This window comes from Mesoplodon bidens (genome assembly GCF_964165515.1).
Source record: "Mesoplodon bidens genome assembly, chromosome: 16".
NCBI classification, from domain to species: domain Eukaryota; kingdom Metazoa; phylum Chordata; class Mammalia; order Artiodactyla; family Ziphiidae; genus Mesoplodon; species Mesoplodon bidens.
The window spans coordinates 6,755,691-6,899,869 of record NC_138173.1 but is presented as its reverse complement, the minus strand read 5'-3'; the positions used below and the strand labels follow the sequence as shown (position 1 = coordinate 6,899,869).

The 144,179-nt window shown below is 40.3% G+C and overlaps 2 protein-coding genes and 1 long non-coding RNA gene across 7 annotated transcripts; 1 reads left to right on the top strand and 2 right to left on the bottom strand.

The window, feature by feature from the left end:
• Nucleotides 1-15,508: 15,508 nt before the first annotated feature.
• Nucleotides 15,509-24,435, top strand: CYP7A1 (cytochrome P450 family 7 subfamily A member 1). Its single transcript, XM_081258629.1, has 6 exons — nt 15,509-15,629; nt 17,192-17,432; nt 18,327-18,904; nt 20,981-21,111; nt 22,456-22,631; nt 23,252-24,435. Exons 1-6 carry the CDS (start codon nt 15,550-15,552, stop codon nt 23,549-23,551), a joined length of 1,506 nt encoding a protein of 501 aa, XP_081114755.1. The 5' UTR covers nt 15,509-15,549; the 3' UTR covers nt 23,552-24,435.
• Nucleotides 24,436-47,062: 22,627 nt separating this feature from the next.
• Nucleotides 47,063-53,037, bottom strand: LOC308630107. Its single transcript, XR_014017759.1, has 4 exons — nt 52,567-53,037; nt 52,327-52,452; nt 49,301-49,395; nt 47,063-47,488 (listed from the first exon to the last, which is right to left on the bottom strand). It is a non-coding gene; the product is annotated as an uncharacterized lncRNA (long non-coding RNA).
• Nucleotides 53,038-56,272: 3,235 nt separating this feature from the next.
• Nucleotides 56,273-90,620, bottom strand: UBXN2B (UBX domain protein 2B). 5 transcript variants are annotated; one of them, XR_014017775.1, is made up of 10 exons: nt 90,490-90,617; nt 84,856-84,959; nt 83,339-83,422; nt 79,061-79,211; nt 75,911-75,994; nt 74,426-74,535; nt 71,100-71,237; nt 65,146-65,307; nt 59,339-64,165; nt 56,273-56,294 (listed from the first exon to the last, which is right to left on the bottom strand). XR_014017775.1 is itself a non-coding variant. In XM_081258636.1 (9 exons), exons 2-9 carry the CDS (start codon nt 84,893-84,895, stop codon nt 64,003-64,005), a joined length of 915 nt encoding a protein of 304 aa, XP_081114762.1. In that variant the 5' UTR covers nt 84,896-84,959; nt 90,490-90,620; the 3' UTR covers nt 58,927-64,002. The 5 variants fall into 5 exon arrangements, 4 of the variants coding, with proteins under 4 accessions (XP_081114762.1, XP_081114759.1, XP_081114761.1 ...); XM_081258636.1 differs by lacking the exon at nt 56,273-56,294 and having other exon boundaries at nt 58,927-64,165; nt 83,339-83,405; nt 90,490-90,620; XM_081258633.1 differs by lacking the exon at nt 56,273-56,294 and having other exon boundaries at nt 58,927-64,165.
• Nucleotides 90,621-144,179: the final 53,559 nt, after the last annotated feature.

Below are 144,179 nucleotides of genomic sequence, written 5' to 3'. Positions count from 1 at the left end.
GTGGCAAAAGCAGTGCTTACAGAGAAACTCATAATTGCATATATTAAAAAGATTTCAAACTAATAACCTTTCATCTTAGGAACCTAGAAAAATAAGAGCAAGATAAACCCAAATCAAGCAAGGAAATAAATATCAGAGCAGAAATAAATGAAATTGAGAATAGAAAAACAGATACAGTCAACAAAACCAAAAGTTGGTTCTTTTGAAAAGGAAAAAACTGAAAAATCTTTAGCTGGACTGACAGAGAGAGAGAAAGGAGACTCAATTTACTAAACTGAAGAAGAGAAGACATTACTACCAACATTATAGAAATTTTAAAAAAATGGAATAAGAGCAATTGTATGCAAGCAAATTAGATAACCCAAATGAAATAGACACATTCCAGAAAGACACAAACTATCTAAATTGATGCAGGAAGAAATACAAATTTGAATAGAACTTTAACAAGAAAAATATTGAAGTTGAAATTAAAAATTCGTGAAAAGCCCAGAACCAGACAGCTTCGTTGCTGAGTTCTACCAAATATTTAAATAAGAAATAACACCAATTCTTCACAAATTGGGAGAGATCACTTTCTCATTCCGATACCAAAATCAGATAAAGTTATTACAAGTAAAATTAACTACAGACCAATATTCCTTATGAAGAGAGATGTAAAAACTCTCAACAAAATACTAGCAAACTGGGCTTCCCTGGTGGCGCAGTGGTTGAGAGTCCGCCTGCCGAGGCAGGGGACACGGGTTAGTGCCCCGGTCTGGGAAGATCCCACATGCCGCAGAGCGGCTGGGCCCGTGAGCCATGGCCGCTGAGCCTGCGCGTCCGGAGCCTATGCTCCGCAATGGGAGAGGCCACAACAGTGAGAGGCCCGCGTACCGCAAACAAACAAAAAAACTACTAGCAAACTGCATATAGCAACATATGAAAAGCATTATACACCATTACTGAGTGTGATTTATCCCAGGAATGGACAGGTGGTCCAACGTACAAAAAATCAATTAATGATACACATACAGTAAGGACAGAAACCTCATGATTCTCTCAATAGATGCAGAAAAAGTATGCATATAAAAGAGGATGAATCCCAAGACCAACACCCTTTCATGATTAAACAAACACTAAAAAAGCTGGAACTAGAAGGGCACTTCCTTAACATGATAAAGGGTATCTATGAAAAATCCACAGCCAACATCATACTTAATGGTGGAAGACTAAAAGCTTCTCCCCTTAGATCAGGAACCAAACAAGTGCATCTGCTCTTACCATTTCTACTCAACACTGTACTGGACGTTACATCCAGGGCAGCAGGGCGAGAAACTGAAACGACCTCCACATGTGAAAGGAAAACTCTATTTTCAGAAAACATTGTCTTGTACATTGAAAAGCCTAAAGAACCCACCAAAAAAACCTTAGGGCTAATAAACAAGTTCATAAAATGAAAAATCAACACCCCCAAATCAGCTTATTTCTATACACTAGCAATGAACAATTTGTAAATTAAACTGAGAAAAAATTCCTTGTCAATAGCATAAGAATAATTTAGGAATAAATTTAACAAAAAGAGTGCAAGATTTAGTAAGCTGAAAACTACAAAACCTCATTGAAAAAATTTAAAGAAGACCGAAATAAATGGACATCCTATTTTAATGGGTCAGAAGACTTAATATTGGTAAATGATAATACTCTCCAAACTGATCAGAGTGAATGCAATTCCTATCAAAATCTGTTTGTTTTTTTGCAGAAATTTACAATTTAGTTCTAAAATTCATATGCAAATGTAATATACAGAATATCCAAAACATCCTCAAAAAGAACAAAGCGGGAGGGCCCACATTTCCTGATTTCCAAACTGAGTACAAGCCTACAGTAAAAGACTGGGGTGCTGGCATGGGGACAGACCTACAGATCAACGGGAAGGAAAGAGGCCAGAACTAAACCCTTACCTGTAGGTCAACTGCTTCTTCAAAAAGGTGCCAAGAGACTTCAGTGGAACATTCATTTCCACTAACAGCGCTGGACAACTGAATATCCACATACAAAACAGTGAAGTTGGACCCCCAACCTCATACCATATACAAAAGTTAAACACAAAATGGACCAAATACCTAAGTATAAGCACTAAAACTATAAAACTCTTTAGGAGAAAACATAAATGTTATGTGTTCATGACCTTGGATTTGGCAATGCTCCTTAGACACTCAAAGTAAACAATAAAAAGACAGGTAGGGGCTTCCCTGGTGGCACAGTGCTTGAGAGTCCACCTGCCGATGCAGGGGACACGGGTTCGGGCCCTGGTCCGGGAAGATACCACATGCCGCGGAGCAGCTGGGCCCGTGAGCCATGGCCGCTGAGCCTGTGTGTCCGGAGCCCGTGCTCCGCAACAGGAAAGGCCACAGCAGTGAGAGGCCCGCGTACCGCAAAAAAAAAAAAAAAAAAAAGCAACTGTTAACAAAGACATGGAGAAACTGGAACCCTCTTACCTTGCTGGTGGGAATGTAAAATGGTGCAGCCACTGCGGGAAACAGTTTGCCCGAAAAAATTAAAACATAGCGTCACGGAACCAGGCTCATTCGCCCAAAGCACAGCAAGCCAAACGCCCAGAAGCTGAGCTTTGCAGCACAGAAAGGGCTTATTCACCAGACACCCAAGCAGGCAAACCTCAACCCCCCAAGGCTTGGGTTATTTACGGAATGAGCTGAGGCGTAGGGCGTGAGCGTGGAGACCTGGGGCAAGGTGATTGGCGATAAGGAAAAGGGGAGTTAACCCTCGTTCTGAGCAGGTGCAACTAAGCTACGTGCTTCTCCACGGGATGCCTCTTCTGGGAGGGGAGTGCTGGGCTCTCTGAGGTCAAAGGGCACTGATCAGACATTTGAGCACGCGCAGCTGGAGGGTCGGGGGTCTCGACCAGTCTTAGCTGGCTCAAGCTCAGAGTGGACACAGCTGAGTCCGAGTTCTTGAAAAACAACTCGGGCAAGCAACTTGTTTAGGCTACGCGACCCTTGGAAGACAATTAAATCAAGCTTGATGAGGGAAGGCGCGTTACCGTTCATTATTTCTTAAGCAACTTACCGTTTAGTGGATCCCACTGACACTACCCTCGCTTTCATTAGTCACCATATGACCCAGCAAACCCACTGTTAGCTCTACACTCAGGACACGTGAAACGTATGTGCACACGAAAACTTGAGCGTGAGTGTTGGTAGCAGCACTATTTATAACCAGTAAAAAGTGGGAAAAGGCTCAGTGGATCCCCCTGACTGGCTGCTTCATTCTTTCTCTCCCTGAGGTCTCTCACCCTCCTGGGGAGCTTGGCTGGGCCCAGTGAGTCCAAGGACCACTGTCCTCACACCTTTTCTCTGTCCAGTTGAGCTTCCTGGATAAGCTCCAGGAGGCTCAGATTAAGGTGAGCCTTAACAGCAAAGCCACCGTTAGCCTTTGAGTCTAGCCCCCAGGCCTGCTTTACCTTGGGGACAGGCAGTCCCCCGTGGTATGGCATGGCAGGGGCTTGGAGCCAGAACTTCACAGCATGAAGCCACCCGTACGTGGAGGCAACTGTGTGTGTGCATCTCCTAGTGCCACCACGTGGGTTCCATGAGCAAGCATGTGAAGATCCTGGCACAAACACTGATGCCTTGCCTGACCTTTTCTGATAATATAAACAATGCTTGCTTTATCAGAAATTAAATAGTGGATTTGTTCTCCTATTGATTGGCTGTGTCCCGTTGAATCTGCCTAGTTATCTACCTCTGTATCTCCAGCACCTAAAAAGTGCTTTACATCAAGTGGGTGCTAAGGTAACATGAATGAAGGAATGAATAAATGAATGAACTATTTGCTGAGTGATCTATCCATCTCCCCCTCATTCCCTAACAGCACCTTTCACGTGCTTGGTGTTCAGAACATGTTTGACGGATCAGCTTTATGTTTGAACGTATAGATGGTGTGCTTACTCTCTCCTAAACCTGTAGTCAGGTGCCCGTTGGCTCCACTGACCTTCTTGTGGGGTTCTGAGCTGTAACGGAGGGACCCTGAGCTTCAGATATTGGGTTGTGTCCTGGATTTGCCACTTATGAATGACAAAGAACATTTCTGAACATAGACTGTGCCAAGCCCTCGGGGAAACATTTTACACCATGGCCTTCTTGCATCTCAACATCTTTATTATGAGTCATGCACTGTGATCATCCCATTTTACAGGTAACAAAGCAGAGACTTGGGGAGGACAGCCTCTTGTGCTAAGGCGGATACTTAGTGGCAGGACCAAGATGCAAACCCTGGTTTAACCCCAGCTGCCACTCCCTTGATCATCTGAACCACGTCAAGCTATGTGACATTAGCCACTAAACCTTCATGCCTCTATTTCCTCATCTCTAAAAGAGCTAAAATACCTTCCCTGCCTAACTGAGTTGGTTATTTGATTCAAGTAGGAAATATGTCAGAGGCTTTAAAAAGGGAAAACCTCAAAACTAATGTAATAATTATGATTCTCTGAAATAGAACTTATCAACACCTTCTTATTCTCTAGTCCTGTGAAATTGTATTTGTTCAGTGGACACATTTAGATATGCTAGGCATTTACCACCTTGACACCATGTGTTTGAGATTCAAAACAATATTTGAGAATAAGATATTCTGTATATGCCATAAAAATGTTTTCATAAAAAATAGTTGAAGGCATGTGAATAGACACAGTTCCTAAGAGCCTATTATGAAAGCTTCAAATTAATCATAACAAGGCCTCCCCCCCAGCCCTTTCCTTGTCAATAGCATAAGAATTTAGGAGTAAATTTAACAAAAAGAGTGCCAGATTTGTAAGCTGAAAACTACAAAACCTCATTGAAAGAAATTTGACCGAAATAAAGGGAAAGACATCCCATTTTAATGGGTCAGAAGACTTAATATTGTTAAGGTGATAATACTCTCCAAATTGATCAGAGTGAATGCAATCCCTATCAAAATCCCAGTTTGTTTTACTGGCAGAAATTTACAATTTAGTTCTAAAATTCATATGCAAATGTAAGAGATACAGAATATCCAAAACATCTTCAAAAAGAACAAAGCGGGAGGACCCACATTTCCTGATTTCCAAACGGACTACAAGCCTACAGTAAAAGACTGGGGTGCTGGCATGGGGACAGACCTACAGATCAACGGGAAGGAAAGAGGCCAGAACTAAACCCTTACCTGTAGGTCAACTGCTTCTTCAAAAAGGTGCCAAGAGACTTCAGTGAACATTCATTTCCACTAACAGCGCTGGACAACTGAATATCCACATACGGAACAGTGAAGCTGGACCCCCAACCTCATACCATATACAAAAGTTAAACACAAAATGGATTAAATACCTAAATATAAGCGCTAGAACTATAAAACTCTTTAGGAGAAAACATAAATGTTATGTGTTCATGACCTTGGATTCGGCAATGCTCCTTAGACACTCAAAGTAAATAAAGACAGGTAGGGGCTTCCCTGGTGGCGCAGTGCTTGAGAGTCCGCCTGCCGGTGCAGGGGACACGGGTTTGTGCCCTGGTCTGGGAAGATCCCACATGCTGCGGAGCGGCTGGGCCTGTGAGTCATGGCCGCTAAGCCTGCGTGTCCGGAGCCTGTGCTCCGCGGCGGGAGAGGCGGCAATGGTGAGAGGCCCGCATACCGCAAAAAAAAAAAAAAAAAAAAAAGTACCTGTTGACAAAGACATGGAGAAACTGGAACCCTCTTACCTTGCTGGTGGGAATGTAAAATGGTGCAGCCACTGCGGGAAACAGTCTGTCCAAAAAAATTACAAAGCATCACGGAACCAGGCTCATTCGCCCATAGCACAGCAAGCCAAACGCCCAGAGGCTGAGCTTTGCAGCACAGAAACAGCTTATTCACGAGACAGCCAAGCAGGCAAACCTCAACCCCCCAACGCTTGGGCTATTTATGGAATGAGCTGAAGCGTGGGGACTGAGCTTGGAGGTGTGGGGCAAGTTGACTGGGGATAAGGAAAAGCGGAGTTAACCCTTATTCTGAGCAGGTGCAACTAAGCTACGTGCTTCTCCACGGGATGCCTCTTCTGGGAGTGGAGCGTTGGGCCCTCTGACGTCAAAAGGGCACTGATCAGGCATTTGAGCATGCGCAGCTGGAGGGTCGGGGGTCTTGACCAGTCTTAGCTGGCTCAAGCTCAGAGTGGACACAGCTGATCATATCTGATAAGGGTATAGCATCCAGAACATGGAAAGAACTCTTACAACTGAACAAGACGAATACTGAGTTAAAGAATGAGCAAAGGATTCGAATAGACATCCTCCAAAGGTCTACAAAGGGCCAACAACCACATAAAAAGCTGCTTAACATTTTTGCTCATTAGGGAAATACAAATCAAACCCACAATGAGATATTATTTCACACCAAATAGGATGGCCGTCATTAAAAACAAAGACAAAAGTAACTGTTGGGGCTTCCCTGGTGGCGCAGTGGTTGAGGGTCCGCCTGCCGATGCAGGGGACACGGGTTCCTGCCCCGGGCCGGGAAGATCCCACATGCCGCAGAGCGGCTGGGCCCGTGAGCCATGGCCACTGAGCCTGCGCGTCCGGAGCCCGTGCTCCGCAATGGGAGAGGCCACAACAGTGAGAGGCCCGCGGACCGAAAAAACAACAAAAAAGTAACTGTTGACAAGGACATGGAGAAACTGGAACCCTCTTACCTTGCTGGGGGGAATGTAAAATGGTGCAGCCACTGCGGGAAACAGTTTGCCCGAAAAAATTAAAACATAGCGTCACGGAACCAGGCTCATTCGCCCAAAGCACAGCAAGCCAAACGCCCAGACGCTGAGATTTGCAGCAAAGAAATGGCTGACTCACGAGACACCCAAGCAGGCAAACCTCAACCCCCCAAGGCTTGGGTTATTTACGGAATGAGCTGAGGCGTAGGGCGTGAGCGTGGAGACCTGGGGCAAGGTGATTGGCGATAAGGAAAAGGGGAGTTAACCCTCGTTCTGAGCAGGTGCAACTAAGCTACGTGCTTCTCCATGGGATGCCTCTTCTGGGAGGGGAGTGCTGGGCTCTGAGGTCAAAGGGCACTGATCAGACATTTGAGCACGCGCAGCTGGAGGGTCAGGAGTCTCGACCAGTCTTAGCTGGCTCAACCTCAGAGTGGACACAGCTGAGTCCGAGTTCTTGAAAAACAACTCGGGCAAGCAACTTGTTTAGGCTACGTGACCCTTGGAAGACAATTAAATCAAGCTTGATGAGGGAAGGCGCGTTACCGTTCATTATTTCTTAAGCAACTTACCGTTTAGTGGATCCCACTGACACTACCCTCGCTTTTATTAGAGTCACCATATGACCCAGCAATCCCACTGTTAGCTCTACACTCAGGACACGTGAAACGTATGTGCACACGAAAACTTGAGCGTGAGTGTTGGTAGCAGCACTATTTATAACCAGTAAAAAGTGGGAAAAGGCTCAGTGGATCCCCCTGACTGGCTGCTTCATTCTTTCTCTCCCTGAGGCCTCTCACCCTCCTGGGGAGCTTGGCTGGGCCCAGTGAGTCCAAGGACCACTGTCCTCACACCTTTTCTCTGTCCAGTTGAGCTTCCTGGATAAGCTCCAGGAGGCTCAGATTAAGGTGAGCCTTAACAGCAAAGCCACCGTTAGCCTCTATTTCCTCATCTCTAAAAGAGCTTAAATACCTTCCCTGCCTAACTGAGTTATTTCATTCAGGTAGGAAATGTATGTCAGAAGCTTTAAAGAGGGAAAACCTCAAAACTAATGTAGTAATTATGATTCTCTGAAATAGAACTTATCAACACCTTCTTATTCGCTAGTCCTGTGAAATTGTATTTGTTCAATGGACACATTTAGATACGTTAGGCATTTACAACCTTGACACCATGTGTTTAAGATTCAAAACAGTATTTGAGAGTAAGATATTCTGTATATGCCCCAAAAAACTGTTTTCATAAGAATAGTTGAAGGCATGTGAATAGACACAGTTCCTAAGAGATTATGAAAGCTTCAAATTAATCATAACAAGGCCCCCCCCAGCCCTTTCCTTGTCAATAGCATAAGAATAATTTAGGAATAAATTTAACAAAAACAGTGCAAGATTTAGTAAGCTGAAAACTACAAAACCTCATTGAAAGAAATTTAAAGAAGACCGAAATAAAGGGAAAGACATCCCATTTTAATGGGTCAGAAAACTTAATATTGGTAAGGTGATACTCTCCAAATTGATCAGAGTGAATGCAATCCCTATCAAAATCCCAGTTTGTTTTTTGTAAGAAATTTACAATTTAGTTCTAAAATTCATATGCAAATGTAAGAGATACAGAATATCCAAGACATCTTCAAAAAGAACAAAGCGGGAGGACCCACATTTCCTGATTTCCAAACTGAGTACAAGCCTACAGTAAAAGACTGGAGTGCTGGCATGGGGACAGACCTACAGATCAACGGGAAGGAAAGAGGCCAGAACTAAACCCTTACCTGTAGGTCAACTGGTTCTTCAAAAACGGTGCCAAGAGACTTCAGTGGAACATTCATTTCCACTAACAGCGCTGGACAACTGAATATCCACATACAAAACAGTGAAGTTGGACCCCCAACCTCATACCATATACAAAAGTTAAACACAAAATGGACCAAATACCTAAGTATAAGCACTAAAACTATAAAACTCTTTAGGAGAAAACATAAATGTTATGTGTTCATGACCTTGGATTTGGCAATGCTCCTTAGACACTCAAAGTAAACAATAAAAAGACAGGTAGGGGCTTCCCTGGTGGCACAGTGCTTGAGAGTCCGCCTGCCGATGCAGGGGACACGGGTTCGGGCCCCGGTCTGGGAAGATCCCACATGCCGCGGAGCAGCTGGGCCCGTGAGCCATGGCTGCTGAGCCTGCGCGTCCGGAGCCTGTGCTCCGCAACAGGAGAGACCACAGCAGTGAGAGGCCCGCGTACCACAAAAAAAAAAAAAAAAGGTAAATTGGACTTCAACAAAATTGAAAAACTCTGTGCATCCAAAGATATGAACAAGAAAGTGAAAACGACAACCCGCAGAACAGGAGGAAATATTTGAAAATCATATCTGATAAGGGTATAGCATCCAAAACACAGAAAGAACTCTTACAGCTGAACAACAGAAAGACGAATACTGAGTTAAAGAATGAGCAGAGGATTTGAACAGACATCCTCCAAAGCTTTACAAAGGGCCAACAACCACATAAAAAGCCGCTTAACATTTTTGGTCATTAGGGAAATACAAATCAAAAGCACAATGAGATGTTATTTCACACCAAAAAGGATAGCCGTCATTAAAAACATAAAGACAAAAGTAACTGTTGGGGCTTCCCTGGTGGCGCAGTGGTTGAGGGTCCGCCTGCCGATGCGGGGGACGCGGGTCCGTGCCCCGGTCCGGGAAAATGCCACATGCCACAGAGCGGCTGGGCCCATGAGCCATGGCCACTGAGCCTGCACGTCCGGGACCTGTGCTCTGCAACGGGAGAGGCCACAACAGTGAGAGGCCCGCGGACCGAAAAAAAAATAAAAATAAAAAATAAAGCAACTGTTAACAAAGACATGGAGAAACTGGAACCCTCTTACCTTGCTGGTGGGAATGTAAAATGGTGCAGCCACTGCGGGAAACAGTTTGCCCAAAAAATTAAAACATAGCGTCACGGAACCAGGCTCATTCGCCCAAAGCACAGCAAGCCAAACGCCCAGACGCTGAGATTTGCAGCACAGAAACAGCTTATTCACCAGACACCCAAGCAGGCAAACCTCAACCCCCCAACGCTTGGGCTATTTATGGAATGAGCTGAGGCGTGAGCGTGGAGACCTGGGGCAAGGTGATTGGCGATAAGGAAAAGGGGAGTTAACCCTCGTTCTGAGCAGGTGCAACTAAGCTACGTGCTTCTCCACGGGATGCCTCTTCTGGGAGGGGAGTGCTGGGCTCTCGGAGGTCAAAGGGCACTGATCAGACATTTGAGCACGCGCAGCTGGAGGGTCAGGGGTCTCGACCAGTCTTAGCTGGCTCAAGCTCAGAGTGGACACAGCTGAGTCCGAGTTCTTGAAAAACAACTCGGGCAAGCAACTTGTTTAGGCTACGTGACCCTTGGAAGACAATTAAATCAAGCTTGATGAGGGAAGGCGCGTTACCGTTCATTATTTCTTAAGCAACTTACCGTTTAGTGGATCCCACTGACACTACCCTCGCTTTTATTAGAGTCACCATATGACCCAGCAATCCCACTGTTAGCTCTACACTCAGGACACGTGAAGCGTATGTGCACACGAAAACTTGAGCGTGAGTGTTGGTAGCAGCACTATTTATAACCAGTAAAAAGTGGGAAAAGGCTCAGTGGATCCCCCTGACTGGCTGCTTCATTCTTTCTCTCCCTGAGGCCTCTCACCCTCCTGGGGAGCTTGGCTGGGCCCAGTGAGTCCAAGGACCACTGTCCTCACACCTTTTCTCTGTCCAGTTGAGCTTCCTGGATAAGCTCCAGGAGGCTCAGATTAAGGTGAGCCTTAACAGCAAAGCCACCGTTAGCCTTTGAGTCTAGCCCCCAGGCCTGCTTTACCTTGGGGACAGGCAGTCCCCCGTGGTATGGCATGGCAGGGGCTTGGAGCCAGAACTTCACAGCATGAAGCCACCCGTACGTGGAGGCAACTGTGTGTGTGCATCTCCTAGTGCCACCACGTGGGTTCCATGAGCAAGCATGTGAAGATCCTGGCACAAACACTGATGCCTTGCCTGACCTTTTCTGATAATATAAACAATGCTTGCTTTATCAGAAATTAAATAGTGGATTTGTTCTCCTATTGATTGGCTGTGTCCCGTTGAATCTGCCTAGTTATCTACCTCTGTATCTCCAGCACCTAAAAAGTGCTTTACATCAAGTGGGTGCTAAGGTAACATGAATGAAGGAATGAATAAATGAATGAACTATTTGCTGAGTGATCTATCCATCTCCCCCTCATTCCCTAACAGCACCTTTCACGTGCTTGGTGTTCAGAACATGTTTGACGGATCAGCTTTATGTTTGAACGTATAGATGGTGTGCTTACTCTCTCCTAAACCTGTAGTCAGGTGCCCGTTGGCTCCACTGACCTTCTTGTGGGGTTCTGAGCTGTAACGGAGGGACCCTGAGCTTCAGATATTGGGTTGTGTCCTGGATTTGCCACTTATGAATGACAAAGAACATTTCTGAACATAGACTGTGCCAAGCCCTCGGGGAAACATTTTACACCATGGCCTTCTTGCATCTCAACATCTTTATTATGAGTCATGCACTGTGATCATCCCATTTTACAGGTAACAAAGCAGAGACTTGGGGAGGACAGCCTCTTGTGCTAAGGCGGATACTTAGTGGCAGGGCCAAGATGCAAACCCTGGTTTAACCCCAGCTGCCACTCCCTTGATCATCTGAACCACGTCAAGCTATGTGACATTAGCCACTAAACCTTCATGCCTCTATTTCCTCATCTCTAAAAGAGCTAAAATACCTTCCCTGCCTAACTGAGTTGGTTATTTGATTCAGGTAGGAAATATGTCAGAAGCTTTAAAAAGGGAAAACCTCAAAACTAATGTCACAATTATGATTCTCTGAAATAGAACTTATCAACACCTTATTCTCTAGTCCTGTGAAATTGTATTTGTTCAATGGACACATTTAGATATGCTAGGCATTTACCACCTTGACACCATGTGTTTGAGATTCAAAACAATATTTGAGAATAAGATATTCTGTATATGCCATAAAAAACTGTTTTTTCATAAAAAATAGTTGAAGACATGTGAATAGACACAGTTCCTAAGAGCTTATTATGAAAGCTTCAAATTAATCATAACAAGGCCTCCCCCCCAGCCCTTTCCACTTTGTTCTCCCACTGACCTGCCCTGATCCACGGGATCCAGGGGAGGAGCCTTGGTCCACGGGAGCCCGTGATGCTCCTGGAAAGCACAAAGCTTTGCATTAATTGAGGTGATCTACGTTCCACCGTTAAGTTGGTTTCACTTGTGAATTCAGGAAAACAACTTGTTGACTCAATTGTTTGACCATATTCACAGCTAATTTTATTTAGAGCAATCACACACAAACTATGTTTACTGCAGTTCTGAATAGAAACCACCTGTGTGCCATCAGGTTACTTAAGCAGATAGCTTGAGCAGTTGTTTCTACTTTCTGTTCCTCTAGTTTGAGTTCCCATGTTTTGTATGTATCTGTTCATGGGGATGGTGAGTTGGACTCGGGCCCTATATTCTCTGAGGCCCAGAACTTCTTCCTTGGTACATCAGTGTGGACCCTTCACTACTCTACAAATACAGAGGAAATTGACAGACTACGGAGGGATTAGAGTGTTTAACTAAACTCGGTTCATGCCAGGCCTTCTGGCAACTAAAACATACTCCTTCTGTATCAGGGCGCATACTTTTTCCCCTGATGCTGTGGAAACCCCACAGGTCAGAGCTCACAGCTTTCTTGTTTCCTACTGTGTTCCCAGTGTTGACGCAGAGCTTGATACACGTAGTAGGTGCTCAGCGTGTGTGTGTGTAATAAAATGTCACAGTTTGAAACATAGCAGAGAGTAAAAAAGCAAGCAAATGACTTTCCAACTCAGCTGGCGTTTGTTTATTTCCTTACATTTCACCAATCAGTGTGCTAAACACATTGAGATGTCATAGAATCCAAGCGCGAAACTCGATGCACTTGACTCATCAGGAAACCTTGCAGGTACTTCCTTGCAGGCTATTAATAGTTGTGACACCTGTAACCAACATCTGAATCCCCACTCATCAGATTAGAGGCTGTATGTTAGGGGTGTGATAGAAGCCATGTGTGGACATGGGACAGTAACGAGAAGTGACATCCCTAGAAGGAAGACATAAACCGTGTGTAAACAAGAAAAATATGAATATGGATATTCATGCCTCTGCTTTTCCTCATACCACTAAAGAAAACTGGGTGTGTGTGCATCCTGGGCTTTTGTTGTCTGGAAGAGGGATAGTGAGGGAAGGAGTAGAAAGAATACATGAGGGTACGGGGAATCCAGGCTATATTCGAAAGGCGTTTGTGGTGTTCTGAGAGGGGGTGGGGAAGACAAGGCTTAAGGACATTTTCTTGCAGTTGTGAATGTACTTCTCCTTTACCATTTTGAAAATCTTTTAATTTTGACAAAATTATAGATGCACGGGAAGTTGCAGGTAATTCCTAGAGGTCCCATGTACCCATTTTTTCACTGGTTTGTTTGTTTCCATTTGTTTGCTTGAGAGATGACTCCAAAGGGTTAAACTGTCTGGCTCTTAGATTGGTGTTTTCTCTGACTGTGGTATCCTGCTGTGACAGGCCACCTAAAGGTTCTGCTTTTAATGAGTCATATAGAACTCAGACACAGTCATTCATAAAAGCACATCAGCCTAAGTATATTTAGTGGGCACAGTGCCCTAAAAAAATCTAAATGGATTGAGAAGTCTACCTACTGACACACAATGATTGATATTCATAATTATGATTACAAATCACCCATGAAAAAATATTTGTGGTCTCTGTTTAAGGAGACAAAAAAGGATGAAATGAACCTATGGATTCTGTAGCCAAAACCCAGAAACAAACCAAATGCTCACCAGTAGGGAATCAGTTAACTAAATTATAGTACATTTAGTCAATGGAAGACTATACACACAGGAAAAAATGAAGAGATCTATACAGATACACATATAATACATATATATGTATTGTCACGGGAAACGTCCACAATATGATAGTCATTTTTTTAGTGCTATAAAAAAGTCTTTAATAGAACCCCATCTTTGCACATGTTTGTGTGACTCACCGACTATCTCCATGTTGTCAAATCCAGAGGTCATTTCTTTGTCACCTTCCTTGACCTCAAAGCAGCATGTGATGCAGAAAAGGTCTCATCTTCCTTCAAGTACATCCTCCTCTTGCTTCCTGAGACACTGTATTCTCTCGGTTTTCCTCTGGGTCCTTCCTTACCCGTCTCCTCTTCACCCGCTCTCTGACTAACCTTGAGAAATGGGCTGCTCTGGGGTCTGGTGTTAAATTCTATTCTTTTCTTGGGCTTTATTTTCTCCCTCGGTGATCTCATAAGGTCTTTGGGCTCTAAAGGCCATCCAAGTGGTGATGACTTGAGATACCTATTTCCACCCCTGACTTTCCTCCCCAGCTTCTGGCTCAAGTTCAATTGTGAACCTGACAACACAGCAATCTGTGTAGCTGAAGATAGTGTTTTGACCTGCTGCCCTCCAGAATCTCTCCCCCTACTCTCAGGTGTCCCTATATGTGACCTAGCTCTTGCCTGTCTTCTGGTCTTATATCTTAACCAAGTTTCCCCTCATTTACTCTGCTCTGACCAATCCTACCTCCCTTCTGGTTCTTAGATAGAACAAGTTCATCCTTAACTCAGGACTTTTGCATTTGGTAATCTCTCTTCCTTCTGGTTTTGAGCTGGCCGATCCCCTCTTGTCATTCAGATCTCAGAGGAGCACATCAGCACACCTACAGTTGCTCTTATCCCCTGATAGCTCTCTACACCTTGTTTTATTTTATTCATAAGTCAAATTTTATTATCTGTCTTCCTACTGAAATAGTGTCTTCATTAGAGCAGGGAATAAGTCCATCTTATTGAAACCTGTAGCCAGAATATCTTTGAAGAGTTCTTGTCACAGAATAGGTGCTCAATTACTATTTAAGAGTGTATAGAAATAAAGTTTGGAAGAATATATACCAAAAAGTTAACAGTTGTTACCTCTGAGTGGGCAGTCGTTGAGGAGGTAAATTATGAATTGACTTTCTACCAAGGTATGTTTCAGTTAGTCTTAAATTATTTGAAATGAAGTTGCATTCCTTTAACAATTAGAAAAATTAGTAAACATATTTTCAATTAGAATAAAATGGTTAATAAAATGTTGATGTTTTAAAATAAACTATGTTTAATTAGAAGATGCATTTACGTGGGATACTTTCTTGAGGATGTTAGGTAAGTAACATGTTACTATATATAGTAAAATACCTATGATTTTGTAAAAGCCCTGAAACATGAAGCAGCAGAAACATTTCACCCAGTTCTCTTTCCTTTGAACTTGACTGCTGTATTTCTCATGAATCATTTAAATTGATTTCTTCTTATGTAACAAGATCAAATCATTAGCTTAATGATAACTTATGCTTATTTTTCTTTAAATTATATTTTACCTCTTTATTTGGTATGTTCATCCTGAACAGGTTTACTTGTTCTTTTTATAAGCATACTAAATTTGTAATATTAGCTGTCATTCCCAGGTCTGAATGTTAAGTCAACATATGTTTGAGAGACCTTCAACTTATCAAGTATTGCAGGTTTCTGATTGTTTTGGAACCTCTTCTGATACCCGTGGACTTAGTTCAAGGCCAGTTATTTATTTTTTTCCTAATAGGATGGTTAATTGTTTGCTTTGATCACTCAAGTGAAGCATCTTACCATATATAAAAGTCTAGCTGCAGTCTGTGTTGTGACACCCTTACCTTTCTCATCACAGACTCTCCTCCTCAGAAGTTTTGTGTTAGATTTGCAAAATGACGAGCATCTTTTTGATCTGGGGGATTGTAGTAGCAGTGTGCTGTTGTTTGTGGCTTGTCCTTGGAATGAGGAGAAGGTAAGGAAAGATTTACTTTTAAATTGCATTTTTGTTCATTCATTTAATGTTCTTTTACCTGCACTGTTATACCATAAAGTGGGTTTTCTGTACTTACATATGCTAGCATTTTCTTCCTTAATTTTTTTAAAGTAAAAAATTTTAATTTAAAATTTTGAAAGTATCTTTTTTATTATATCTCACAAAAGATATAATGGCTAAGTTTCCTTTTTAGTATTGACATATACTAGTGGTAATGTAAAAATGGACAAACTTGTTAAACATCACTGACAGAAATTTTATGAGATCTCTGTGTGTGTGTTTATGTGTGCATATAAAGAGAAAGTCTGTATTAGTAAGGATATAAGTGGTAAGTGGATCTGCAATTCCTATCATGTGGATTAAATAGATGCTCTGACTAAATGTTCTTTTTTCAGCTAGTTCTTGTGTATTGTATACACTCAGTCTAAGCTGGGAAAGAGTATAGGGCCTGAATTCATCATTCTATTACTATTTTCTTATTAATGATAATCAACCATGGCGAACTGGGAAACTGTTAAATGTATGAGACATCACTTTTATTTGTATGTATCATTTATAATTGGTTCAAGAAATACAAATAGAATCAGATATATAGCCATGGTTTATTTAACTTCTGATTGCCTCAAAGAGTATTGGGGGGGAGGTATGTAAATATTCTCTGCTTTGTCAATCCCCCAAGGACAGAATTACCCACAGCATATCTTCAGCTATGTAGATTGCTGTGTTGTCTACCTTTTACAGGTTTTTTTGTTTTGTTTTGCCCTTTATGGTATTTTAATATTAACTACCAGGACTGGTAGTTTCTAGTTTTAATTAAACCACTTATCTGCAAACTATGAAAATAAAAAGAATTATTTTCTGCTATGTTATTCTACCAAGAGGGATAGTGGTTTATGTTGGAAAATAAATGTTTATATTCTTAAATAAAAACACTGAAAAGAGCATCAAAGAGTATTGAATTATAACCAATAACTATGTCAATACTTACCTTACTCAATTTCACTTTATAATGTGCTAATTTCTCAAAGATTCCCCTCTGTAACTATCATTACAGAATAATAATATATTTAAACTATGAAGATATTGAAAACTTCAATTCTGCAATCCTTTTTGTCATTCAGGATTCTATATCTTTAGGAAAACAATCAGATGAAACATTTTGAGATACTTAGGCAAACGATGCTTAGCAAAAATATAAACACTAGAATGTAGTTTCATCTCTACACTGATAGGGAAAATCTTGTTGGCCTGGTTGATCCTTTTATCCTTATGCGAAGAGTGAGGATCACATATTAGACATTCAGTGTTTGCCGAATGCATGGATGGATGGATTTAGCTCTCATTTTCACCAACGTATCATGTTACTAGGTTAATATAACTCATTATTTTAGTAAAGGAGTAGGGCCCCACCCACCAAAAAAGTATCAATAAACTATAGAGTTTTGAGGTTTGAAGTCAGGGGTAAAAAATTTAATGTAAGTAAATATAAATAAAGAACAATGTGCAATTTTCCACATTTACCATCTCTTTGTGTCTTACAGGAAAATGGGTGAACCGCCTCTGGAGAATGGGTTGATTCCATATCTGGGTTGTGCTCTGCAGTTTGGTGCTAATCCTCTCGAGTTCCTCAGAGCAAATCAAAGGAAACATGGTCATGTTTTCACCTGCAAACTAATGGGAAACTATGTCCACTTCATCACCAATCCCTTGTCATACCATAAAGTGCTGTATCATGGAAAATACTTTGATTGGAAAAAATTTCACTTCACTGCTTCTGCAAAGGTAACCAGGTTTGCATTTATATAGCATTAAGCTTTTTTATTTTCTACCTTTTTCTATGTCAATCTATTTAATCATTTTGACATACTCAGATGTAAAGCTGGAGATGCTGAAGAGAGTTACCCTTACATGGAGATTCTTAGAAACACAATAAACCAAATTAGACATAATCTCTTGGTATTAATCATTTAAAAAGTCAAAATTGGTATAGTCATTTCTTAATCAGCTTATGAGGGTAAAATAAAAATTAAATGTTTTACTGAACCAGATGGCATGGTGTGAATAAGACAGGTATAAACTCACTCATGTCAACAATTTCTACACAAGACCCAGAGTGTAAGTTGGAAACTTAACGTTCAACAATTGTTTTACCACACTCATGCCACACAATTGTTTAATTTTGTTAAGGAATTGACTAGATATTTTGGCATCACTTCGATGAGATCTAAGAGGTTCTTTTATAGGAAAAAATTAATCAATATTAAGTGAGTCTCTGCAAAGAAATATTAGAACTGGTCTCTGCTACTAAGTAGCTTAAAGTCTGGTTAAGATACATCTACAAATAATATAAAAGAGAACTAATGATTAAACACATTCTTGATTAGCACCAAATTAATGTGCAAATAAATGCAGAAGCATAAGAAAAATAAGAAATAGAAGACCAGAGTGGTTGTGAGGGAAGTGTCACTGATAATCTGGGACTCAAACTTGGCCTTGAAGGAAGGGCGTGATTTGGCCGTTTGTAAAATGCTATGAAATTGCATGTGGGAAGGCCGGTTTCCCTTTTTTTTGTTTTAACAAGTAGAGAATCATGAAAGCATCTAATCTGTGTTTCAGACATTTACTGGTCCTAGGTCAGGTTTAATTTCTTTTTTCACACATTTCATTTACGGTCAGGCATTTGGACACAGAAGTATTGATCCCAGTGATAGAAATACCACCGACAACATAAGTAAAACTCTCATCAAGACTCTGCAGGGCGATGCCTTGAATTCCCTCACAGAAGCCATGTTGGAAAACCTCCAACTTGTCCTGAGACCCCAGGTGGTTCCCAAGCCCAAGACGCCCGCCTGGATGTCAGAGGGGATGTATGCCTTTTGCTATCGAGTGATGTTCGAAGCAGGGTATTTCACGCTCTTTGGCAAAGATCTCACAGGGCAAGATGCACAAAAAGCACTCATTCTAAATCACCTGGACCACTTCAAGCAATTTGACAAAATCTTTCCGGCCCTGGTAGCAGGCTTCCCCATTCACGTGTTCAAGACGGGCCACTACGCCCGGGAGAAACTGGCGGAGGGCTTGCGGCTCCAGAAACTCAGAAAGAGAGACCACATCTCGGAACTGGTCAGGTTTCTGAATGACGCGCTCTCCGCCTTGGACGACGCGGAGAAAGCCAAGTCATTCCTCGCCGTCCTCTGGGCCTCGCAAGCAAACACCATTCCAGCGACTTTCTGGAGCTTATTTCAAGTGATTAGGTAATTAGCAAATTATCCATTTCTTCATTTTAGGTGAAAGCAGAAATTCAACCATTTTAACTAAAAAAAAAAAAAAAATAGTGATACCTTCTCATGCTGTCAATCAAGAATGTGGTATTCACCCTTGTAAAAGGTTAACGTGTCTCAGCTCATCCAACCCTCCAAAAACAGCTGTGACTGGTAAACACATCTTGTAGAAGCAGAGCCCTTCCCAGGGAAAGGGACGTGCTGGTACAGGGTCAATGTAGGCTGTCGGCACCAGAGCCCTTGCTCTTAACTCCAAGCTGACACCTCCTAAAGTCCATGAATTTGGTCTTTATAATCATAAAAATATCCTATGTGATTGCTGACGTATTGTCAGTGAAAAGAACAGTGCCTGTATCTTATTCATCTGTGCATTAGCTGTTTTTTCACTGTTAGTGATTGCTGTCATACTATTCGACCAACTCTGATAGCTATGAATAAGAATCATAATATATTATTATTGATGGGATTTAGCTAGAGTTTGCCTTTTAAAACTGTATATTAAAAAAAACCCTGTCTGTAACATATATTTTGCACAACGTGATGTCTTCCCAGAGTGATAGTCTTTTGGGAATTTGACATTCACATGGTTTATTTTATTATTTTATTTATTTATTTATTATTATTTTTTTTGCGGTACGCGGGCCTCTCACTGTTGTGGCTTCTCCCGTTGCGGAGCACAGGCTCCGGACGCGCAGGCTCAGCGGCCATGGCTCACACGCCCAGCCGCTCCGCAGCATGTGGGATCTTCCCGGACCGGGGCACGAACCCGTGTCCCCTGCATCGGCAGGCGGACTCTCAACCACTGCGCCACGAGGGAAGCCCCACATGGTTTACTGAATTATTCCAGTTCATTTGGATGTTGAGTGTCACATAGACACAAATTTATTATTCCATACGATTGGGAATGCCAAAGTTCCATTGAAGGCTGATAATTTTATGTCTTTAATATAAAAAATTTTTAAACAATTTCAGATATAAAAAAACATTACTAATCTTTCTCAAAGTTTAAATGCCTTCCAAAGTTTTTACTTGAGAAGGCTCTTTCTGGAATAAATTCACATATTTACAGTGAGGTTACAACACCAGTTTTCTATCCTATAGGTAAGAGTAGCCATTTCACGATAAGCACGCAAAGACTTACCAGTCAAGCATTTCTGAGACTCAGTTTACTGTGATCATGTTATATGGCTATGTTACCGGGGCACTGAGGGTCCAGTAAACGTCAATGCACTAAAGTGAAGTAGCATTCATTTCACAAGTCAAGTGTTAGAACAATAAATTATTATATAAATGGAAAAGCTGTTCTACATGGAATTACATGCATGTTAAGAGTAAATTTAAATTTCCTTTGGCATTTTAGCCAGTACTTTAGAATTGTTATCGTGGATGCAATTTTCTTTCTCAATTGCCATGCATATGACTAATTTAACCATTTAATCCTTATTAGAAACATTTATTTATAAAAGTCTGGTCAAAGTTTTACTTCTATGTAGCAGGACCCTTTTATTTTTTATAAATTTATTTATTTTATTTATTTATTTTTGGCTGCATTGGGTCTTCATTGCTGCGTGCAGGCTTCCTCTAGTTGCAGCAAGCGGGGGTTACTCTTCGTTGTGGTGCACAGGCTTCTCATTGCGGTGGCTTCTCTTGCTGTGGAGCACGGGCTCTAGGCACGCAGGCTTCAGTAGTTGCAGCATGAGGACTCAGTACTTGTGGATCGCAGGCTTAGTTGCTCTGTGGCATGTGGGATCTTCCTGGACCAGGGCTCGAACCGGTGTCCCCTGCACTGGCAGGTGGATTCTCAACCACTGCACCACCAGGGAAGCCCACGGGAGACTTTTAAGGCAACAGTTCTTGCTAACATCCAAGGACTTAAAACACAACTATAAAATAGAGTAAAAAATAAATGGAAATGTCCCTTTCCCACCTTCTCTGTATCTTGACCACCTGGTTAAAAGAAGGGGAAACACCTATTTGTTTGCAGACCTTTTGGTAGAGAAAAAACTGTTCAGTGCATCTTTTCTTTTCTTTTCTCTTAACCTTTCATAGGAACCCGGAGGCAATGAAAGCGGCCACTGAAGAAGTGAATAAAATGCTAGAGAACGCTGGTCAAAAAATTAGCTTTGAAGACAATCCAATTTATTTGAACCGGATACAACTGGATGACATGCCCGTGCTAGGTGTGTTTGCTGTGTTGTTACATGTCATTCACTGCATCCTCCTAACAGGAATTGTCAGTACACATCATGCACTTACTTGTTGCATACTTACTTACTTGTTCAGAAAAACCTGAACTTTTTTGGCCAACTCAGTATTTGTATATAACAAGTGAGGAAATGGGCGCTGAGAGGTGAAGTCACTGCCTGGGATTGGATGGTGGAGCCAATGACAGCGATAACGTGGACCTCTTGACTCGGCACTTTCAGCCTCTTCTCTGTGCTGCCCGCTCTCCCTCCTTTGTTACTGCTCTGACCAGCAGTCTTATAGTTAACGGGCTACTCATCTTCATGAAAAGAAAGGGGAAAAAGTACCATCATGAAACCACAATTAGCTGCATGGGTTGGGTGGTGGGGTGGAAGGTTATTTCATTGAAAAAATGTTTGCTTCTCTGGATTTTACAGAAATACAAAAGTACCATATTTTTAGAGTAAGAAAGAGTTTTCTCTTTGTTTTTGTTATGTTTCTCTAGAGGAAATAAACCAATGTATGCTTTCAGGGGCAGTGTGTCTTAGCGGAAGGGACGAGAAGGCAAGGAGCCCAGGCTCCACGTGGGACTCTGCCCTGCCGTAGAAACCACGGACATGTCGTTTCAGTTTTGGGGGTCTTATTTTCTCACTTGTGAAATAAATTGCTAACATGCTATGATTTTATGCACAGTCATGTGAGGAGCACTTAAAGCATGACAGTTAAAAGGACAGAGACTGGAAGGTCAGGCGAGACTTTCTCATCATATATTTCAGCTATCCTCAGCGTGTTCTTTGTATCCCTTTATGCCCTTACCAGAATGCAGGGCATAATCACACAACATCAGATAGTGTGATGATAAAAATGGGTTCTTGTAAACAATGAAGTGAAGCTGCATTAAACATCTGGAAAACTATTTCTATGTAAAAGTGTTAGTATATTAAATCTCAAAAGTGATAAACTTTGAATAATTCACATGAAAGTGATTTACTGATTTTTTTCAATTGTATTAGATGTCTAGTGTCTTGTAGAAATAAGATTATTTTTCCATAAAATTATGAAAGTCTAGTTCCCATTGATGACCAAGAAGATCATATCTTTACCAAAAGATTATTAACTCAGATTGTCAGATTAAAAATACATCCAGACACAACTGAATCATTGATCACAGCACAGAAAAAGTTTGGGAAATTTTTATCTGGCCAGCTTCCCACAGTCTCTTTAGGTTTGTGTTATAGGCTGCTAGGAGTATTTCAGACTCTACATTACATGGCCTTTAAAAATACTTTGTTCTTCCTTCTCCCTTACCTCTCCTCCTTTCTTCCTTTTAAAATCTTTAGACAGTATCATCAAGGAGTCTCTGAGGCTTTCCAGTGCTTCCCTCAACATCCGGACTGCTAAAGAGGATTTCACTTTGCACCTCCAGGACGGTTCCTATAATATCCGCAAAGATGACATCATAGCTCTTTATCCGCAGTTAATGCATTTAGACCCAGAAATCTACCCAGACCCTTTGGTAAGTGACTGTTCATCAAAGTTCTGAATCCAGAAAAAAAAAAAAAATTTCAGTGTCCAGGTGATGTCTACCCAGATTGAAATAAAGAAGAAATTTACCATTGCAGAATTCATTTGATCATTGAAACCTCAGGGACTGTCTCTTTTATTAATGTCAAATATTGATCTAATTTGGAGAATATGGATGACAGCTTGAAATCTTAATTTTTATTCCTGGTATTGGTCATCACATAATCTCTACTAGAGTATATCTGCAGTTGTGATAATAAAGCTGCTGCCTTCTTGTTCTTTAAAAATTGCCTGCTCCCAAATCCAGGGAATTAGGGGCTAATATACTGACTCTTCTAAGCTCCTGATTTGAATCCTTCTTTCTACTTCTGTCTAACAGAGAGAGGAACTAGCTGCCCAGGCGGGATAGGAGGTATAAAGGTTTCCCTTTCCCACCAGTTCTCCTTAGGTTCCCGTTTCTTATTACTTTCTGATTCGAGGTGGGGTATTTGCTAAATTACTCATAGATTGGATTAAAAAAGAAAATTACTCTTTGGAACTTCCAGGTTAAGAAAAAGATAAATTCCTTTTAAACTAGCTTATACATTTGTTTTCTTTGTATCTTTATTGCAGACATTTAAATATGATCGCTATCTTGATGAAAATGGGAAGACAAAGACCACCTTCTACAGTAATGGACTCAAGTTAAAGTATTACTACATGCCCTTTGGGTCAGAAGCAGCTATATGTCCTGGAAGATTATTTGCTGTCCAGGAAATCAAGCAATTTTTGATTCTGATGCTTTCCTATTTTGAACTGGAGCTTGTGGAGAGCTGTGTTCAATGTCCCCCTTTGGACCAGTCCCGTGCAGGCCTGGGCATTTTACCACCATTAAATGATATTGAGTTTAGATATAAATTCAAACATCTGTGAACATATGCTTGGAAAAGAGGACCCCTGATGCTGTTACAAGACTGCAGAGCATCATCATTTACCAGTCCCTTTGGACAGACATGTTTACTGGTGGTAGAACGGATGCAGCAGGTCCAGTTCTGTTCACCGGTGCTTGCTTGTGAATCTTAACATCTTGTTGATTGTTTGCACAGGCTATTTCAGACCCTGCAAGTGAAAAAAAAAAACTAGTTCCTAGAAGCACAATTATTTGTTTTCATTTCAATAAGTCAGTGAATGTTCATATAGCCACGGACTGAACTTCATTATTTTCAGAGGAAAAAGTTTTTTTTTTTTTTTTTCCAGAATGAAGATATTCCAATTGGCAAAATTTCTTTTTTTTTTCCTAAGGAAACTGCTTTATTTTTATAAAAACCACCCAACAGTTATGCAAAACATACACATTCACGTTTTAGTGAAACTGCATGACTTTTTGACCAGATATGGGGCCCTACGCGTGTAGATGTATATTATAAAAGATATTTTAAAGGATTATGTCATGCCTTCTAATAAAAAGAAAATGTTTTCAGCTTTCCTTATATCCAGGATTCATGGCTTTTAAAATGACGATCTCGATGTCCTGAGAACATTAAAGATGGTTTTAATATATTCTCTTTAGGTTTTAATTTATTTTTGCTGGAAACTCTAATGTCTGTGTCAGGTTTCAATGATCTTGTCTATCATTAGATTTCACATTAATTGGAAATTTTTTTCATAAAAGGCAGTTTTTTCCTGATATTACTAAATATGCATCTATGAAAAGAATAATTTCTTTTAAAATATTTTAAGTGCTGGAGTTATCAGCTATAATATTTTTATTGATATTTCTCTATGTATTTATATGTAAATTATATTTAACTTTTTCCTTGTACTACAAATACTAAGAACATATTATAACATTTGATAATGTTGAAATGATTCACCTTTCAGAAATAAAAGTGTGAATTTGTATGTTTTAAATGTTTAAATATTCCGAATGTTTAAAGCATTTACCTACTGATAAGCTGCAACAATTTTGTTCATTATTCATTTCTTAGAAAAAGCAAAATAGTTATTCACTCAAAAATCTCCAGCACACTTCATAAAATTCATTAAAGATTTTTAATCTTGCTATTTATTAAATTTATTAATAATTAAATTTATTAATAATATTATCATGGAATTATCTCCTACATAGGTTACTTTTCATACAAAGAAAACTAAACTTATTTAGATGTGGCTCAAGATGAACAAAATTCTTTTACAGAAAATTTGTTTTAAGCTAAATTTCTAACGTGGTTTCCTTTCCTAATGTTTTATATACGCACCTCTTGGAGATATTGTGGGTTTGGTTCCAGATCTCCCCAATAAAGCAAGTCACATGAATTTTTTTGGTTTCCCAGTGCATATAAAAGCTATATTTTTACACTATATTTTAGTCTATTAAGTGTGGAATAGCATTATATCTAAAAAAATGTACATACCTTAATTAAAAAATACTTTATTGCTAAAAAGTGCTAATCGTCATCTGATGGTTTCAACTTCTTTGAAAATTGGAGTCAGTCCTCTCAAATCCTGCCACTGCTATATCAACTAAGTGTATAGATTCTAAATTCTTTGTTATCACTTCAATAACCTTCACAGTATCTTCACTAGGAGTAGATTCCATCCCAAGATACCACTTTCTTTTCTCATCCATAAGAAGAACTCATCATCCTAACAGAAGAGGGTCAGCCTGTCCTTCGAAGCTTTGAAGTCAGGCACTGACTTCTCCTCTCTAGCTATGAAAGGCCTAGATGGCATCTTCTTCCAATAAAAGACTGTTTCTTCTACGTTGAAAATCTGTTGTTTAGTGTAGCCACCTTCATGAATATCTTAGCTAGATCTTCTGGATAACTTGCCGCAGCTTCTGCATCAGCACTTGCTGCTTCACTCTGCACTTCGATGTTATGAGGACGGCTTCTTCCCTTAAACCTCATGAACCAACCTCTGCTGGCTCCAAACTTTTCTTCTGCAGCTTCCTTACCTCTCTCAGCCTTCATAGTATTGAAGAGAGTTAGGGCCTTGCTCTGGATTAGGCTTTAGCTTAAGGGAATGTTGTGGCTGGTTTGATCCTCTGTCCAGACCCCTGAGACTTTCTCCATATCAACAATAAGGCTGTTTCACTCTCTTACTGCTCCTGTGTTCACGGGAGTAGCACTTTATTTATTTATTTTTGGCTGCATGGGGTCTTCATTGCTGCACGTGGGCTAGCTGTGGCTCGCGGGCTCTAGAGCGCAGGCCCCGTAGTTGTGGCGCACGGGCTTAGATGCTCCGCAGCACGTGGGATCTTCCCGGACCAGGGCTTGAACCCGTGTCGCCTGCATTAGTAGGCGGATTCTTAACCACTGGGCCACCAGGGAAGTCCCAGGGAGTAGCACTTTTAATTTCCTTCAAGAACTTTTCCTTTGCATTTACATCTTGGCTAACTGGTACCAGAGGCCTGGCTTTCAGCGTATCTCAATGTGGATATGCCTTCCTCACTGAGCTTCATCATTTCTAGCTTTTGATTTAAAATGAGAGACGTGGGACTCCTCCTTTTACTTGAACACTTAGAGGCCATTGTAGGGTTATTTTTTATTTATTTATTTATTTATTTATTTATTTTTATTTTTTTGCGGTATGCGGGCCTCTCACTGTTGTGGCCTCTCCCCGTTGCGGAGCACAGGCTCCGGACGCGCAGGCCCAGCGGCCATGGCTCACGGGCCCAGCCACTCCACGGCATACGGGATCCTCCCAGACCGGGGCACGAACCCGTATCCCCTGCATCGGCAGGCGGACTCTCAACCACCGCGCCACCAGGGAGGCCCTGTAGGGTTATAATTGGCCTAATTTCAATACTGTTGTGTCTCGGGAATAGGGAGGCCCGAGGACAGGGAGAAAGGAGAACAGGCTGTAGGTGGAGCAGTCAGAACACACACAACATTTACTAATTTTGCTGTCTTATATGGGCACGGTTCATGATACTCTAAATTACAATAGCAACATCCAAGATCACAGATCGACCATAGCAAATATAATAATAACGAAAAAGTTTGAAAAGTGCAAGCATTACCAAAATGTGACACAGAGACACAAAGTGAGAAAATGCTGGTGGAAAAATGGTGCTGATACACTTGTTCGATGAGGGTTGACACAAACCTTCAATCTTTAAAAAAAAAAATGCAACATCTGTGAAGCAGAATAAAGGGAAGTGCCTGTCACTTGCTGAATGTGTCCACACATCTTTCTACATCTTTATTCTTGTACAGCAGGGGTTACTAGTCCATAGCACTGTGGGACAAAGGTGTCCTGTTTTTGTATAGATTGAAAGCTAAGAGTGGTTTTTACATTTTTTATTGGTTGGTAAAGAATCAAGAGAAGAATAATCTTTCATGACATATAGAAATCACACGAAGCTCAGATTTCCATGTCCATAAGTGAAGTTTTCTTGAGACACAGAATGCCCCTTTATTTGAGCTCTTGTCCCCGGCTGCTCTTACAATGCAGTTGCAGAGCTGAGTAGTTGCAACAAAGACCACATGGTTGCAAAGCCAACAATATTTACTGTCTGGTCCTTTACAGAAAATGTTTGCCAACTCCTGTCGTAGAGCAATCCCACAGGCTATTTTGTTCTACAATTTTATTAACTTTTAAAAAATGCACTAGTATATGAGATTTTTTTTCACTTTAAAAAAGAAAGCATGTGAGGGGACTACATCAAAACAAAACTCAGATATAATTTTTTTGGTAAACAACCTTAATTTAGAACTTTCTGGAAGGCTAAATCATCCCATTTAGCCAAGATCTTTATTTGAAACAGGGGCCTAAAATTAAAAAATATATATATAGTAACCAGTTGTAAGGTCAAATAAGCCTAGGAGAGACCTTCAAGATGGTGGAGGAGTGAGACATGGAGATCACCTTCCTCCCCACAAATACATCAGAAATACATCTACACGTGGAACAACTCCTACAGAACACCCACTGAACGCTGGCAGAAGACCTCAGACCTCCCAAAAGGCAAGAAAGTCCCCACGTACCTGCGTAGAGCAAAAGAAAAAAGAATAAACAGAGACAAAAGAATAGGGATGGGACCTGCACCAGTGGGAGGGAGCCGTGAAGGAGGAAAGGTTTCCACACACTAGAAGCCCCTTCGCGGGCAGAGACTGCAGGTGGCGGAGGGGGGAAGTTTCGGAGCCGCGGAGGAGAGCGCAGCCACAGGGGTGCGGAGGGCAGAGCGGAGAGATTCCCGCACAGAGGGTCGGGGCTGACCGGCACTCACCAGCCCGAGAGGCTTGTCTGCTCGGCCGCCGGGGCGGGCGGGGCTGGGAGCTGAGGCTTGGGCTTCGGTCGGAGCGCAGGGAGAGGACTGGGGTTGGCGGCGTGAACACAGCCTGAAGGGGGCTAGTGCGCCACAGCTGGCCAGGAGGGAGTCCAGGAAAAGGAATGGAGCTGCTGAAGAGGCAAGAGATCATTGTTGCGGGGTGCGCGAGGAGAGGGGATTCAGAGCACCACCTAAACAAGTTCCAGAGGCGCGCATCAGTGCGGACCCCAGAGACGGGCGTGGGACGCTGGGGCTGCTGCTGCCGCCACCAAGAAGCCTGTGTGCGAGCGCAGGTCACTCTCCACACCTCCTCTCTGGGAGCCTGTGCAGCCCACCGCTTCCGGGGTCCCGTGATCCAGGGACAACTTCCCCGGGAGAACGCACGGCACGCCTCGGGCTGGTGCAACGTCACGCCGGCCTCTGACGCCGCATGCTCGCCCCGCACTCCGTACTCCTCCCTCCCCCCGGCCTGAGTGAGCCAGAGCCCCCGAATCAGCGGCTCCTTTAACCCCGTCCTGTCTGAGCGAAGAACAGACGTCCTCCGGCGACCTACATGCAGAGGCGGGGCCGAATCCAAAGCTGAGCCCCAGGAGCTGTGCGAACAAAGAAGAGAAAGGGAAATCTCTCCCAGCAGCCTCAGGAGCAGCGGATTAAAGCTCCACAATCAACGTGATGTACCCTGTATCTGTGGAATACATGAATAGACAACAAGTCATCCCAAATTGAGGAGGTGGACTTTGGGAGCAACTGTAGACTTGGGGTTTGCTTTCTGCATCTAATTTGTTTCTGGTTTTATGTTTATCTTAGTTTAGTATTTAGAGTTTATTATCATTGGTAGATTTATTGATTTGGTTGCTCTCTTCCTTTTTTTTTAATATATAGATATATATATATTTTTCCTTTTTCTCTCTTTGTGAGTGTGTATGTGTATGCTTATTTGTGGGATTTCTTCTGTGTAGCTTTGCTTTTACCATTTGTCCTATGTCTGTCTGTCTTTTTTTTTGGTAGTTTTTTTTGTTGTTGTTGTTTGTTTGTTTTTGGCAGTACACGGGCCTCTCACTGTTGTGGCCTCTCCCATTGAGGAGCACAGGCTCCAGATGCGCAGGCTCAGTGGCCATGGCTCACGGGCACAGCCTTTCCATGGCATGTGGGACCTTCCTGGACCGGGGCACAAACCCGTGTCCCCTGCATCAGCAGGCGGACTCCCAACCACTGCGCCACCAGGGAAGCCCCTTTAGTATAGTTTTTAAACGCTTGTTATCATTGGTGGACTTATTTTTTGGTTTGGCTGCTTTCTTCTTTCTTTTTTAACATCTTTATTGGAGTATAATTGCTTTTCAATGGTGTGTTAGTTTCTGCTGTATAACAAAGTGAATCAGCTATACGTATACATATATCCCCATATCTCCTCCCTCTTGCATCTCCCTCCCACCCTCTCTATCCCACCCCTCTAGGTAGTCACAGAGCACCGAGCTGATCTCCCTGTGCTATGAGGCTGCTTCCCACTAGCTATCTATTTTACATTTGGTAGTGTATATATGTCCATGCCACTCTCTCACTTCGTCCCAGCTTACCCTTCCCCATCCCCATGTTCTCACGTCTATTCTCTACATCTGAATCTTTATTCCTATCTTGCCCCTAGTTTCTTCAGAACCGTTTTTTTTTACTTTTTAATTTTTTACTTTTTAATAATTTTTTATTTTAAATTTATTTTATTTTATTTTTTCTTTCTTTCTTTTTTTCTCCCTTTTCTTCTGAACCGTGTGGCTGACAGGGTCTTGGTGCTCCAGCCGGGTGTCAGGCCTGTGCCTCTGAGGTGGCAGAGCTGAGATCAGGACACTGGTCCACCAGAGACCTTCCAGCTCCATGTAATGTCAAATGGCAGTAGCTCTCCCAGAGATCTCCATCTCAACACTAAGACCCAACTCCACTCAATAACCAGTAGGTTGAAGTACTGGACACCCTATGCCAAAAAACTAGCAAGACAGGAACACAACACCACCCATCAGCAGAGAGGCTGCCTAAAATCATAATAAGGTCACAGACACCCCAAAACACACCACTAAACGTGGACCTGCCCACCAGAAAGACAAGATCCAGCTTCATCCACCAGAACACAGGCACCAGTCCCCTCCACCAGGAAGCCTACACAACCCACTGAACTAAACTTAGCCACTGGGGGCAGACACCAAAAACAACGGGAACTACAAACCTGCAGCCTGTGAAAAGGAGACCCCAAACACAGTAAGTTCAGAAAAATGAAAAGACAGAGAAACACACAGCAGATGAAGGAGCAACGTAAAATGCCATCAGACCAAACAAATGAAGAGGAAATAGGCAGTCTCCCTGAAAAAGAATTCAGAGTAATGATAGTAAAGATGATCCAAAATCTTGGAAATAGAATGGAGAAAATACAAGAAATGTTTAACAAGGACCTAGAAGAACTAAAGAGCAAACAAACAATGATGAACAACACAATAAATGAAATTAAAACTTCTGTAGAAGGAATCAATAGCAGAATAACTGAGGCAGAAGAACGGATAAGTGATCTGGAAGATAAAATAGTGGAAATAACTACCACAGAGCAGAATAAAGAAAAAGAATGAAAAGAATTGAGGACAGTCTCAGAGACTTCTGGGACAACATTAAATGTACCAACATTCAAATTATAGGGGTCCCAGAAGAAGAAGAGAAAAAGAAAGGGACTGAGAAAATATTTGAAGAGATTATAGTTGAAAACTTCCCTAATGGGAAGGGAAATAGTCAATAAAATCCAGGAAGTACATAGAGCTCCATACAAGATAAATCCAAGGAGAAACATGCTAAGACACATAATCACACTATCAAAAATTAAATACAAAGAAAAAATATTAAAAGCAGCAAGGGAAAAGCAACAAATAACATACAAGGGAAATCCCATAAAGTTAACAGCTGATCTTTCAGCAGAAACTCTAGAAGCCAGAAGAGAGCGGCAGGATATATTTAAAGTGATGAAACGGAAAAATCTACAACCAAGATTACTCTACCCAGCAAGGATCTCATTCAGATTTGATGGAGAAATTAAAAGCTTTACAGACAGGCAAAAGCTAAGAGAATTCAGCACCACCAAACCAGCTTTACAACAAATGCTAAAGGAACTTCTCTAGGCAGGAAGCACAAGAGAAGGAGAAAACCTACAGTAACAAACCCAAAACAATTATGAAAATGGTAATAGGAATATACATATAGAAAATTACCTTAAATGTAAATGGATTAAATGCTCCAACCAAAAGACATAGACTGGCTGAATGGATACAAAAACAAGACCCATATATATGCTGTCTACAAGAGACCCACTTCAGACTTAGGGACACATCCAGCCTGAAAGTGAGGGGATGGAAAAAGATATTCCATGTAAAAGGAAATCAAAGAAAGCTGGAGTAGCAATTCTCATATCAGACCAAATAGACTTTAAATAAAGACTATTACAAAAGACAAAGAAGGACACTACATAATGATCAAGGGATCAATCCAAGACAAAGATATAACAATTGTAAATATTTATGCACCCAACATAGGAGCACCTCAATACATAAGGCAAATGCTAACAGCCGTAAAAGGGGAAATTGACAGTAACACAATCATAGTAGGGGACTTTAACACCCCACTTTCACCAATGGACAGATCATCCAAAATGAAAATAAATAAGGAAACACAAGCCTTAAATGATACATTAAACAAGATGGACTTAATTGATATTTATAGGACATTCCATTCAAAAACAACAGAATACACTTTCTTCTCAAGTGCTCATGGAACATTCTCTCTTGGGTTACAAATCAAGCCTTGGTAAATTTAATAAAACAGAAATCATATCAAGTATCTTTCCTGACCACAATGCTATGAGACTAGATATCATTTACAGGAAAAAAAACTGTAAAAAATACAAACACATGGAGGCTAAACAATACACTACCAAATAACCAAGAGATCATTGAAGAAATCAAAGAGGAAATCAAAAAATATCTAGAAACAAATGAAAATGAAAACACAAAGACCCAAAACCTATGGGATGCAGCAAAAGAAGTTCTAAGAGGGAAGTTTATAGCAATACAAACCTACCTCAAGAAAAAAGAAACATGTCAAATAAACAACTTAACCTTACGTCTAAAGCAATTAAAGAAAGAAGAACAAAAAACCCCAAAGTTAGCAGAAGGAAAGAAATCATAAAGATCAGATCAGAAAAAAAATGAAAAAGAAATGAAAGAAACTATAGCAACTATCAATATAACTAAAAGCTGGTTCTTTGAGAAGATAAACAAAATTGATAAACCATTAGCCAGACTCATCAAGAAAAAAAGGGAGAAGACTCAAATCAACAGAATTAGAAATGAAAAAGGAGAAGAAACAACTGACACTGCAGAAATACAAAAGATCATGAGAGATTACTACAAGCAACTCTATGCCAATAAAATGGACAACCTGGAAGAAATGGACAAATTCTTAGAAAAGCACAACCTTCCAAGACTGAACCAGGAAGAAATAGAAAATATAAACAGACAAATCACAAGCACTGAAATTGAAACTGTGATTAAAAATCTTCCAACAAACAAAAGCCCAGGACCAGATGGCTTCACAGGCGAATTCTATCAAACATTTAGACAAGAGCTAACACTATCCTTCTCAAACTCTTCCAAAATATAGCAGAGGGAGGAACACTCCCAAACTCATTCTATGAGGCCACTATCACCCTGATACCAAAACCAGACAAAGATGTCACAAAGAGAGAAAACTACAGGCCAATATCACTGATGAACACAGATGCAAAAATTCTCAACAAAATACTAGCAAACAGAATCCAAGAGCACATTAAAAGAATCAGACACCATGATCAAGTGGGGTTTATCCCAGGAATGCAAGGATTCATCAATATACACAAATCAATCAATGTGATAAACCATATTAACAAATTGAAGGATAAAAACCATATCATCATCTCAACTGATACAGAAAAAGCTTTCGACAAAATTCAACACCCACCCATGATAAAAACTCTCCAGAAAGTAGGAATAGAGAGAACTTACCTCAACATAATAAAGGCCATATATGACAAACCCACAGCCTACATCATTCTCAGTGGTGAAAAACTGAAACCATTTCCTCTAAGATCAAGAACAAGACGAAGTTGTCCACTCTCACCACTATAATTCAACATAGTTTTGGAAGGTTTAGCCACAGCAATCAGAGAAGAAAAATAAATAAAGGAATCCAAATTGGAAAAGAAGAAGTAAAGTTGTCACTGTTTGCAGACGACATGATATTATACATAGAGAATCCGAAAGATGCTACCAGAAAACTACTGGAGCTTATCAATGAATTTGGTAAAGTACCAGGATACAAAATTAATGCACAGAAATCTCTTGCATTCCTATACACTAATGATGAAAAATCGGACAGAGAAATTCAGGAAACACTCCCACTTACCACTGCAACGAAAAGAATAAAATACCTAGGAATAAACCTACCTAAGGTGACAAAAGACCTGTATGCAGAAAACTATAAGACACTGATGATATAATTAAAGATGATACAAACAGATGGAGAGATATACCATGTTCTTGGATTGGAAGAATCAACATTGTGAAAAATGACTATAATACCAAAAGCAATCTACAGATTCAATGCAATCCCTATCAAACTACCAATGGCATTTTCCACAGAACTAGAACAAAAAATTTCACAATTTCTATGGAAACACAAAAGACCCCAAATAGCCAAAGCAATCTTGAGAAAGAAAAATGGAGCTGGAGGAATCAGGCTCCTGGACTTCAGACTATACTACAAAGCTACAGTATCAAGACAGTATGGTACTGGCACAAAAACAGAAATATAGATCAATGGAACAGGATAGAAAGGCCAGAGATAAACCCACACACATATGGTCACCTTATCTTTGATAAAGGAGGCAAGAATATACAATGGAGAAAAGACAGCTTCTTCAATAAGTGCTGTCGGGAAAACTGGACAGCTACATGGAAAAGGATGAAATTAGAACACTCCCTAACACCATAGACAAAAATTAACTCAAAATGGATTAAAGGCCTAAATATAAGGCCAGACACTATAAAACTCTTAGAGGAAAACATAGGCAGGACACTCTATGACATAAATCACAGAAAGATCCTTTTTGACCCACCTCCTAGAGAAATGGAAATAAAAACAAAAATAAACAAATGGGACCTAATGAAACTTCAAAGCTTTTGCACAGCAAAGGAAACCATAAACAAGACCAAAAGACAACCCTCAGAATGGGAGAAAATATTTGCAAATGAAGCAACTGACAAAGGATTAATCTCGAAAACTTGCAAGCAGCTCATACGGCTCAATAAAAAAACAAACAAACAAAAAAAACCACCCAATCCAAGAATGGGCAGAAAAGCTAAACAGACATTTCTCCAGAGAAGATATACAGATTGCCAACAAACACATGAAAGGATGCTCACCATCACTAATCATTAGAGAAATACACGTCAAAACTACAATGAGGTATCACCTCACACCAGTCAGAATGGCCATCATCAAAAAATCTACAAAAAATAAATGCTGGAGAGGGTGTGGAGAAAAGGGAATCCTCTTGCACTGTTGGTAGGAAAGTAAACTGATACAACCACTATGGAGAATAGAATGGAGGTTCCTTAAAAAACTAAAAATAGAACTATACGGCCCAGAAATCCCACTATTGGGCATATACCCTGAGAAAATCATAATTCAAAAAGAGTCATGTACCACAATATTCATTGCAGCTCTATTTACAATAGCCAGAACATGGAAGCAATATAAGTGTCCATCGACAGATGAATGGATAAAGAAGATGTGGCACATATATACAGTGGAATATTACTCAGCTATAAAAAGAAACAAAATTGAGTTATTTGTAGTGTGGTAGATGGACCTAGAGTCTGTCATACAGAGTGAAGCAAGTCAGAAAGAGAAAAACATATACCATATGCTAACACGTATATATGGAATCTAAAAAAAAAAAAAAGGTTCTGAAGAACCGAGGGGCAGGACAGGAATAAAGATGCAGACATAGAGAATGGACTTGAGCATATGGGGAGGGAAGGGTAAGCTGGGAGAAAGTGAGAGAGTGGCATGGACATATATACACTACCAAATGTAAAATAGATAGCTAGTGGGAAGCAGCTGCATAGAACAGGGAGATCAGCTCGGTGCTGTGACCACCTAGAGGGGTGGGATGGAGAGGGTGGGAGGGAGGGAGATGCAACAGGGAGGGGATATGGGGATATATGTATGTGTACAGCTGATTCACATTGTTATATGGCAGCAACTAACACACCATTGTGAAGAAATTATACTCCAATAAAGGTGTTAAAAAAATAAAAAGATCAAATAAGCCTAAAAGAGATATTAATGGCTAAATTTATTCAGGGTCACTGTGGTCCAGGTCCAGCCTCACACACTTCACACGTGAAGTGTCACTTGATCCTCATAAGAGTCCTGTGAGGTGCCTGGTACTCTGAGCTCCTATATTACAGGGGAGAAAGGGAACTCCAGGCAGGGTAAGTTCTGACCCAGGGTGACAGGGCTGTCAAGTGTCAGAGTAGCAGAGTATTGGGATTTGAAAGTCCTATGGCATCTTGAAAATCCTAGATGGCATCTTCTTCCAATACAAGGCTATTTGGTCCCCACTCTGGAGCTGGCGTTCTCCACGCTGCCCAAGTTCCAGTGGCAGTCTGTCTTGACTCAGGTCGTTGAAGATAGTTCATGTGAACAACGATGTCATTTCTGTCCTAAAATCTCCATGGGTTGGAGCATCATCTGGCCAGAGCGTGAGGACACTGCAGCTGCCATGCTCAACTAGTCCAGGGTTGCCAGGATGCTGAGTGCCACCCACCTACACACACATCTTGCAACAGACTCTAACCACGATCCAGTACAGTATCGCAGTGTTAAACTCTGGTCCCCTTTGTACAGGAAGGTCTTCCTCCCACTCACCAACATCTTGGACCTGACTGTGGAATCTCCCGTTGTTCCTCTCAGGATCAGTGCGAGACATCTTCAGGGTGGTTGGGATTAAGGCCTTGGTCTCATTAATAGAGGATGAAATGCCAACACCATACTCACCAGCCCCTTCTCCATCCACCTTAGTTGATACCAAGTCAGAGGCTCAAACCTAGAAAGTGACATCAAAACAGCGGCACTGATGCTTCATAGAGCACCGTAGATGATTCAAAGTCACCAGTTTAAGCTCTCATTTTAGTTAGAAATTGACATCTGGTGAAGGAGAAGTGATTTTGTGAAGAAGGCTGCACAGCAAGTTACAGGGCAGGCTTGGGTCTGAAACCTCCTGTTTGCACAGCAAATACTGCATCCAGTAAATTAACCCATTTACATTTACTATTAAGGAACCCGCCATCCAAACCAGAGACAGTGGAGTCAGTGACTTCTGCGGGTCAGTTCAGCCGATGCATTTCATACTTAAGTCCTTACTCTATACTAAGCAGGTCTCCAATATCTAAGCTCATTGAATGTACAGCCGGCTTGTCAAATTCTTGCCCCAACTTCACACAGAGCCCAGTGCTCCAAACTGACCTAACTGACGTCCATGTTGGCAATCTCACCATTATTTCTGACTGCTTCTTTAACTCATTCTCTCCATAACTAGTAATAAAATTAGGAAGGACCATGGCAATAACTCAACTTCATCCTTTTGCCTTACAGACCAACAGAAGTTCTAGAGGCTCTGACACTCCCAAGGTCATTGACATCGATTATTAAGTGATGGCAGAGCCATGACTAGATCTGGTCTCTCCTTTCCCCAAACTGGGCAAATCCAAGGTGACTGTCATTAGCTCAAAGCATGAACCTGGAAAATAAACTCACATAACACTCAATTATCACTTTACCATTGTTTTCTAATAAATGGTTTCCATAGTTTAAAATATATATACATATAGGGAAATATGTATGGGAAACTATTTTTCTTCAGTTTGTCTTAGAGTGTCACTGAGAATGTGATTAGGGATGAGGTCCAGGGAGCTTGGTGACAGCGTCCCCTTGAGTATCCAGTGCTCCAGGTAACACAGCCTGTCATCAAGGGCTGTCCCTGGGAGTGAGGGACCTGGGTATGTTGCTGACGATGAGGGCAGGTGCTCCTGGGAGTGCTTTGGCCATGGAAACTTGACCATCAAGCAGAGTCAGCAGTCAGTTTCTCAGAAATTTGGCCATAAGTACCTTTGCTTCATCACTTTTGGGGAGTGATTCCAGGGAATGCCAGCCCAACATGGAGAGTAGTTCTATTTTGCTCAAAACTGTACAGCTCACAGAAGCTCCTAGCCAGCATCTCATGCACAGTAGGAGCACACACGTTTGAAGACAGTGACGAAGGGAAGGAATGATTTGTGTGGAGGTGGTGTGCACTCCAGTGTCTCTGTTTTTCTGAGCCCAGGCACCAACAAGCTGCAAATGCTTTATTTGGCTGCTTTGAGAGCAGACCCTTCTGCTTCTCTCTATTGATCTCCCGTCTATTAAAATATTGGGAAAGAGTTACACACAGGACTGAGAACACAGCTGGCCTGCGCTCAGGCCCACGCTGTGTGATAAGGCAGTTTGCTTTTTGCTAAAATGCAGTGGAGGGTCTCAGAGGGGCAGGGGGGCCCAGCCAGCAGCATCAGAGACAGAAGTGGAGCACAGGCCAGGTGGGAATCGTCCTCCGATTCAGTCATTAATGTACTGAATGCGCCATATTAATACTCTATTTTTTTTATTCAGTGAAGTTTCAGAGGTGTTCAGCCTGCTGAGGGGCTAGGCCTATTTTGGGTTATAATCAGGCCTTTGCTCATGGCCTGGTGAGGTAACCCACACCTTGTACAGTTTTCTAGGCGGGAGGATGAAGCTGTAATGCCAGCCACGTCTGAGATTTCTACTCTTAATCATAATTAGGTCAAGCTGCTTGTCTCATAACGATAAAAGCTTATTGCCAAAAAGAAGTCAAGACTTATGACTGCTCTCATTCAAGTATGTTTAGACAGTCCCAGTTTATAGGGAGTATGTTCCAAATATTCACTTGTGAATAGAATGTTTGGAACTCTGAACATATTTTATTGAAGAAAACATGTTAGAAGTGGGACTTAAATTCCCAGAGAAATGCACAAAAGCTAATTTAATCCATCACATCCCTTGAGTCATTCTGTTTTGTACAATTTTTCAGTGCAAGAGAAAAGAGGGGGAAATGCTGTTGAAAGATAAATATTTCAAATCAACTAAGAAATGATATTAATTTACCTTGAAAACAGATGTCTCAAAAGAGGATGGGAGATGGAACACGACCATGCTGAGAGGGTCATCTCAGTGCTTTCGAAGGAGGTGCTTTTACAGGAGGTGGTGCAGAATCACAGCGTCTCCAGGTTATGGATACTCACTCAGCTTGTAGCTGAGGAAAACAGGAGGCAGGAGGGTATTTCTCATTTCACCTCAAAGCTTAACCATTTTCTTTTCTTTTCCTTTAGCTGTGCCACGAATGGTGGGGAGGGGGAGGGGAGAAGGCTGACGGGCCGTAAAGAAGAGTTTGAGAAATGGCACAGACCAGGGTATTCATTTTCTAGAGCTGTCACAACAAAATAATATGGAATGGGTGGCTTAACATCTTGGAGGCTGGACGTCCCAGGTCCAGGCGTGGGCAGCCCTGGTTTCCCCTCAGGCCTGCAGACGGCCGTCTGCTCTGTGTCCTCATGTGGCCTTTCCTCTGTGCGGGCACATCCTGTGCCTATAAGGAACCAGTCCTACTGGATTAGGTCCCCCCTCATGACCTCATTTAACCCTAATCACCTCCTTAAAATCTCCATGTCCACATACAGTCACCATCTGAGGTGCTGGGGGTTAGGGCTTCGACGTGTGAATTGGGGGAGGATGCGGCTCAGCTCACACAAGCTGAGAAAGGAGCAGCAGCAAGAAGACAGTTAGAGAGGCCGTACTGCTGCCCATGGCCACATGGACCGGGGGGGCCCCCAGAGCCCTGGCTGGGATGGACGGAGCTGGGGGCTTTCACCCTGGGGGGGAGGGGGGCAGGGCTCCTGGGTCAGCCTCAACCACCCTTCCTTGTGTGTGTGTGTGTGTGTGTGTGTGTGTGTGGATTAGGGGGTGACTTAGGGGCCTCGATTCTCATCCCCATGAATTTTACCGTTGCCTTCGGGGCCCTAAATGCCAACGCCATCACACACAGGCTCCATCAAGGGCATTTTCATCCCATCTCCGAGGTCTTGAACAGGACGCTGGCTGAGATGGCTGTGCAGCCCCCAAGGAGGACTCCCCTCCCAGCGCCCATTTCAGGCACGGTGAGCGGAGACCCATGGCCAAGGGGTCCCTCTTAAACAGCGCGACCCAGAACGAGCCGAGGACCCCCTCACCCTGTGCTGGAAGGTCTTCACTGCGTCTCACGGGCGAGTTTCCGGATGTCCCCAGAGCAGTGACCGCTGTCTGTGTCCCATCACCCTTCCCCGTGCTGAACGGGAGCGTTGCCTTGCACTTGCCCTGCCTCTTCCCCACCCTGGTCCCTCAGCCAAGTTCATGGCTCTTTAGTTCATGGGTCTCCAGATCAAGAGGAAGCACCGCTGACTTGATGGGGTCTCTGCCAGAGACCCCAGACTGATGGCTCTGTCGGGCGGGGGGGGAATCCTTCAGGAAGGGGCTGACTGTGTTCTACGGAGGAGAAGAAGCAGGGAATTGTTCTGAGGTGATCAGAAGGGCGGACTGTTGCAGAGACAATGATATGGGTTCATCCAATTCCATCTCATCATCCTCTTCCTTTCAAGTCCTGCTTCTCTTGCAGTTAGGTTGGGGCCACACGTCTGGGTTCTGGCCAACAGGACAAGGCCACTGTGCTGTAGGACATTCCCAGCCTGGCCTTTAAAAACCTCCTTCAAAATCCGCGGTGCTCTTTCCTCTTGCCATGGTGGCCTCAGGTGGTGTGTTAGAGACAAGCACATGATGGAGAAAAGCCACCTAGAGGCAGCATCCGTGAGAAAGAAAGCGGCGTCACGCTCAGTCACTGAAACACTGGCACATCCCAGCCTTTCTAACACTGACATTGCCTCACTCTTTTTACTTTTCTCTCCTTGTTTACTTCCCTTCAGATCTTCCTTGATATTTACTTTCATAAAGATTCTGCATTTGAAATTCCAGCCCGTCCCGCGTGGTAACGCACCCCTCACAGCCCCCTACACAGCTTGCTCTTCAAAAGCCTGGACAACTTCTCAAGCAGCCAATCCGAGGTTTTGCTTCCTGGACCTCAGCCTGCTCTCCCGTGTTGTGTGCAGCTGCATCAGAATCAAAGTCAGACTAGGGGTGGCTTGGCTGAGCTCTGCCCTGGGAGCCAACCCTTGAGGGTTGCAATGCAGTTGAGGGAAGAAAGTTGTATTTACCAAAACTTCTCTCAGGAATGCTTTGATGAGCTGCCCATGATGCAGGTACGAGGAGGGGCACATTCCAGAAACGGCTGGCATCTGCTCAGCTGCTTTCTAAGGAAAGAAGCTTACAGCCCTGAGACCCAGCTGATCTGCTTGGGATGAGAAAGAAGAGGCTAAGAACCACTGGTAGCAGTCCTTTCTCGCACTTGGAGCTTAGCTCTCCTATGAGAACATGGATTCGGTCTGATCCTCATCCTTGTTGCTGTGTGGTCAACTTACCCCTTCATTCACTCCAACCCAAGATTGAGAAACAGAGCATAAGTATCTATATACATGTAGGCACACCCCCACTCCCGTTTCCACTGGGTAAGTACGTGATTGCAGGACTAAAGGGACCACAGACCAAGCCTCAGCCTCCCCTGGTACCTTGTATTTACATGCAGGCGGTGGGTCCCTTAGGTGCTAACAGATAACAAATATTGTAACTACCCAGAGCCTATAGCATTCATGCAACCAGAATGACCCTTATTGAACTGCTGGACTAACCCAACATTATTCGAGTCTGGCACTTGAAAACAAGGCAAAGCAAAATTATGAAGTGAGGTGTATCTTTGGTGGCCCCTTCCTCATCTCACAGTATCCATCTTTCATGCATGAAAGAGTTAAGGGCTGCTGGGCTCAGGCTGGGCCACCCACGGCATCAGGAATAGTGACTTACGGAGATGAAAAGACTTAGTTCCTGCCCACAAGGAGTTTGGAGTCTAGTCCAATCATGTCAGAAGCCCTGATGGATCTAATTCGAACACCACACATACCTAAGGGTGGATTTAAAATAACATGGTACTTTTTTTTGGGGGGGGGGAGGTATTTAAAGTGTCACCTCTACTTGCATAAGGAACAGACTCCAGCCTATGTTAGAGGATGAAGTGGCAGATGGGTGGCCACTGTCCCAGAAGGGTGAAGATGTCTTCCCCAAATCATGCTGTCAGGCCTGGAGACAACGCTCTTTGGCACTGGCCCTGTTTCAGGGACAACATGGTTGCCTCTTCTATCTGACTGCTCACTTACAAAACACTAAGGGGTTGGTTTCTGGGAAGCTGTTTACTTTATTCATCAAAGTTCTTTTGCCCTTATCAACGCTTGTGTGCCATTATAAATCCTGCAAAACAACCCTGGGGCTCAGTGCTCCAAACTAAAAACTCTCATTGGGTCTCTTCCAATGCTGTCTCATGGTGTTTGAAACTTTGGCAGGGGACCTACGGTCAATAGTTGTTTGCAAAGTATTCACCTTGGTTACCTCTGGTGAAATGATGTAAGCATCGCTGTATCTTTGGTAAGTCAGGTAGCCTTTGAATCTAAAGTCATTTAAGGGCAGTGGCAAGGCTGATTGGTAAGCGTAGAAAACCGAACTCTTGTCCAAATATGGCCTCTGGTTAAAGTGCGCACGTGCGCGTGCACACACACACACACACACAGAGTTAAGTAATACTTTGCATTTATATAAAATAAGGGCAGGAAAAAAGTATTTTTAAATCATGAAATCATGAAGTAACTCGAAACCAGATGGCAAACTAAAAATGATGCAAGCCAAGGAGCTCCGAGGAGAAATAAAATAAAACAAACAGATTAAGCGGCCTCTCAGCACTTAGAGATGTATTTTTAAGATCACCTAAATTTACAAATACCACTGTAACATATCACTCCTCCATAAAATATGCCTGCCACAAAGAATTAAGTTAAGATGCTGATGTTGGGATGATGATCAGGTGTCTACTCGCGAGGTGAGTGTCTCAATCCTGTGCACAAATATCAGGTGTCAAAACCCACAAATTAGTAAATGATCTGGATCTTCCTGAATGTCCCAAACTGTGATGGCTCCTCAAAGGAGGATTCTAAGGAACCCTCTCCTGATGATAAGGCAAAGGCTTGAGGAAGAAAGGGTGCTGACTCACATATCAAATACATGCTTGGCCTCTACTTTTATTGACCAATTTGTTAAAGAGGTTCTTATGCTCAAATTTATTCATAAAATGTACAAGTTGGGTGTAGTTCCTCAGTATTTCTAAGCTAAACTGGAAAATAATGGAAAAAAATACTGAACCCGGATGAAAATAATTTTATAATTTTTTTTTTTTTTTTGCGTTACGCGGGCCTCTCACCGCTGTGGCCTCTCCCATTGCGGAGCACAGGCTCCGGACGCACAGTCTCAGCGGCCACGGCTCACGGGCCCAGCCACTCTGCGGCATGTGGGATCTTCCCAGACCGGGGCACGAACCCGTGTCCCCTGCATCAGCAGGCGGATTCTCAACCACTAAGCCACCATGGAAGCCCTTAATTTTATAATTTTGTGGGAATCTAAGAAAAAAGTTTCTGGTCAGAATATGTATTTGTGCCAGATGAGAAGATTGCAAGTAGATTTTCTATATGCAGGCACACATAGACACACTCACACACACAGATGAAGAAGAAAGGAAGGGAGGAAGGAAGGAAAGAAGGAAGGAAGGAGGGAAGGGAGAATCTATGACAAAGGAGGCAAGAATATAAAATGGAAAAGAGTCTCTTCAATAAGTGGTGCTGGGAAAACTGGAAAGCTACATGTAAAAGAATGAAATTAGAACATTTTCTCATACCATATACAAAAGTAAACTCAAAATGGGTTAAATACCTAAAGGTAAGACCAGACACCATAAAACTCCTAGAAGAAAACATAGGCAGAACACTCTTTGACATAAATTGTAGCAATATTTTTTGGATCTGTCTCCTAAAGCAAAGGAAATAAAAGCAAAAACAAACAAATGAGACCTAATTAGACTTAAAGCTTTTGCATAGCAAAGGAAACCATCAACAAAGCGAAAAGACAACCTACCGAATGGGAGAAAACATTTACTAATGATATGACCGATAAGGGGTTAATATCCAAAATATACAAACAGCCTATACAACTCAACATCAAAAACCAAACAACCCAATTAAAAAATGGGCAGAAGACTTCAATAGGCATTTTTCCAAAGAAGACATACAGATGGCCAACAGGCACATGAAAAGATGGTCAACATCGTTAATCATCAGAGAAATGCAAATTAAAACCACAATGAGTTATCATCTCACACCTGTCATAATGGCCATTATCAGAAAGACCACAAATAACAAATGCTGGCGAGGATGTGGAGTAAAGGGAATCTTGTACACTGTTGGTGGGAATGTAAATTGATGCAGTCACTGTGGAAAATACTGTGGAGGTTTCTCAAAAAAGTAAAAATAAAACTACCATATGATCCAGCAATTCCACTCCTGGGTATATATCCATAAAAACCCCCAAAACACTAATTCAAAATGATATATGCACCCCAATGTTCATAGCAGCATTATTTACAATTGCTAAGGTATGGAAGCAACCTAAGTGTCTGTCAACAGATGAATGGATAAAGAAGATGTAACATATATCTATATATCTATCTATATCTATACACACACACACACACACACACACACACACACACACAAATGGAGTACTACTCAGCCATAAAAAAGAATGAAAACTTTGCCATTTGCAGCAACATAGATAGACTTGGAGGGTATTATGCTAAGTGAAATAAGTCAGATAGAAAGAGCTCTACGAAATCACTTATATGTGGAATCTAAAACATACAACAAACTAGTGAATATAACAAAAAGGAAACAGACTCACAGATACAGAGAACAAACTAGTGGCTACCAGTGGGGAGAGGGAAAGGGGGAGGGGCAAGATAGGGGTAGAGAATTAAGAGATACAAACTATTATGTATAAAATAAATAAGCTACAAGGACGTATTTTACAGCAGAGGGAATATAGCCAATATTTTAGAGTAAATATAAATTGGGTATAACCTTTAAAAATTGGGAATCGCTATGTTGTAGACATGTAACTTATATAATATTGTACATCACCTATATCTGAATTTAAAAAAAATTTCAGCCCCCACACAAGGACATGAATACCAGAAGGCAGGGCTCATTGGGCCCATCTTAGAGGCTGCCTACCACAGTTGCCAGGAGCCTGGATTCTGGAACCAGGATGCCGCATTCACTTCTCCGCTCTTCTACTTACTGGCCTTATAATCTTGATCTCTCTGTGCCTCAATTTCCTTATCTTTAAAAAGGTGATAATAAAGTGCCAACCTTATAGAGCTGCTATGAGGAGTAAATGAGTGTCTAAAACACTGCGTAGCACTAAGGAAGCCTTACAGAAGTTTTAGTTATTATTACAAGGGTTTGCTTAATGCCCTTGGTTTCAGAGTGTTCTGGGGATAAAAATGAGAACTTTCTGTATTAGTTTACATAGTAGGCAATATATTTAAGTGCATTATCCACAGAGAGATGGTACTGAAGGAAAAATAAGATGGTTCAACATCAAGAATGGCAGAGCACAGGCTCCGCCTCTCATGGGAAGGGCCTCGGATGAAAGGCAGTGCTGGACTGGATGGAAAAGCCAACATCTCATTGTGAAAAGTCCTGGAAGACAAGATTCTCAGAACCCGAGGAGCAGCAGCTTTAGACCTTCCTACGCCTTAGATTCTCTTTAGATTCCGTGAGATTCCGGCTGAGTCCTGGCAACCAAGAGCCCTCACTCATACAGTCGTGTGATGAATCCAAGCATCAAAGGCATTCCATTCAGTGTCACACACAGGTGCTTTGGCCCAGACTAGAGTTCTAATCATTTTTGCCCGATTTTGCTTACATAACATTCAAGGCAAATAGATCAAATGCTGTGGCTGATTTATGAGCAGATGCATTTAATTATCAGGGATAGTAAATGAAAGTGGATCATAATGAATGCCTTCTAGATACCCTGATTTTTTTCCAGAAGGTCAAGTAAGTTTGTATCAATGATAAAAACATCCAGAACCATCAATGGGTTAAACAAAATGTGGTAGCTGCACCCAATGGGATATTATTCAGTCTTGAAAAGGAAACTCTGACACCTGCTACAACACACATGCACCTTGAGGACATAAGCTAAGTGAATAAGCCAGTCACAAAAAGACAAATGCTGTATGATTCCACTTACATGAGGTACTTAGAGTAGTCTAATTTGTAGAGGTGGAAGGGAGAACGGTGGTTGCCAGGGACTTGGAGCAGGGGGATTGGGAAATTGTTGTTGTTTAGGGGGTACAGAAGTTCAGTTTTGTCACATGACAAGAGTTCTGGAGATCAGCTGCACAGCAGTGTGAATGTCCTTAATACTACTGAACTGTGCACTTAAAAATGGTTAGGATGGTAGATTTTATGTGTATTTACCACCACAAGAAAAAAATCAGCTGGTAAAATCAATGCTGTGAAACCTTGCTGTTGTTAGATAAATTAGTCTAGATGTTAGACTAGGTGACCTTCCACCCCAAATACTTAAAAATTTGTATTTATTATCCATTATTTTTCTCCCATCATGGACACATGGAAAATCATTCTATTTTGGCACACGGGGGTAACTGGAGGGCCTGCTTGAAGCTGGGGGTCATTGGTCTAGGGATTCCAAGGGTCCCAGGACCCAACCAACTCACCAGGTGCTGGCCCTCTCTGCCCTCCAGTCATCTGTTCACGCACACCTACTGGGAAGCTCCCATCCACTGGGTCTGTTCATGTGATATCGTTACCTCAGTCAATGGCTTGATTCCAAAGCTGACAAAGCAAGTGGCGTAACCTATAGTCTGAAAAGGTGGAGCAGTTTTGCTCAGGTTGTTGTTTTGTAGCTGATTTTATCTGCAAAGCCTTGAATACCACAGGCGATGTGTACTCACTAGCAGCTGATTAGCTGCTATTAGCTGGTCCTCAAGATGTTAATTGAGAGATACTGGATTGAAAATAAGAACAAGTGTTACTTGTTTATTAAGGTAGATAAAGCACAACTACCAGACCCTGAGACATTATTTTTAGGGTTCAGTATTACTTTTGAATACGAATATTAATATTAATTGCTTTTGGAAGAATGATATTTTCTCCCTATCCAACCAGCCACAAATTCTATTGAAGTAACTTATCCTAGCCTGGAGTGGGTATTTTCTGAAGCCATATAACAAGGAAAATATCAATAAATCCCCCAAATAGGTCATTGGCATTGTGCTATATCATTACACATTACATTACATGTGGGTATACTTATTTCCAAAACAAACAAAGATAAATTAGTTCTCTGTACCTTAGGTCAAATATTGCCTCTGTCACTCTTAGAATCCATCTCGGCCTTTTGAAATGACACTTTAGGTAAAAATGTTTGAGATGGATGTTTCTGGAAAATGAAATATGGCAGACTAAAAGTGATATTCCAGTCTTTGCAAAGTAGGGTTGATTTTCCCTCCCTTTGGTCTGGGTGGGCTCCGGGATTTGTCTGATTCGAAGTGATGCTCATTAAAAAATGCTGGGTTAGAAGAAATTTTGCTCTCATAGAAATCCTGCTTTCTGCGTACAACTGGTTAAGTTCATCTGTGAGCTTGGATATGCATAAACCCAACTGACTTCTGGAGAATTTTGTCTAGAGTTCAAAACTCAAACAGGAAAAAAAATACTCAGACTTTTCTGGCAAAGCTAGCAAAATGGGGAGAAAAGCAGGGATGGAGTTAACCTAAGCTAAATGTAAGTTAATTCATCCAAAGAAAGTTCAAATAATACTTAACTAAGGGCATAAGTGACTAATATGTTACATCTATATTTTATCTCTTTCCATTATGGTCACAATCCTCAAGAAATCTTGAAAGCATTCAAAAGTTGAAAGAATTTTCCAAGAACTGATCAACACGGATTTCCTGTTTGGGGAGAAATATGCAGGCTTCTGAGTCATCTTGTGATTATTATGATCATATGCTGAGAGGAGTTTGGGGGGTGACAATAAGATCATGACAGCTACCAAGAGAGTGACTTTATTTTTCATCAAATTCCAGATTATTTAAAAATAATCTGGAGCCCTTATGACATCAACAAATGTTAGAACAACTAAAAGGTATAATCCCTACTTTACAGGTAGTAATGAGCAAAGCAAGGAAGCCTTAAATCAACAGATGGTAGATGCAACATAAATTTATTATGTTGTATAACATTTTGCAGGAGGGAAGTGATTCGTCTAAGTTCTCACTGATGGTAAGTGGGGAATAAAGATTAGGATTCAGGTTATTGTCACCTTCTCTCCTCTAAGCCATGCTGCCTCTGTACACCACCCAGCTCCTGTGGAAACACGTAGGAGTCACAGACATTTGAGAAATACACAAATTCAAACACGTAATCCGGTGAGTCCATTGCCATGATGTTAATCTATGAAAACTTAATTGGAAAGCTGGTTCGAGCATCTGAATGAGATCAGGGGAGATGCTGTTTTTGTTGGCTGCTTAACCGAAGCACAAAGAAAGAAAGAACTTTCTCCACGCTCCAGCCTCCGGTTCACATCGGGTTCATCTTATATGGGCCACACACTAGGTACTACAAGTGTTTAAAAACACCTATCTCAAATAAAGCAGGAGGATGCACAGTTGTTTCTATTGAGATGGGTTCATTAATTTAGGATTATTTTCTTCTCTTGGTTTTGGTTCACCTTGACATGGCACACTTTTCAAAGCTTATAAATAACAAGTGGACACAAAGAGGTAAACTCATAACTATATCTCTGAAGGACAGAGAAATCACAGTAGAGGTGGAGCGTGCATTTGTGTGTAGGTTAGAAAGCTCAGAGGTGGCAAGCATTGGCCCTGAACTGTAAAACCTCCAAAATCAACAGGAGTCGGGAGGTTATAGATGGAGACTGCTCAACTCTGAACCCAAGAGCCAAGATCAAGGCCGTTTACTGATAACAGGAGACCTTGAACGGTATTTACTGAGGTCTTTTTTTTTAAGCACTACATCTCGTTGAGAACACTGAACCCAAACCGCACTTGCACGTAGCCTTGACCATTTGTGCACTCTGCTTCTTACGTTTACGCTGAGGTAGCCTCTATTCTTAGCTCTATGAACTCTAGGTAAATGGCATTAAAAAATAAATAAATAAACGGAGATACTATAGCCACACTTTCCTGAGAACCCAAACCATTATGTCATGATGGGGAGCACGCTCTTCCTGACCTCTAAGGAGGTCAAATCCAACTGAACAACCTGCCCACCGTTTTCTGCAGAGGACCTCCACAGGTTCAGCTGAGGGGCCAAGCTTAGGATGAGAGACAGAGAAGAGGTAACCGGCTCCACTAACTAGAGAGAGAATTTAGAGTTCCAGGGAGCACTGACCTCCAAACAGGGAGCATGTAGCTGGCCTGATGGCCTAAGCCTGGGGGTGCAGCATGGAACAAGGTGGCCAAAGAAAAAACCCCTAGGGATGACGGGGCAAGGAGTTTCAAAGATAGAAGTGTTGAGTGTTCGACTGAAGTTGTTTGTGCGGCTGTAATATTTCATTCTCCTTTCCCTGAAATCTCCTTTTATTAGTGTCAGCTGCCGAGAAAAGAAGGCCTTGTGTGGGGAGTTTTGTTTTTGCTGAGCTTTGCTTTCTGGGAGGTTTGGGTGGGTGAGGAGACCACTGTCTAATGTGACATCGGTGTCAACGTAGTACAGGACAGGAACCTCACGTGAGGGGCAGTGGGGTGACTGTTCATAAATCCAACTAGTTAAATGGAAGCAAGGAGCTTGGGGCAAGGGATTCTGACTTCTTGGACATGGAATGGAAGTTAGAGCCAATTTCCTCCAGAACTCAGAAGGAAGGGAAACCATAGCTACTACTGGGAGAAGTACTTTTTTGCCTGTATTTCTCTCTCTCTTTGGGAAGCGGGTAGTTAACAAATACGTAAGTATCTTGACACAACTTTTAATTTTCTCACCTTTGGGAGAGGTTAAGATTAAACTGTGCATTTAATTTTATAGATGAAGACATGAGAGCTCTGAGTCACTTTTCCAGGCCACTCAGGGATTAAACTGAGATCTGGCTCCAGGGCCATGTTTATTCCACCAGGCTACACGAAAGTGACAAGGACCCCTGGAACTGCTGGGAAGCATACTTACCCTGGGGGTGGGGAGGACCTCTGCTGACTTCTGCTCTAAAAGGCTCGTTGTCCATATATTAGTGACTCTGTTTATTGATCTGTATATTCAGATCCCTAAGGAGATAGGTAGGAGATTTAAAAGGAACAAATGACCTTTGCCCTATCATCATTTTCATTTTATCTTTCAACATCGGTTCTTCAACAGAGTCAGTCTTCTTGGGTGAATCTGTTCCAGAAAGTAGAAAGCTTCTGTTCTTTTTTACAGCAATTGTAGGAACTGGAAAGTACATATGATGAAAACATGGGAAAGAATTCATTACGTGCACATAAGGGACAAGTAGGCTGCAGTTAAACGTGAGAGTTCAATAAATTACTGGAAAAGCAAGAAAGCCAGTTAGATGCAAATAGTTACAGGTGAGATCAGATGCTAATCACAAGCAGCTGAAAAATGTGAGCATTACCAATCACAGTGAGGATTTAAGATCTAGTTTAGAAAGAGGAGGTTAAGGAAGACCTTAGCACAGCTGTTTCTGACAAGTGAGGGTGACAGAGGTCAGAGCGGGAACTGGAGAACTGGAGGGTGGACATGGAAGCAGCTCAGGGGTCAGCAGAGCACGTCAGGGGCAAACTTGGCTCAGACTCCACCGAAGAGCGAGATACAGGAGACATGGGGACATGCAGAGTGCAGGAACATGCAGGGAGAACAGGTGTTCTCCCTTTTATCTCTAATAGAGAGAGAGGGAGGGAGAGGCAAAGTGGGAGAGAGTAGAAGGGGAGGGAGGGAGGAAGGAGGGAGGAAGGGAGGGAGGAAGGAAGGGAGGAGGGAGGGAGGAAGGAGGGAGGGGGAGGGAGGAGGGAGGAAGGGGGAGGGAGGAAGGAGGGAGGGGGAGGGAGGAAGGAAGGAGGGAGGGGGAGGGAGGGAGGGAGGGAGTGTTATTTTAGGAAATAAACACTGAAGCAGATTATGAAGAGTCAAGAAGAAAAACAGATACTGTCCCAAGTGAAGACTGAGTCACAAAGTGACAACGTGGCACAGATTGTTGAATTTTTTAGTGACAAAAAACCTAAGAGAAGTGGATAACTATGTAATCAAAGTACTCAACAGCACAGAGATAACAAGGGATAATTTCACACTGAGTGCCCCTAGTACACAGAGATCGAAAGAATCACGAGTGGAAATAATGAAATCAAGTGAAAGTTTAAAACAGCAAGGAACAAAGAAAAGAGTTTTTAAAATGTAGAATAGAAGACAAACAGGTCAAGCGTCAGGAGGTTAATGGGAAAAGGACAGTAGTTGTTAAACTGTGAATATCTCATATAATTCCCATTACCTGTCAAAGGTAGGTATAGCATAGAGGTAACTAAGGCACACAGTTTAAATGCCTTGACCAGCTGGTAAATGAAGTCAGGGGTCAAACCCAGGCCTGTCTCCAAGCCAACACTGCACCACGATTGATTTTTTTTTTTTTGTATTAATGAGCATGAACATTTTTGGAAGATTTTACTTTAGCACACATTAAATATTTCCATCTATATGGCTAAAAACATTATCCCATTTCACAAAATTAATTACAATTTTCAATATACCTAGTGCACATTTCACAAGTTGTCCTCAAAATATGATGGTCTGGTCTATCCAAATCAGGATCCAGTCCCAGTTACAGCAGCCTAGTTGTATTCCTTACCTCTCCTTTAATCTAGAAGTCTTTTTCTTCATGACACTGATCTGTCCTGTAGAATGTTTCATCATCTGGGTTTGTCTGATTACTTCTCTGTGGCAGCTTTTAACTTATTCTTCTATGTACTTTCTTGTAAACTGAAAGTTACATCTGAAGGCTTGACAGATTCAACTTAAATGCTTTAGTTGAGAATACATCCCTAGTGATGTGTAGACACGTAGGCAGTCCACTTGGGGACGCACGGTACCTGGTTGTTCCACCATTAGAGCGGCCAAGTTTGGTCACCGAATTAGTGTGAAGATGGCCTTATTCTTCATATTGTACAACTTTAGCCTCCCTCCTCCTCCGTCGTACAGTTAAGACCTCGTCCTTGTCATGAGCGTGATCTTTTGTGATGTTAGTTGGGCAAAGCACGTACAAAATTCACTGCCCCATCCATCCCTCATCTAATAATTTTAATACCAACTGATCATCCTTGTCTGAGTCAGTGATTTCATTGGGGACTGCAAAATGATGATTTTACATTTCTGTTTGTCACCATCTACCTCTCCTAGCTGGTATTCTTTAAGCCAGCTTTCCCTTATCAACTAGGGCTACTGGTTTCGAGAAATAAAGGTTTTCTTGGAAAGGCAGAATAAAGGCATAAAGTTTTCAAAGTAAGGGGTTGGTTTAATGGCTACCTCCATTGGTGACAAACTGGTTTTAGTGACTCATTGATAATCACGAATGACTTATGGATTTTCATGGACCCAGTGAAGTTCAGTTAACTATGATCTTGATAATTTGGCTCAAATGGTGTCAAATAGACCGGTGAGAACTACATCAACTTGGCTTTTGTGCCCTTTTGACATGACCCCATTGGTCTTTGAAAGCTTCTTTACTTTTAGTCCCCAGATAATCTGGGCTCACCTTGTATTTCCCTTTCCCTAACCTGGAGTCAACCACTTCTTCAAAGGGCTCTGGCTATTTTTAGTCGGGAATAACATGAGAGACCAAAACTTGGGCTAGAAATGGTAAGCAGTGCCCCCCTCCACCCCTCAACTGCACTGTAATCGCATGGCAAATCTTTTCTAACAGCTTTATACTTATTGTAAATTTTTTCACATCATTATTTTACTAGACATTTTTCAAAAGACTGAATAGTGTCCTATGAAGGAACCATAATTTTTGTTGAATAGGTCTGTGCCGTTAGATTCTAAAATAATTTTTTTTTAAAGGCTGTTAAAGATTAGGCCCAGGAAAATTGTACTGGCCTGCAAAGTTTTCACTGTCTTTAACCTGTTGCTTAATGTTATCCTTTACCAAGCTATTCCACAAATATTATTAGACTAAAATGTTTTTAATAAGAATTCTCAAATTCTCTTACCAGTAGACAGTCCCAGAAAAGCAATCCAAAAGGAAGAGAATAAACAACACGTTATATTTTCTCTGGATTTACTTGTTGGTTTCCGTTTTTGGCATCACTTGTCCATCTTTACTTCCGTCGTAACATCTGTAGGCATGTTATGTTGGTTAGTGCTTAATTTTGTGGAAAAGAATCAGAATTAAGAACTGAAGGACGGTGTTCTGATCTCCTGGTTCTGGAGATGAGAAAATTGGGACTCACAGAGTTGGTGGTGGAGGCGTGATGAGGAATTTAGGATGTCCACCTCTATGCCAATTCTCTCCATTTTCATTTACAATTCTGCTACTCACGTCTCTGCTAGTGGCCTTGAGGATTGTGAACGTGCACACACAGTTTTGTAAGAGGGAAAGGCAAAGATCAAAATAGAATTTACCATGGTGAGAGCTGGTGACTGCAGATAAAAAAGGATGAAGAATTGAAATCAGAGTAATCAGAATTTAGCTATAGGAAACAGGAGGGGATATGGCGTGGGTAAAAAAACCCCCACAAAACAACCAAAAAACAGAAACCCCAAAAAACCAAAAAAAAAAAAAAAAACCAACACAGTAAAAGAGTTAAGAAGTCAGTTTATGGCAGTGCATTAAAACAGAGAATGTCTTATCAAGATTTGAGACCTTAGTGGGGCATTTTAAATGCTTTCCAGGGAGAACTGGTAAGACACCAGTGATGGACATCTGGGCCATGTGTAATGGGCAGTATTGCACTGAAAAACCCAAGGCCCAATACATTGAAACTAGCAATATTTTTACGATTCAACATTGTTACATTTCTAAAGATGCTAATTATATTTAGCCAAGTATTCCTTATCTATACTGCAAAAGGTCAGAAAAAAGCAGTGCTAAATGATATTGGCGTAATTCCTAGTTTTTATTTTAACAACTAACCTTCATCCTCTCTTTATTTTATTAAAATATCAAATCACTATGTTGTACACCTGAAACTAATATAATAGTTTAAGGCAACTATACGTCAGTAAATAAACCAACAGACCAACCAGCTGAGGGAAAGATAATGATGAGATTCTTTTACAAGGCCCGCACGCCGTCTGGTGGAGGAATAAGTAGCCAACATCTCGCACACAGATGCCCTAATGTTACCTTCTCAGAGGCAACTAAAAGTCTTGTTTTACTATCAGCAACACCTTGATCTTTGTAAAGGTTAACAGGGCCTGTAGCCTTAAACATTTATTGCCAGATGATGACATATGAAAATTTTTTTTTCTTCGCTCACTCGACCCCATGTGGCTCCTCTCCATACATATGTATTGGTGGGAAGAAATGCAGTTCTTTCTCCTCTGACATCCTGGGCTGTTAATTTTAAGATTGGAGTCACCTCGTGAAAGAAGTTAAATTGTAATCAACAACAGCATTTTTGAAATCGTTAAATGCTGCCAGGCAATGTCACCTGCTGTAGCAAACGTTGTCTCTCTGCCCCCACTCCCCCATGTTTTGGTACATTAAAATTTTGAAGGGCCTGCATTAAGAACTTTTCAGAGTTCTAAGTTTATTAATCTTTTTGGCTTTCTTTCAAGATATTCTGGCTTATAGTTGTATAAGAATACTAGATTCTTGTACTAGATCAATGCAAAAAAGAATTTGATATTTATATCTCCAGTTTAAAATAAAGACATAATATTCTTTTAGAAAGTGTCAGACCCTTTCAAATAGTTTGCTTTTTCTGTTACATCAGTCTTGATGTAATAAAATTGCTAGGAAGACGGCAAACACTGAGGGAAAATATAACAAAACATTGAAGTGGTTTAGAGTACTCCACACAAGAGTTAAATGGAACCAAAATTACCAAATCATCATAAATTAACATTTCACCTGAGGATGTTTCTGGTGGTGAAACTAAGAGTTACCTTATTAGCTGAATATCCTTTACAATATTACTTCATATGCTGAAAATTACTTAAAGTGCTGAATACTCACACTTTTGCATACGCTTAAATGCAATTATTTAGGTAAAATCTTAGCCTCGATTGGACAACCATCCATTTAAAAGTGGAGTTAGGGGACCTATTTGTAGGTATAAAACAAAAACTTGTCATAAAATAATATAAAAACCTCTAGAAATGCAAACATATCTTACAATTCTATTTTCATTAACAGATTAAGGGAGATCCTCTTATCTTAAAAAATAATTTAGAGGAAGAAAAAATAGTTTGTGAATCGCCCCGTGCTCCTTTGCACCTGGGGAGATGAGATCAGATGAGCTGTGTGCCACACACTCACCGAGGCACGGGTGTGAGTTGGAATCAAATCTAGCCTTTTTGTTGTTTTCATTACATCTAAAACCAAAGGTTTAAGATGCCTGTGGATACCATTCCTTGTTAAAAGTCATGTCTTATTTCCAGGACTGCACATAGAGAACCTACTTCACTTACCATTATAAGCTTTAGTGCCATTTCTCATGTCAAATAGAAATACTTAAGATTTTGTACTTATGTTAAAAAAGAGAAACATGCAAATTAAATAAGTACTGGTTGAGTATTTTAACCTACATAAAAGGGTGCTATTCAGGAATATCAAAATTAAGAGAATTTTATAACGTCATTCTTTCTGAGAAATAATTTCAAGAAGAACATTGAAACTCATACATGTTTGCAGAGATCATCCTTTTCTGTTTATAAAAGTTATTTGGAAATCTGTAACTCCAGGTCATTTCTGCCTTCTTTGCTTGCGTGGAAGATTGGGTAATAGGGTTAATTTGGAGAACAAGAACAATATATAATGACTAGTGAGTTTTCTTTATCAGTTCAGCCAAATTGAGAGCGTAGCCAAAGTCAACATCTCCACAAACTAGCTTGATTTCAAAGGCACGAGCAATGTGCGGTTATGGCCTTTAGTGTCATCTGAGTTTCTGCAGCTTTTCAGTTAACAAGAGTGTTGCCATATATCTTAGCACATTCCCAACTTACTGTGATTAAATCAGCTCTCGCATTTTGGGGTATCAGTATTAAAGTAACAAATGAGGATGGGGTATTACATTCAAAAATAAAATATCAAGGGCTAAACATTTTAAATAAATTATGTGATATTAATAAATTAAATAGCTATTATAAGACTAGCAATATTTTAACTCTGACATGAAGATCAAATCTACAAGAACAACCGTACTTAGAGTAAGCAAATAGAACAGAGCCCACGGAGATTGGGATTGACATATATACACAAATATATATGAAATGGATAACTAATAAGAACCTGCTGTATAAAAAAATAAACAAAATAAAATTCAAAAAAAAATATTGGTGATGTGGCCACAAGGCCATCTTTGTTCCTTTGACTTGCCCCGAGTAACAGCTAGTAGTGGCCTTCCATGGTCCCATGTTATTTTTTTCCTAGGAAAAACTCACCTTCAAGAACATTTAAAAGGATTGTTTATATTTATATTCTCCTTCCTGAAAAAGTTGCAGAACGTCTTTAACCGTAGTCAATTTCATTTTAAGGGGGGTTATTTTCTCCATTCCTTTGTAACTCAGAATGCCAAAATGTAAGTCCTTTCACTGCTAATTATTAAAATATAAATATGAATTGATTAAAAATATAGTGGTGATAGTGGACATCTTTCTAGTATATGTCATTAAAAAATGCTGGCTTTTGGGTTGAAATACATTTTATCATATTAAAGAAGTAACCATCAAAAAAAAATAATAATAACTGAGCCCACTGAGGGGTTTCTACCAGGTCTTTATAGAGCAGTGTTCTTCCTTATCTCTAAACTAGAATCACAGCCCCTGCTACTGGCTTTCAGACAATCCCAGGCATCTCACCTCCGGCAGGCTTCTCAGGAGCACATTCTTCAGCCCTCTTCACCCCAATTCTACCTGGGGAAACGCCCGGACCCCTGCTCACAGATACAGGTGCTCCCACTCTCGGGATGAGTCGAGGCCCCCACCTCTAGATCCACTTTTCTCCTTCTCCTTCCTTTAAACCCAAACAAAATATATAGATGTTTTCTGTCACCAGTATCGACTCTATTGGCGCTATTCGGAATCTCCTTTTTAAAACGAATGCATATATTCTTCCAACGTTCAGAGGGTCCCAATCTTAATTCACTGATTTGTTACTTATGGACCACTTACTGAGGGACTCCTAGGTCCAGGTTATTGTTTTAGGCTCTAAGGACACAGCAGTAGGTTAAAAACCAGCCCTGCTCTCACAAACTCACATTCTGAGAATCTGGGGTGATAAAGTTAATTCATTTAGGGAGACCCATGGAATAATGGAGGCCGTCCTAGGGGCTTGCCCATGCCACAGACCTAAAACTCAACCAGCCTGATTTCTAGGAAACACCTGACAAGGAATCCTAACACCCACCAATCACAATCCTCCAATTCAGCTTTAGTGAGCTCACCTCACCCTAGAAAATGGGCCCTGCCAGCCTCATAGGAAGCCCCCCGCCTCATAGCCAGTCAGGCCCTGTGTCCAGGTTGCCTCTTCTGGGCTCTGTGAACTCACTCCTGCCCCCAAACCTCCCTCACTGCTTGTAGGGCTCTGTACTCCCGAATCCATGGATTGTTTTCTCTTGGATAAAGGACATCAAACTCATCACCAAATTGTTTTAGTTGTATAATTGTCAGGGGGAGCAGGAAAAAGCGCCCGAACGTTAGGAGGTAGGGATAAAATCAAATAAATGGACAAGGAAACGCTGGTATTGCGAATGCTATAGTAAACAGGGTAGTGGGGCTGAGAGTTGTGGACAGGGAGGATTTTAGACCAAAGCATGAGTGGGGCTGGGGAGTGAGGGGCTCTCTGGAGAAATCACATCCAGGCTGGGGTCACAGTGACACTGACCGCAAGTGACATGCTGCCCGCCAAATACAGGATACAGGATTCGTGTTAAAGAATGGAAAGTCAGATTAGTTTGAATAGCCGTAGAACACCTTTGTACACACTGTTTCAAACAGTAACATTTGGGACTTCCCTGGTGGCGCAGTGGTTGAGACTCTGCCTGCCGATGCAGGGGACACGGGTTCGAGCCCTGGTCTGGGAAGATCCCGAATGCTGCGGAGCAACTAAGCCTGTGTGCCACGACTACTGAGCCTGCGCTCTAGAGCCCGTGAGCCACAGCTACTGAGCCCAAGTGCACCTAGAGCCCATGCTCCGCAACAAGAGAAGCGACCGCAATGAGAAGCCCACGTGCTGCAACGAAGAGTAGCCCCCGCTTGCTGCAACTAGAGAAAGCCCGCACGCGGCAAAGACCCAACACCTCCAAAAATAAATAAATTAATTAATTAACCCCCCCCCCCAAACAGTAACATTTACTTCCATTACAAACATTTATAATAGGTTTTCAAGGGAAAAAACACTCCACCTCTCAGCCTTGGTGTTATTATCATGTATTTATAACATGCATATATGAAACTTCTATTTGCATATAAGTTCACTGCATTAATAAGACTGACCTCTTCAGCTCAGGGAACGTGAAATCTGACATTGATTTGTAGGAAGGATGAACATTTCTTTCTAGAAGATGTTACTTCGTCCTATGCCCTCCTGTGCTCAAAAGCCCAGACCCAGTTAAAAATCCCAGGCTGGGGGCAGGACCGCCCCCTTGTATCAGCCATGTTCGTGCTTTCACTACCAAGCCTACTGATGTTCTGAGTATTTGTAGTATTTATTGTTGCTACTTCCTAATCAACATAGATTCTGATAGAAAACTAAAACTTATACTTTCTACCATTCTTGATTCTACGATTAAGAATGATAAAATCTGTTGACAACAGAAGAAACAAGCCTTTCCCACAGGGACAAAAATGAAAAACAAAGCGGGAAAAATGTTAACTACAGAAACTACCATGTCGGACCTTTTATAATTAACAATGTTCTAAAAAGGACACTGAAAGGTGCCCTATGCAGACAAGGAAAATACAAACCAAAAAGCAGACACAGAGGCATAAAATCAAAGGACATCCACTCATTTTAAGTACTCTTCTATCCCCAGGGTTAGAGCAAGGAAAGTCACTGTTGTACATACGTCTGTGTTGACATCTACACAAATAAACAGCAGCACTAAGAGAGTTTACATTCAAGAAGGTAAAGGGCAGAAGAGAATTTTTGGAGGAAAAAAGGCATTTGCCTTTAATCTCAGGGACCTCTTTTATTGGTGCCTAATTAACACACATAACTTCATGCAAGAGAAGTGCCAACTACAGCTTGTCGCTCGCCACCTGGCTCTACAAGGATGAAGTCAGTCGCCAGCGCAGCCACTGACCTTCAACGTCCCCTGAAAGGAGTTCGGGGCTGAGATCAGGAGTGAGGCATCTGTGCTCTGGGAAAAACTGGCAGAACAGGCCTTCAGATAGATATTTTCAAGAGAAGATTTTTTTTTTTTTTTTTTTTTGCAGTACGCGGGCCTCTCACCACTGTGGCCTCTCCCGTTGCGGAGCACAGGCTCCGGACGCGCAGGCTCAGCGGCCATGGCTCACGGGCCCAGCCGCTCCGCGGCATGTGGGATCCTCCCGGACCGGAGCACGAACCCGTGTCCCCTGCATCGGCAGGCGGACTCTCAACCACTGCGCCACCAGGGAAGCCCAAGAGAAGATTTTATGAGCTCAAATTCTTGCATCTCCTCGTATCTAGAAGAGCACTAAAATCACAATGGGTGATGTCTGCTCCACGGGACTGGCAGCAAGCCTCTGGCAACATGTGTGCTTGACTGCACGCCCGCCCTTTGCTAAAATCCTATATAGCACTGACCTTCCCCCATCTCCTTGGAGCGGTTCCTCAGGGCTATCTGAGACGCTGTCTCCAGGGCTATAGTCCTCATTTTGCCCCCAAATGAAACTTAACTCATAACTCTCATGTTGTGCTTTTTTTTTTCTTCAGTCACCAGGAGCCAATTGAAAAACTATTGTATTGCTGATTGTATGACGTCTCTAAGCCCATGCTAATAAGTTGCTAATTATCTCCAAAGAAAGCAAGAAAGGTTGTGATATACTCAACAGAATGGACTTATTTCCACCTACTGTAGCTTTCCTCTGAGCAGCCTAAGAAGCCAGCTGAGATCACCTCGTCAGGACTCAGGAAGCTGTAAGGTTGCAGCTCCCCAGAATGATTCTGAAAGTCTCTTGCTTCATAGTGTGAAAAAAAAAAAAATTCAAATGAATAAATTTTAAACATCTTGCTGAACTTATTGAACAGTTCACGAATGGGCAGCAGCCAATCTAGCAAATAGAAACGAGCTCCCAGTAGCTGGTCAAGCTGAGACTTTTTTAGGCAGAAGAGGGTGGGAACAGGAAGGTACACTGGCAGAAAAGCAGGTTGGTTATGGCAAAGGTCACCTTCCTTTAGGGGGTGGCAAGGGTTTATCAGACAGATAACCTCATTAGCGCTGATCAGATTGTCGATTGACTGGTTTAAGATTCCATTTCCGGGAGAGCCCACGCTGTAATGAAGTCAAGTCAGGGTTTGGTGACGTGGGCTTTGGCATTTAGGGGCCCCATTTTGGGCTATGGTCTTGTTTTTAACAATATAGAAACATTTATCTAAAAGAAAATAAATCATCAAGTTCAAACTTTCTAAAAAAAGCTCCCCGCCCTCCTATTTTTTCAGAGACTTAGGTCATAGCCCTAAATTCTAAAGAGGTCAAATTGTTAAGTATTAAGCTAAGTAGACTATAGCTAGTTGTTAGTTCTGGGCCACATGAGTGATTTATATGTGCTGTACAAACACCATGCACACTGTTACACATATGCAACGGGGCTCCTTTTACAAAACATTTACTTGGAATTAAAAGATACTTTAAAATTAGAGGATTATAGAAAGTGTTTCTTAGCCTTTATGACAATACTGGACACATGTCGTGACATGTCGTGACAAGGTTTTCAAGAGATCCAGTGTGGCCAAAGTGAAGAAAAACCTGCACCTTTATTTTGGTGGAATAAAAACAGAAGCAGTAATGGGAAACAGATAACATCGCTACAGCTCAGATCCTTCTGCCCATCAAAAAGACGTACCACGGGAAATGTTACCCTTACAATGCTCCACTAGGCCACTCAAATAAAGCTGCAAATCAAAGGAAATTTTGATAAGGATTTTCAATCACTTTCAGTGAAAACATTCTTTATTGGTAAGTGAAAACATCCTTACACACGTCATGCAAAACAACTGATGTCACACAATCTCTTCTGAGAGGATTATAAATTTTAAAAGTTACAGCGACTGCAACAGTACAAAGAATTCAGGAAAACTCTAAAGGAAGCAAAACACTTTGTAGAACACACGAAAGTACTGTTCATCCATCTGGATGTTTGATTCTCCCTCCCGATGTTTGATTCTCCCTCCCGATGTGAATCTATTTTGGAACCATTATATACAAAATGGCAGTCGTTTTTGTATGTGCGTCTACAGGCACTCCATCTGACTAAAAAGAAACTATAAGAATAATGTTTCAAATAATTTCACAGGGTTTGGTTAATTGTTTTCTCCATTTTGTTAATCCAAAACAGGGCAATACCCTTCTATTTAAAATGTTAATTTGTTTCAATAGATTATTTCTGCAGGAATAAGATTTTGCTCCATGAAAATGTAGTTTATCCCTGGTAATCCTTCTGAACAGAGGCTGACTTCTTGAACGGTCATTTACATATTCTCCAGGTTATTTTCAACTAGCGGAAAGGAACAGAGATTCCCATTCCGAGAAGACTCAGGACTACGCTTCGTACTCTGGATTACGACACTGAGAACAAGTTTTCTCTGCGGTGCCGAGACCAACACTTGCGCGGTATCCGGCCCTCACACGGGTAAGTTCAGCTCCTGGAAGCGAGGGGAGCCCCGGAGAAAGGTCACGCCCAAAGCTCCTCCTGGCACATTCCAGTCACGTGGCAGCGAGGAGGCACAGTGGGCGTTGCCAGACACCCTGCAGCGAGCGCTGCTGTAACAAAGACCTACAGGTGCAGAGGTGGCCTTGCGCCTGGGCGGTGGGTAGAGAGAGCCGAGGCCGCCTCGAGCCCCGCGGACGGCAGCCAGCCCGGGCTCCGCGAAGGCCAGGGGTGCTCGCGGCTGCTGGGAGGACACGCCTACGAGCGACAAGGACCTGAAAGGCGCTGCCAGTGAGGGCTCAGGGGGGAATGCGGACGGAAAAGAGATGCCGGCGACAGGGCGGCAGGAGGCTTGGCTGCAGCCGCGGGGACAGCCAGAGGCGTGAGGGAGAGACTCGGGACACCGAGCTGAAGACTTCCAAGCGAGGCGGGGAAGGCGCAGCCTGCTTTCTCCCTACTGATGAGGGTAAAACGTGAGAGGAAGCAGTTCAATGGAGGGAAGGACTGTTAAAAAAAGAAGGAAACAGGACTTGATGACTTGGAAATTCTTCGTTTACCAGAATGGCAAAGACATTAAGAGATTCACTGTCAGGAAAGACGGCTCTAAGGAAAGAGATGAGATTGTGGCCTATAACTTTTTGCTAATACCTGAGAAAGATAAAAAAAAAAAAGGTCACATCAAAGGCTCTTTAAAGAGATGAAGAGTGTGACTCACAGAGCCCCTCAGCCATCTCAGAAAAGGCCAAAAACAGAGCTGGATTATCTAGGAAAGCTCTGGGGAGGAGCCTCCGGTCTAATGCAGCAACTTCTGTAACAGGCACAGAAGACCCACAGACACTGCCGTCTTAAACTAAAAGGGACAGACACAGAATGAAACGATAAAAGATGGCTGAACCTCCCACGATTCCACAGGCAAGAAACAAACTGACAAAACTACTCAGCTGCAGACACCCGCTACCTTTCATGTATAAGGAAAGACCCTGAGGGAAACTCACACGTCTGTGGGATGCTGCTGGGAGCCACAGAAGATTATTCGCAGGCCCCGAAACCTAACGGACTGTGCCTGGCTGAACTTCTAAATCCCTTGGCAGTGCTGGCTCCTTCTTCCCTTCCAGTTTCTATTTTTTTGAACAGGAAGGTTTGTAACGATTATTCCATGCCTGTCTTACCCTTCTATTTGGGAGCAGATACCTGGGTTTCTAGGTTCACAGATGGAGAGAAACTGGGTCCCAGGACGCACACCCAGATGCTCACTCATACTTTAGATGAGGAGATTATCCCGGATTATCTGTGTGAACCAAATGTAAGCACTAGGGTGCTTGTAAGAAGAAAGCAGGAGAATCCAAGTCGGAAGTAAATGATGTAAGGCCAGAAGCAGAGACGTGGAGGGATGCGGCCATAAGGGAAGGGATGCCATCCGCCTCTACAAGTTGGATGAGGCAAAGAAGAGACCACCCTGGTGCCTGCAGAAGGAACCTGTGATGTGTCACCGTACATGACAAAAGGGATTTCAAGGGTTCGGTTACGGTCACTGTGGACCTTATGGTGGGGACGTCATCCTGGATTATCTGGCAGACCAATCTGATCACATGAGTCCTCAGGAGCAGAGACTCTTTCCCGGCTGTTCTCAAAGAGATGTGATGACGGTGGGGCCAGAGACATACAGCACTGCTGGTTGTGAAGATGGAAAAGGGCCACAGGCCAAGGAATGCAGGTGGCCTCTCCAAGGTGGAAGGGCAAGGAAACATGTCTCCCCTAGAGCCTCCCCAGAGGAATGCTGCCCTGTTGACACCTGACTTAAGCCCAGTGAGACCCACGTGAGACCTCTCACCTATAGACGAAACCTAGGCTATTTTAAGCCGCTCAATTTGTAGTAATTTGTTACAGCAGCAATAAAAGACTACAATAAAAGACTAACCAGGAGGGGTGACAGGAAATGGTGTCTGGGAAGAAGGAAAAGCTTTTCCCTCACCCTGCTGTAGCCTCCCTTACTCAGGAAACATGTGGCGTCAGCAGAAACGCAGACATTTACGCTGGTAACTCTTCAGATCCAGTCTGGCTGACAGAATTTACATTCCTGTATTTCTACACTCATTTTGTCTTGCAGTAGACTACATTCTGGGTCGAACACTTAGAGCAGTGTTTAGTATATGTAGTGGGTCCTCTAGAACAACGTGCTGAAAGAATAAGTGCATGTGGTCACGGCAGGCTCTGCGAGGGACTCGAGTTATTTTAAAGTGCCGGTGGACACATCTCCTCAGGAACTGCTGACCTTTGTCTTTGTTTCTAGTTTAGGATGGTCAGAGTCCTGTAAAATACAAGGCTAAACTGTATTTTCTGACATAAGTAAACAGCTAAATCAGCAAGGAAAAAGGATGTGTAAAATCTTAATAGGAGAAATAATTATCGTATGATCAAAGTATTTCAAAATCAGATACAGATACTTTTCAGTACACGACAGAAAAATTTTCAAAGTATTTGATCAGAAGATTTCTTAATGGCTGTTGATCAATGCAGCATCAAGAAACTTTAGTGCAGATTTTACCAAATGCATTTATCAAAATGGGGTTTTGTTCATTTTCTCTGCAAACAAATGTTGTTGCATTAACTCTGATCATGTATCAAATTGGTTTGCCTGAATATTTAAAAGCTATCAACAGAAGCCAGCCCTTGCAGCTAAAACCTCAAACATATTTCTCAAGATCTATTCCTAGGCCAAATTTTTCTAGACTAAAGCTGGAAAGACAATAAGAATAAAACCAAAATTTATCTGTATAAATAATAAAAATAACTTTTTACGCTCTAAGTGTTTTCCTCACTAATATGGCACATTATCGTTCCTACACGCTACTGCATGGGTAGGAGCAATATCATTTTAGTTGCTGGAGTATCACAGTGTTAAGAATATCTGCTTCTTGTAGTGTCAGGCTTTCATCTGTTAGCTCTTTGTTTGGAAATGAAGTCACAAGAATAAAGTCAAGAGTTGCAAATTCAGGACGGGACTGTACAATAAAGTCCCGAACATCCAGGATCCTGAAGAAATAAGATAAAAATAATTTGTGATACAAAAGTTTTATTGTCAATTAAGCTTTTAGCTAAAGCTAGATGATAAAAAAAAATCACACAATTCTTATCCTTATTTAAATGTGTTGTAACCTTCTTTAATTTAATTTCAATGGATGGATTTACCTTGGCTTTACGGTAAAATGTGAGGATTAACTTTGGAGCGCACCTGACATTTACTCTAACTGTAAACAGACACAATCTTTAGGTGAGTTATGCATCAAAGAAATGTCAACAATGCTATTACACTACAGGGCCTATTTTTTCAGAGTATAAAATATCTTAGCAGCACATGACCCTGAAAAAGGTACCTCAGATGAGCCTGTGTCAGCGTGAGTCTATAACTATGAAAAGTGTTAAGTTATAAAAATAATTTTAAAAAATTACTCTCACATATATACAGTAGCTCAACTAAGATCATAAATGTATATCTTAGTGGGATACAATGAACAAATAAAAATAATATCTTATTAGCACAACAAATGTACAATGAATGTTAAAATGGCATTTAAAACTTTATTTGAAGTACTTGATAAGAGCACAATTAAATTTTATTTTCACTATAAATTTATGTTATAAAGAATTTGCTATGTAGAAAGTTAATCTTAATCAGGGTTATCATAAATTTTTAAAGGAGTAAAGTCCAAATCAGGTTTTACTAAAGCAAATCAAATCTGATTCAACTTCTCATGGTTTTAGCAACGGTGCAAAACTACAGCTTTTAACAATTTTATTTATTTTTGAGTGGTATCTGCATTTGCACTAGTATTTGGACAGTTTTCAGAGGATGCTTAAGTACTAAGTGCTTCACTTCTTACACACAGCTATTATTCTCTTAAAATCTTTGTTTTCTGTCAAAAACTTACTTCAAAAGTAAATGTAAAGAATTTCGTATTCTTCATGACTCAGGCTGCATCCAGTTTTACAAAGATAAGTCACCCCAAGCTTACCTGTGTGTACTATTGAATCTTTGTATCAAACGGCTCCCGTCTGCTAACCTGATCTGAATTTTGGTCGTTGGCACGGAATCATCAATAAGAACAACTGCATTAAGTAGTGACTTCTCCTCTTCTTCTGGGGAGGAAGGCGTACTGACTATTTCAGGTGTGAGGCTAAGAAAGAAGAATTAAAGAATCAGAATGTAAGTCTGAACACATAAGATGCACAACAGCCTGAAGACAGCAGAACCACCACTGAGACTTTCACCCGACCTCCAGTCATCCCGCCACGGCTTCTGCCCCAGTGGGAACACAGCTTCCTTGGGGTCTCCTGTTCTTCTTCCATCTTCTTTCATTATATTAAAATTACCTTGGGTCCTATGATTCTGATTTAGTTTATCCAGCCTCCTTTGAAAGCCTAACTCCGTATTCCTTCCTCCCCAATCCCTTTGAAATTTCATGAGACTCTTCAGCACAACGGTCTGCAGTCAGAAACCTGAGCAACTTGGAGTTAACGTCCAGGACCGACCGTGAGCACAGACAGACTTGGTTTCAGATCCCAGCTCTGTCAACTGTGTGAACTCGAGTACCTAAATTAATCTCTCTGAATCCCAGTTCTATCATTTATAAAATGGGGGGGAAATAATAAGATGTCAAGTAGGTCTGTTACAGTAAGCCCTTCATATAGTGCTTGGAACAGTGTTTCAAGAGGTATCAGCTATATTTGTACATATCATCAGCACTAAGCTATCAACTTAAACTTAGTCGATATTACTTTAAAAATCTGCTTTAAGTAGTTACTGCTTTATGACAGAGTAGTTCCTAAGTGTGAGTGAGAAATGAAATTTAATATATGGTGATGAATTTATAACGAACCTCGTGTGATACAATCTCTTAGCACTGGACCTTGGTTACTAGTGACCACAGTGCCTTCTGACGCCAGCAGGATGACCCATCGTTGTAAGCCGAAAGCGAATCTCAAAAATAGAATGCTCTTTTGATTAAGCAATTAAAACAAATGAAAAGAAATTGAGAAATTCTTCATAGACATCAAATCTTAATCCTCTTTCAGTCATCCTGCGGGATTCTTTGATAGTCTTGATGTTGATTCTCTCAAATACTGGGACTCTGATGGCTCCCTTAAAATGACTGTCTTTTGAAAAAAATAAAATATATATTTATCAGTATAAAAGTCCTATGAGCATTTGTGCTGTAGTCTAGTGTAAACCTAGCTCATCGTGACTCCAACTCCCACCCAAAAACCTTCTCAGCATATCTGGCAGAGTGGGAAAATTAACTGGTACTTACTGCTAACACTTTGCCTTTCCTTAGCTACTTCCCGACACATATTTTAGAACTAATTTCAGAATGTATATGATAAAGAAATGGAAGAGGAGAAAATGATGATCTGCAGTCACCGTTCAGGTAGTATTAAGGAATTTCCTGTCAAGTTCGGAATTGAGGACTGAAACAGCTGCCCCGCCAAGGTGGGTTACTCTGCAACAGTCCTGTGTCCCTTACACAGGGAGGGGGACGAAACCCAAAGAGGGGACAGGAGTCAGTGAGCACAAAGGGCCTCTTCCCTCTCTTTTTGCATCCTTATAACCAGGTCTACCCACGGTCATCACCACCACCAGCACAGCCTCTGCAGCATTTGCTATTTCATTTAGATCCTGGAGTGAGGGAGGCACTGCTGCTTAGTGGGCAACAGCATGGATGCAGGGGCCCGACTCTGGGATTGACTCTGCCGCTTATTAGACGTGTGACTCTGGACAAGTCATTTAACCTCTTTGTGCCCAGGGGCTGGAATGGCCTTTTGAGATAATTAAGGCCAACCACATCATTTTATAGGAAAGGAAAACTGAGTCACAGAGATTGAAAGATACCCTCAGAGTCACAGGGACAGGCAGTGAACAAGCTGATTAGCGTGTTGACAAAAGCTAGGAAGAAAGAAAGACCATTCTACAGCTGTTAGGTCTGCCTCTCAGGAAAAAGTACTCAACCTGTTCTTTTTGTCCCTGGCTTTCCTCAGTTTGTGAGATCACTCCATTTTTTAAAATATAATTTTATTTCTTTCAATGAATTTGAAATTAAAAAAATTTTAAATAATGAAAAAAAAAGTCATATTAACTTTAACATTTAGCTCTCAAAGTCACGGCTGCGTGTTATTTCAAACTTTCTCCTCATCATTCAATTTATCAAGCCATAGTGACATTTTTAATATATTGTATTTATGTTTCAAGAATTAACATGAAAAAGAAAATTTTTAAAAGGAAAAGAAGAAAGTTAATTGATAAAACAAGCTTTCCAGGCGAACTGGAGGAAAGGATGTAGCTTGTAAGGGGAGTGATTCCCTCTTCAGACTGAAAAGAGGGCGCTGGGGATGGATGTAATGAATTCAGAGGCTAAGAGGAATGTATTAAGAAAGCTACTGCTTGTCAGGCTCTGTTCGGCCAGCAGAGCTGCTGCGAGTGAGGGGCGGGGTAGAACGGGCGCCGTGGGAAAGCAGGGAACGTCCGGGCTCTGCCGTCCGGGGGCGGGAGAGGGGCGGCCCGCCTGCCCGGCACGGGTGCGCGGGCGTCCCCAGAAGCACTGACTGCACAGGGCAGACGGATCCAGTGGCTGTGCAGTCAGGCAAGGGGCTGCAGAACCGCTGGTCAGAGAGCGAAGCAGAGGCAGGAAGGAAGGGGCTGTGAGACGTTAGAGAACAGGGCCCTCCAGGGTCCAGGGACCAAGGCGAAGGCACACCTCAGGTGTAGTGGCCGGACTCGGGGCAAACGGCAAACGGAAGCTTTTGGATGCACAGTGTGCCAGACAGGCAGTGACTGTCCTGAAGCAGAGAGAGATTTACTTCAAATCATGATCTGTATCATCATACACGCCAGCTCAAAAGCCTACCATGAACGTCTATCAGAAATGCTAGCCCTGCCCGTCAAAAATGATTCTGGGGCTTCCCTGGTGGCGCAGTGGTTGAGAGTCCACCTGCCGATGCAGGGGACATGGGTTCGTGGCCCGGTCCGGGAAGATCCCACATGCCGTGGAGTGGCTGGGCCCGTGAGCCATGGCCGCTGAGCCTGCGTGTCCGAAGCCTGTGCTCCGCAACGGGAGAGGCTACAGCACTGAGGGGCACGCGTACCACAAAAAAAAAAAAGATTCTGAAGTTTTCTAGCTCTACCTGGCTCACCAAGCTCATTTTTATTAAATAATTGTATTGTTCTACTATCAAAAATTTGTAGTTTTACATCTGCGGTTTGCTTGCTCCTATAATATTACGTGAAGGTACTGGGTAATATTTCTATCGCATTTAGGTTTACCCCATTTTATTGTGGTCTACAAATAATTAAGTCAATTTCCATCTATGTAAAGTTCTGTTTGCAATTAGACGGCCAACTATAGAAGGCAATGGAATCATTTCTCATTCTGTTTTGTTTGCTTCTTTTTAATTACTTCTCTGTTCAGTAAATAGTTGTCTGGAACTCTTGGGAAATAAGCCATTTTAGAAAGTTACTTTCTAAATAGAAAAAGGCTGACTGTTAGAACTTTTATGTTTTAATATATTTCTTAACATGAAGCCCTCTAAAATGCTCTATGCAATCCTTCACCTTCTTAGAATATACGTAGCCAAATATTCCGCATCTGGATCCATGTACATCACACAGGCTCACACCACCACGCTAATCTCCTGTGTAAATTTCCCATGCATCAGAAGTTGGAAATTCTAAAGACTACATTTCTCAGACTCCCTTGCAGCTAGGATTTTGTAGGATTTCACCCTTCCATCAAGCAAATAAATACATACTTGTACGGTGAAAGTTAAGACCGTGGCATGGAGATGATGCAGCTCTTCTGGTCCCCAAGGTCCTGGAGGCATCTGACTCTCCCAGTGCAGTCATGATGGGGTGTTCTAGCTCTGGGCCCCAGCTCCACAGGCTCTGAGCAACTGATGGGGCACAGGAGGTGTTTTCTCTAGAAAGTTCTGTTTGCTTCTCCTGTCTAAGGAAAGCTTGGTTTGCTATCTCTTCCAGAAACTCTATGAATTATTCAAGGCTCTGTAAGAAAACCCTTACTATTTAATCTAGCAAATGGATTCTGTTTTCTATAATCAAAATCCCTGACCAATATGGCTAATGATTAACACAGCATTATCACCACTTATCTTTGCCATTCTTCCTTCATCATTTTCTCCTCTTCTTTTTGTCATTTTCTCTAGTTATTTCCCTTATAAGTAAAAAGGCTGGCCTTTGTAAGATACTATAATCAATCAGATAATAAATCATTATTTTCATGAGTTCAAACTGCCAATTATAATCATTGGGTCTTCTTAGCTATCTTCCCTTTAGGCAAACTTCTTCAATTTCAGTTCTAGGTTTACTATACAACTGACCCTTGAAAAACACGGGTTTGAATTGGGAAGGTCCACTTAGGCATGGATTTTCAACAGCAAACACTATTACATGATCTATAATATAGAGTACTACATGATCCAAGGATGGGGAATCGTAGATACAGAGAGCCAATTATAAGAGGAGTTTTGACCGCTTGCAGGGTTGGCGCCCCAAACCCCCGTGTTGTTCAAGGGTCAACTGTACTTCTACTAACAAAGATATGCAGTCTAACTTTGATTCTTGGTCATACACTTAAATAATAGAAAAAGAAAGCGCATGAAGCAAAGAGATGACTGGGCATTTAACCTGTGTTTTAATTAAAAATCATAATCTCAATAAATATTAAGTAAAAAATGAGAAGTGCTAGAAAATATTAAAAAACTATCTGGGGGTCGCAGTTATAAAAAAAAAAAAGGAGGGAAGAAACAGGACAATTCAGCAGAAGCCTGACTGTGCTGAAGTAAAGAGAGATGAGGGAGAAAATTTCCAAGTAGACCTGTCCTTAGAAAAGCCAGGTCAGCACATGTTCCTGTATTCTCTGCATGTCTCAGAAATCAGCCTCTAATCGGAGAAAAGGATGCAGAAAGGGAGACTTGAGAAATGAAAGACAGGTGCAGAGAGCTGATAATGAATTCTTTCCTATGCTGAGAAATGAGAGGGGAAGAGAGAACCGGTGTGCACATGGCAACTGAAAAGAACTCGGAAGGGAAGGAATCACATGAAAGGGAACAAAGGGTGCACAAAAGGGTATGTTGGAAACATGGCCAAGGCCGCAATTCAGCATGCCACCTGCAGTAACGTGTGGACAAATGGAGGGTCATAGTTACCAGCACACGTAACAAGCTTTATGAAGAGGCAAGCCGTGGCTATTATAAAGGTGTCCACTCGTACATTATACCACGCACACTGGTTTCTAAATTGTGCTCGGCAAAGTCCTAGGGTTCTTTGGAAATGTCTGAGACAATTCCCTCTTCCTGCAATAAGAGGAGTTCTCTGTGTTCCCATAACTTGAAGAAAGAGTTTGGCTGCTTAAGATATATTGAAAATAACCAACTTAAGCCCACTGCTTTGGCTTCAAGAGCTTAACAATTACCTACGGCAGACAGGGATGCTTAAAGCTGTGATCTAAGATACCTACTGTTTTATCTAATCAACAATTCCCCCTGTGAACCCACGTAATTGTAATCAGAAAGAGGCAGGATGGCACAGTGGTAAAAAGCACAGACTCGTGGGCCAGAGTGCCCAGTTTGAAGCTCACACACTAACCACTTCCTCGCTCAGTCACCCTGGGCAAACTGCTGCATCTGCAAATGGAGTGATAACAGGATCTACATCAAGGAGCTGTTGTAAAGATGAAATGAGGTAATGACTGTAAAAGTGCTCTGAGGGCCAGGAATGTGGTAACTGCTATCTAAGTATCACCTATTAATATTATCACCAGATTGGCACATCTAATTCCATCAGCAAGGTCTTCACAGTTTATATTTTAGTTTTTACTTTCCAGGTTATTTTGCTTTTCTTATTCTCAAAGAAAGTTCATGTTGAACAAAGACAAGTATTTTTCTCATTTTAGGGTTTTACCTTCCAAGTTTTTGTCCTTCTCCACTAAAAGCCTTGAACCTCAATCTAGGTTTTCTATATTCTTCATCCTGATGATCCTCCATATCCAGATTCACGTGGCCTCTGTGAACCAGTCGCTGAAGCTCCAGGGGAATCTCTCTTAAAAAAAGAAAAACCACAGTGAGATACCACCTCACACCTGTCAGAATGGCATTAATCAAAAAGAACACAAATTAACAAATGTTGGCGAGAATGTGAAGAAAAGAGAACCCTTGTGCACTGTTGGTGGGAATGTAAATTGGTGCCACCACTGTGGAAAACTGTATGGAGGTTTCTCAAAAAACTAAAAATAGAACTACCAAATGACCCAGCAATTCCACTCGAGTATATATCTAAAAAAACACAAAAGCACTAATTCCAAAAGATGCAACCACCCCAAGGTTCATAGCAGCATTATTTACAATTGCCAAGATATGGAAGCAAACTAAGTGTCCATCAACAGAGGCATGGATAAAGATGTGGTATATATATACAATGGAATACTACTCAGCCATAAAAAAGAATAAAATTTTGCCATTTGCAGCAATATGCATGGACTTAGAGGGCATTATGCTAAATGAAATAAGTCAGAGAAAGAAAAATACTGTATGATATCACCTACATGTGTAATCTAAAAAAATACAACAATCTAGTGAATATAACAACAAAAAAAGCAGCAGACTCACAGATATAGAGAACAAACTAGTAGTTACCAGTGGGGTTGGGGGGAATATTGAGCTAGGGGAGTGGGAGGTACAAACTATTAGATGTAAGACAGGCTACAGGGATGTATAGTACAACACAGGGAATATAGCCAATATTTTGGAGTAACTGTGAATGGAAGGTAACCTCTAAAAATTGTATAAAAATAAAATAAAAATTAAAAAAAAGGAAAAGGGTCTTAGTAAACTTTTTGAAAAATGAGTCTACACTGTTGAGATTGTGATAGTTAAGTTGTGAACTTGAAAACAGCAATTTTTGCTTAATTTATAATTTAAAAATTTCCGTGATGATTGACTAGTTCTCGTAGATCTTTCTTTCTTAAAGGTGCATAATATTATTCCTTAGTGATTCTCAACATAGGGATTTTGTTGTCACGGGGAGGCTGGAGTGCTTCTGACAGAAGGCCAAATTGTAGGGAAGCAATTTACACCCAAGTCGGCATTAGAAAATCCCGACGAGGACGTAAGAGTTAATGTGAATATTTATTTTTAAACACCCTGGAGGAAGTTTGGAAATTTGACAGGGGTGACTTTGATTGTCATGTGATTCATGCATGCTGCCGTCTTTCAGGGTCAGGATCAGGGCAGGAGATGCTGTGTCTCGGGGTCTCAACTTACACAGTGAAGACTTGTCGGGCGGGGGTTCCACAGAACCACTGAGGGTCCCACCAGGGGGTCACATGGATGACAAGGCTGTTTATAACGCCTGAGCCTAAAACCTAAGGCTTAGGCTCTATCTTACATATAAGCAAAAAAAAAAATTTTTTTTTTTAGTATTGTATAAATACACTTTGAACTTTTCAGGAACTCATCTGCCATATAAACAGAAGCAACATTGCACTTTGTTTTGTTTGGAACTGTTCCAAGTGCCTGACTGCAATGCCATTTATAGTAATTAAGTTGCCAAAGTCACACACCTCATTATTCTGTTTTTTGTGTGTCGCATCTACATGAAAAGTGCTAGACTGCACACAGGTGCAGTCTAGGTCAGTCTATCTGTCAACTTTGTTATGTCTTGTGGTGTAATCATACTTAGGCATTAGATGTTGAAATATGTTTAGTTTTATGATAAATTACCTTCCTTTACTACTTCACCATATTTAAGATAAATTTTATATGAATGTTTTTAGAAATAATATGCATAGATTATGTTATCTATAAATTCTTCTTTGAGGACAGTGAAGATAGTGTTAAAAATATTTGTTATAAAAAAGGGACAATGATTATACAGCTGACAACCACTATCTGACAATCATTTTTTTCAAGGAGTCTTTTCTAAAATTGTTCTTGATCATAATTTGTACTTGAGGATATGGTGTAGCTCAAATGAAAAAATTCTCTTAGTATACCATGACTGACTACTAGCCTACAACGTCCGTCGAGTATTTTCATTTGATAATAAATTAGTTTTGATCTATATTATAGCACATTCATCATCATGTTCTTTTCTTCTTCCATCTGGAAGTAAGCATCATTTCAGCAGTCATGTTGACCTTTACTCAGCAGATGAGCACTGCCCCCACCCAGTGGCTCCCAAGCTCTGCCCAGTGACTCTGCAGGTTTCCAAGTCCACAGCACTGACTTCAACTCTTACCCTTCTATTTACCACCAGCATACACTGCTTCCCAGGTCAGCTTCCCACCTTTCTCAATGACCTCCCTCCCGCTTACAGCATTTCTTGCTTTTCTTTGGTATTCTGACATTACCTTTGTAGAATTCAAATACAAAATCCATGCTAATTAGTTCTAAAATGCCTTTCCTTTAGAGTTCCTTGCCCACCTCAACTCCCATGAGTTCCCATCTCCACTCCACTTCAGCCACTCTCCTTGGACAGATTTCATCACTTGGAAAAGCCCCACCTTCAATTCCTGGATGGAGTGTAACCTCCTGCTCCAGCCCCTTCACTGCCACTTACATCTCCCAGTTCATGACCAGCCTGACACCTTTCTTCAGTTGTATTTCTACTTAGGGATGATCACACTGTCAGCTAGTGAAAGCACAATGCAGAAAAGCTTTTATAACCGTAGCGAAATCACTTGATTCCTCATCCTTTAGCCAGAAGGCCTGGTGAGTTATGATGTTCTTTAGATGGGTGGGAGCACTGGAAATCTGGTTTCCTTTCACAAAGTATAACTTCAAACTAACCTTTTGAAATCTTCTGTCAGCAGTAATGCCACTTTAAAAGCTTTCTAATATAAGTTGCTGAAATTCAGGCATACATGCAATGAGTCACCCTGTCAGTAGTAAGCAGGACAGTGGCTTCGTGGATGAGCAGCTACCTGCTAATCAATTCACTAATTTATTACATTACAATACCTCTGCTCAGAATTGGGACCATAGCTTCACTGGATGTTAAAAGGAACCAATGACCACTGCTTCCCCCACCAAGTTAAGAACCAGTGACTTACAGATAGCAACACGTCCTTTATATACTTAAAAATACCCTTCCTCCCAGCAGCCACTTACAGAATATATTCCAGTATCTCACTCTTAAAAACCAGTAGAGAACTACTGAACGGCGCTCTGTTTACAAGAAAAAGAAGTTCCACCCTCAGGTACAAATAGAACCCAGGTAACACATCTTACCCTCTCTTAACGGACTCCAGAAACTGAGCATTTGTTGGGTCACTGTAAGGTCTCAATTCTCCATCGTCTAAGCTGAAACCATTGCTCCACAGTTTAAGCAAAATCTGAACCTTTTGGGCGTAGGAAAAAAGAAATACAAGAGCGTGTCTGCATTAAACAATTTTAATTTTCAAGTGTGATATTTATGATTTACTTTAAAATATAGTTATTTGTGCTATTCTTTATTCAGCTGAAATAAAGAAATAAACGAAGCCACTTGTGAGATCTATACTTAGCTTAATGAACTGACAATGGCTGAAATAGCAAAGGTCCCATCCCTGGACCCTGGCCTTGAAGTACAATTATTGCTGGTTCACTGAGAAGGCCAAAGTCCTGAGAGCATCCAGCTGCCACTCCACACCCACCCTTCTCCATCATCTGTCTTTTTTTTTTTTTAACATCTTTATTGGAGTATAATTGCTTTACAATGGTGTATTAGTTTCTGCTTTGTAACAAAGTGAATCAGGTATACATATACATATGTGGCTGCTTCCCACTAGCTATCTATTTTACACTTGGTAGTGTATATATGTCCATGCCACTCTCTCACTTCGTCCCAGCTTACCCTTTCCTCTCTCCGTGTCCTCAAGTCCATTCTCTACATCTGCGTCTTTATTCCTGTCCTGACCCTAGGTTCTTCAGAACCTTTTTTTTGTTTTGTTTTAGATTCCATATATATGTGTTAGCATACGGTATATGTTTTTCTCTTTCTGACTTACTTCACTCTGTATGACAAACTCTAGGTCCATCCACCTCACTACAAATAACTCAATTTTGTTCCTTTTTATGGCTGAGTAATATTCCATTGTATATATGTGCCACATCTTCTTTATCCATTCATCTGTCGATGGACATTTAGGTTGCTTCCGTGTAGTGGCTATTGTAAATAGAGCTGCAATGAACATTGTGGTACACGACTCTTTTTGAATTATGGTTTTCTCAGGGTATATGCCCAGTAGTGGGATTGCTGGTCTACCCGTCTTCTTCTCTGCTGCAGAGCTTAACTATTTATGCCAGGGGGCGAGATAGAACCTCCAGAGACCCTCCAAGGCTAAACTATACATGTTTAAAATGAACCATAACTCCGAAATTTCAAAAGGTGAAAACAAAGAATGACTTCAGGCATTTCTATATTTATAACTCAGCTAATTCTATATCATGATGGTATGTCATTTATAATAATTATTATAACATATATGTAAGCTCATTTTGACAGTGAGTCATACATTCTTTCAACAAATAGTTACATATCTCTAAGTGCAAGGCACAACTGAGACATAAAATACAAAATTTAAGTATGAAAACTTACACATAATTGTAAGTCCTTTTAATCCATGCTTCAAAAAATAACAGAAAAGAGATTATATTATCAATTTTTAATTTTATAACAAACGGTAGTAACTAGAGGCAAAAATCTACAATTTTTCATTTTCTTTCTGTACGTACATCTTGCAACTGATTTTCTCCATAGATGTATTCCGACCGCTTACAAAAGGAATTACCCAATCTGTATCCTCCACCTGTAAAAGACTAAAACACACACATAGCAAATGTGCTAAAAATTCACTGAGGCTTATCAAGCAAAATGATATGATAATGTGTGATAATATATTTTAAAACTATATCAATTATAATTAGCCAAACTGGTTTATACTTTCCAGGAAATTTTTATATTAAAATAAAGGTCTTATATTACAGAGAGGTATACTCTAGTAAGAAATTATGTTTCTCCCCACAAAAACATTAGTGACTCAGAAGCTGAAATAACTTATGCCAATCTTAAACTAAGAAATGCATTTATAGACTGAAATAATATTTTCAAGTAGAAACAGACTTTAAAAACCCACCTTTAATATTTTATGACAAGTCTTATAATAATTATAATTCTTGAATCATATTTCACAAAGTAAATAAGAGTTTCATAGAGAAAGGAAGAATTTTATAAATGAGTATAAATTACTCTGAAGAAAAGCTCCATACTTATAAGCTGCTTTGATTCAACTATAACAGATCAACTAGACTGTACTTTTTGTTTTGTTATACTAATTACAAGCTCTTCTATTTTTCAGGTAAGATAGCTTATGAGGTAAAACTGCTGTTTCTTTTAATCACCATTCATATCATAAATGAGCTATTAATCATCACATTGCTTTCCTTTCTATAGACTAAATTATATCAATCCTATATTTTTCTTACAGAATTGGAGAACTTTCAAGAACCAAAATTACCTGAGACTTAACTGAAAGAGAATTTCAAACTGTGGGTAAAGAACAAAATGAAAACTAAAATTTAAGTTTCATTTAACAAAAGTGGTTCTGAGCAGTGGATGACTCTCACAATTACCAGACAGGCCCCCTAGGCACACTGTACACCTACTGAGCCATAATCCCTGAGGCCACATGGTGGTTTAGAAAACCTCCCAAATGATTTTGATGAGGGAACTCAGGTTGGGAAATGATAATTATAAGAATATATGACAATTATACACAAAAAGATACTTGAAGTCATCTTTGATAGACCAGTACTCTGCCAGCTGACATAGTTATAAAAGCTGTATAAAAGCTTTATAGGAATTTAAGGCACAAAAACAACTCAGTGGAGAAAGGAGAGCCTTTCAACACACAATGGTGAAGCAATTGGACCTCCATAAGGAGAATAATGAACCTCGATGTAAACCTTATAGAAAATTAACTCAAAATGAATCATAAGTTTAAATGTAAAAAGAAAAACGGTAAAAAATGTTCTAGATAACATGAAAGAAAATCTTCTGGACCTATAGTTAGTTAGATGAAGAGTTCTTGGACAAGATACCAAATACATAAAAGAAAAAAAAAAGGAAAAACTGGACTTTATCAAATTGAAAACTTTTGCTCCGTGACAAATCCTGGTAAGAGGATGAAAAGACAGCTACAGTCCAGGAGAAACTATCTGCAGACCATACATCTGACCAAGGACTCCTACCTATTAAAATATACACAGAACTCTCAAAAGTCAACAGTAACAAAACAGACAATCCAATTAGAAAATGGGCAAAAGTCTGTTTACTGAAGAGGATAATAAAGATAATGGCAAATAAACACATGAAAAGATGTTCAATATCACTAGCCATTAGGAAAATGCAAATGAACATGATTAGCCATTAAGAAAATGCAAATCAAACCCACAGTGAGTTATCACTACACACCTATCAAAATGGCTAAAATTATGAACAGTGGTATTACCAAATGCTGGCAAGGATGTGGAGAAACCAGATCCCTCATACATGGTGGAAAACGGTTTGGCAGTTTCTTAAAAACCTAAACATATACATACCCTTCGACCAGGCAGCTGCACTCCTGGGCATTTATCCCAAAGAAATAAAAACTAATTTACATACAAAACACAACTGCTCACAGCAGCTATATGTCTTCCTTCCTTCCTTCCTTCCTTTTCTCTCTCTCTCTCTCTCTCCTCTTTCTTTCTATCCATTTCGTTAGTTAGTTGTGCCGGGTCTTAGTTGTGGCAGGTGGGCTCCTTAGTTGTGGCTTGCCAGCTCCTTAGTTGAGGCATACGATCTCTTAGTTGTGGCATGCGTGTGGGATCTAGTTCCTAGCCAGGGATTGAACCCGGGCCCCCTGCATAGGGAGCACGGAGTCCTAACCACTGCGCCACCAGGGAAGTCCCAGTAGCTATATTTCTAATGGCCCAAAACTAGAAACACCTAAAATTTCCCTCAATAAGTGAAGAGTTAACAAACGGTGGTACATCCACACCATGAGCGCTACTCAGGAATAAAAAAGAAGGATCTACTGATACACTCAATAACTGATGGATCTCAAGGGCTTAAGAAGAGTGGAAAAAGAGCTACTCCTAAAAGGTCACACACTGTACGATTCCATTTGTATAACATTCTCAATATTACAAAATTACAGAGATGGAGAACAGATTAGTGGTGGCCGGAGGTCTATTGAGGGCAGGGCGGTGGTAGTGACTCTAAAGGGGGCCACCAAGAGGAGACTGTCGTGATGATGGACAGCATCCAGATCGAGGAGGTCACCAATCTACACCTGTGGTAAAATGACACAGACCTACACACAAACCCTGCACCAAGGTTAAATTCCTGCCTTTGCCACTGAACTATAATTATGTAACAACCGCTGGGGGAAACTGGGTGAAAGGTGCATAAGACCTCTCTGCATTCCTTGGCAAATTACTGTGACTCTATAATTATTTCAAGATAAAAAGGTAAATAGAGAAGTTTCATAGAAATATTAAGAAACTGCCTCAACTTTCGACCATTAGTAGAAAGATTATATAGACTTATAAAGCAAATATTTGAAACAAACATACAGTTAGAAAAACAATGTTTGCAACTAACAGAAAAATCTTTAGGAGATCAAATATATAAACAGCAAATTTAGTTTTTTTTTAAACTTTAATGTTACATTGCTTTTATATTTTATTTTTTATTTATTTATTTTATTCCTTGGCCACGCTGGGCGGCATGTGGGAACTTAGTTCCCTGACCATGCCCCCTGCAGTGGAAGCTTGGAGTCAACCACTGGACCACCAGGGAAGTCCCAATAGCATATTTAGTTTTAAAAATTCAGCCCTTACCTTAGATTTGTCATCACTTGAAGCTCTTGTGGCTTCATTCAGAGGGACAGCCCCATGTTCCCTTGCCTCTTTGAAGAGTTCATTCACAATTTTCCCAGTTGAAGGTCGAACTATATGTAATCCACTGCATTCATGTTCACTTGAATAGAACCTTTAAACATTACAGTTCATGAATAAAGACAGAATACAAACATAAACTACTTTAAGGCAAAAAGCTGCACAGTCTTAGGAAATGACCTTTATTTAAAGAGAGCCATTTCTAAGGCCTTTGTGGAAATATTTAATTTTAAAAATGGGATTAAGGAATTAAGTAGTATCAATAGTTTGCAGAGATTCTGGTAGCAAGTTCAGCATCCCGCCTGAGAACTAACTAGTTTGTTTCTTCCTCACTTACCCTCTGTAACTGCTTATCTATCACACGAATCTCTTTGACAGCTGACAACCAGAAGCTAAGCCTCTTCCCCCAAGGAATCCACATTCAGTAGGACCTGGTCAGTGAAGAGACTTCTATATTTAGATGCTGTAAATATGTAAATCTAGACCACAGGGCTACACATAGAGTTTACTCCTCAGAGAGTTCTGATTGAAAAATTATAACCTCCCTGTGTTAAAGGTAAATAACTTAGACCACAAACAATTTTCTCAGTGTTAACTATGTAGTGAATAATTTCTCCTTTCTTTTCTATTTCATAATGGTCCTAGGGAATATAAACATTTCCTTCACATAAATTAGTACCTTATTTTATCTTTCAAGATTTTTTACAATCAAGAATATCAGAAAATATAACCAATGAAATATCAACATGGAGACTTCCAGAATAAGGTGACAATCAAAGCTCATATCCTTGACTACCGATACCCTCCAATTCAGTTCCTAATTTGCACTGAACTGACTCACAAAACAAAGGGGGAAAATTATACCAGCACTGGAGAACAGGAACAGAAGTCACCTGCAAGACTTTCCCAAAATTAGTATATGCAAAACTAAACAGGAAGGGGAAGGTCAGCTCAGCTCTCAATTCACTGTGAGTGGAAGAGAGGTCTATACGGAGAACAACGGACACCAGCAGAACCCCACTAACAAGGCCAGCTCACCACTACTGAGGGTGGGGTGGGGTGGGGTGGGAGGGATCCAAGCTGCCAGCGCTCTGGTCAAGTCCACCGAGGACTAAGCTCACCCAGGGCAGGAGCCTACGGAAGGCTTCCTGCCCAGCGGATACTCAAGAGGGCCCAGTACAGACAAGCAAGGCTGGACACTGCCATGGCTGGCTCTTACGACGGGGATCAGCGTCAGAAGGCGCTTGACAGCAGATGCCTTAAATGGCGGCACTGAGAAGGGAAGGGAAGGGAAGGGACGGGGAAGGGGAAGCAAAGCTTCCTGCTGCAGCTACTCCTGTTGGAGCCCCTCCCCTCCTGTCTCCTGTCCCTAATCTGGCAAAGTACAACGATAGAGTCCCTTTTTCTCAGCCTTGGTGAGAAAGACCTTACAGGAAAAACCTGACGTAGTTCGTGCCCCGGTCCGGGAGCATCCCACATGCCGCGGAGCGGCTGGGCCCGTGAGCCATGGCCGCTGAGCCTGCGCGTCCGGAGCCTGTGCTCCGCAACGGGAGAGGCCACAGCAGTGAGAGGCCCGCGTACCGCAAAAAAAAAAAAAAAAAAAAAAACCTGACGTAGGAAAAGATTTACTAACTTCTTTATGGTCACTGATTTTTTATTACTGGTATAAGAAATCTTTGCCTACCTCAGGGTCTATTTTCTTCTAGAAGTTTTATTGTTTTCCACAGTCCATCCTTCTCCTCTTTCATAAGTATGCCTATATACTTGACTCTCCTTCTCTATTTAAGTTCATCTGATCATCAACATTTGCCACTCCCATAGATAGCAACCTCCTCTATACAGAGGACTCTCAAATGTATGTCTTTAGACCCTCTTAGTTACGGCCCGGTGCTGAACTGAAAAGCACCTACTTGAATCCAGTTCATCTCTTCCCACTAATGATCACATTTTCCCTGGACACCAGATTAAGAAGCTTTCAGTCTTCCCTCTTTCCTGCTCACTTACTCTCTCTATTCCACGTCATCACGTTTCTACAATAAATTCTTTGAAAGTATCCCACACCAATTCCACCCCTTTCTGCTCTATTCCACTGACACCATCCTAACCTCAAACTTTATGACCCCATTCTCTGGATTACTGCAGTGGGCTTCTTCTTGACTTGTCTCCTTATCCTGTTCTTCCCATTACTATTCATCTTATACGGCACTGCCAGACCTACGTTACCAGAAGTATAATAAGAATAACTAACATTTATCACTGCTCATTTAATCCTCGTAACAATGGCATTATCCCCACTTTCCAAATAAGAAAACTGAAGCTTAGGGAATTAAAAAAACTGGTCCACGGGCAAAACCTTATCAGAACAGAGAAAAAAAGATAGAAAACTGAGGTGTGTCTATGTCTAGAATCAAAGCTTTACCGCTCTGCTATAGTTTTTATGGTAAAAGCTACAGTGAAAAACATATACTGGCTTTCCCCTGCCTTGCGCACAAGAGCAGCTCTCCTTGGCTGTCAGGGCTGGCCATGATGTGGCTGCATCCAGGACTGGATGCATAATGTGTGGGCCGGCGGCAAAATGAAAGTAGGAGGGCTTCCCTGGTGGCACAGTGGTTGAGAGTCCGCCTGCCGATGCAGGGGACACGGGTTTGTGTCCCGGTCTGGGAAGATCCCACATGCCGCAGAGCGGCTGGGCCCGTGAGCCATGGCCGCTGAGCCTGCGTGTCCGGAGCCTGTGCTCCGCAATGGGAGAGGCCACAACAGTGAGAGGCCCGTGTACCGCAAAAAAAAAATAAATAAAATAAAATAAAATAAAATAAAGTAAAGTAGGAGTCTCCTTGCTCAAAATGTATTGAGAATTTCAAGACAGTAATACAAAGCATTAAACCAAGCTCGCGGCCCTTCCCGGAGAGGGGCTCTGGGTGAAGGCTGAGGCTCCACGTGCACGAAGCACACAGGGCAGCACGCCGCCCACCCAGCCTCACCTGCCGAGAGGCTACTCAAGTTCTGCTGCTCCTTTCTGGCTCGCTCTTGGCATTTTTATTATTTTTTCTTCTGGGCCTATTTTGTTCCTTGTCTTCTATGCGTATCCACATCCTAATCACCTTTTGAGGCCCAGCTAGGTACCCACACTGTGCTAGCCATCTCACAGACTTACTGAATTCTCAAAACCATACCAGTGTCTCACGACTTGTAGGGGACGTTGTTTTAAGTTCTTACATTTTTGGACAAGAAGACTCACATGTTTAAAGTTCTATTTGTGACAGAGAAGCTTTTGTGGATGAATATGTAAAAGCAGGTGTCAGGCTAACTTCTGTGAGTTTTTCTGTAGATCCTGCCCCTCCTCTTGTAAAATAAAAACAGATCACACTACGTCTAGAGTACTTAAGTTTCACATTATGTACACAGTGAAAATATACTGGCTTAAAATGACAAGGAACAGATGAATGTTTTGATATCTAATGTTGTCCAAGAAGGTGGACCATTAATCAAGACTGTTTTCTGTACCAGACAAAGCGGTAGACATGCAATGAAACCCGGCAGATGTCAATGCTGAATATGAAGTCAGGAGAACTGCATACTTAGTATTCGAAAATATCACACTTCGCAAGAAGAAAACATTGCCAATAATTTGCTTCACATTGTATTTTAAGCAGATTAAACATAGTATGAGCATCAACCAATATATTTAAGGCAGCTCCTCTTTTTGGATATGTAAATAATTCTAGAAATCAAATCTGAGGCACAAAGTCCTTAAAAATTGCATTATCAAATTATAACTGTTAACGGCAACACTGTTTCAGATAGCATAAAATAAAAGAGAAAAAACCACTCATTGAAATATCTTAAGGATTATATTCGAATAGCAAGGAAAATATTAATACACGAATCTTATTTTAAGAAGTCAAATATTTTGATTTGTTATACCAACAAATTAAGTCATTCAAAATCTGCTCAAACTGGGGAGCAGTGGCCAAATAGTTAATGAGTAAAACTTTGGTACATTAATATTTTCGGCGCTTTCAAAATTTCAGAGACTGTATAGATTAAGGAAGCAGTTAAATATAAAATAGTATATATATATATTATATATATGTCTATGTATGTGTGTATAGGCATATACACATACACAAACATACATATTAAATAAGAATTAAATGAAAGGGAAGGATATTCAAACAGTGCCAAGATACCAACCTGCAGATTATAAAGGAAAAACTGTACCTTCTGATGGAGTGGGGTGGTGGCCAGCACCTTGACCAAGTGAACATAGCACCAATAGTGGGAAAACCTGAAACCACACGGCTCCTGATGTGATATAATACATAGCAGAAAACATCACTAACTAGTGTTCTTAACAAATATGTTTAACAAGAATCTAATCGTGAGGAAACAATGACCTTGAATGTAGGACATTTTAAAAGACATCTGGCCCCGGCTCTTCAAAGTCAATGTGATAAGCTTTAGATTATGTAGATGAGCTAAAAGCAGACAACAGAAAGGTTGGGAAAAATGCTCTGGATTCAGATACCAAACAGGCATCATGAGTCGAATGCATGGCCCTTGGCTGGATCCTAAACCCGAAAGGCTCTTAGAGTATCTGACTATAGACTACGGATTAAATGACTTATGCAACTAGTGCTCATTTTCTAAGGTGTGGTACGTTATCAAGGTTATAAAGGAGTGCGGGCTTCTTCTTAGGCGGTGCAGGCTGAAGCCTCTAGAGATGAAGTGCTATGATGGCTGTACTTTACTTCCAGATGGTTGAGTAAAAGACAGCGTGTGCACCAATGTACTGCTGTATATAACATGTTAACAACTGGTGAATATCGGAGCAGACACAGCATATATTCATTGTCCTTATCTTTGATTATCTATGGATTTTAAAATTTGTAAAATAAAAAGGTGGGGTGAAGATTATAAATATTGTTCTTTCTTTCCATTCAGGTCCAGAAAGGGATGTCATTTTACCTCCTCTATAGAAAGAAAGAAGGTAGACTAGTGACAAACAAAAAAGAAAGAATAACTTCCAGTGAATTTTTCAACTTTTGATAAATGAACAGACTTTCTGAAAATGCGATATAATGGGAAAATTCAAGTTTCTCCCCAGTAATGAGATTTGCAGTACTAAAAGGACATTGAGGAAAACATTCCTGGAAACAAGAAAACTCATGACAATAAAATATACCTGGTTCTCATCTCTTAAAACTTCACTGTTGGTTGTTTTTATAGTTCAGGGATTTTAACAATAGCAAATACTATCTAGAAGATCACTATTAGATGGGTCATCACCCAACAGAAGGAAAGACAGATTCCTGAAGTTATAGATTCTTAAATGAAGGACAGAAGACACAGAAGGGCTCCATGGATGGGCTTTAAGAAACACACAAACCCTTAAAAACGACTGACAAAATTGTACATAAGTCTTGCTCTGGAGAGAGGGGGTATAACTTTCATCAGATCCTCAATGAGTCTAATGACTCAAAAAAGAACCACGGTGCCCAAGAAAAATACTATTCAGTATATTATGCTATGTGATGTCTATCAAAATATTAAGTATTTAAGATAATTTTCCCGTAAGTTTCTTCTGGCTTTCTGACTATTAAAGTTTCAGAAATAGTATCTAAAAAACATTTATTTTAAGAAGTTATAGCTAAAAATAAATTCCCAGGGCCATTTAAAATAATGTGGGATAGTAAACTAAAAAGGGATACAAGTTTAAAAACCAAAACAAAACTTACCTTTGAGGTGGTGTTCGTGGGCTTTTAAAGGCTGTAGCATGAGGTCTATCAGATTTGGAAGCTTTGCATTTCATTTCATCTTCATATAATTCTGCCAAGGCCAACTATAGAATAACAGATTTGTTATAAAGTATAAAGACACTAGAAATAAACCCTTCTATACAATGACAAGTTATGAGTAGAAAATTAACTTGTAATTGAGTAGTAAAGATGTCTAATGAAAAATGAAGGCTGCCGTTTCAGAAGATGACTCCCTTCCAAAATAAAACCACTGCATCTCTCATTTATAAAACGAACCAAAATGCCACATATAGTAGAATAAATTAAAGTTACAATAATTGTTTAATTACTTTCAATGAACTATTCAACAGTTTCAAAAACTATTTGGTAACAGATCATTTTCAAAGTTGGACCTACAATTCTTTGAAAAATACTTGAAGATGTTTCACACTAATGTCAGTTTGCTCTCATCAGATCCCATAAAAATATTTCACTTAGCTGTTCAAGTTTTCAAAACCTGAGTACATAAAACAATTCCAAAATTATTTTACTTAAAAGTTTACCAGACATATAAATTTCATCAAGTTTAGGAAAATGAGCTTCTTTTCAATGAATGACATATACAGTTTATATAACTTTTAGAAAGCAATATTACCAAATTATGCTTTATAGATATATGGCTGGATATCTTCAAAATGAAATAAACAAAGCATGGTTTTTGAAACTGGAATTTTAAGAAATTATCAAAATATTTCATTATCATATAAGTTATTTTGTTCCCACTTCTGACTTCCGTGGACAACTCAAAAACTTTCCTTTATGCCCCTTATGGCCATTTAATTATAATTGGCATGACCATAATCTTTGGAAAATTAAAAAAAAAAGACAAAAAAATCCCCCAATCCCCCCAAAACACAGATGAAGTGCTCCTTCTAGAAACATAAGAAATATGAAAACTATCTCCAGGGATTCTTTCCTCAGTAGGAAAAGAAAAATAGGGAACTGGGGCAAAGTTAATTCTCTGAAGATTCCATTAATCAACCCTTAAAATATGCACACAAGAAAACAAAAATGAGTCTTTATTTTTGCCACCTAATTTTTTACCTCCACCCCATACACATATGTCAACTTTCATATTTCTAACATGGCAATTTTGCAGGAAATCCTAATTATAAAAGTGCTATGTAGCCTATAAGAACTTATTAAAATCCTAACTTAGGCTCTTACTGTGTGAGCTTGGGCAAATTATTTAACTTCTCTGAGCCTTAGTTCCCTCATCTTCTAATGCCTATTAAAAAAATACCTTAGAGGTATTACATAATGTATGTGAAGCACAAGACAAGTGCTCCATTACGAGAAGAGATTATTAAAAAATGCTCAGCAATGACTGTGTCAGTGTTTCATTTTCCCCAAGGTTTCTTTTCTTCCTGCAGTGTTATCTATATATCTCCTATGGTCTTATCCTAATTATCCTCTCCAAAAGGAGAAAACAAAACAAAACAAAAAACCCACCACAAAACAAATGAGAGAGACAGAGACAGACACTCTGACTACTTGGGCCCAAAGTTTTCAGAAATTTTTACCTCTCTGAAATTTCTTCAAAACCGTATTCCTTTATGGATTTCCTCATGAGCTGATAATATTGCTCTATGAATTACTTTTATGCTATTCCTATTCCCATCAATGAAATTGTTATCTGTATGTCAAAGGGCCATTTCAACCATCCTTCAAGAAGCCTTTTCTAATTTTAACTAAAGTGGTATTTCTTTTCCAAATCCTCATAGCACATTTATATTAAACATTGCATTGTCATCACTTGTGTACTTTTCTCACTATTTCATCCCCCCTACTATAATTTAGGTTTCCCAAATTGTTTCTAACATAGCACATGACAGGCACCCAACAAATTCTTGTTGAATTATGTAGACTACAACTCAACATGAATCATAAAGAGACACAGATAATGTTATAGATTTAGAAACTGAGATTATATTTGCTATAGTTTTGTACCTTGCTTCTTGCTCTAAGAAGATTTGAATAAACCCTGTAAATCAAATAATCTTCTTCTATAAAATAAATGAATAATGCAAACAATGCCTCTTGACTCCACGGAATGTGGAATATATATTAACAAAATAGGAATATGGAGAAAATTACATTACAGCAGGGAGTCCACCTAGCTGAAAGGGCCAAGTTATCACCAGTACATCATTAACTTAGAGGAAAATGAATGATATTTAGAGGGAATTAATGCCAGGATCCATGATGTACCTGAAGCATCATATGGCATAAGTTCATAAGCAAATATTTTAAACAAAGTTAATCTATATTATTTGATATAGCAAATGACACCACATCAGAAGAGGAAATTAACTGATGCACTGGTTAAAACCAGTAGAAAACAACAACAAAATCTCAGTCAAATAAAGAGATAAAAATGTGTGCATTGTGAAGTAAAGATGCACTGTGAATTATCAGGACAGACTTCCATGAGCTAAACAACTAGATTATGAAGATAATTCAATTACACGGAGAGAATAAAGTGTGTAAGCCCTCATAATCTTTTCTCTAGAATTTGAAATGTGAAGAATGTGAGAAAAGAACCTGAAATTGTGGGTGAGAACATCAAATATATAGCAAAAGATTAAAAGTACTGGAATTCCCAGTCTTAGAGGGACAACTGCCAGAAGGTATAACACAGATGTTTCAATCTAGAAGAGCAACATCAGCATCACCTGGGGACCCTTGAAAACTGCAGATGCTCAAACCCCAACCTAGACCAAGTGATTTGGAAAATCAGGGGTGGGGTCCGGTGTCCGTGCTTAAACAAGCCTTCCAGGTGACTCTGATATATGTTAAAATTGAGAACCAACGATACGGGACACTGACATCAACAGGACGAGGGTACTTGTGACAAGTGCAACACAGTGCCAGACATCTGTACACTTTTCTTACTGATAGAACTCCCCTCTTTGCCCCATCCAAAGCCCACTCTGAACCCTAGGAAGTACTGAAGTTATTAGCCCCAGTTCTCCTCAACTCCAACCTATATGGAAACAAAGAAATAAAAACAGAAATCTTTTTCTTTTGATATCATTCTGGAGGAAACCTGGGACAGAAGCATATGATCAAATACCTTAACTGTTAATCCCGTTGTGTGGATGGACTGAGGGGCACGAGAAGAGACAAAGGGCTCTGAAAATGTTCACAAACACTAACGAACACTGAGGTTTTGGGGGTGAGTACTGTCACTAACAATCCTATCCCAAACTTTCCCACTGAATGTTCCCAATTTTGGAGGAGGAAAGGACCTAAGATCTACTCTCAGTTTGAGATCCATGGGAGATTTCTGAATTTGTGAGTCAGAGGCTCACGGTGCTGGGAGGCTTTTTGGGAGACGACGATCCATCTTTCCTCTCGTGGCGAATGAGGAAATCTCTCCTAATGTAGATGCCGACAAACCCTACACCGCATGGCAGCTAAGAAGTAGGTACTTAGTGGTACTTTTGCTATTTCCAATTATACTGTGAAAGACTCTTAGAGCGAGTTGTCAGGAAAGTTAAGGAGTATCTACTGAAAATTGAACCAAATGGGTAACTCTTGAAATAAGCATGGCTAGATTAAACAATAAAATAATCCCAAAATAATCAATATCCAAGAAACCAGCTGGGGAGACAACATTATCCAGTTGTTTTAAATCTTTGATACATACTCGATTTCTTCATATGCCATCACTTGGTTGTTTTCAGGTTTCTTTGCAAAGTCTTCACATTCTTATTAAATTCTAAGGGAAACACTATGAATACTTAGTGTATTTGATATTCCAAATCACATTCATAAAAAATCAGTTATCTACTTGAGCCTACCTACCAGGAAGTAGACAGGGGATGGAAAAAAAAAAACCAAAAAACCCTGTTTTCTAATTGATGGTGGAAAGGAAGGAATTCTCACAATTGGTGACATCTACCACAATATCTCCAACAATTTATCATATCTTAATCCAGTGGATGAAGTATAATTTGTCAAGTATCAGGTGATCATTAACCAAGCTATTCTCATTTTTCATATAAAAAGAAAAAATAGATTTAAATTAGAGAAAGGATATTAAGTCGCATAGTTTTACGTTTAATAGCATTAGTATGGACTAACCAGTCAAAGTTATAGTATTTTTCTCCTTTAAGGGAAAAAGAACCAAATATTTACTAAGCAAGTCTGATCCAGGATAATATGGGATTGAACAGACACTTTATAGACATTTTTTAAATTCATCCTTGACACCACCATCACCTCTAGTTTACAGATAAAGACACCGAGGATCAGAGAGGTTAAGACATTTTTCCGATATTCACATAACTACTAAGTGTCAGGGTCAAGATGCAAACCGAAGTTGTTCTGACCAGAAGCTCCATTTTTTCCCTGACAGTCCATTCTGCCTCTTAGGGATACCGGTCTTCAACAGAAAATACGAGGTGGATGAGACCTTCCTGCCCCTTGATTCTGTTTACTGCTACTGAACTGACTTACGAACACTGGAACTGTTCTACACTGAGTTCATCTCCTAACCTGACACAGATCTCTCCATTCTCCAAATTTGTCGTTTTATGCACTGCTTATTTTGGCACTAATGCATACTCTATCGCAAAATGTTGTTAAATATATGCGTATCTTATTTCTGCAAAAAATAGGTATAAATGTCTTTTATACTTCTATGCCCTTCAACAGTGTCCCAGCGCCAACTGTGGATTTGAGGTCCTATTCATCTCTGCATTCCCGAGCTTAGCAGTATGTTACATGGCAGGTGGTCAATATATGTTTGTTCAAAGAAATAGAATGAAGGTGTAACAATGAAGTAATAGAACTTTTCTACCAAGGCTTGTGGATTGAATGCCATTTATTTTTAATTATAGCTCCCTACAGATGTTTACTTTTTGAATTTTATCAATGATCTTACAAAGAGACAGTTAAAAAAAAAACAACCTCTAAAATGAGTAGTGTGATGCAGTTGGCGGAGCAAGATTTGGTGCGCTGGTATTTAGCTAACTAATGTCAATCTCCTGTAACATTACAAAGTTTTATTTCTCTGTTTCTTATGTGCAATGTTTTCTAGACTGTAAGCTGTTACAACTAGGCTGCGCAGCCGTAGGACGAAATACTTTTTACTTCACCCCTTTAAAAGGGAAAAGCTATCTGATAAAAAGGAACCCTTTTTACACGTTAAGTAATCGAGCCACAAACAGCATGCAAGACAAGATCAAACCAGCCCACGCTGTGACTCGATTTCCCCACGGCCACCGCAGAGCTTTCTTCTGCAGTGAGTCTGACCGGAGCATCAACCTGTGAAGCACTCAACTGACCCCTAACCCCCCAAACGCCATTCGACATCAGCAGCTGCTTCTTAAACTACAAGTGGGGCGGACGGGAAACGAGGCAGGGGCACCACTGACAGCCGGGCTCGGACACTTGTTTCCACCGACGCCGCTGCCCGGCGCGCCGCCTGGGGAGGACCCGCGGCGCCGGAATCACAGTTCGGTCCCCGGGCCGGTCTGGGGAAGCTCGGCCGCGGCCAGGGCGGTTCCACACGCCCCCGGCGGCGCCTTCCCCGACGCCGCACCCCCGCCCCGCCACTCGCCGCACCTGCAAGTCCCGCGCGCTCGGGGGCCGCGGCCTCACCGCCCTCGGCCCCTCCTCGCCGGCCTGGCTGCCGCCGCCACCCTCCGCCATCTTTCACCCGCTCCCGGCACCGCAGCTGCCGAAGCGTCTCCCGCGACTTCCGGGGCCGGTTGCCTGGCAACCGCGGGGCGGGGCGGTCCCTGCGCGCTCCCGCCTCCCCGGCTCCCGTGCGCGCTTCTTCCGGTGCCCGCCCACCTGTGCGGTCCCGCTTCTTTCCTTAAAGGAAGTTGGCTCAGAATTTCCCCGCCAAGAAGCCTCTGCGTAAACCCGGAGGCTGCTGGGCGCCGCCCTGGAGGGCAGCACGGACTTGCGTGTTCTTTTAACCCCACAGTGAAAACGTCCTCTGGATGTTTCATCTGATGAAAAGTGCCACCGTCCTTTTCCAGTCTCGGTCACATTCTCTCATTTTCCTGCCAAGGACTGGGTGGTATGTCGCCCCCAAAGCGTGAACTGATGTTGAGGAGGAAGAACCCTGTAAGCTTTCTTTGCGATCAGAACTAGAGACTTCTAAATTCATCTGAGATTTATTCAAACTCCTGTCTTATCCCAAGCACCTTTATGCCCCCAGATGCAAAGGTAAAAAGAAGTAGTCCTGGTCATTATAAAACTCACAATCTATTCAGAGAGGGAGACGTATAAACAGATAATAAAGTGCCATCTGCAGTAGAGCTTTGCAGGAAACGTTATGAGTGGAATGTGGGGTGTGAAGGGGAGTATTCTGTTGGCACCTGCCATGTGCACCATGCTAGGTGCGTTCGACTGTATGTGTAATCTCGTCTGTTCCTCTGCCAGGTAAGTGTTGTTATTACCGTGTTATACCTGAGGAAAGCAGATGACTAAACTCACTCTGTTGTAAATGACGGTGCCAGATCCTAAGCCTCGCATCTGTTGGTTGTCCAGAAATTCTTTTTTTTGTTGTTGTTGTTGCTGTACGCGGGCCTCTCACTGTTGTGGCCTCTCCCGTTGCGGAGCACAGGCTCCGGACGCGCAGGCTCAGCGGCCATGGCTCACGGGCCCAGCCGCTCCGCGGCATGTGGGATCTTCCCTGACCGGGGCACGAACCCGCGTCCCCTGCCTCGTCAGGCGGACTCTCAACCACTGCGCCACCAGGGAAGCCCCCAGATATTCTTTTGAGTACAACATTCTGCCCTAGAAATCCCGGGCTTTTCTTTATAACCCATAAAGCCAAAGGCATTTTGGCTGAATCTTGAAGGATAAGTACCCCTGGTAAACTTTGGACCAAAAGGGACCACTGGGAAAGGCATGGGTTTGAAATACCATGTTTATCCTGATAAAGTACTGCATGGCTGAACCTTAGGAGAAATGACAAAAGATGGTTGGGGGCTGGAGAGTGTGGGTGCGGATCTAGACTGGAGATGTAGGCTTAGGACAGATACTGAACGTTCTTGCCTTAGTGAAGAGATTGAATATCACGCTCCGGGGCCAGTGATTCTCAAGGCTGATGCACATTAGAACTCCCCTGCCATCCTCTCACTGCAGGAACTGAGATTTAATTAGTATGGGGTTGCACTCAAGCATCATGTTTTTATAAGCCGCTCCCCAAGTGGACTTTGCTTCTGGCCATGACAGTGTACCTGGTACTGGATTTGCCCTTCCACTCCCAACAATGAAAAAACTAGACAAAATATATGAAACGATTATTTTCAGACATTGAACTACAGGCAGTACAGACCTGTGTTATGCCAGAGAAGGGAAACAAGCAAAATGAGCTATGTTTGTCCTGGCTTTCTGTGTGGAACTCTCCTACGATGCTGGTGGGAATGGAGAATGGTACAGCTACTTTGGAAAATAGACAGTTTCTTCTAAAGTTAAATATTCAGTTATCATAAGATCCAGCAATAACACTCCTAAATACTGACCCAAGGGGAATGAAAACATATGTTTACAAAATACTTGTACCCAAATGTTCATAGAAGCTTTATTCATAATAGCCCCAAACTGGAAACAATCCAGATGTCCATCAACAAATGAATGGATAACATTTCGAGAAATTCATACCACAGAATACTACTCAACAGTAAAAAGGAAGAAATTACTGATTCACACACCATGGCTGAATCTCAAAGACATTATCTTGGGTAAAAGAAACCAGATGTCAAAGAGTAAATATTGTCTGATTCAATTTATATGAGACTCTAGAGCAGGTAAAACTTATCTTTACTGACAGTGGTTGCTTAGGGTCAACTCTTTGTGGGAAGGATAAGCTTGGGAAATTTGAAGAAGGATATGTGGGAACTTTTTGAAGTGATGAAAATGTTTTATATCATTACTGATGGTGATAATTACACACGTGTGTGTGTGTATGTATGTGTTAAAAACACATTGAGCTATATACTTAAAATGGGTGTACTTTATTATATGTAAATCATACATTTATAAAATTAGTTGAAAAAGACCTCCCCAGTTAATTCTGTTGTGCAGCCAAGGTTGAGAACCACTGGTCTAAGGCAATTGGGAGCCATTCAGTGATTTGTGATTTAGAAAGATAACAGAGGCATCAGTGTGTAAGATGAATCAGAGTTACAAAATTAGAAGATTATTACAACAATGTGGGGTGATTAGGATTAAAGTTTTTTTTTTTTTTCGCCTTCACTGTGCAGCTTGCAGAATCTTAGTTCCCCAGCCAGGGACTGAACCTAGGCCCATGGCAGTGAAAGCACCAGGTCCTAACCAGTGGACTGCCAGGGAATTCCCAGGAATAAAGTTTTACCAGTGACAGTGGGTAAAGAGAGAAGCAATAATTGGTAGAGATATTAAGACCAGAGCCAATGGGTGCTGAAGTCTTACATGGGGAATATATGAAAGAAGGAGGAATACAGAATGACATTCAGGGTTTTGGTTAGGTGATTTGGCAAATCGTGCCTCCTATAAATTATTGAGTTGAAAGGGAGAAGCAGACTTGAAAAGACAGAAACAAGTTTGTTGTGGACATTTTGTGGTTTCGTTTTGCTTTATTTCCTTCCAGTTTTATTGAGCTATAACTGACATACAGCACTATATAAGTTTAAGGGGTACAGCATAATGATTTGACTTACATACATCATGAAATGTTTACCCCAGTAGGTTGAGTGAACATCCATCAAATGGTAGAGATACAAAATATAATAAAAGAGATCATTTAGGAGATCATCAACTTAAAATAATCCTGTATATTTATAGGTTGCTGTATATAAACCTCATGGGAACCAACACTCTGCAATAGATACACACACACACACACACACACACAAAGAGAAAGGACTCCAAACATAACACTAAGCATAGTCATCAAATCAGAAGGGAAGAGAGGGTTATGACATTTTGAATTCAAAATTTATGTGGGACACTAGAGGGAACATACATCACAGAGCAATTGCAAATATGGGTCTAGATGTTAGGAAGGAAGAGAATCTTGGTTTGGAGATACAGGTGTGGTGACGACTGGCCACGAGCGATAGCAGGGTAGATGAGGCCTCCTGGGGCCGTGTGACATGCGATAAGATGTGAGCACTGAGAATACTCAGAAAAACCAGCACTGAAGGGCTCAGTGGGGAAAGGATAACATTCAGACTGGACCTAGGGAACAGTCAGAGAGGGAGGGTGAAGGCGAGAGACTGGACAAGCCAGCGACACGGCGGTTTCAAGCAGGAGACCAACGGTGTCGTTTCCTATGGATAATCAAGATTAGGATTCCCTGGTGGGCTAGTGGTTAGGACTCAGCGTTTTCACTGCCGTGGGCCTGGGTTCAATCCCTGGTCGGGGAACTAAGATCCCACAAGCCTCGCGTATGGCAAAAAAAAAAAAAATTAGGACTGGAATGTGTCCACTGGATTAAGAGAAGAGATTGCTGTACCAAGTTTACTATGAATTTCATAGAGAGGAAAATCCACATTTTAGCAGTTTGAGAATGACAGGACAGTAAAGCTGTGTTTTCAATGTACTTAAAGTCAGAGGTGTGCAGGACATGGCTTATCCTGGCTCGGGAGAGCCTGTGGTTAAATTTTTAGGAATTTTACAGGTAGATGTGAAACACAGCCATTATTAAAAATGGAGGGGAAGGGGGAAGGATAAATTCGGAGTACAGGATTAACAGATACATACTACCATATACATAGATCAGCAACAGGAATTTACTGTAGAGCATAGGGAACTGTATTCACTATCTTGTAATTACCTACAATGGAAAAGAATTTAAAAAAAAAGGATATAGCTATATACATATGTATATGTATGACCGAATCACTTTGCTGTACACCTGAAACTAACACAATATTGTAAATCAACTACACTTCAATAAAAAAGTAAAAAAAAATTAAGTTACATAAACTTGCAATGAAATCATATTAAAAACCAATGTAATAAATACTAAAAATCATTTCCAAATTATTTAAATACATTTTATAATTATCTATGCCATACATTTTATTATCTATTACCTATTCTAAATATATTTTATTATCATCTATACAGCTGTTGTATCTACATGGTGGAAATACCATGTAATGGCACGCTATGGTACACCTCTTCCCAGCTCCGCATTCAGTGACACCATGTTGGTAGCTTGAAATTCACCATGGTGGGAGTATTCACAACTCAGAAATTGGCAAATGCCACACTTAAGACCTTGATTTATTATTTTGTTCATTGTCTACTCTGAATTGAAGAATGTGGTGGAGAAAATGTTTACAAGGCAGTTAAGACTTAAAAGTGTACTGTGTCTGTAGCTGCTATACTGGGAATAGCAAAAGGGAAAAAAAAGGGGCATTCTTTCAGTATTTGAAAATGACTGACTGATACAGGAAGGAAGTAGCTGCTCGTGTCATGTCATTGAGTTACTATGTATATTGTGTTGTTTCACTCGCAACTTGAATCAAAGTATCAACCGACATTGGTGACGTTCATGACAGGCAGTCCCTCTCTTTTTAGCTTGTGATGGAAGCTGTTGGACCTCTTCCCATTCTTCTCCAAAGAAATGATCCCAAGTACCTCACTTCCCCTCCATTTCTTACTATTTTATATTCTCAAAGTGATTGAGGGGGTTCGAGAATCATGGAACTTAATTCATTCTAAAGTTTCTTACCATTTACCATAAGCTACAGATCAGTCTTTTTTATTTATTGAGTTATTTATTTTTGGCTGCGTTGGGTCTTTGTTGCTGCACGCGGGCTTTCTCTAGTTGCAGCGAGCGGGGGCTACTCTTTGTTGTGGTGCGCTGGCTTCTCACTGCAGTGGCTTCTCTTGCTGTGGAGCACGGGCTTCAGTAGTTGCGGCACGCGGGCTCAGTAGTTGTGACTCACGGGCTCTAGAGCGCAGGCTCAGTAGTTGTGGCACACGGGCTTAGTTGCTCCATGGCTTGTGGGATCTTCCCGGACCAGGGCTCGAACCCGTGTCCCCTGCATTGGCAGGTGGATTCTTAACAGCTGTGCCACCAGGGAAGTCCCCAGAGTCATTTTTAATTCCTCTTTTTCCTTTAACCTCACAGTTTATTGTTTACCAAATCTTTTGATTTCTCCTCCAAAATATCTCTTCTTCACCCTCATTGCACTGACATGGTACAAATTCTTTTTCTTTTAATTGAAATAAAATTGCAATAGATTTAAAGTGTACAGTGTGATGATTTGATATATGTAAACCTTGTGAAAGGATTCGCCCCGTCTGGTTCCTTAACATACCCATCACCTCACATATTTCTTTTTTTTCTGGTGAGAACAGTTAACTTCTACTCTCTTAGAGTAGAACTTCAAGACTCAAATTTCAATTATGCAACACAGTCAACTACAGTCATCATATTTTACATTAGATCCTCAGACCTTATCTTATAATTGAAAGTCTGCAAGTAGACCTCTTTCCGGGAAAAGACTAGGAGATGGGCATTTCTGTCTGCTCCCTCTGCACTGAGCCCTGGGGTGACAGCCAGTTAGGAGCTGTTTCTTTGTTTGCTACCGTCTGATAGGTCCTACTAATGCAAGCCCCACTGGCCACCAGAGCCAGGCAATCAAGGGGTGCATCTCCTGGGTTGCATCTGCAAAAGCCAGGCATCAGATGTGCGTACAGGCTCCTTCCAGGGAGAAAACTGTGACTTGGAGGCAGACCTAGGGAGTGGGTGGAGATGCCCCTACCAGACTCCCCAGTCTCCATGGGGCGCAGCAGGTGGCCCCTAGGCATGTGCTAAATTAGGGGCCTGACCCTCAGGCTGCAGATTTTAAGGAATGCAAAGAGACCTCTTTTAGGTAAAAACTAGGAGGTGCGCATTTCTGTCTGCTGCTTCCGCACTTAGCACTGGGGGGCAGCCATGAGGTGTCCTCACAAGCCCATTAACAACTCTTTTCTTTATTTGCTTTAGCTTTGTAGGTTTCACGGAAATCTACAAACCTAAGCCCTGTTGGCTTTTAGAGCTAGGTGTTTTGGGGGCCTATCCCTTAGGTGGAAGTTTTAAAAGCTAGGGCACTAGATATTGGGTTGAAACCCCTTGCTCCCCAGGGAGAAGCTGGGAGTTGTGAGTTCCCTCCTGACTATATGTCACTGCACCGGAGGTGGGGTTTATGATGAAAGTTTCAACTTTTCCTACCCGTTTTGATGTGGATTTTTTTCTCATTTGCCTGATGTGGAGGAGTTGTCCAGCTAGTTTTTGCATTTCTTTCAGAGGGAATTGTTCTGTGTGGAGCTGCAGATTTGAGGTGTCCATAGGAGGAGGTGAATTCAGGAACCTCCTATGTTGCCGTCTTGGACTGGAACTCTTCGTCGGTTTATTTGTAGAATTTCCCTTTCTCTCTGAAATTCCTCACCTCTTCACCCATTAGATCTCTCTTTTCCTATAGATTCTTTAGCATATTTCTTTTATTTATTTAAGAATCCCTGACTGCTGATTCTAACATCTGGTCACTGCAGGGCCTGTTTATAATAACTACTTTTTAACTTTTTAGAAATTTCGGGTCACATTTTCTTGCTTCTTTGCATAGCTAATATTTTTAAATTGTATATTGAATATTGTAAAGGATACATTATAGGAGCTCTGAATTCTTTCATCTTTCTCTGAAAAGTGTTGCTTTTTTGTTGTAGGCAGTAAGTCCTAAGACATAGCCATTAGTTTTAAATGTGGCCCTTTATGGTATGGTGACTCTTCTGGTACTCAGTGGAAAACCCAAAGTATTTACCAATTCCCTCTCATTTGGCATGACTCGAACTCCAGACGCTGCCTCTCAAGAAGGGAAAGATGCTGAAATCTTTGCCCAGCTCGTTTAGGCTCTACCTTCTGCTGTTTTCTGCTCTGTGTCTTGGACTCTCATCTTAGGTCTGCACAGTTAGGGAGCTAGTCAAGGATTTGAGAGGAGTTTTGCACAGATCTGGGGACCCCTTCCTTTGGCTACCTCTTTGCTAGGATTCCTCCTCTTAATTCCCAGCCCCGAACTCTGACCTCTGAATCCTTGGCCCAATGAACCTGTCCCTTTCTACTTGAGCTCCGTTTTCTGTGTGCAACACAGTTAGTGCAGCCGTTAGATGAGTAGTCAGTAAATTTAGATCAACGCAGCCAGCTTCCCCTCTTTTAAGGCTGAGATCACCTGTGACATCTGCCTGTGTTTGGTCATGCTTGTGTCCAGAAATTCTAAGTATTATTAGGAGGAGATCAGTCTGATACAACCTATTCTGTCACTGCTGGAAATGGAACCTCAGTTTGCTAATATTGTTTGGAAGTTTGCATTTACGTTCATGAATGATATTAGCCTATAATTTTTCTTTCTTGTAATGTCCTTGTTAAGTTTGGGGAGCAAATTTATTCTGACCTCACTGAGCGTATGGAGAAGTATTCCCACTTTTTAAAATTCCATGGAGGAGTTTCTCCTACGTTGGTGGTTTTTTCTTCTTTAAATTTGAGTAGAACTTATTAGTTAAGGCATTTGGGGTTAGAGTTTTCTTTATGGAAAGTTGTCAAATTGCAGATCACAGAGCTGTCTCCCCAGTCCTGGGCCTCAGTTTCCCTTCCTGTGTAGACAGGTACCATGAGATCCTCCGGACTTGTCTCTCTGGATCTCTCACCATCTATAGAGTTGTAAATTCACTTCCCAGACTTACTCTTAGCCCAGGATCCAATCTTTTCAACTAAATGTATTCAGGAAGCCTTCAACTCTGTAGAAACATAAAAAGATTTTTTCTAAATGCCACAATGACTTTATGCAAAGCAGATGCTGCCAACCTCTTCAACTTAACCTCACCCTCCCCTCTCCTCAAGAATGTCAGGAAGGTGCACATCGAAGCTCTAAGTGTATGTCTGTTATGTTTCCTTCGGTTTATTGTAAAGGCCTCTATTTTTCTGTCGTTCGATTTGCTTCTCTTTTCTGTTCCCAAAGCTGAGCATCTTCTAAAAATTATCTCCAAAAAGCATGACTGGACATTTAGATATTCTGAAATCTAAATGTTTGTGATTGACATAAAAGAATACAGAAGGGGGCTTCCCTGGTGGCGCAGTGGTTGAGAGTCTGCCTGCCGATGCAGGGGACGCGGGTTCGTGCCCCGGTCCGGGAAGATCCCACATGCCGCGGAGCAGCTGGGCCCGTGAGCTGTGGCCGCTGAGCCTGCGCGTCCGGAGCCTGTGCTCCGCTACGGGAGAGGCCACGACAGTGAGAGGCCCGCGTACCGAAAAAAAAAAAAAAAAAAAAAATACAGAAGTAAAGTCACCTCTACGGATTTTGCCGATGGGAGATTTTGGGCTTAGATGGTCCCGGAACAGCATGATGACATCACTGATCACCCTGGAGACGACTGTGGTAGATGGGGCTGGTGGCCCTCTGATAGTAACTCCTGATCATATGATTGCTTCTCCTCTGCTTTTTATGTTTATATGTATAACTGATGCTTGAACAACATGGGGGCTAGGGATGCCGACCCTCCGCATAGTCGAAAACCTGCCAGAAGCTTACAGTCAGCTCTCTGTATCTGTGGTTCTGAATCTGAGCACCAACCGTAGACTGTGTAGTACTGTAGTACATATTTACTGAAAACAATGCACATCCAAGTTCAGTCCTGGGCAGTTCAAGCTGTGTTGTTCAAGGGTCAACTGTATTCTCTTTATCTACCAGCTGTTTCTTTTTTTCCCCCAGCTGTTCCTTTTAAAGACAAATATTAGATCTACCTATAGAAGTAACAACCTTTTATTTTATTATAATCTTGAGTATTAGATAATCTAAGTTCTTATGACTATGTGTAAGATAAAATACCCATTGATATGGTGGTTCTTCTATATGTGCAATTAGCATATGTGTATGCATCAGTCAGGAAAGGCACTGCTCTGGTGACAAAGTGTCCACACGTCTCAGTGATGCTTACAGACCACGGGGTGACAATGAGTCAATGGGGACGGTCTCTGTCTCATGTTAGCTTCACTCAGAGACCCAGACTGATGCCACCTCCACCCTCTGGGACAATCTCTGCTGTCACACCGGGGGAAGGACATTTGGAAAATCATGCTCAGGTCTTAAAGCTTTTGACTGGACCTGGCACGTGATGCTCCCATTCATGTGTCCTTGGCCAAAGTGAATCCGGAGGCCCTGCCTGACTGTCCAGGACTTGGGGGATGCAGGAGAGCTGGAGATGTGATCACACGAATGACTATTTCAGTGTGATTCACAAGTTAAGAGCAGGGGAGCATCCAAGGCTTTCCTGCACTGGTTCTAAAGCACTGGTCCTGGGAGTAAACAGGACCAGTTTCATCTCATTCTGAAATTGTAACAGAGATACAGTACAGTGGCCTAGTAAGTGTAACTAAGAAAATGCAGTAGTGTAACAATCACTACACGATTCCCCAAAAGCTGTTCTTTTTATGTCTAAAGCCACCGAGGTCTTCCCTCTGTCGTCGCAGTAAGAGAAGTTAGACCTGTTCTCAGATAGTGGCTTCAGAATTATGTGAACAGAGCGTCCCTCTCATACACGGGCTCTGCTTTTCACAGGCATTCTCCTCTTCACGCTTCCTTCCTGGTTCTCAGCTCTGTCATATGTTACTGTCTTTGTTTGTTAGTGAAGTATTTAGACAGGGAAACATCACCCGGTAGAGCAAGGACAAAAATAAAGAGTAACAGCCACCAAAATTGCAGCAGTGAAGTTCTGTTCACCTGCGCCTAAAAATAGAGCCGTTGAGTAAATGCACAGAATTTAGCAGCTCCGCGGAGGCTAGCCAGGGAGCGTTCAGTAAAGGACTAGATTCCTGTATGACCTGAGGACACATGCAGGAGGACGGGGTGTAGGTCTGAGACCTTGGCCTTGTCCAGGGATGGTCCTCACTCCTGTTGACCAGTCTTGGGCACTTCGGCAGCCCATAGGCAGCCTACCTACAGCAGAACCTCCTCCATGGGCCCTCGGGAGGCCACACAGGTGTTGAGAGACTGACACCCCTGAACTCTTGGGAAACAACACCAGCTCTGGGGTGGCCAGAGGCCCTGCACCTCTGTCAGCCAGCTACACACATGTCACTGCTTCCTGTGCTTACCTTGCTGGGAAACACCGACCTACAGCTCTGCTTTTGTCTCTTTTCAACCACTGCTGTAGTGCTGACTCAGAGGTGTGTGAGCTTTATGAATTTACGCAGGCCTCCAGTGAAGGACCGCGGTGCTACTCCTGAAACACTGGGTTTCTACATTCAGCTGTGCCTTCAGACTCTGGGTCTGTGTCTCGCAGGCTCCTGCCCCCCTCAGCCCCCCAAATCACCCAGGACACAGAATTCAGCTTCTTTACTGTTTTCCGCAAGAGGTCGACCAATCTTCTTTGCTGAAGACTTGGAGGGTCCGGGTCAGGGCTCAGCATCTTTGATTGCTCAAAGCGAACTCTCCTTATTTATTTTTTTTCCCTATTATTTTATTTTATTTTTGGCCACACTGTGGCATGCGGGATCTTAGTTCCCCAACCAGGGTTTGAACCCGTGCCCCCTGCATTGAGAGCACGCAGTCTTAACCACTGGGCTGCCAGGGAAGTCCCGAACTCTCCTTATTTCACATGTATTTTCTGTGGCCTCTGTTCTACCATGTTGCCCTGTCCCCAGGGTGAGGGGACAATTTCTCCCTCTCCAGTTCCCAAATGCAAACTTTATCCCCATCCTTTATCAATCAGAACAAACATTTTAAAAAACAATTATTGCTGATCAGTCCCTTGCAGTTTATCTGCCACTCCAAGTTAATATCAAGCCACCTCTGTTAAACAAGTTCCCTGACAAGAACTCTGGTGAACACAGTCAGCTAAATAAGATTCGTGTGTTTTGAATCATTCAGGGACCATTTGAGATGACTTCCTGATTGTTCTTGGCTTTACGAGATGTTTCTTGGCCTGCAAATGAAATGCTCCTGCCTTAAAAAAACACAACAGCCCAAAAAACACCGCAAAACAAAAAAGCACGTGTACTGTGAAAAATGTCCATCAGAGGGCGCACCAGCCCACAGACTTGAGCTGTAACGAGATTCCGGCGCCAGCTTCCTCTCAATCTTTGTTGAACAAAAGAAGGTGGAATTCTGAGGGATACAAGTGTTACATAAGATATACATTAAGAGAAGGTTAAATACATTATTGTGGTTATTTTTTATGTAGAATATAAAGTTGAGTTTAGGAAAAGAAAGAGAGAGAATTGCTGATGTGAAATTTGCTGCAGTTGTTTCCAAAGGGCCTGATGCAGGATATGCAGAGCAGGGGTGCACGGGCAGGCGAAGGCTTTTGGCTCATGCTGTGGCCCCCAATTTTGTCTCCATGTGTATTATTATTATTACTGATACTACTACCACTACAGTTTTGGGCAGAGGAGTTTAATTACCTGCTAGACCATCGAGATGGGAAAACACGGTGAAGGAATGGGAAAAAGGGTCATAAACTTAGAAGCAAGGCAGACACTTGTGGACCAGTTTAGGTTTAGACATTCACCAGATTGGACTATTTTTTTTACCATTTAGCATAAAACTTTTTACCACAAGAACAAAGCAGTGTATTAAAACTGACTTTCGGAATTGTCCAAATTATTTTTTAAACACAGAATTTCCCCTACATTTCTTTAACTGTCCATTTGGGGAGAGGGCAAATCTACCCCAGATACCAAAATTTCATGTTAGAACTTAGTTTATACTTATATTACAGAGTGCCTTAAATTGATACCCTTCTCTAAGCCCCAGGTTTATATCTTCCCTTTAAAATGTGTAAGTATCTTTTAATTAAACTGTCGTTCTCAAAGAACTTCCGTAGAAACAATTATGAATTAAACACCTATAACTTCATCTTCCTTTCTGTTATAATGTAGCGCTTATCATCTAACCCACAGTGGTCTATCACGTGAGTAAGGCTGAGTCCCTTGTTTCCTCCGAGTACCTGACTGCAACGCCTGAGGTACCAGCTGCTGTTCTTCTTCATTCATTACTCCTTGTTTGGGAAGATTCTCACACAATCATTTTGGAGCCCACGGTCTGACCAGTTTCAAGTGACTGAGGTTGTCATGCGCTGATTCTCTCGAAGGTATTTTTCAAATATATCCTTTCTTCACGTTCACTGTGTGTTTAACATTTTCTTGAAATTCACACGCTTTTCTCTGTTGAAGATGCTGGCGTCTCTGAACAGGTCTGATGGCTTTCCTCATTCTTGAGTGTAAGACGTTTTACTGCACTGTCACAGGGGTGTGAAGGCAGGGCCTTGTTTTCCTCGGTGGTCCTCCAAGTGTTCACTCGCAGGGTGTTTTCTTTCTTTCTTTTTTTTTTTTCCTTTTTTTCTTATTTATTTATTTATAAAATTGGAGTACAGCTGATTTACAGTGCTGTGACACGGCGCTTTCTGAACTGCTGCTGGGGGTGTAGATCAGTCGGCTCAGGCCTGGGCGGTGCTGAGTCATAGCTGAGTCCCATGGACTTTCCATCTTGAAACTGCAATCTTGGTTCACCTCGAGGGAAGGGAGCTTCCTCCTCCACAGCCCCAGCTCCCGGGATGGGGGAGTCCAGCTCTCAGTCATCCAGGCTGCTTTTCTCAGCATCCCATCCTCCCTGGAGCACAGAGAGCTGGGGAGCAGCCTGGCCAGGCGCCATCCCATCCCAGTGGGGGGCACTCGGTGGGCACCCGTGTACATCAGTGTCGCAGGGCTGCCATGACAAATTACTGCAAATTGAGTGGCTTACGATCACAGAAGTGTATTCTCATGGTTCTGGAGCCCGGAAATCAAGGTGTCCCCAGGGTTGTTCCTTCCGGCGGCCCTGAGGGAGAATCCACTCCCCGCCTCTCTCCCAGCTTCCGGCAGTGGCCCTCCGTCCTCTCTGTCCCTTGCCTTGTAGATGCATCACTCCAGTCCCTGCCTTTGTACTCACATCACCTTCTTCTCGGTGTCGCTGTGTCCTCTCCTTTTCTGTCTCTTCTAAGGATTCTCTCACTGGATTGTGGGACCACCTCATCCAGGACGATCTTATCTTGAAGCTCACATTAATTACATCTGTCAAGACCCTTATTACAAATAAAGTCACATTCTGAGGTTCAGGGTGGACATGAATTCAGGGGGGACATTATTCAACCCAGTACACCACATATATCATTCTGCCTACCTGGGGCTGACATGCCCTCTTAGAGGCATCCAAACCACTTTGAGGATGATTGCTCTAACAGGCCCACACTCCTTTGCAAATTTGAGATTATTTAGATTGTGAAATACTTGTTATGGAAATGTTTAAGTTGGAAATCCATTCATGTCACCAAAGAAATTTTATCATTACACTTATCAATGAAAGAAAAGAAAAAGACATTAACATTGAAAACAGACTTTCATTTATGTGAAAATTTGTGCATAGTTGTAAAGCAATAAAAATTTTATTGTATATTAGTGCAAATAGGTTTTTTATCAATGGTGGTCATCAAGAATTAGCTTCAATCATTTTTAAAGGTCTTGATCAGAGATTGCATGTAGACATTTCAAGTATGAAGTCATGTATTAAAAAATTGTATTAGCAGGAAAAAACTTAGAAGTACATTAAATTTTTGAAAATACTTTTGGAAGCTTAAATTTAGTATTTAATGTCATTCCAAATACTGTATAGATTTTATAATAATTTTGTACTATAAAGAAGACATCATGATTTTTTTTTACCAACTTCCACGTAGATGCTTCTAAATCCTCTCTAGTTTGTCTCAGAGTACAGGACAGTTTTTTTGCTATGTGAGTCATAACTTAAAAAAGATGTAACACATCGCCTTGATGAGAACTTTCTATGCATAAGCAAATGCATGTACTTGTTCATGTGTATACATATATAACATACATTTAGCATATATATTTATAAAATTATATTTATGTAAAACCATACATTAATATATTTTGTATTATAAACATTTATAAAAGTCTACATGTTTACACAAGTGGAATGATAGTACACATATAATGCAAAAACTGGCCCTTTTTCTTTAAACAGAAAATTTAGTTATCTTTTCTTTTTTTTAAATTTAGTTTTTATACAGCAAGTTCTTATTAGTCATCCATTTTATAAACGTCAGTGTATACATGTCAATCCCAATCTCCCAATTTATCCCACCACCACCTCCGCCACTTCGCCCCTTGGTGTCCGTACGTTTGTTCTCTACGTCTGTGTCTCAATTTCTGCCCTGCAAACCGGTTCATCTGTACCATTTTCTATGTTCCACATATATGTGTTAATATACGATATTTGTTTTTCTCTTTCTGACTTACTTCACTCTGTATGACAGTCTCTAGATGCATCCACGTCTCTACAAATGACCCAATTGCGTTCCTTTTTATGGCTGAGTAATATTCCATTGTGTATATGTACCACATCTTTTTTTGGGGGGGTGGTACGCGGGCCTCTCACTGTTTGAGAAGGATGGGTGTTAGCTCTTCTCTAAGTGTTTGATAGAATTCACCTGTGAGGCAATCTGGTCCTGGACTTTTGTTTGTTGGAAGATTTTTAATCACAGTTTCAATTTCAGTGCTTGTGATTGGTCTGTTCATATTTTCTATTTCTTCCTGGTTCAGTCTTGGAAGGTTATACCTTTCTAAGAATTTGTCCATTTCTTCCAGGTTGACCATTTTATTGGCATATAGTTGCTTGTGGTAATCTCTCATGATCTTTTGTATTTCTGCAGTGTCAGTTGCTACTTCTCCTTTTTCATTTCTGATTCTATTGATTTGAGTTTCTTCCATTTTTTTCTTGATGAGTCTGGCTAATGGTTTATCAATTTTCTTTATCTTCTCAAAGAACCAGCTTTTAGTTTTATTGATCTTTGCTATCATTTCCTTCATTTCTTTTTCATTTTTTTCTGATCTGATCTTTATGATTTCTTTCCTTCTGCTAACTTTGGGTTTTGTTTGTTCTTCTTTCTCTAGTTCCTTTAGGTGTAACGTTAGATTGTTTATTTGATTTTTTTTTTTGTTTCTTGAGGTAGGTTTGTATAGCTATAAACTTCCCTCTTAGAACTGCTTTTGCTGCATCCCATAGGTTTTGGATTGTTGTGTTTTCATTGTCATTTGTCTCTAGATATTTTATATTTCCTCTTTGATTTCTTCAGTGATCTCTTGGTTATTTAGTAATGTATTGTTTAGCCTCCATGTGTTTGTGCTTTTTACTTTTTCTTCCCTGTAATTGATTTCTAATCTCATAGCGTTGTGGTCAGAAATGATGCTTGGTTTGATTTCAGTTTTCTTAAATTTACTGAGCCTTGATTTGTGACTCAAGATGTGATCTATCCTGGCGAATGTTCCATGCACACTTGAGAAGAAAGTGTAATCTGCGGTTTTTGGATGGATGTCCTATAAATATCAGTTAAATCTATCTGGTCTATTGTGTCATTTAAAGCTTCTGTTTCCTTATTTATTTTCATTTTGGATGATCTGTCTATTGGTGTAAGTGAGGCGTTAAAGTCCCCCACTATTATGGTGTTACTGTCGATTTCCTCTTTTAGAGCTGTTAGCAGTTGCCTTGTGTACTGAGGCGCTCCTATGTTGGGTGCATATATATTTATAATTGTTATATCTTCTTCTTGGATTGATCCCTTGATCATTATGTAGTGTCCTTCCTTGTCACTTGTAACATTCTTTATTTTAAAGTCTATTTTATCTGAGATGAGTATTGCTACTCCAGCTTTCTTTTGTTTTCCATTTGCATAGAATATCTTTTTCCACCCCCTCACTTTCAGTCTGTATGTGTCCCTAGGTCTGAAGTGAGTCTCTTGTAGACAGCATATACATGGGTGTTGTTTCTGTATCCATTCAGCAAGCCTGTGTCTTTTGGTTGGAGCATTTAATCCATTCACGTTTATGGTAATTTTCGATATGTATGTTCCTATGACCATTTTCTTAATTGTTTTGGGTTTGCTTTTGTAGGTCCTGTTCTTCTCTTGTGTTTCCCACTTACAGAAGTTCCTTTAGCATTTGTTGTAGAGCTGGTTTGGTGGTGCTGAATTCTCTTAGCTTTTGCTTGTCTGTAAAGCTTTTGATTTCTCCATCGAATCTGAATGAGGTCCTTGCCGGGTAGAGTAATCTTGGTTGTAGGTTCATCCCTTTCATCACTTTAAGTATATCATGCCACTCCCTTCTGACTTGTAGAGTTTCTGCTGAGAAATCAGCTGTTAACCTTATGGGAGTTCCCTTGTATGTTATTTGTCGTTTTTCCCTTGCTGCTTTCAATAATTTTTCTTTGTCTTTAATTTTTGCCAGTTTGATTGCTATGTGTCTCGGCATGTTTCTCCTTGGCTTTATCCTGTATGGGATTCTCTGTGCTTCCTGGACTTGGGTGGCTATTTCCTTTCCCATGTTAGGGAAGTTTTCAACTGTAATCTCTTCAAATATTTTCTCAGGTCCTTTCTCTCTCTCTTCTCCTTCTGGTACCCCTATAATGTGAATGTTGTTGTATTTAATGTTGTCCCAGAGGTCTCTTAGGCTGTCTTCATTTCTTTTCATTCTTTTTTCTTTACTCTGTTCCGCAGCAGTGAATTCCATCATTCTGTCTTCCAGGTCACTTATTCATTCTTCTGCCTCAGTTATTCTGCTATTGATTCCTTCTAGTGTATTTTTCATTTCAGTTATTGTATTGTTCATCTCTCTTTGTTTGTTCTTTAATTCTTCTAGGTCTTTGTTAAACATTTCTTACATCTTCTTGATCTTTGCCTCCATTATTTTTCCGAGGTCCTGGATCATCTTCACTATCATTATTCTGAATTCTTTTTCTGGAAGGTTGCCTATCTCCACTTCATTTAGTTGTTTTTCTGGGATTTTATCTTGTTCCTTCATCTGGTACATAGCCCTCTCCCTTTTCATCTTGTCTATCTTTCTGTGAATGTGGTTTTTGTTCCGCAGCCTGCAGGACTGTAGTTCTTCTTACTTCTCCTGTCTGCCCTCTGGTGGATGAGGCTATCTAAGAGGCTTGTGGAAGCTTCCTGACGGGAGGGACTGGTGGTGGGTAGAGCTGGGTGTTGCTCTGGTTGTTACTGGCAGAGCTCAGTAAAACTTTAGTCCGCTTGTCCACTGTTGAGTGGGGCTGGGTTCCCTCCCTGTTGGTTGTTTGGCCTGAGGCGACCCAACACTGGAGCCTACCCGGGCTCTTTGGTGGGGCTAATGGCAGACTGTGGGAGGGCTCACGCCAAGGAGTACTTGCCAGAACTTCTGCTGCCAGTGTCCTTGTCCTCATGGTGAGGCACAGCCACTTCCTGCCTCTGCAGGAGACCCTCCAACACTAGCAGGTAGGTCTGGTTCAGTCTCCTATGGGGTCACTGCTCCTTTTCCTGGATTCCAGTGTGCACACTACTTTGTGTGTGCCCTCCAAGAGTGGAGTCTCTGTTTCCCCCGGTCCTGTTGAAGGCTTACAATCAAATCCTGCTAACCTTCAAAGTCTGATTATGTAGGAATTCCTCCTGCCGTTGCCAGACCTCCAGGTTCGGAAGCCTGACGTGGGGCTCAGAACCTTCACTCCAGTGGGTGGACTTCTGTGGTATAAGTGTCCTCCAGTTTGTGAGTCATCCACCCGGCAGTTATGGTATTTGATTGTATTGTGATTGTGCCCCTCCTACCATCTCATTGTGGCTTCTCCTTTATCTTTGCATGTGGGGTATCTTTCTTGTTGAGTTCCTGTGTCTTCCAGTTGATGATCGTTCAGCAGTTAGTTGTGATTCCGGTGTTCTCGAAAGAGGGAGTGAGTGCACGTCCTTCTACTCTGCCATCTTGAACCAATCTCTAGTTATCTTTTCTTATAAGTATGCATAGAACTCTGCTATTTTAAAAAATGGCTGCACAATGTTCCATATGGTATAGCTGTATCAATGCCCTATAATTTATTTTGTCAGTCTCCTATTAATAACATTTAGATTGTTTCCAAATTTATTTCATTTTTGCTATTACCAATAATACTGCAATGATTATTTGTGTAGAAATATCATTATAAATCCCTAGGAGTGGGATTATGGCATCAAAAGCTATGTGACTTAAATTTCTGATGGATGCAATAGTCCCCCCTTACCCACAGGGGATACATTCGGAGACCCTCAGAGGATGTCTGAAACCACAGATCGTACCAAACCCCGTATACACTGTGCTTTATCTTATACATACATATTGATGATAAAGTTTAGTTTATAAATTAGGGAGAGTAAAGAATTAACAATAACAATATAAAATTATTTTATAACTAATAATAAAATAGAACAATTATAACAATGCACTGTATGTAATACAAGTTATGTGAATATGGTCTTTCTCTCTCAAAATATCTTATCATACTGTATTCACCCTTCTTCTTGTGATGACGTGAGGTGATAAAATGCTCACATGATGAGATGCAGTGAAGTGAGTGACCGTAGGCATAGGGACGTAACGTTGGGCTACTACCAACCTTCTGCCAGGACATCAGAAGGAGAGTCATTGAGCTGTGATGCTGTTGGTGGTTGGATGTCAGGTGTAGACGATGTTGATTGTTGGGGCTCCTGCATAAGACGGAGCAGCGTGAGATTTCATAATGTTCATCAAAACGGCATTCAATTGAAAACTGATGAATAGTTTATTTAGTACTTTTGGACTGCAGTTGACCTGGAAAGTGATGGCACACATGAGGGGGGACGGGTGAGCTTTGAAATTACCAGCAAACTTTGGCGCCAGTTTACACTCTCACAGTTTTTAAATTGTTGATCTGAGAGATGGAAAGTGCTGTTTCCTTTCTTTCTTTAATTATAGGTGAGAAAATAAAAGGGAGAAATGAGAAATTAGATTGCTCATACTAAATAATTCAGTCAACAGTCACCTGTAGGAGATAACGTAAGAACTTCAGAGAGATTTAGCTCTTAATTGTTCTATGAGGCAGTTAAAAAAAAAGGAAATTATGATAAATACGTTTGATAGGAAAACCGACTTTGCTTTCGCTTCAAGAGTGTCTTAGCCATTATTGTAATGGACACTGACAGTGAACGTGGTGCCTGTCATGCTGGAAGACCAAGTCATAGAACTCAGATCACGGGACTGAGAACTAGGAGACCTGGAGAACAGTTATATGTATGTAATTGGTCTCATATCATCATCTTTTGTATAATTAGTAGTGTGATTGGGGCAAATCATTGAACCATTTAGCCCTTCTGTGTCTGTTTCCTCGTGTATGTAAGGAATAAGGTTAGGATCTTGAGACCTTAAAAAATGTGAATTTAGGAATGTCTAAATTGAATAAATACGGCTATTGATGAGGATTTCCAAAATGAGAAATTTTCCTATCCTATTTCTCCAGTAGGTGGTGATATTATAACATTCAAAATAGTTACTGATCTAGTAACTAACTGCAATTCTCCCCTTAGGATTCATTTTAGAAATAGTCTTTGCCATTGTAGTAAAATTTTAAGGTTATATACAAAGAGTACATTTATAAAATTTATTATGTTACATTTAATATATTTACTTAGGGTATCAATCAATTGTTAATTTGTTCTTTTAATGTCTATAAAATCAGACTCCAAATCTAATTACCTCAGACATGACTTCCAATCTGTTACAGTTTCTTTAATTCAGTTAATTTTATAAATAGTTTCAGTTTTAATTAATCCATTTAATTAGAAGACGAAGAGTGGATATAGATTGAACTTTGTTTATTTTACTGAAACTGTAAAAATACTGTATAAGAAGTTATTTGAAGGAAAGCCTCAAATAAGGTCTCTGGATATCTTTTTAGAAAGTCAACATTTATTAATTGTATAATTATACAGAAAATCAAGGACATCAAACCAAAAACTGAAATTTCACCAGAGTTGCAAGATTTTAGCATAACTAAAAAATATCAGTTTCATACATACATTAATGACATAGAGTTAGACAGAAAATAAAATGTCAATATGTTATGTAATAACAGCAACAAAAGCTTTGCATAAATGGATAGTGATTTATCTTTTAACATAAAATATATATTAAAGAAATACAATAAAACCTTATTGGGAAAAATAAAGGAAGACACATAATTACAGAGATTAAATATAGTGAACATGAAAATACTATTCTAAGTTAAACATAGATTAAATATAAATATTTGTTAAGAGCCTGTATGGAAAATTTTATACAACTAAGCCCGTATTATAGCAACTAAGCCCGTGGGCCACAACTACTGAGCCCACGTGCCACAACTACTGAGCCCACGTGCCACAACTTCTGAAGCCCACACGCCTAGAACCCATGCTCCTCAGCAAGAGAAGCCACCACAATGAGAAGCCCACACACCACAACGAAGAGTAGCCCCCGCTCGCTGCAACTAGAGAAAGCCCATGTGCAGCAACGAAGACCCAATGCAGCCAAAAATAAATAAATAAATGAATAAATTTATTTAAAAAAAAAAAGGAAGGCTTATAGAAAACAGCAGTCTTCTGTTCTACTATTTCTACTCCAGAAGTTCGGCCAACAGAGCTGTGACTTTCCACACTGTCTGTTTCTTCAGGTAATCAGGTCCATTTTATTTTTTAAAAAAATGCTTAAATTACTATTTCTTTAGTAATAATTTAAAAAATTAACTACTGCACAGACTTAGGTTTTGTACACCCCTCACCCCCATGTTCTCCCATGCTCGTGTCAGTAGACGCTGTGTGTTATCATGACTTTGTAAATATTGCTTGACAGTAAGTCAAGTGGTTTACTGTGAACATCTTTCCTTTCCTGCAGAGTTTTTGTCTTTAACATTGAGTCTTATTATTTGTATTTATTATGGTTGGTCTCACAGCCGTGTTGTGGTAACTGAAATTTATTTGATTTATATTTCTTTCCTGCCTCCAGTGAAATGTGAGCACTGGCATTATTTGTATCAGTTCTGTATATATTCAGAACATGAAACTTTTATTAGTTATGTTGTCAGTTTGGGAATTTCGTTGCTTTCTTTTTAAAACATTTATCCATGTCATTTTACACATCTTTCTATTTTTTTCTGACATATATAGTTTTAGTGTGTGTTTTACACTTTAACTCATTTAGAATGTATTATGGTGTATGATGTGACATTTGGATCTAATTTATTCCTTCTTTGTACCGACATCCAGTACTCCAGACATTTCATTGCCAGTGATTTTTCCCTCGTTGGCCTTGCTTTATTTGTTTTTAGAATTATGTCTAGCTAATTGTTCATGTCATTTGTTCTCTCAAAACCTGCACTATTCTCATAGAATTGATGGTTTGTTAATAATGTCTATACTGGGATTTTCTTTCTACGCAGTTGAACTTTATTTCCTTGAGTATGGTTTTAGTGCTGCTGACTCTGTTTCCTCTAGCATCTCTATTACTTGGTGGTTAGATTACCCCATTCCCCTCCCCCATCATCTGTTTGTGTCCTCAGCTGGCAGTTGACTTGGTTGTGCTTGGGTGTCATCTTTTTTTTTTTAATATTTATTTATTTATTTGGCTGTATCAGGTCTTAGTTGCAGCATGGGGGATCCTCATAGTGGCATGTGGGATCCTTCGTTGTGGTGCACGGCCTCTTTGTTGTGGCACGTGGGCTTCTCTCTAGCTGTGGGTTGCAGGCTCTAGAGCACTTGGGCTCAGTAGTTGTGGCGCACGGACTTAGTTGCTCCACAGCATGTGGGATCTTACTTCCCCGATCAGCGATCAAACCAGAGTCCCCTGCATTGGAAGGTAGATTCTTAACCATTAGGCCACCAGGGAAGTCCTGCTCAGGTGTATCTTAAGCACTACAGTTGTCCCCCCTTGTCTGCAGTTTCGTTTTCTGTAGTTTCAGTTGCACATGATCAACCATGATCCAAAAATATTAAATGGAAAACTCCAGATATAGACAATTCATAAGTTTGAAATTACATGCCATTCTGAGTAGCCAGATGAAATTTCGTGCTGCTGGAGATGTGTGTCATCCCTTTGTCGGGTGTATCCCACCTGCAAGTCACTTAGAGGCTGTCTGGGTTATCAGATCAGCAGTCGTGGTATCTCAGTGCTTGTGTTCAAGTGACCCTGATTTTACGTAATAATGGCCCCAAAGTGCAAGAGCAGCGATGCTGGTAATTCAGATATGGCAAAGAGAAGCCGTACAGGGCTTCCTTTAAGTGAAAAGGTGAAAGCTCTTGAATTAATAACAAAAGGAAAAAAATTGTATGCTGAGGTGGTTAAGATCTATAATAAGAATGAATCTTCTATCCATGAAATTGTGAAGAAGGAAAAAGAAATTTGTGCTACTTTTGCTGTTATGCCTCAAACTGCAAAAGGTATGACCACAATGTGGGATAAGTGCTTAGTTAAGATGGAAAAAGAATTAAATTAGTATGATAAGATATTATTGAGAGAAAGAGAGAGACAGAGGGAGAGTGATCACATTCACATAACTTCTTAATAGTATATTGTTAGAGTTGTTCTATTTCATTATTAGGTACTATTATTAATTTCTTACTGTGCCTAATTATAAATGAAACTTTATCCTAGTTATGTTTGTATAGGAAAAAACATAGTATATATACATTTTGGTACTATCTGTGGTTTCAGGGATCCACTGGGGGTCTCGGAACGTATCCCTCGCGGATGAGTGGTGACAACTGTATTCTATTAATGAGAGTATCTTCACTTATTTCCTGATCTTTTGCTCTTTACCTCAGAAGGAAAAAATTTGAATGGCATCTTCGTTGGTTTATTTTTTTGCAAAAATAGTCATGGTTGTTAAAACAGTCAAACTTTGTTGCTTTTCTTATATTTGTTGTTGGATTAGCTCAGAATACGCACTATGATTATTATTTCAACATCTGTTCAGAAGTATCAATACTGTGATTTATTGAATGAGATTTTCACTTGGCCCCTGCAAAAGGAAGAGGGAGACATTGAAGACATGTGAAATGAGTAGCCTATTAATTGATTAAAAAAATCATATTCATGAGCAAGGACTTTACCCAAGGGTACATACTAGAATGCAAAGGATTAGCTTCTGACGGGCAAGGCCCAGGGTCACTTGTCACCTCCTCTTCTTGGAATATTTACTGACCTCCTTGGCTCAAAGTGATCCTCTGATGCACAGCATTTATTGCCTCTGCCACTGCTTGGTCATTTATATTCTGCCTCTTAGAGCTGTCATCTTCCTATGCGTTGGTCTTTTTGGCCCAACTGAGTGATAAGCTCCTTGAAGGTGGGTCTCAGTAAATTCCTTCTCTTGTATGTCGTATGGTGTCTAGATCAATTTTTCATGTAAAGTAGGTGCTCAAAAATATTAACTGATTGAAACTTAGTAACTTTTGGTCATCAAATCCCCTAGTGTAAAATTTTACCAATAGGCACACATCTTTTTTGTGTTCTTGTCAGGTATCTTTGCTGACACATTAGATTTTGTGACTTCCAATTTTGCCAGATCAAGTGTGACACAATATTGCTAACTTCTACCTAAAAGGGAGTCTTGGAGGGTCCTGTACACCATGTGTATCACCAGCTCTCTTGTCCTTTTCTTTTTTGCAGAATTGTACTTTTAAGGATGTTTTTCTTCTCATAGCAAGACATACAGGAAGTTCAAAAATACATCTATAAATGTACTTCTCAGAAAATGTTCAGGTGTGCAGGATTACTGATTAGAAGCAGGCTCTCTCCTAACTGCAAGAATATCCTGATGGCATTATTTCCTTTGTGGCTTAAATAACCGTCTATTAATCTGAATGTGAAACCATGGGTTTCAACCTCTTTTTAAATTGTTAGAAATTGCTAACCACTAGCTTTACAACAAGGGTAAAGCGAAATTTGTCATTTGTTTTTTGAGGTTGCAGAATAAATGAAACTTCAGGAACAAAAGGTAAATTTGGCCTTTGTTGCACTGACTGACGTAAATTGCTCAGCCCAGCGATAACGGCAAAAATACACAGTAAAGATGATAAACCAAGGTTATGATTGAACAGGTAACTTCACAATGGAGAAAAACTTTACAGGTTGAGAATACAGCCCCATAAGCATTCAGAGTAGGGTTATATTTATAGTGAGTCTCTGTCCACTGTTATTTAAAGATGAAGATCTGTTTGCTTTAAAAAAATATATTTATTTAGCAAGGTTTTTGACAATCGGAAAGAACTTATCACAATATCAGAAAGAAATAGATTCTTCTAAGACCATATTTGTAAGGCGACTTTATAACTTCATTGAAATCGACAGCCTGCACTTAGTGTGTATTTTATTAGGTTAAATCATTAAAAGTTAGATTGATACGTTTTCAGGTCTAATGCTATGCCTTCAAACAGCTGTTCCATTTGACCCAAAAGATGGCAATGCTATTGTGAAGTGGTTCATATGTTTTAAATGAAGCAGGATTGTCTATTGTTTCATAATTTATTCTTTTGATGGTGATCAAAAAAGAGAAAGCGCTGCCTGCCTCATTGCTTGAGAAGGCTCAGGAAGCACCAAGGGCCTTATTGGGCCTCGGGTCTGGGATATCGCCAAATCAGGGGGTTGGCTGTGTAAAGCTTGAAATGTGAGCACTGAAAATGTTCTAAATGGGAAGCATTATAATGATCCCACTTTCATAAAATGCTCCTTCCTCTCCATCCCCCAACAATGGATCAAGCCCTTCAGGCTTTCTCTTGCTAAGCTCTCACTGGCACCAGTGAAAATCTTGCACAAAAGAAGCAGAAGGACTGGACTTCATTGAAATGGAGTCACTTTGTACATATGTAAAAATTGCATCCATTAATTTTGTCACTGAGATGGCTGGTTAGTGACATAGTTGAGCTAGAAGTGGGAATAGTGTAAGGCTGGACTTTGGCGCTTACGTATGAATCAGCATCTGTCTGGACCATACACGTGGCTTATCTTGGGGGGGATTATCCATGGAGTTTAGCGGGGAAAGCGTTCTTGGGGATGGACAGAAACAAAGGAAAACTCTAACCACTAAGAAGGACTTAGAGTTTTTATATAATGAGAGTGGCCTAGGAGTATATAGAAGTACATTGTACACAGTGAGTGCGTTGGTCCAACACGCGTCTCTTGAGTGTCAATTGGAGACAGCACTGTACTTGGCTCTGGGGTATAAAGATCCATTAAGCAGACCTCCCCTCATAAGGAGCAGGGAACAAATGCAGTCAGAATGCTATCTTCCAGATGTATATATAATACTTTCTTCAAATCCATAATTACGTAGCACCTTTTGTATGTATAGGGAACACAATTCCCTATATATATTTCTGACATTTTCTACACATTTACATTTTTCTATTTAAAACTGAATACGTAAATGTCCAGTTTAAGACACATGAGCATCCAATTTAGGTTTTCTGTATTTTAATTTCAGCATGATAGTAATTTCACGCTTGTCACAATTATCTTTTCCTTAGTTTCAGCACTTTTATTTTTTTCATTTCCATCCATTCTTACAAACTTCAAAGCAATATTCTGGAAATTGCATCTCAGCCTGCTGACTGATCAAGGTAGTAATCTTGCAAAAGTGCAAATGTTTTCGGAGAGATTCTGCCCTGCACGGTGGCTTGAACTGTGTGTTAAGGAGCTGGTGTACGAAAACCCAAACTGGTGCCAAAATAAAAGTGTTCTAGGCGCAACAATGTCCGATCACAAAAGTTCTGCTTGTAAGAAAGACTAGTAATTTGAAGGGCTGCCTGTAAAGCAGATCATTTTAGTTTAGTGCAACGTGGTAAGCTGGGCATTAGAAGTGTGCATTGCCTAACTCATGGGAATGGGGAAATGTTATTAGAAAAAGAATAAATCCCCTAATCCCAAGAAATTTAACATTTGAATAACTTATTTGATTGATGATGGAATAAAAGCAGCTGTACAAATAGAAGGTACCAAGAGGTTAAAATCACCTGATTGTGAACTCTGTATCCCAGCTTGGCATGAACTTGAAATTTTTGGCTCCAGGTAAACATTTGGAAGTACATCTTTCCTATTGCCCATCATGTAGTTTTCTGGTTGCCAAACTTTTTTTTTTTTTTTTGCGGTACGCGGGCCCCTCACTGTTGTGGCCTCTCCCTTTGCGGAGCACAGGCTCTGGACGCGCAGGCTCAGCGGCCATGGCTCACGGGCCCAGCCGCTCCGCAGCATGTGGGATCTTCCTGGACCGGGGCACAAACCCGTGTCCCCTGCATTGGCAGGTGGACTCTCAACCACTGCGCCACCAGGGAAGCCCTGGCATGTGTAATTTTTAAGAAGACTCTGTTGATTTTAATTTAGAAGCAGGGTTGAAAAACTAGAAGAGATAAACTCTAAGTTTCATTTCTAATTTCAGTAATTATGTGTCCATAATAAAATAACCAAGTTCAGGTCTTCTGTAAGAAAAGTATCATGCTAGCTTATAAATAATATACATTTAATAGCTTCTCATCCTCACGTGATGGTGTGAGGGCGAAAGGACATATGTCGATGTGGACATTTGTCCCCAGATGTCAAGATCCCCAGAAGTCGCACCTCACTGGCCAGTGAGCTCTATACAGAGATTCAGTTGTTTTTCCACCACTTGCCCCCTCTTTCTGCTTTAGAAAGCATGCAATGGTTTAAGAAGTGTGGCGATTTTACTTGTGAAATTACACTTTGAAAATTTAGCCTATTTTCTATCAGGAAGCAAGAAAACGTCAAACCTTTTCCTCCATGATATCCCTCCAAATGTCCCCCGACCCTGAGCTTGCCTGTCCACTGTCGGATTTTCTGTTCCAATGTAAAGTCAACAGCGTACGTAATAGGTCCTATTAAATAAATGACTGTTGATCATCTCCCATGATGTCATCCTCTAGAATAGAGTGCTTCTATTCCTGTTCTAGTTGATCTTTTCCTTTTATTTGAAAAAAAAAAATAACAAAACAAGCAAAAAGTCTTTTGAACTTTTGAAAGAAGGCATAGAAAACTGAATCCTACTAGGAGAAACCCACCCGGACATGGATAGAATTCATTCATTTCTCAGATATTTGTTGAGCACCAAGTACATGCCAGGCTGGGTGTCCCAGTGGTGACCAAGTCCTAAGTCCCTTCCTGCCCGGGGCTTTGCTTATTGGGTGGGGGGTTCCCCAGAAATAGGGCTTGAAGTGAGGACTATGGGAAAGTGATGAATGCATAGTTAAGACTTTTCAAAGCAAATAAATGTCATATTCGGGATGTGAGAAACCCACAACACAAATCCGTATCTTCAGATAGTCATACAGGCACTAAAGGTAATTAAAAAGAGGGATAAGATAGTGAGAAAGGAGCGGGGACAATTTGGGCTGAATCGTCAGACTTCAAAATCCAAACATGCTTGTCATGGATTTTCCCCAAACAGGAAAAGGCTATTCCCTTCTGCCCTTGTGGGTGAGTTGGTCCCGGGTGGGTCCTGAAACATGTCAGCGCCGGGCCCCAGCCTTTCTGGGAGGGGAGGAGGCTGTCCCATGGCTCTTCACGCCTTGGGAGGACTCTGCCCCCGCAGACCTTTTCCTCCCAGACTGTGCCTTCACCTTAGGGCCACGGCACCTGATCCCATAGCTCGCGTCTCACTTAGACCCTTTTCCTATGGTTGCTCAGAGATGCTTTTGTGTCTTCCTAGCCCTCATTTTGATATTGAACGTGCTCTATCTAGTTAGAAAGTTAGCTTTCATTTCCCTTGTGTTCCAAGAATTTTATATTTATATGTGTTCCAGGAATTTTATATGGGCACAATTTTTATTAATGATAAAGTCATCCTAGCTATAGGCTGGATGCAATCACAGTGTTTCTGTCCAGCATTTTAGGGTTGTGCTAGGCCTCTGGCTTCCAGGTTCTGATGTGTGGCATTGGCATGGCATTTGAAATGAGGCACCTATCAAACCCATCTGTAAGAGCCACTGCAACCTCCAGGAATATGTCAGAATGTTCAGCCTCTGGTCCAGCCCTGAACCTTATAAGCCACTCAGCTCCCTATGGCCTAGAGTTGGTGCAGAACTTAAATATCTATCTTCTTTGCTGTGGCCATCTTATACGTGGCATGCATGAGCCACACACACACAGACACACCTTCACGTAGTTCATAGTTCACGTGTGGAATTGCTTGCCTGTTCCCAAATATCTTGGGGCTCCTTTCACCCAACCCTTTGCCTTTTCTCCTCCTTAGAGCTTGCACTTATTCCTTCCACCTGATGGTTGAAGTCCTCCCTTCCATCTAACTGTATGTGACACTTACCCTCATATTTCAGCGTCTTCTGGCTGCCAAGGAAAACCCACCCTCCTCTAGGAGAGGCTGTGTGTCAGGGGGGTAGTGCTGGATGAGCCTCCAGAGAATAAGATTTGGTAATGTAAACAAAAGTGTATTTAAAACACTATCTATGGAATTTCCAACTTTATAAAAGACAGATTAGGGAACAATTACTCTCATTCAAAAGCATTTTCTTCAGTTACAAAAGGATTCATCATAGAATTGTCCTCATGCATTTTAAGCATAATTTGATTAACAAAAATTTAATTTATATGAAAACTCTTAGGTATAAACTGTGTGAAATAGCACATTTCTATTATTGCATCCTTCAAAAATTATTATTATTATTTAGGTTGGGTGGTGAATGATGTCTGCTTTGACGTATATACTGTGGTTAGATCTATATTACACTAAATAGAATGTTTGGCTATTTTTTAATTGTAGAATAAATGAATTTTTGTGTCTCTCATGTCAAATGGAAATTTCTGGGATGAAGTGGAAAATTATATCCAGTAGTTTAGAGAGTTTTGAGATAAATAATTAGAATAAACTGTCTTTTCATATAAAAATGTGCTTTGAGATTCACAGAGCAGCAGGGGGAAGTCTGTACTGATCTATCTGCTGTTTTTGCCAAACTTGTCTTCTTTTATTATATTCTTGCAAGATGGTTGACTACCGTTTGGTGGTCCCATGGTGTCCACTCTCCCAGAATATCCTTAATTCCCACATAACTAAAACGTAATATTTTCTGACGTTATCTGAAAGTGCTTATGAGTGACATTTAGAATCCACATTACTGTTTTTCTTTTGAGCTGTTTCAGTTTTCAGGAATCCCTGGCATTCTTGTTTCCTTGGAAGATGAGTTAACAGGGACTTGCTTCTCCTCTCGGGAATGGGACTCCGGTGCACTAGTAAGCAAACAAAATGATTTGATGGTAAAATATAGCTATATGAGCTAACATAAGATGCATCACCTATTAACCCCTTCAAACTGGTAACAAATGTGTAATCTAGGTGCAGAAAGCACCTGTCTCACATTGCAGCCTGTCTACCCTTGGGGCTACATTCCTGATGTACTTCCTAATGTGCTCTAATTTTTCCCATCTGTCTACTCCCAGGTTGGGACACCCCTGTGATGTATTCAAGCTGGGGGGCGGCGGGGGAGATCTAGGGTCTGAGCGCTGGCTGCTTCCGGGTGTACACTGAGGTGTCATGGCTGCCACAGCCATATTTGCGGTTTTGACAGTAGCTATCCTCCAGCTGTTTAACTTACTTCTAGAAGCCTGAGTTGCCCAGCACTACCGTCCTTCTCAGTTTGCCCGGTCTTTCTGAAACCCCGCAGTGTTCCTGCTCCCAGCAGGCACTGCGTCTTGAGTCAAGTGCCAGCTCCAGCCAACCATTAAGTAGCAGCCTCGTCGGTGTCACCTTCCATTCGTCCTACAACTGGCAAAGACCCAGGAGAGCTTCCCTTAGGTTTTCTTTTTAGTCAGAAAAGGAAATGTGGAGAACCTGATCTAACTCCATAATAATTTTCCCCTAATCACTGCCAGAATTTATTTCCCCTTCCACAGGACTCAGCTGATGCTATTGCTTTCAGCCAAGTGGCTGTTACTCCTTCCCTCTTTGAAGGGAAACCACAGTTTAGAATGTCTTGATCTTTGATTTGTGACTTTCAAATCCTTTACTGATTGGACAAAGTTTTTGTTTGTCTGTAAAAAGTTACCACTTAAAATATAAATAAATACAGTTAACCGTTTATAAATATAAGCAGTGCATAAGAGCGTGCAGCCACATTTAAAAGGGTATAAGTGTATACGTTTCTCTACAGTTGTATTATCATGTTTTCCCTACACGTCTGTCTCAATGCATGAGCCTCCTTTTTAGCTAACTGTGAAATCTTGTCTATTAAATATCATCCTCTCTTTGTTCCTGTCTCTTAAACTATATATACATCCTTTCCTCCTTTCCTGTAGCTCAAGAGTAAGAAACCGCCATTTCCTTTCTAAGGTTAATCCGTCTCACTGTTAACTGGATCCCACACCTCAATTATTTTTGCATCAATTTATCAAGAGCCTATGATGTGCTAGGCATTTTTTAAAAATAAATTTATTTTATTTATTTTTGGCTGCACTGGTCTTTGTTGCTGCACACGGGCTTTCTCTAGTTGTGGCGAGCGGGGGCTACTCTTCGTTGCGGAGCATGGACTTCTCATTGTGGTGGCTTCTCTTGTAGTGGAGCTCGGGCTCTAGGCACATGGGCTTCAGTAGTTATGGCATGTGGGCTCAGTAGTTGTGGCTCGCGGGCTCTAGAGTACAGGCTCAGTAGTTGTGAAGCATGGGCTTAGTTGCGCTGCGGCATGTGGGATCTTCCTGGACCAGGGCTTGAACCCATGTCCCTTGCATTGGCAGATGGATTCTTAACCACTGTGCCACCAGGGAAGCCCTGTGCTAGACATTTGCTAGAGAGCTGAAGACCAACATGAACAAGGCAGGTTGGTCCCTATTCTCATGGATCTCCTAGACTTGCTTGTCTCCCAATCATCACTGCCCCCATCCCCAGCATTTCGATTTCCACTTCCTTTTTAACTCCTTCTCCTCTCCCTTAAATATCTCCCTGATGCCCCATTTAGCTACTCCCCAGTTCCCCTTCTTTTTCTTCCTATCTGCTCACTCATTTCTCCTTCCGTGGTTTTCAGAAACTTGCCTGATCCAATGTTAGATATTTTTTGATGAAGCTTACCTGATCATGTGAATCAAAAGAGGAACTTATAGTGTCTATTTCTGAGTCCGTCTTTGGAAGTTTTTTGCAGAATATATCTGGGTTGGGGTCAGGGAATCTATAATTTTATTTAACTACATAGATGACTCCTAACATCAGGCAAGTTAGGTAACACTGGGCTTCACGACTTGCAACCCTAGTATTTCCCCATCTGTCTCCTTTTACCTAATGTGGACACAGCCTACATCACACTATCCCAACCCTTTCTATCCTCTCCTTTCCTGTTCTCTTCCAGAAAGACCACCCAGAGACCACCCAATTATTAAGGCCCCTGCTTCATGATCCAATCTTTGGTCCATATCTAGAATCTGAATCTTTAGCATCTTATTCCTTAGACTTCTGCTTTTTCATCTGCCTGGGGGAAAGAGATTTGGCAAATTTAGTCCAGAGAAAACTACTAAAACCAAACCAACCCCCAGCCCCCAAAAAAATCAACAACAATTCTCTCTCACACACACAAATCTGAATCCAGACCTAATACAATATACTACTAAAATGCTCATTTTCAATGAAATATTATGCAGAGTCATGCAGAGTAACAGGGAAGTGTAACTCACACTTGGGGAAGAAAGCTGACATTATAAATTATCTCTGAGTAGCCCCAGATGTTGTATTTAGCAGACCAAGATGTCAAAGTGGCTATTATAAATAAGTTCAAAGAACTAAAAGAAACCATATTTAAAGAATTAAAGGAAAATATGACAGACTCAACAAATAGAAAATAGCAATAAAAATAGAAACTTAAAAAAGAAACAAATGAAAATTCTAGAGTTAAAAGATATTAGTTGAAATGAAAAATGCACAAAATAGATTCAACAACAAAATTAAAATGGCAAGAGAAAGGATCATCACTCTTATGATACATTAATCAAATTTATCCAATTTAAAGAACAGAGAGAGAAAAGACTTAAGAGAAATTAACAGACCCTCAGAGATCTGCAGAACAACATGAAGTTTACTTAGATATGCATAATGGGAGTCCCAGAGGGAGAGGAGAATGAGGCAGAGAAAATATTTGAAGAAATAATGGCCCAAACATCCCAAATTTGATGACAAATAGCCAAGAGTTCAACAAATAGTAGGAATAGAAGTGAACTTCCTTAACTTGATAAACAGCATCTATGAAAACCCTATAACTAGCATTACATTTCACCATGAATTACTGCTTTTCTCTTAAGATCAGGAACAAGACATTGCTATCTACTATCAGCATTTTTATTCAACATTTTTGGAGGCTTTAGGACATGTAATAATGAAGAAGAAAGGAAGAACAGAAGAAGAAGAGAAAGGAAGAAAGAGAGAGGAAAGGAAGAAAGGAGGGAGGGAAGGATCGAGGGAAGGAAAGAGGAAGGAAGGAAGGAAAGGAGGGAGGGAGGGAGAAAGGAAAGAAAGGGAAGGGGAGGGAAGGGAAGGAGAGGTTAGAAGGAAGAGCATCTAGATTTGAAAGGAAGAAGTAAAACTGTTTTCATTTTTAAATTTTCAGATGACATTATCTTGTATGTAGAGAATCTTAAGGAGTTAACAGAAGTAGAAAAAAGTAATAAATGGGTTTAGCAAGTTTACAAGATACGAGATTAATATACCAAAATCAAATTTGAAATACTAGCAGAGAACAATCCAAAAATAGAATTAAGAAAACAATTTCATTCACAAAAGTATCAAAAGAATAAGTATTTAGTGATAAATTGAATAAAAAAATATGACTTGTGCACTAGAAACTAAAAATATTACTGAGAGAAATTTAAAACCAGGTAAATAAATAAAGCAATATCCCATGTTTATGGATTGGAAGAAAGGATTAAGATTTCAATTCTCCCCAAATTGATCGATAGATTCAACAGAATCCCCATCAAAATCCCAGAAGACATTTTTATAGAAATTGATAGGATGATCCTAAAATTTATACAGAAATGCAAAGGAACTAGAATTGCCAAAGCAATTAAAAAAAATAAAAGCAGAAACTAACACAACAATGTAAAGCAATTATACTCCAATAAAGATGTTAAAAAAATTTTTAAAAAAAGAACAATGTCGGAGCATTCACACTGCTAAATTTAAAACTTCTTATAAAGCCACAGTAATTAAGAGTGTGAAATTTGCATAAAGATAAATATGTAAATCAATGAAGCAGAATTCAAAGTCCAGAAATAAACTATTACACTAATAGTCAATTAATTTTTTATAATTAAACTTTTTTATTTTGAGATAATTATAGATTCACATGTAGTTGTAATGAGTAATACAGAGAGATCCCAGACACTCTACTCAGTTTTCTCCGAAGGTAACATTTTACAGAACTCTAGTAGAATCTCACGGCTAGGATACTGACATTGATACAATCAAGATGTAGAACATTTCCATCACCACAAAGATCCCTTTTGTTGACCTTTTATAGCTACACCCACTTTTGTTCTCTTCCTTCATTCTTGACCTCTGGCAATGACTAATCTGTTCTCCATTTTTATGATTTTGTCTTTTGAAGAATGTTATATAAATGAAATCATATACATATGACATTTTGGAATTGGATTTTTTCACTCAGTATAATTCTCTGGAGGTTCATTCAAGTTGTTGAGTGTATCAAGAGTCTTTCCTTTGTATCGCTGAGTAATGTTCAATGGAATGAATGTAACAACAATTTGCTTAGCCAGTCACCTGTTGAAGGACACTTCGGTTGTTTCTGTTTTTTGGTTATTACAAAAAGGTTTGCTAAGAACAATTGTGCACAGGTTTTTGAGTGAACACAAGTTTTCATTTCTTTGGGACAAATGCCCAAGTGAAATTGATGGGTTTATGGCTGTTACATGTTTAGTTTTTTAAGAAACCAGCAAACTTTTCCCGAGTGACTGTACCATTTAACAGTCCCACCAGCAAAGTACAAATGATCCAGTTTCTCTGTGTCCTTGCCAATGTTTGGTGTTGTCAACATTTTTTATTGTAGCCATTCTGAAAGATGTGTAGTGATATCTCATTGTTGTTTTGGTTTCCATTTCCTTAGTAGCTCTACTAATACACACTGTTTTAATTACTATAGCTGTATATTATGTCTTAATAGTGAATAGTTTCATTCCTCCCACTTCATTCTCTTTTTTTATTTTCAAGATTGTTTTAGCTATTCTAGGGCTGGTCAACTGATTTTTGAGAGATATGTAAAGACATTTCAATAAGTTAAAGATAGTATTTTCAACAACAGAATCTGGGACAATTAGATATACATATGCAGAAAAAAATGAACTTAGACTCTGATCTCACATCATATACAAAGATTAACTCAAAATGGATCCTAGGTCTAAATGGAAGACCCAAAACAATGAAACTTCTAGGACAAAGTATAAGAGAAAATCTTTGTGGCCTTGGATTAGGCAAAGATATCCACGTTTATGATATGAAAGGCACAATCCCTAAATAAGAAAATAGATGTTGGACTTCATCAACAGTAAAAACTTTTGCCCTTTAAAAGACCCCATGAATACAGCAGGGGAAATATAGTCAGTAATATTGGAATAATTTTGTATGGTGACAGATGGTACCTAGACTTATCATGATGATCATTTTGAAATGTATAGAAATATTGAATCACTATGTTGTGTACCTGGACCTAACATAGTGTTGTAGGTCAATTATACTTCAATAAAGTTTTTTTTGAATAAAAATAAAGGCCCCCACTAAGAAAATGAAAAAAGCCAGAGACTGGGAGAAAATATTTGCCTATCATATTTTGGATAAAGGATTTGTATCCAAATACATAAAGACAAGTATATTCATGCTCACCATTTCAAAAATAGAATCCAGTTTTAAAAAGGGAAAAATAGGTGAACAGAAACTTTACAACAGAAGATACGAATGGTGGAAGAGTGCACGAAAAGATGCTCACCATCATCATTAGGGAAATGCACTTTTAAAGCACAATGTGATGCCACCACGTACCCATGCACATGGCTATCATAAAAAAAAAAAGACTGACAATAGCAACAAGTGATGAAAATGTGAAAATATAGAACTTTCATACATTGTTGGTGGGCATGGAAAATTGTAGAACCACATTGGAAAATATATTCCTTAAAATTTCAACATAAATTTACCACACAACCCAACAATTTCAGTTCTAGGTGTCTGCCCAACAGAACTGAAGACCAACGTCCATGTAAAGGCTTGTACCAATGTTCATAGCAGCGCTATTCATAATAGCCTCAAACAGGAGATAATCTAAATGTCTATCAACTAGTCACTAGATAAACAAAATGTGGTACCTTCATACAGTGGAATACTATTTACCAATAAGAAGGGAAGAGCTACTTACCCATGCTGCAACATGGGTGAACCTCAAAAACATTATACTGTGTAAATGAATCTAGACACAGAAGACTATATAATGTCGATCTCATTTTTATGAATTTCCCGGAGGAGACAAGAGCATATAGAGAAAGCACATCATTGATTGCATGGCACTGGGGGTGGGAGTGGAGATTATCTACAAATGGGAAGGAAGGAAGTTTTTTGGTGTAATAGAAATGTTCTAAAACTGGATTGTGTTATGGTTTCTCCATATTTACTAAAAATAATTGAATTACACACTTACAATGAATGAATTTTGTGGTACGTAAATTATTCCCCAATGAAGCTGTCAAAAAAATAAGTTGTACATAATATGCCATACTAATTCCTTTTTTTTAATTAAAAAAACTTTTTTAATAGATCTTTATTGAAGTATAATTGCTTCACAATACTGTGTTAGTTTCTGTTGTACACCAAAGTGAATCAGCCATATGAATACATATATCCCCATATCCCCTCCCTCTTGAGCCACCCTCCCATCCTCCCTATCCCACCCCTCTAGGTCATTGCAAAGCACTGAGCTGATCTCCCTGTGCTATGCTGCTACTTCCCACTAGCTAACTATTTTACATTTGGTAGTGTATATATGTCCATGCCACTCTCACTTTGCCCCAGCTTCCCCTTCCCACCCCATGTCCTCAGATCCATTCTCTATGTCTACATCTTTATTCCTGCCCTGCAACTAGGTTCATCAGTACCATTTTTTTTTTTTAGATTCCATATATATACGTTAGCATACGGTATTTGTTTTTCTCTTTCTGACTTACCTCACTCTGTACGACAGACTCTAGGTCCATCCACCTCACTACAAGTAACTCAGTTTCATTTCTCTTTATGGCTGAGTAATATTCCATTGTATATATGTGCCACATCTTCTTTATCCATTCATCTGTTGATGGACATTTAGGTTGATTCCGTGTCCTGGCTATTGTAAATAGTGCTGCAGTGAACATTGTGGTACATGTCTCTTTTTGAATTACAGTTTTCTCAGGGTATATGCCCAGTAGTGAGATTGCTGGGTCATATGGTAGTTCTATTTTCAGTTTTTTAAGGAAGCTCCATACTGTTTTCCATAGTAGTAGTAGTAGTCAATTTACATTCCCACCAACAGTGCAGGAGGGTTCCCTTTTCACCACACCCTTTCCAGCATTTATTGTTTCTAGATATTTTGATAATGGTCATTCTGACCAGTGTGAGGTGCTACCTCATTGTAGTTTTGATTTACATTTCTCTAATAATTAGTGATGTTGAGCATCTTTTCATGTGCCTCTTGGCCATCTGTATGTCTTCCTTGGTGAAATGTGTTTTTAGGTTTTCTGCCCATTTTTTAGTTGGATTGTTTTTTTTTTTTTTTTGATATTGAGCTCCATGAGCTGTTTGTATATTTTGGAGATTAAACCTTTGTCTGTTGTTTCATCTGCAAATATTTTCTCCCATTCTGAGGGTTGTCTTTTTGTCTTGTTTATGGTTTCCTTTGCTGTGCAAAAGCTCTTAAGTTTCATTAAGTCACATTTGTTTATTTTTGTTTTTATTTCTGTTACTCTAGGAGGTGGGTCAAAAAAAATCTTGCTGTGGTTTATGTCAAAGAGTGTTTTTCCTATGTTTTCCTCTAAGAGTTTTATGGTGTCTGGTATTGCATTTAGGTCTTCAATCCATTTGGAGTTTATTTTTGTGTATGGTGTTCCGTAGTGTTTTAATTTCATTCTTTTATATGTAGCTGTCCAGTTTTCCCAGCACCACTTATTGAAGAGGCCGGGTTTTCTCCATTGTATATTCTTGCCTCCTTTACCATATGTGCGTGGGTTTACCTCTGGGCTTTCTATCCTGTTCCGTTGATCTTATATCTGTTTTTATGCCAGTACCATATTATCTTGATTACTGTAGCTTTGTAGTATAGTGTGAAGTCCAGGAGCCTGATTCCTCCAGCTCCATTTTTCTTTCTCAAGTTTACTTTGGCTATTTGGGGTCTTTTGTGTTTCCATATGAATTGTAAAATTTTTTGTTCTAATTCTGTGAAGAATGCCATTGGTAGTTTGATAGGAATTGCAGTGAATCTGTAGATTGCTTTGGGTAATATAGTCATTTTCACATTATTGATTCTTCTAATCCAAGAATATGGTATATTTCTCCATCTGTTTATGTCATGTTTGATTTCTTTCATCAGTGTTTGGAAGTGTTTCATCAGCATTTTCTGAGTACAAGTCTTTTGCCTCCTTAGGCAGGTTTATTCCTAGGTATTTTATTCTTTTTGTTGTGATAGTAAATGGGATTGTTTCCTTAATTTCTCTTTCTGATTTTTCTTTGTTAGTGTGTAGGAATGCCAGAGATTTCTATGCATCAGTTTTGTACCCTGAAACCTTACCAAATTCATTGATTAGTTTTAGTAATTTTCTGATGACATCTTTAGGATTTTCTATGTATAGTATCATGTCATCTGCGAACAGTGACAATTTTACTTCTTCTTTTCCAATTTGTATTCCTTTTATTTCTTTTTCTTCTCTGATTGCCATGGTTAGAACTTCCAAAACTGTTGAATAAGAGTGGCGAGAGTGGACATCCTTGTGTTGTTCATGTGTGGAAATGCTTTCAGTTTTTCACCACTGAGTGTGATGCTTGCTGTGCGTTTGTCATATATAGCCTTTATTATGTTGAGGTAGGTTCTCTCTATGCCCATTTTCTGGAGAGTTTTTTATCATAAACGGTGTTGAATTTTGTCAAAAGCTTTTTCTGAATCTATTGAGATGATCACATGGTTTTTATTCCTTAATTTGGTAATGTGGTGTATCACATTGATTGATTTGCATATATTGAAGAATCCCTGCATTCCTGGGATAAATCTCACTTGATCATGGTGCATGATCCTTTTAATATGTTGTTGGATTCTGTTTGCTAGTATTTTGTTGAGGATTTTTGCATCTATGTTCATCAGTGATATTGGTCTATAATTTTCTTTTTTTGTTGTTATATCTTTTTCTGGTTTTGGTATCAGGGTGATGGTGGCTTTGTAGAATGAATTTGGGCGTGTTTCTCCCTCTGCAATTTTTTGGAAGAGTTTGAGAAGGATCCGTGTTAGCTGTTCTCTAAATTTCTGCTAGAATTTGCTTGTGAAGCCATCTGGTCCTGGACTTCTGTTTGTTGGAAGATTTTTAATTACGGCTTCAATTTCATTACTTGTGATAGGTCTATTTATATTTTCGAATTCTTCCTGGTCAGTCTTGGAAAATTGTACCTTTCCAAGAACTTGTCCATTTCTTCATGGTTGTCCATTTTATTGGCATATAGTTGTTTGTAGTAGTCTCTTATAATCCTTTGTATTTCTGTGGTGTCAGTTGTGATTTCTCCTTTTTCATTTCTAATTTTATTGATTTGCATCCTCTCCCTTTTTTTTCTTGATGAGTCTGACTAAGGTTTTATCAATTTTGTTTATCTTCTCAAAGAACCAGCTTTTAGTTTTATTGATCTTTGCTATTGTTTTCTTCATTTCCATTTCATTTATTTCTGCTCTGATCTTTATGATTTCTTTCCTTCTACTGACTTTGGGTTTTCTTTGTTCTTCTTTTGCTAGATGCTTTAAGTGTAGGGTTAGATTGTTTATTTGAGATTTTTCTTATTTCTTGAGGTGAGATTGAATTGCTATAAACTTCCCTCTTAGAGCTGCTTTTGCTGCGTTCCATAGGTTTTGGGCTGTCGTGTTTTCATTGTCATTTGTTTCTATGTATTTTAAAAATTTCTTCTTTGATTTCTTCAGTGATCTCTTGGTTATTTAGTAGCACACTGTTTAGCCTCCATGTAGTTGTGTTTTTTATAGTTTTTTTCTTGTAACTGATTTCCAATCTCATAGCGTTGTGGTCAGAAAAGATTCTTGATATGATTTCAATTTTCTTAAATTTTCTGAGACTTGATTTGTGACCCAAAATGTGATCTATCCTGGTGAATGTTTCATGTGTGCTTGAGAACAAAGTGTATTCTGCCACTTTTGGGTGGAATGTTCCATATATATCAATTAAATCAATCTGTTCTATTGTGTCATTTAAAGCTTGTGTTTCCTTATTTATTTTCTGTTTGGGTGAGCTGTCCATTGGTGTAAGTGGGGTGTTAAAGTCCCCTACTATTATTGTGTTACCGTCAATTTCTCCTTTCATGTTAGCATTGCCTTAATTATTGAGGTGCTCCCATGTTCGGTGCATAAACATATATAATTGTTATATCTTCTTCTTGGATTGATCCTTTGATCATTATGTAGTGTCCCTCCTTATCTCTTGTAACAGTCTTTATTTTAAAGTCTACTTTATCTGATAGGAGTATTGGTACTCCAGCTTTCTTTTGATTTCCATATGCATGGAGTATCTTTTTCCATCCCTTCACTTTCAATCTGTATGTGTCCCTAGGTCTGAAGTGGATCTCTTGTATACAACATATATATGGGTCTTGTTTTTGTATCCATTCAGCCAGTCTGTGTCTTTTGGTTGGGGCATTTAATCCATTGACATTTAAGGTAATTATCTATATTTATGTTCCCATTACCATTTTCTTAACTGTTTTGGGTTTGTTAATGTAGATCTTTTCCTTCTCTTGTGTTTCCCACCTAGAGAAGTTTCTTTAGCATTTGTCGTAAAGCTGGTTTGGTGGTGCTGAATTCCCTTAGCTTTTGCTTGTCTGAAAAGCTTTTTGATTCCTCCGTCGAATATGAATGAGATCCTTGCTGGGTAGAGTAATCTTGGCTGTAGGTTTTTCTCTTTTGTCACTTTAAGTATATCCTCCACTCCCTTCTGGCCTGCAGAGTTTCTACTGAAAAATCAGCTGTTAACCTTATGGGGATTCCTTTGTATGTTATTTTTTGTTTTCCCCTTGCTGCTTTTAATAATTTTTCTCTGAATTTAATTTTTGTTAGTTTGATTAATATGTGTCTTCGTGTGTTTTTCCTAGGGTTTATCCTGTATGGGACTCTCTGTGCTTTCTGGACTTGGGTGACTGTTTCCTTTCTCATGTTAGGGAAGTTTTCAACTATAAACTCTTCAAATATTTTCTCAGACCCTTTCTTTTTCTCTTCTTCTTCTGGGACCCCTATAATTCAAATGTTGGTGCATTTACTTTTGTCCCAGAGGTCTCTGAGATTGTCTTCAATTCTTTTCATTCTTTTCTCTTTATTCTGCTCCTCGGCAGTTATTTCCACCATTTTGTCTTCTAGCTCACTTATTCTTTCTTGCCTCAGTTATTCTGTTATTGATTCCTTCTAGTGTATTTTTCTTTTCTGTTATTGTGTTGTTCATCTTTGTTTGTTCTTTAGTTCCTCTAGATCTTTGTTAAACATTTCGTATATTTTCTCAATCATGCCTCCATTCTATTTCTGAGATTCTGGATCATCTTTCCTCTCATTATTCTGAATTCTTTTTCAGGTAGATTGCCTATTTCCTCTTCATTTATTTGGTCTTATAGACTTTTACCTTGCTTCTTCATCTGTGACATATTTTTTTGCCATCTCACTTTCTTTTTTTTTTTTTTTTAATGAGTGGGATTGGGTTCCTGCCTTACTGGTTGTTTGGCCTGAGGCTTCCAACACTGGAGTTTGTAGGCTGTTGGGCAGAGCTGGGTCTTGATACTGAGATGAGGACCTCCATTAGACCTCACTCAGATGAATATTCCCTGGCGTCTGAGGTTCTCTGTTAGTCCAGTGGTTCAGACTCGGAGCTCCTACCACAGGAGCTTTGGCCTGACCCCTGGCTCATGAACCAAGATCCTGCAAGCTGTGTGGGGTGGCAAAAAAAAAAAAAAAAAAAAAAAAAGAGAGAGAGGCAATAATAAAGTAAAAAATGAAATTAGACTAGGAAACTAACAGATATGTTAGAAAGAATATAAAAATAAAAATGAGATGAATGAAGAACTGGAATATACAACAGTAACACAGTAGTAAAAATGAGGAGGAGGGAAAAGAAAAAAAGAAAAAAAAGTGGGGAAAAGGCCTTGTCTGTGGAGGCAGGGCCTAAGCAAGGGTGAGGTTTGGGGGATGGGTGGGGCCTATGCTCAGGACCCACATGGCTGGGAAATTCCCTCAGGGCTGTGGGGGGTGGGGCTTAGGCTCAAGGAACAGAAGGGGCTCAGGTGTGCCCTCCACCCCTGGTCTCACAGGGTGGGGACCTCACCTGGGAACCCAGCAGGCTTCCTGGCCTTGAGTGGGTGGGGCAAATGCCCTCCTCTCCTCTCCAGCTCCTCCGATCCCAGAGGGCCCCTCCCACCTGCCTCTCCTGATCTCCCCACCCTCATGGGCTCTGATCCTCTCTGGCCTCCACTTCTCCTCCCCCCTCAGTCCCCCCATGTCCTACCAGTTCACTTGGGGGTTCCTCCTGTCTCCTTGAGCATCAGGGTTCCCCACCAGCAGCTGGCAGGCACCCTAGTTGTGGGGAGATGCTAACTCGGCATGTTCCCACATTGTCATCTTCCATACTAATTCTTTTTTCGAAATATTTTCTTATGGCACCAGTTTAGTAAGTAATCACCAATGTTTCACACTGCCTTTAGGAAAGCCAGATTTGGAGAATAATAGGAAGAAGAAAAACTTAAGTTACTTAGTCTTAGACTCTTCTTAAATCTCTCCAATAATTAGTAGACACTGGATTCTCTTGAGTATAGAAGTCAGTAAACTGGGAGAATGGCACCCGATAGATACCAAAAGACCCTTTCTCTTCCCTAAAGTGAACTTTTGAAGCTGGTATTTGTCATATGGCTTAGTTTTTCCTAAAAGTTGCTCACAGTCCACTCTGCTGAAATACTAGGGAATTTCCATGTCATCGTACCTCCCCAACTTGTGATGTGTGCAGTGATATAATTCAAGTGACATTTTTTGCTCAGAGAGCTTAAATTGTCTTATGATGAGAAAATAATATTCTTAGACTTGAATCACACATGTTTACAAATTAATTACATAGCATATCTTTGCTTCACTGGTCTGCACAGTGATCATGTGTAACTCTGAAAGAAATGTGATTATTTTATACCTGTATTAATTCAGAGCACAGTTGTGTGATCATTTGAGTCCCTAAGACAGAAACATCAAAGTCTAGTCAGTAGCAAGAAATTATAATGCAATCCTTGTCTTCTGCAAGCAGATTCCGTATTCTGCTGGTGATAAGCTGTATTCTGTTGGCAATCAAATGATTGTTCAACGGGACAAATGTGGTATTATTTTCTATTTATAAGCATGAAATTTCCGTCTCTAAGACTTTTAGTGTCCACCAGCCTTCAGCACTTCAGAGCCAGCCACGAGTGCTTATGTAATGGTCGTCTGAGACCAATCACTTACCGGCGACTTTCTTGATGACCTTGTTGGAGGCTTTCCATTGGCAATCGGGGTTGATGGACTCTCGGTCAGCCCACAAGTGACAGAAAACACTTCTGTCACTTGAATTCACTCCTTTGATACACAGAGCTTACATTAGAGGTCAAGTAGCCAAAACTGATATTCTGTAGCATCTCAAATTCTATTTCTGTATCCTGCTGGGTGGTCATCTGTGACTGAGTTTGGCAGAAGAAGCCTCATTAGAAGGACACATGGTACTTCCATAGTTGACTTTTTAGCTTGATTTCAAGCTCCAAGTGACAGTCTTTTCCCTTTTTGCTGAAAACTAACTGATTAGTCTCATAACCTGCTTATTTTGGCAGGTCATATTCATAGGAACCCTTTCCAAAGAGGAAAGAGGTACATGAGGAAAAGTTAAAATGAAGGTAAAGCTATAAACTGCATAGGCTCTGATGTCAGATATTCTGCATTTAAAATTATTCAGCCTCCCCCTTCGGTGATCAGCTCAGGTTATCATGGGCAAGTCACTTAATCACCCTAAAGCTCATGTTTACAGTGGGAATGGATTGCTTTATTTTTCCCTTTTAGTACAAGTAAGATATTATAGGGAGAGCACTTATCATAGGGCCTAGCACTCAGTAAATGCTCAGTGAATATCAGCTATTATTAGTGTTATTTTTTTCATATTTTGAATCCATGATGACAAAGTTTTTTCAGGCCAAATGATCTCCTTCACCAAATTTTAAAATCATAAGAACAGTGATAAAGAAATGTGTTTTGCTATACTAGAGCACTGAGCAGGACAGTCTACTTAACTTGGTAGATTATTTAAGATTTGCCTACGTGATGCTAAACCTCCAATTTGGGGATTTTGATTAATATGCTGCCTGTATGTATTTAAAAATTGGTGTAGTGACTTTAAGAACTGGCACTGTGAATGTACAAAGTAAATTTTTCTTAAGTTCCAGTTTCTTCATCAGTAATGTTAGATTGGTAATGTCTGTCTTATGATTACATCAACAAGTGCACTAATGATAATGTCAGAAGACTAAACCCACCTCATGGCACACTTGGAGATGATCAAAAAGAGTAACAGCCTGAAGAGAAGGTCAGGATCAAATTTAAATGCAAGTGGCAACACCTTCCATAGCAAAACATATATATATATATATATATCAGTATATATATAATAACATTTGTCTGCTTGGATAAATTTCCTTCTTTAAGGTTTGAAGACAATCTGACAATCTCTGCCTTGTTTCTGTCATGTTAAGCCCTTTTAATTTAAGTATTAATGTGGATAGATTAATGTCTGTCATCCTGCCAGTTTGTTTTCTATTTGTCTCATCTGTTCTTTGAGTTTTTCTCTTTATTCCCATTTTCTTTTGGATTAGTTAAGTGTTGTAGTAATGTTTTTTATTTCCTCTATTGGAATATTAGCTATATTTCTCCATTTTGTTCTTTTTAAGTGGTTGCTCTAAGCCTTAAAATAAGCATCATTAATTTTTTACCATTTAACTTTGTGTATTACATCATGTTATATATAAAGTGAGTACATTATACTTTTGTTTTACCTATTGTATCCTTTTCGATATTTTGCCATATGTTATACTTCTACATATGTTATATATCCCACTATATTATTATTATGATTTAGTCAGTCAACTGTGTTTTAGAGAAATTGAAAGAAAAGAAAATTAGTTTATATTTACCAATATATTTACCACTTACAGTGTTAGTCATTCTTTGTGAAGATCATAATTTTTTTTGGTAGCAATTTCATTCATGCAGTGCAGGTCTGCTAGTAATTAATTTTTTTCAGCTAATTTCTTTCTGACAATATTTTTATTTTGTCTTCATTTTAAAGGGATTTTTTTTTTTTACTGACACTGAGTTCTAGATGAGAAGGTTTTTTTTCAAAGCACTTTAAAGTTATACTTTTATTGTCTTCTGACTTTCATCATTTCTGATGATGAGCCTGTACATTCTTATTTTTATTTTTCTTATGAAAGCTACCTTTTTCCCCTCCAGATACTTTTAAGATGTTCTCTTTGTTTTTTGTGTTCAGTACTTTGACTGTGATGTACCTAGGTGTATTGTTTTTTATCTTTATCCTGCTTAGGGTCCCCTAGCTTTTTAGATCTATGTTTATGCTTTTATTGAACACAGGTAAGTTTTGACTCCTATTTCTTCAAATATTTTTCTGCCCCATTTTTTCCTCCTTTTTCTTTCTGGAACCCCAATTACATTTAGACTGCTTGATGTCACCCCACAGGTCAAGAGTTTATATTTACTTTGTCCAATTCTCTTTATCTCTGATCTTCATATTATAAAACTACTGATCTATATAAATTTAAACACTTATTTTTGCTGTTTACAATTTGCTGTTAAACCCATAGAGTGAATTTTTAATATCATATATTATATTTTTCAATTTTATAATTTTAATTTTTTATAGTTTCTGTTTCTCTGCTGATTTCCACTATCTGTCCATTCATTATGACCATCTTTTCATTTAGGTCCTTGATTATAGTTATAATTACATCTGGATCATGACTAGATCTATTTCCATTAATTTATTTTTTCCTTGATTATGAGTCTTGTATTCCTGCCTACTTATATGTCTAGTATTTTTTATCGTATACTATACAATGTGTTGTGTGGAGTCTGAATTATATTATCTTCCTTTAAAGGATATTGAGTTTTGTTTTGATAGCCAGTTAAATTAATGGTGAATCCTTTTTGTCCTATTAATCTTCTTTATATTCTTATTAGGAGAACCTATTTAGTTTTGAACTTAGTCCTAGGGCATGGCTCTTACTCCAGGGTGTGGCTACTCAGTGAGCAAACTACTCTGATTATACTGGACCTCCAATGTCTCTCATTACTCTATAACCTCTGGTATTATCATGAAGAGCTCAGCTATATGGCACACAATCTTTGCCAGTCTTTTTAAGAGTCTTGCCTTACAGATACACCCTGCAGATGCATAGCACAGCCCTTGGCCAAGGTTTCAAGGTTTATGCAGATTTATAGGGAGACCCTCAGTGCTTTTCCTACTTCTCTAATATCCTGCTCTGAAAATTCCAGCTGCCTCAGCAGTCTAGAACTCGGTTCTATTCATCTCAGTCCATTGAGACTGCTGTTTTGCCTGGGCTTCCCCTCCCTGCCACAGAAGGAATTTGCCCCCAGGAAGAAAACTGGTGTTATCGTGGAGCTTATTTTGTGTGTTTTCCTTCTCTCAAGGATCATACTCCTCTGCTTCCTTTTTTTCAGTGCCTGAAAGCAATTGCCTCATACATTTTTGTCTAGTTTTATAGCTGTTTTTGGTGGGAAGGCAAATCTCCTAATTGATCTATCAAGGATGGAAGTGGAAGTTCTATATTAAACTTTCATATTCTGATCCAGTTTATCAAGGGTAAGCTTTAAATCCCAACATGATTTATCCTGACACCTTCTTCTCTGGACCAGTCCCTATTTATTATGATTGTGCTTAGGATAAATGAGTCAAAAATAGCTTAAATGTATTTTTTTTCAAGAGAAAACAGTTCATAAGATAAATCTATAAGATATTATAAATATCAGAGTCAAATATTAACTATTTTTCTCTGCTTTATTTCTTGATTCTTGTAGATGATTAAGAATGACTATTTTATACTAAATATAATTTTCTAGATCAGCCTTTTGTCTAATGACAGTCTTTTTCTTTTTATGTTCGATAATAGAACTTTGGTCAGAAGACAGTTTTAAATGTCTGCTCACATAACCATCAAACAGAGGTTCTAACACTAATTGTATTGTCCTATAAGAAGATGAGACTTTATGTTGAACAGAATTAATAAGAATCTTGGATTACAAATTCAATATTGTAGAGTTCAGCTTCTAGTCTTGGTGATGGAATGTATTGGCTTCCTAGATGTTCCAATAAAGCTTTTAACCAGCTGTTCTGGTTAACTGTATCCTTTTGTGTGTCTAAGAGAGACAAGATGCTAAAGCTTTAACTTCAGATTTACTTACCTTGCCAAATACACTAGGACAAAAGGTTGAATTTCATAAAAATTCAGCACATCAGTATATTGAATCAAACATGTTTTCATATTACTTGAATTGCAGATTTGCTGGACTTTTACCCTACTGCTACCTAACTCTGTTATGAGGCTTTTAAATCCACAGTCTCCTTGGTTCATTCCTCATATATGCTTTTGGGTCAATTACAAATCTGCCTCACTGCCTGCCTTGTTCTCTGCCAGCAAGATAAACACTGAACAGAGCCTTTTATCCTAGCAGGGCCTCTCCAGATACTGCATTAGAGCAACTTTTCTCTCTTCAATGTATTATTTATGGGATTTTAAGTTTTTCTTTCACTTTGAGTGTGAAACCAAAACTTTCTTATGCAACATAGCAGATGTGGTGATAAGTACAAGTGATTACCTGTCTTCCTGTGATTTCATCTGTGGCACTTCCTTCAGCTAATCACTTTCAGCTGAGTTATTTTTCTGGCACTAACATTATGATCTTGGGTTTACTGGACTTTGTGACTGAGGGATATTTTAAACCAGGCATGTTGAAGGATGACATACAGCTGTTTTGGACAGAGGCTATTTATGGTGACAGCGACCACAGATCCATTCACAGTTGCATGTCACGGCTCTACTTGCCAAGATAACCAGTCACCACATTAGAATGCAAATTGCCTTCTACTTTTTGGTGACTGTTTCCTGAGATGATGTTTCTCAAAGATTGTCCATCGGTCACCTCCCTCTAAATCATCCTGGGCACTATAGCCTGCATGCCAAATTCAGTCTGATGTATCTTATTGTAAATAAGGTTTTATTGGAACACAGCCACACCCAATTGTTTGCATGTTTTCTGGAGCTTTTTTCATCCTCCACCAGCAGTGCAGAGTCAGTACAACCAAGACTGCCTGGCTCATAAGACCTAAAATATTTACTATCTGTCCCTTTACAGAAAAATCCTGGATTAGATGGTATCTGAGAGCTATGTTGGAATCTAAAAAATAAAACAAATGAAAGAATATAACAAAGCAGAAACAGACTTACATATATTCAGAACAAAGTAGTGGTTACCGTGGTGAGAGAGGGATGAGGGGAGAGGAAAGTTAGGGGTAGGGGGAAGAAAAAGAAAAACCTGTGCTTAGTAAGTTTTATTTCAAGATTGCTAGATTAAGCTTTGGTGCAAAGCAGCTGTTAGATGTGCAAACCTGGGACCTGGTGAGGTTTTGCTAATCTGTTTCTGGGAAGCTATGGCAGGGGTGTGGCATATGGGATGAACTCTGAGAAGTCCAGCAGAAGGAGAACAAAGGTGGGGCTTTCAGGGTCCTGGAAGATGATGACTCATCAGACACCTGGGGAGAGAAGGACTTGACTATCCCAAAGGCCCTGACAAATTCTAGGGTTGCTGGTATATCTGAAAGTCATTCATCAAGCTTAGCCTCCTTTAAGAACGTGTATTGCCATAGATAAAAAATCTCACGTGTCATGCTCATTGATTTGAATTTTTTAAATTATTTTTGTCTGGAGCTTCCCTGGTTGCGCAGTGGTTGAGAGTCCGCCTGCCGATGCAGGGGACGCAGGTTCGTGCCCCGGTCTGGGAAGATCCCACATGCCGCGGAGCAGCTAGGCCCGTGAGCCATGGCCGCTGAGCCTGCGCGTCTGGAGCCTGTGCTCTGCAACGGGAGAGGCTGGAGCAGTGAGAGGCCCGCGTACCGCAAAAAAAAAAAAAAATTATTTTTGTCTGAAAATTTTGTGTTTGAGTTTTAATCTTGTGAATACACTTGAATAGTTGGATTTTTTTCTAAGTGTGATCCTTGAACAGTGTCCTAGCGGTAAGTTTGTATATGTGTGTGAGGGCAGCAGATTATGTAGATCCGTATATAGACTTTGGATTTCCCTTCGAGTGAGATGAGAAGCTACTGTAGGAGCCTGAGCAGAGGAGTAACGTATCTGACTTAAGTTTTAAAATGGTAAATATAGCCGTTATGTGGAGACCAGAGAAAAATGGAGTCAAGGTCAGGTGCAGGTAGGAAAGGAAGGAGGTTGTTGCAATAAGCTAGGTGAAAAATGATAACAGCCTGGATGAGGATGTAGTAGTGGAGATGATAAAAATGGATGCATTCTGGATATTTTTTGAAGGTAGGGTTTGCTGGTGGATTTTGTGGAGTGATGTAGTATATGAATGCAGAGAGAAGTCGAGCATGACGCCAAGGCTTTGGACCTGAGCACCTTCAGACATAAGGCTGCCATTTACCGATGGATAGATGTTCAAGTGTCCTCCGTTTTTAAAAGAAGAGGAATATTAGGACCTCTGTTTTGGAAGTCGAATTTGAGAGGTCTGCTTGGCATCACAACAGTGGAAATGTTGAGGAAGTAATTGGATATATGAATTCAAATTTCAGGATAGAAGTACAACTAAACTGGGATGAATATATGTATTAGTTTAATGAAGTAAGTATGCACTGAATGTATATTCAGTCCAGTTTAGTCAGACTTCTCTATTTCAGGATATACATATACACATGTTTGGGGATAGAATGAATGAACACACACACACATCATCAGCATAAATAATGTTTACAAGCATGAGATTAGAGATCACAAGGGGAATAAGTATACCTAGAAGTCAGAGACCTAAGCCCTTGGGTACACGATGTTTAGAAGTTAGGGAGATGAGGTAGAATCCATAAAGGAAGTGACGAGTGGCTGGCGGGAAAGGGGGAAAATTACATGTGTGGAAGCCAAGTGAAGAGCTAGTGTCAGAAGGAGGATGTGACTGGCAGTAAATGGAGATCAGTAGATTGGTCAAGTAACGGAGGACTGGGAATTGACCTTCGATTGCCATGTAGAAATCGCTGGTGACATTGACAAGAGAGTTTCAGGGGCTCAGTATGGACAAAAGCCTGACTGGCATGCATTTAAGAGAGAATTGAAGGAGAAGAATGTACATCATTGGGTGTAGATGACTCTTTTGCCTTTCCAGCCAAAGACCACCAGGGTTACACCATAGTTGAGCAAGTTGGATTTATTGCTCATTACAGTGAGGGAGACCATACACTACAGGAGCAGTGGGCCTCTCAGCAAGGTGTTGGGTAGTTTGGGGGCAGGTATGAGGAACCAGATCTTTGTTCTGGAGTGGAGGCTGTCTGGAAGCAGGGATAATTCTGTGCTGGGCTATCTTAATAAATCTTAACAGGAAAACTAGAGTGAGGTCAAAGATGTAGTTAGTAGAGCTGTATCAGTCACTGACATTAGTCAGAAGAGGGGGGTGTTGGATAGTTTTGTGGTTTTCACAGTGACCTTGTTGTTGCCTGTCCTTAGATAAGATGATGAATTGGCCTTTTTTTTTTTGACTGCTTTATCATGCTCACAGAGTGACCTTGTCTGATGTTGATGTTCTGTGAAATTGTTTATGCTCAAAGGAAGAACACCAAGGTCTAGCTGTGAGTGGTGTGCTGTTACACAGACCACCACTGAGGAAGGACTCAGGGAAGAAGTAGGTTACACGAGGTTTGAGTTTTGTAACTGAATGTTATTATATGTGATCCGTCTCTCATTCCCCAAACAAGATAATTAACATGTTTGGTTATTTATTTTTCTTTCTATCTCACTTTTCCAACTCCGAGGTTACAGGTTTTGGGGATTAGCATTTACCTAGCACATGACATTGTGAGTTTCATAAACTGGGCAGAAAATGGTGGCACATGAAATCTAAGCAAAAGCCTAAGTTGTAATGCTAGAGTCACATTAGCTTTATTTGGCCATAGAAACAGAGATTATGCATTCCAAACTAATCAATGAGACATGCGAGAATATTTGCTTGAATATATCAAGGCCCCAAGTCTTTGGTTGTGTGGTCTCTTCATGATTGTGTTTCTTACTTGTGAGAGATGTGCTACATTTTCTGTATAATCGGTAAACAAGGTCCCTTAGGCTGTGGGTTAGTACCCATTAACAGCACTGAATTTTATGGAATATTAAATAGTCACTTAAAAATTTTTTTATTTAATTAACTGGTAACACCATCACATTAGTAATAATTTTGGATATTAGAAAGACTTTTATTTCCTTGATATATTTTTGTTTTGTATGTTTGGCAGGAGAATCCAAAAACTATATTCAAAAAGTAAAAATGTGTATAAATTTGCATAAAATTTGTTCCATAGAAAGTTTAATTTTATCTCCTACAGTTAAGTGATTTTTTTTTTTCAGCTGTTTTCCAGTCGGATGAACCAAGACTAGTTACCATAACAACTGTGGTTATTACCACTGAGGTAAGTGGTCTTTTCTTACACCAACGCATTTATCAACATGTTCACAGTACAAACATTAAAAATTCATGATGTGAAAAGAAAGTCTTCCTCATACCCCCCAGCCACCAGGATCCCTCTCTAGATATATTCATGGGTATCAACTTCTTTTATATCATTCAGAAATATTTAATGCTTATACAAGCATTTACACATATATTCTCTCAACCTTACAGAAATGGTCTGCACTTGTTTTTTTCACTTAACAATATATCTCGGAGCTTGTTTCATTACAAAATATATAGAGTGATTTCATTCTTTTAAGCAGTTAGTCTGTTTTATAGCTAGCAAATGTTATTTCAATAAGTCCCATTATTGTATATTTAAATTATTTTCAACTTTTTACTATCACAAATCATTCATCATTGAACAACTTTATACATGTCCTATGTATCTGAGGAACAAATTTCCAGAGATAAAATTTCTGGGTCAAAGGTCATTGACATTTTAAAATTCAGTGGCTATTACCAAATTTCTATGTACAGAAGTTGTACCAATTTCCACTCCCACTAGCAGAGGATGAGAATGTTCCCATATCATTGCCAACATGCTATGTGAGCAAACATTTTGATTATTACCAGTCTGTTAAGAGAAAAATGTTACTATAATTTCATTTTTCCTTTGGAATTTTAGGCTTTTCTTCTTGATATAAAATTGAATTCTTATAGTAAATATGTTTTCCTCAGTTTGTTATCTTTTGACTTTGCAATGGTTTTCCTTTGAAGACATCTTTTTATTTTTATGGAGTTGACTTAATTTTGGATTTTGTAGCATCCAGCTTTTGTGTCATCTAAACAGGCTTTCCCAACTCTAAAGTTACCCAAAACAAAAGAGGTACATAAACAAGCAAACAAAACCAAAAATCTTCTTTCATAATATTTTTTCTAATATTTTAATATACGTAAATTTTTTTAACAAAGTTTTTTTAATCTGGATTTTTTGAGGGTATAAAGTGTGAGTTATAGATTCAAATAAAAGTTTTCAGGGGCCAATCTAATTGTTCTATTATCCTTTATTGATTAAGTTATCTTTTCACCTTCTATGTGAAATACAACCTTGATCATATATTAAATAGCCACATGAATTTTGTTGTATTACTGGACTTGCTATTCTGTTACCTTAATCTAACTATTCATGTGCAATGTATTTTAGTATTTAGTAAGGCTAGTTTCCCCTCAGTACTTTTCTTTTTCATAATTTTCCTGGCTCTGGAAGTTTTTTCTCCTTTATGTCTTCATGTGGACTTTTGAATGAGTTTACATAATGAAAAGAAATCTTTTAGTAATTTGTTGATGTCACGTTAAATGTTTGCATTACCTTAGAGACAATTTATGTCTTTAGTTGAGTTCTCCCTTCCAAGATCACAGTAGGCCTTTCTATTTGTTCAATTCTTCTCTTGAATAATGTTTCCCAATACTAATGGGTTTTTGTCTGTTTTCCAAGCCTTTTCTCTGTTTTATTAACGTTAAAACTGTTATCTGGCAAATAGGTACTCAAAATCATCAGATCTTTGTTGTGGATTCCATCTTTTTTCAATTTAAATACATTTAAATTTTATTATTGGGTGTCAGCTTGGGGAAACGTTTTGTTCTGCTCCCCTGTGTGTTCTTTATTCTACTACCAATATTATGATCTCTTAGTTATTACAACTGTTTAATAACCCTTTATATCTGGTAGGACAGTCCCCATCCTATCCTAACATGTCATTCTTCTTAAATCTTAAAATTTGTATGGAACCATAAAAGACCCTGTATAGCAAAACTATACTATACTCTACTATAAACTTAAGAAGAAAAAAGCTGGAGACATCATGTTCCCTGATGTTAAACTATATTACAAAGCTACAGCAATTAAATTAGTATGGTATTGGCATAAAAACAGACACATAGATCAATGGAATGGAATAAAGAGCCCAGAAATAAATTCACACATATATGATCAATTAATTTATGACAAAGGAGCCAAGAATATACAATGGGGAAAGAACAGTCTCTTCAATAAATTGTGCTGGGAAAACTGGACAGCCACATGAAAAGGAATGAAACTGGACCACTGTCTTTCATCATACACAAAATTTAACCCAAAATGGATTAAAGATTTATATGTAAGATCTGAAACCATAAAACTCCTAGAAGAAAGTGTATATGATAATATCCTTAACATAGGTCTCAGTGTTGAGTTTTTTGACTCCAAAAGCAAACACAACTAAAGCAAAAATAAGCATGTGGGACTATATCAAACTAAAGAGCTCTGCACAGCAAAAGAAACCATCAACAAAATGAAAAGGCACTTCGTGGGAGAAAATATTTTCAAATCATATATCTAGTAAGTGACTAATGTACAAAATATATAAAGAATTCATACA

What these genes read in the sequence shown, in the direction of transcription:
- CYP7A1 (XM_081258629.1), top strand. Translation starts at nt 15,550, where the DNA reads ATGACGAGCATCTTTTTGATCTGGGGGATTGTAGTAGCAGTGTGCTGT. An exon ending in GTCCTTGGAATGAGGAGAAG is followed by an intron (nt 15,630 to 17,191) that starts GTAAGGAAAGAT and finishes TGTGTCTTACAG; the next exon opens with GAAAATGGGTGAACCGCCTC. An exon ending in ACTTCACTGCTTCTGCAAAG is followed by an intron (nt 17,433 to 18,326) that starts GTAACCAGGTTT and finishes ATTTACGGTCAG; the next exon opens with GCATTTGGACACAGAAGTAT.
- UBXN2B (XM_081258633.1), bottom strand. Translation starts at nt 90,576, where the DNA reads ATGGCGGAGGGTGGCGGCGGCAGCCAGGCCGGCGAGGAGGGGCCGAGG. An exon ending in CGAGCGCGCGGGACTTGCAG is followed by an intron (nt 84,960 to 90,489) that starts GTGCGGCGAGTG and finishes GTTATTCTATAG; the next exon opens with TTGGCCTTGGCAGAATTATA. An exon ending in GAGAAAATCAGTTGCAAGAT is followed by an intron (nt 74,536 to 75,910) that starts GTACGTACAGAA and finishes TACGCCCAAAAG; the next exon opens with GTTCAGATTTTGCTTAAACT.